Genomic DNA, 141140 nt, shown 5'->3' with positions numbered 1-141140 from the left:
TTATTTGTTAATTAATGAAAGCAAGCCAGCTGCAGTGGTGGAAACCCTTCAGGCTCCACTTCAACTGACATTAGAGCATCGGAAAGTAGTGTGCACTAAACTGCACAGGCCCTCAATGGATCGTTATGTTTGTGGGGAAAATAAGTCTTTACAAAGAGGATACATTTCTTATAAATTAAATTTTAGATGGTATAAAATACATTTGGGAAAAAAGAGTGACAGTCTTTGTACACATACAGTTCATACAAAATTTGGCAGTTTCACTATCAAACAAAAGGTGTCGTGTCTCTACACACAGTAATACAAATATCCATAGTCTGTCCAAAACTATTTCTATTTGATGAGTATTGTTCCCTTACACAAGTATCCACCATTAATATTCTTTATGCTGGAGTATGGGACATAACCTCAAAGTGAAATTAAGGTCCACTTAGGTTCAAACAGTAGGAAATACCACATTTGAATGCATTTTGTGGATCGACTAGTTAAAAGGTCATATAATTATATCAACTATAATGCTTAAATGTACTGGGAACGTTTAGTTCAGTTCAGGCAGGAAAGAACACACAGTACTGACTGAAGATGCAGACTTCTGGAATCACATGTATGCAGTCAGTCTTGCGTATTGCCTTTCAGGGTACAGGAGCTGGAATGTATCCCAGCATGCACTGGGCGGAAGAGACAATAGTCCATCACATGGTTAACATGTTCTACTATCACACAATTACTTTCACACCCATTGACATAAATGTGTTTAGAAAGGTAGAGCAGATGCACACTCACAGCGAGAGAACTCAACAAAAGAACACATATGTTGCACTCTTAAGATTACAAACCACTTTACAATTCCCAATGATGAAATGTGTTTTACTAAAAAAAAAAAAAAAAAAAGGGAAAGAAAGTTAAACAAGTGAGTAAAGGATGAAAATAAGTTATTCAGACTCATTCATGGAGCCATGTAAGTAGTTTAGTTGAGGTCTACAAAAAAGAAAGGATAACACTGCATTCAAGATACAGTCATCTTAAGTTATTATAAAAACTTAGTATATTAAAAAAGTAATTAATAAATAAAAAACCTTCAGTCCACATAACGTAGTCGACGTTCAGTGATGGCTGTAGTTTTCCTGAAGTCCTAGAGGTTTGACCCTTAAGGAGGAGTTTCAGTCTCTTACATGAACACATGGTAAACCCATCACTCATGTTTGGAGCTTAACGTGTTCCTCTGTCTGTGCACAGTAAAAAAAATAATAATAATAAAAAGACTACACAAATCCTGATGGCCTGAGCTCCAAGCTGTGCATCTGTCAAGTAACATATCCATGTGTGGTTTGAGCAGCGGGTTGTGCAGCGGATGTTAGTGTCCTGTATCCAGGTCCCTCATGTATTCCTGAAGTGCCTGCAGCCTGGCGTCAATCTCTGAGAGCTCCGCACCTGTATCTATGGAGCTCTCTGGGGTTGAAGATGTAAAATGATAAGAAGTTGTGTGTGTGTGGTGGCTAGCACCCTCCCCATTAAAATTATTTTATTGCATGAAAAATGTAAAAACACTGATAAATCACCTTTGTCCTTCATTCTTTGTGTGGGAGTACTGCATAATGGCTTCCTCGTCAAAAGGCCTCCTCTAGACTACAAAACGATAAATTGCACATTAAAAGAGATAAGCCTGGCGATTTTTATATTTTCAACAAATCCCATGAAATGACCAAAAGCAGCAGTGATCTGAATTGATCTTACTAACAAGTCCTGACTGTATAGCTGAAGCCTGGTGTATAGTAGTATTCTTCTGTGCCACACAGCTCCGCTGTTGTTAAATAAAAAAATAACAAAACACATCAACGAGCCACACTGTATCAAACGTGTATTAATCCACAGCTGAAAATAGTCCCCCACAAAGGCACCATTTACTCCTTAATTTCATAACTTTTGCTGACCTGATTTTGGAAAATACTCAGGCTTTAAAAAAATATTATATAAATATATAAAAGTATTTTCAACCTGTTTTGTTCCTTAACCCCCTTTGTCCTTCAGAAGATGTAAATCTTCAGACAAGAGGTTAAAGCTGTGATCCACAGATAGAGTCGGGATGGTGGACAGTATTGAGAGCCAAACTAACATATTGCTAGTTTTTGGTCTTTTCATTGGATATGTTGACAGTAAGAAAAACATAGAATAGCCCCAACCTTATCTTTTTAAATATATACACAACAGAGCAGCAATAAACAGGGACCAGAGTTGCATTAATTACCATGTCACTCACCACACTGGGCCCATTGTAAGTCTGTTTTCTTCCCCTGTAAGCACAGAAAGAAAACAACATTAAAAGAACGAACTAAAACAATGGAGACTTCACAAAACCTATCCAGGGTAAGCCCATCACCTGAAAAGAGCTTTGGTCATTTCCTCCATATCCACTAATGAGCTTTCAGACGAGTTCTTGCTCCCTTTCCGCTCCATAGATAAACTCCTGCCTCTGCTGCCGGACCGGGCCATCTGAGCATAGGCCTCTCTGGAACGTGAACGCCCTCTCTCAGGGACAACTGGTGATGTTAGCATGTCCCTCCGAACCTTCCTCTGTCTGGACACACACACACACAAAACAAAAAAACAGGCTGAAAACACACACACACACACACACACACACACCAAAAAAACAGGGTGAAAACTATCGTTCTGCACAGCTAAAACACCAAATGCTGATGTACTGTTAAAGGAAAAATAACAGCACCAACTTTTTGAGATCTGCATCTTTCTGCCTGCGCTGTCTGTCCTGGATGTAAGCTGTTGGATCAAAGCGTGGCACCCGTGACCCTGTAAGATAGTTGGTGAGAACACATTATAGTTAGGAATTTGAATTAGTCTGTAACACAAATTCACAAAAAGGGAAGCAGGAAAATTAGATTCAGCCTTGGATTAGAAATAACAGGCTGAACTAAAGCCACATCATGAGCAGAGACAGTACCAGTGGGAGAAGGTGACGGCCTGGGTATGCGAGCACGTGGTCCTGAAGAGTCCGCTCTTCTCCCTCTTTCCTCTGACCTTCGCCCTCTGTCCTCCATCCGTTCTCTGGACCCAGAGCGAGCCCTGACTGTCCCGTATGCCGACCTCCTCTCGCGGGACAGAGAGCGATAGATTTCCCCATCAACTCGAGAACTGATGTGACTGGACACGGGAGTCACTCTGCTGCAGACACACAAAGAGGGTATATGTGCGTCAAGTCAAGCTCGGAATTCAGATATTTACTCCATATTGTAAATTAATGAATGAAAGAGAGGGAGAGAAAGTAAAGATATAGTACACGCTTAGATTGTCTAACCCTCTCCGTAGTAACGCCAGTTCGTTGGTGAGACTCTTGACACGAACACGGAGAGCGCACTCTGACGCTCTCAGCTCCTCCAACTAACCAGGACAGGGGAAAATGTGTTAACACCAGATGGGCAACAAAGGAAACAACATAATCTTTTTGCAGAAGACGAAGGGCTCCACCTGCTCCAATAGGAGTCGCTGCTCCTGGCCTCTCTTGCTCGATGAGCGTTGACTTTTGGCCCTCTCCTTGACAAGCTGCTCCTCCAGCGTCCTCACCACATCTCGGACCTGCCAGTCCTCTCGTCTGGACGTGGTCCCACTTCCGCTGATCTGGAGTCGCTCCAGAACCTTAGACATGGCCTCCTTCTCTTCTCTCACCAGAGCGAGCCTTGAAAACAGTAGGAGACGTCAAAAACAGTCCCACATCGCTTCATATTGGTCACGGTGATGGAGATGAAATGCAACCTACTCTGCTCGTAGCCGCTGCATTTCTAGTTCGGCAGCCTTGTTAACTCCATGAGATGCAACAGCGCTGAGCTCAGCCCTCAGAGCTCTGACTTCCTTCTGCAGGGCAGCTGGGTCGGGCTTACCCACATAGGGCAAGGGTAAAGGGTAGTGTATCCTATAAATACAAAATAATTAAACAGTCATTAACACAGACATAACTACAATACTGAGAAGCAAAATCTGTGGCGTTTATAATGTGTGACCATGCAAACACAAACCTGTCAAACTCCACAGTGTATATGAGGATTAGATATCTTTTGGCAGTGAGAGCAGATGACTGCTGATGGCCGCGAGGACGACTAACCACTCCTGCTTTTCTGTTCCGCAGCAGCTCCAGGTCAGCATAGGTCAAGAGGTCAAGTGTAACAGAATCAGTCGTCTGCAGAAGGAGCTCAAGTTAACTATGAGCATCAGAAATAGAATAAACTTCATGGCCATCAACTTATAAAATATTATAGGCCTAAATGCTTTTATGATGGTGGCCTCCTGCGTTGCTTTTTCATGTCAGCTGACCCTTAAATGTGCAGCAATAAAAATGTTTTTACCATTTCATTTGTATTTGTGGTTTAAATACACAGAAAATAATAACAATTGTTTTGTTCTTTTCTGACAATCAAACTTTTTTTGCACACATCTGACTGTTGTTGCGTTTTAGCCACAAGTTTGTTGAAACAGCACTTAGAATTGCGTGACCGGTTTCTAAATGTCCCCCGATAGTTTCTCATATTTTCCTCCAGGCCCTCCCCTTTTGGCCTCTGTTCCTGTGCATTAATGAAAAGGAGTGAAGGAATAAGACAGCTCGGGATAACTACATTTTTCGCTCAAGTGGAAACATTGAACTCGAATGAGTGAGTCTCGCTTAGCTCACACAGCCTCGAGTAAATCTCTGTCTGTTCACATCATTCTATTGACTTTGTATGCGTTTGGCCACCTCTACATTTTTTTCCCTTCTATCTGGGCGCACCTTCAAACATACCTTTCTAACAGCTGATTCCAACATGCTACAGAAAATGGGGAACTGCTTGAAGTTGCCAGTTTTCCGTGTGAGGTCCTCAATGTCTAAAGAAAAATTAATAAGTAAATAAATAAATAAATAAATAAATAATGTGAGTGACAATATTTGTGCCTGTGATGGCTTTAATCTATGGTAAATGTATGCTACTTACATGCTGGGTCAAAGTCCCCCCTCCACTGATCCGCTGTCATTGAGTCGGAGATTTCGACTATCAGTAAACCCTTATCCACCTCTATCTTCACAGAAAACTCCACTCCTCGAAATACAATATCCTCCATCACCTCAGAGCCCTCCTCCATCACTCTGGGTCTGCAGATGAGAAATATAATTATTACGAGGTTAACAAGGGAAATCTGAATCAAGAAGACAACTTTAAAAAGCCATTCAGTAAATGATACGTGCCGCGGTTTTGAGAATTTCATATGTCCCAAAATACGACATAATATATGACAACCCAAAAGGTACAATATCAGTAAAGTAATAGTATCTCATGTGCATTTTTTCTACTTACAAGGTTGTTTTTGGAAAGTGTTTTATATTTGTGCTTCATTTAGATTGATGTGTGCAGATTTGCATTCACTTTAACATTAAAGATGAGATCCATACATAAAACAAGGGGGTACGGCCACTATAGAAAAAGAGAGATATCTGTTAGCTACTGTTTCTCAGAGGTGAGCTAGTTATTATTTTTAAATCATCCATGTTGTTACTCTGGCTCTCTCTCTTATTCCCTACCTTGCTTTCCCTCACAGAGTCGCACAGTCGGTCACCATCAAAAACACACCGCAAGGGGCAGTAGCAAGCCGGTAGAGTCCATTTCACTAGGTGTCATCATTTTTATTGGGAAAAAAGTTCTGGTTGGTGGCTCATATGATATGTCTGGGACTCAGCAAATGTCTACGGTCATGTTTTACGAGGTGAGTTATTAATAATGTCTCCTTTTTTTGCTGCGTTACAACGCGGTTAGATTTCACGCCCGACTTCACTTTCTCCCGTGCGTAGTGAAACATGAAATCTGTTATCCTCATCTCTCACTGTAACAGTGCACGTTACAGAAAACACGGCGGGGTCTGCTTCTTTAGCTAGTTCGCGTTAAGTTTAAAGGGTCGGTACTATGAGAGTGTTAATTTCGGGATTGTGGAAGAAAATTGACGTTATCTTCTACTTCTCTGTCAAGAGACCCGCTAGAGAGAGTTAACATCAACTGACCAACGTTAGCTAAGGGTAGCTAGCATGGACATCATCGTTAGTTTAACTTGAGTTGTGTTGGTAGTTTACTTGACTCGCAGCTTGCTAACAAAGCTATCTGTAAGTGAACATAACGTTATCCATCGTGCGAATAACCCCCCCCCAAAAAACACATTGACGTTACCTTTGGTTGCAGTAATGATCTGTACTGAGGTAAGTTAAGGTGTCAACACATCGCGGTGCGTCAGCTAGGTGAAGTAACTTCTAGCCGCTTGATTGGTGGGACCATACAGTCCAAAACAATGTGTAAGCCACCGGCACCGTGGAGACTGGGGCGGTTCAACAACCGGGAACCGTTAAATTCTTCTTCTTCCCTTTGCTTTGACTGTGCTGCCTCTTCCTCTGCCCAAATTTGACGGAGGCTCGGCGCCTCTGAGGAGAATCGCCGCCCTCCACAGGCAGTGAGCGGACATTACATTCAACGAGGTCTAAGATGAGATTGCTGAAAGGTGGTAGAAGTAGCCTATCTGATCCTTTACGTAGGTAAAAGTAGCAATATAACAATGTAAATGCTCCATTTTAATTAAACGTACTGCATTCAAAATTTGGCTCATATCAAAATACCATCACTTATAATATTGCTGCAGAAAAATGCTAAATGTTCTGAACACTTCACAAGTACAAGTGCTGATTATTATAACATTTTCGGGTCACATGACAAATATTATGACTTTAGACCCCACCTAACAAAATCAAAAAAGACTTGCAACTCGACTTTGACTTTAACACCAATGACTCTTGACCTTTTGACTTGAGACCCTCCCCAAGCCCAAATATAAATTTTGTGTGCAGCGCATAAACACATCATTTAATTCTTGAAATTATATGACACTTGTCTGAAACTGCCCCTCTGCCATTTTTCTGTACATGTGGTAAATGCTTTATTCAATAAAGTATTTTATATGATTTGGAATTAAATTTTGGTATAGAGCACATTATGACTTGTTTAGGACTCGAAACTCAAAGTTTAGCACTTGACACTTGACTTAAGAGTTCTTGGTCTTGACTTGGAACCATACAGTGCTAAGACTTGAGACTTACTTGTAATACCATCCATCCATCGTCAACCACTTATCCTGTGTACGCGGGGGGGCTGGAGCCAATCCCAGCTGACATTGGGCGCAAGGCGGGGTACACCCTGGACAGGTCGCCAGTCCATCGCAGGGCCACACAGACAAACAACCACTCACACTCACACAATTAACCTAGCCTGCATGTCTTTGGATGGTGGGAGGAACCAATCCGGAACACCCGGAGAGAACCCACGCAGACACGGGGAGAACATGCAAACTCCACAGCTGTGAGGCGCCAGTGCTAACCACCGCACCACCGTGCACCACTGTAATTATAAGTGAAGTAAAAAGTACAATGTTTCCTCAATCAATCAAATAAATCAATATTTATTTATAGAGCACTTCACAAATCCAAAGTGGACACAAAGTGTTGTACAGTAAAACAATAAATGAAAACATAAAAGACACTAAATACAAAGCTCACATGACGCATAAAATAAAAACAATAACAACCATACAATAAAATCAATACAACCAAAACAAGAAATGTCAGTTTCACTTATCAAAGGCCAGGGAAAAGAGGTGGGTTTTAAGAAGAGACTTAAAAACAGACAGTGAAGATGCCTGTCTAATATGCAGAGGTAGATCATTCCACAGTTTAGGAGCTGCTACAGTAAAAGCACAGACCCCTTTTAGCTTGCGCTTTGTTTTGGGCACACTTAGGAGCAGTTGATCGGCTGACCTGAGAGAACGGGTGGGTCTATAGGGGTGTAGCAGTTCAGAGATGTAGGGTGGGGCAAGACCATTAAGACATTTAAAAGCAGAATGTAGTTGAGTACAAGTATAAAGTAGTATCTAAGTAAAGTAGAAATGCCTTTAAAATGATGCAGTAGTAACGTCTCACCACTGCAAATGAGAAGGCAAACGTACATCTCGCATGATTATGATCAACTTAAATATTTCTTCTTCCTGTGATCTGCAGCCAGTACAACGATACAAAAACTGTAGTTAATTTGAATCGGTACTGCTAGATTAGTATATCTAATTTATAATGATCTGATGAACAGACAGACAGAACAAGCCTCTCTTCAAGCTATCATTGAACTATTTTTAACTATATCAAAAGTTTAATGGTATTTCTTACATGTTACAGTATATGTATCATTTTCCCTCAATCAAACAATTAATTTAAATTACTGTGTCAGCACTACATTCTTTAACATAAGTTCAAAACTTTGAACCAACTTTCATGTTGACATTGTCCACGAATGTGTGTTCAACCTTCCAGTGTTACTGTGTGGCTAATGGCAGTTTTCAGTAGAAAACAAATTCTTCCTGTAAATGTTTGATAAACCTGTTGCGTAAGATCAGAGCCGACCCTGTTGTCTGCTTGTCTTCACTCAGTCTTGGGAAGGGCTGTTTCCACGGAGACGTTGTTCACCCATTTGGCAAAAAGCCCAGTGACCGAGTCTGAAGTCTGAGGTCCTTGCTGCCGGGCCATAAAGACGCAAAACAACACAGAGGAGTGTGACGTGGAGTGTATGTGTGCTACACAATGACTGACTGACTGTTTGGTCTTCCGATGCAGAACTCTGCATGGAAGAAACACAAAAGTTGCGGGACTTCATCTCTCCTTGCTATGACGCCCAAGAAACCTCAGCAGTGGCTGCAAGTGGTCGGACACGCAGGTTTGTTTATCTGGTCTTGCTTGTCTTTCATTTTGCTCCTCAGCAGATCTAATTCTGGTAAAAAAAACCACCACAATGTACGTAATGGAATAAATCTGTTTAAATCTTGTCGGTCCTTTCCTCTGAGTCGTCTTTTCCTTGCTTGTCTTCACAGGGAGCTTTCGTGTTGGGGATTATGGTACGCTGCTGAAGAGGTTTTGTGAGGAGGAGCAGCAATGCTACCTTAGGCTGATGGAGGACGCTTTGAGGCCCTTTGTTCCAGCCTACCACGGTGTGGTGCAACAGGACGAGCAGGATTACAACATGATGGATAACTTGCTGACCCATTTCAACACACCTGCCTGCATCATGGACTGCAAGATGGGCAGTCGGTAAGTTTTAACGGGACAATTTTTGCCACTGAGAGCAGTTCAGTGAGTTTTCTTTAAGGCAGATTTGAAGGAGGAGACATACAGTGGAGCACTAATTCTCAAAAAGGCCTTATAGTTTTTGATTTATCCTGAATATCAAAAACTACATCAATGAAACAATAATTTAGTAATAAAATCAGCAGTTGTTTTAAGTTGTTTAAATAACCCAGTTACTCATTCATAACTGTTTAGAGGCTGAAATACAACACATATAAAACAACTAACTAAACTAAACTACTAAGTTGAAGCTGACAAGACAGAAAACATTCTTTTCATGTAAAATACTTAACAAATGAGCATCTTTAACATTTAAATGATAATTTTTGATCTTATTTTAAAGTAATATGGTTTTCATTGAAGTGTTGTTTTTTTACAGTTATAATACACCTGTACTAGAATTAATATGCTCACAATAAAGACAGCCAGAACTGTCCTTCACAGCACATACCGTGAGGAGGAGCTGCTGTTGGCCCGAGAACGGCCCCAGCCTCGTAACGACATGTATGAGAAGATGGTGGCTGTGGACCCAGAGGCCCCAACAGTCCAGGAACAAGCCCAGCAGGCAGTGCTGAAAACCAGGTACATGCAGTGGAGAGAGTCGCTGAGCTCCACAACAACTCTGGGCTTCCGTATTGAAGGATTCAGGGTAAGCTCTAAAGTTTGTTTTTGCAGCCATAAAGCTATTTTCTACAATGGCGTATTACGGGCATTGTAGGTAAAAAACTAAGAAAGATAAAGAAACAGAGCCGGGGGAATGGGGCCTAACTTCTAGAGAAAAAAACTTAAGATTATAGTATACATTTACTAGAAATAAAACTTAACGTGCTTGTGTTATCGAAGCTTCATTCGCCAACCAGTATTATCAGATACTTTCTTCTGTTCAGAAGCATAAAAACTGTGGAAGAACTGCAGACATTTATAAATGGCTAAGATGTGACACATGCTTTCAATTGGCCTGTTGCTTTCCCTCGTATCTGCCTAACTGTCTGAAACCTTCACCTCTTTTCTTATGTCTGCACTGACTCTTGTCTTGTATTAATAACGAGTAAAACAAAAGAAAACACTATTTAGTTAATGCTAAGTTACCCCCCACCCCCGCTCTGTAAAAAACAAAAAAAAGAAAAATTACAGTGGACCTAACAAACTGTTGTAATTTTCATAGTCTAATGGCTGCAAATTTTTGCAATATAATGCTGTAATCTGTACGCTTCCCCTGTAGAAGGCAAACGAAGAATGTCACACAAACTTCAAAAGGACCAAAAGCAGAGAGCAGGTGATGGAAGCACTTAACAACTTTGTTGAGTCCAATACACACATTGCGGTGAGTGTGACCTTCGCTGACTTTCATTTACTTGTAGATTTATTTTTCTTTCCTGTAAACCTTTTGTCTTTCCCTTCAGTGCGGCTATCTGAGACGACTGAAACAATTGCGGCAGGTCTTGGAGGCGTCAGACTTCTTCAGGACACACGAGGTAGATGTTTTGAGCAGGATTTTGGAAATGTCAAGGAAAGAACGAAGAGAGCTGTATTAGAAATCTATTGTGCCCATTTTCTGTTGGCATTGTTTGTGTTAGCAGGCTTAGGCTGATGATGAACAATAATAGTATCATTTGACCAGTGGTGGAACTTTTTTATAACAACTGCATCCCTGCAGGTTGTGGGCAGTTCCTTACTGTTTGTACACGACTGGACAGGCAGAACAGGAGTCTGGATGATTGACTTTGGAAAGACAGTTGCCTTGCCGCCGCACCTCACCGTGGACCACCGTACTCCCTGGGTAGAGGGCAATCGAGAAGATGGCTACCTGTGGGGTCTGGACAACCTCATTGATATACTGGGCAACATGCTGCCACAGACTTGAATGCCACGCTAAGCATATACTCTCAGTCCATCCTTCACCACTCATAAGTGGTGAATGACTGCAAAAGCACTGGCTTCTGAAATGGTTGTGTTGTCAAAATTGTGGGAATGAACTCTATTGGGGGGAAAAACTGTATGAGGCTGTAAAAAAAAAATGGAAGATGCGATTGATTACAATAACAAAACGTTTTTGCAAAAGGGGTTATCAAGTAAATACGAACAGATTGTACAAAAATACAATGTACAAAATACTACTACAATATTACAAAATACGAACAATCTGTTCGTATTTTGTAATAAGAACAGATCGTTGTCAATAAATTAGGACGACAACGTTGGTCAAAAGGTCAACGGTGATTTATGGGGTGCAGAGCAACCCGAGCCTTGTGAATTTTGACTACTGAATAGACTCACCTGTACTGCACTGACAGTAACACTAACTTGCCCGACTGTCTTGAGATGAGCTGCTCATTATTTTCAGGAAACACACAGCAATTAAAAGCCAAAGATATGGCTGCCCCCTCTGGCTTGAGATTTTTGGTAGTTTAAACGTCACACTGCCATTAAAATGGTGCTAAGAGTATGATGCAAAAAATTGGACTTATTTTCTGAATTTGAATGCCTCACTATTATAATTTCAATTTAAATTTAAATATTTTCCATGACTTGAGAAAATTAAATGTCTAACATTTTAAAATGTTCATTTATATGGTCATAGAACCATTTGAGTGTGTGAAAATTAAAATGCAAAGTTGTTGCAATTTCATTTAAATGTTTACGCCAACTATACATAATGTAGTGTAGTTGAGACCAGTATTAGATAGGGTGTTTGTTGTAGTCCATTGAGATTAGACCTTTGCGCATAGTGCTGTTGATCACGGTGACCTCTTGAAAACCAGCTGTTAATATCCTTTTCTGAGGCACCAAGGTAGATGGCATTTGATGTTTCTGCTGTTCTGGATCAATGAAAACATCAGCATCAAGCAGAATTTCCCTTTTTTGCCTTCATATGTTACAACTGATCAGTCAAAATGAATCAGCTTGACAAATAGCAGATTGACTTGAGATGAAAATTAGCAAATTGGCTTAATCGCACATTAACAGCGCTGCTTATTGACATGCACTGTCTCTAAATAAATCAATAAACATAATAAAGAATTAAGAAAATGTTTTAGTAAACTGCATATTAGGGTTAGTTGGGAGTACTTGAAAGGTGAATGGTTTGTTAATTTTGTGCGAATGTCATATTTAAATCCTGGATCATATATATAGATTTGTTGTGTGCTACATTAAGCCTTTTAGAAAGTAATTTAAATTGTTAAATCTATTGCAAATCAATTCTGTTGAGAAAGTCATGCGTTGGATTCATGCAGATATCGGTACATACTCACATACATCAACAGTCATTAAACTATCAAGTAAAAGTGTTGGGTATGCAGTACTGTAAAACCTGAACAGATCAGAATATTAAACAGACTCTAAAGTTCAGCATCTGATACAGGGCTGACTGGTGAGATGAAGGCAGATGTGCACTCTGTCTTCCACACCTGTCCACTCCTGTCATTCAGCCATCAGACGGCAGGCAGAGGGAACCCCTGCCCTTACGTGCAGCACCAGACGAGATTAAAGGGATGAACAGACAGAGAAACTGAAAGTCATGCTCAACAAATCCTCCCACACAGTCTGCAGCAACAACAAAAAGCCCTCTGAGAGGGGTTGGAAGCTGCACAGCACTACCACAGTCTGATCTGATGGCTACTGAACAAACCTCACTGGAGCATTTTTGAGTTGAGTGCCTTGCTCAACGGTAAAGATATACAGCGGCAAGTTCTGCTCTTATATTTCACCCCACTTAAATTTGTCCTGTTAAAACTGGTGAGCTTCTGGTAATTACACACATTAGCGTGGCAGAGGAGAATCAAGGTTTATGCTACACTTCAGTCAGGACTTGAAACACCTTGTTCCGGGCTTGGCAGATTGTAACCGATTAAAGGAGCAATTAATTCAAAGCAAACCTTTTGTCACTTGTAGTGCTTTAAGGCGAAGTTAAGTTGAGGTGCAATGAAGGCTTGGAAAATAGGACTAGAGCTTTTTAAAATGAAGAGATGGTTGCTCGAAGATGGAGGGGGTGGGCAGGGGATGATGATGTCAGTGTGTGACAGATGAAACATCAGACAGCCCTTCAGTTTACACAAAAAAACCTCAAGAGGCTTCCACTTGCTGATCAGTGTTCAACCGATCCATGGAACGAGCACAGCAGACCAGCAGCGCTCAGGGAACGGACACAGCTGTCGACGAGACCAGGTACTGTGTGGTTTCTTTTTACTTTAAACTTTGACTATTTGATGTGTGTATGAATTACATATCAGAAAGTGGCACTGAATTTAGCGTTGTCTTATCATGAACATCTTTATGATATTTATGGGATTTAACCAAAGCATGTTTTCAGTCCGGTTTTTGTGGTTGAAATCACTTTGTGTTAAGCTGAAAATCACATTAATGCTAAATAAAATAATAAAAATATTTACATTGTGGTAAACATACTACTAATATATATCTTTTTGTTTTCCTACAGGCAAAATTTTCTTCAGATGCATAATTATTCTCCTAAATGATCAAAGCAGCCCATAGTTTCCTCCTTCAAGAGATGTTTTCCAAACCTGTACCATTTTAGAGATGCATGCTTTGCTGTGTATGTAAACCAAAAGTGCTTTATACAGTACCAATGCGTGTATGTTGCGTGGCAGGGAATGCATGCAACACATACTGTGAGTGTGTGACTGGCTGAGGCAGTGCATGTTGTTGCAGTGGCATATCTGTGCTGCTGCTGTGCTCATGGCTCAGAGGAGGGCTGCTGGTGGCTGCTGCTGCCCCAGGGCGCCCGTGAATGAAGACAATGCCCGTTTCTGCCTGCTGGCTGGCCTCATCCTGCTCTACCTACTGTGCGGGGCGGCCATCTTCTCAGCCCTGGAACACCCCTTTGAGCTGCACGCCCGGCACCTCTGGAAACAACAGCTGGACAACTTCACCCGGCGATATAGAGTAAACCTGGGTGCCCTGCACACTCTGCTGCGGCAGTACGAGGAGGCAAACGGAGCTGGGATCAGAGTGGACACGTTGAGGCCCCGCTGGGACTTTTCTGGAGCTTTCTACTTTGTTGGCACAGTGGTCTCAACTATTGGTGAGTTTAGAAGCTTTTTTTCGTTTTTCAGAGATGCTAATTTAAAAGTTCTTAGATGGTCCTAATGAGAGAACTCCCAAATGTCACTGTTGATCAACTATGACCTTTAAAGCTTTGATTTTTTGTTTCCACTCTCCAGGCTTTGGCATGACCACACCAGCGACCATAGCTGGAAAAATCTTCTTAATCTTCTATGGTCTCATTGGCTGTGCTGCCACCATCCTCTTCTTTAACCTCTTCCTGGAGAGGATCATCACAATGTTAGCTTATATCATGCGCTGGTGTCATGAGCGTCGGCTGAGGTGTGCTGGAGTCGGGGTGGTGTCGAGCAGGGAGGAGTCATCCGGCGAGGAGGACAGCCTGGAGGGTTGGAAACCGTCAGTCTATTACGTGATGCTAATATTGGGTGTGGCATCGGTTGTGATTGCGTGTAGTGCTTCCACTCTGTACAGCTCCATGGAGAACTGGAGCTACGTGGACTCCCTCTACTTCTGTTTTGTGGCCTTCAGCACCATCGGATTTGGGGACCTGGTGAGCAGTCAGAAGCAGCAGTATGAGTCTCAGGAGGCCTACCGGCTCGGGAACTGCCTTATCATCTTAATGGGGGTGTGTTGTATCTACTCCCTTTTCAATGTCATATCTATTGTCATCAAGCAAACTCTCACCTGGATCGTGGGTAAGCTGGTTTGCTCAGGGCGGCATCATTCCTGTTCCTGCTCTACACCTGGCTGCCAGTGGCTCTGCTGCCCTTGCCTCCAGAACAAAAATCATAACCAGAGGCGCCTGCCCGCACACCTCAGGCAAAAACGCTTGAAACGCAACACCGTGCAGCCCATCTCCTCCCACTGCCCTGCAGGAAGACACCGCTACACGGAGGGCTCGGTGGAGACAGTGTGTGACAGCGAGACAGATGCAGGCGCAGTGGCTGACAGCGTGTATGTGGGCCGTCGTCTGTCAGGAGAGATGATCTCTGTCAATGAGTTCATGGTGTCCAATAAGGTGTCTCTGGCACTGCTGCAGAAGCAGCTGAGCGAAACAGCTCATCAGGGCCCACGACAGAGCTACTGCCATCAAAATGGATTCTCTGGTGGTGTGGGGGCCTTAGCCATTATGAATAATCGCCTACAGGAAACCAGTGTGGATAGGTAACACCATTAAGATGTTATTCTTGCGTCCATTGCTTTAGGTTCTTTATACTGCAGCCTTAATCCAACCTATTTCCTTATTGAGTGTTTTCAAGAAAGTAAATAACTTGTCCTCTCAGTATGTTAAAACCAAATTGTAAGAATAGAATAAATTTTTCTTCCAATTAGCACCTGTTCAGCACCTCTCTGAGCAATTTCAGTAGAAGTCTATGCAGATAGTAGCAGACCTCCAGCTTGGATTCTGGACATCAAATAACTGAAAACATTTTGTTCTGTGTAGAGAAAGAGAGCAAAAATACAATTTAAAGAATTCAACTGTGAAGAGGGGTCTGATGTCCTGAAGTGATTGGCTCATACAAAAGCAATCAGATGAAAGAAGCAGTGAAGGAGCACTCACAGGGGACTGTTGATTTAAGAGTGCCGCACATGTCCCCTGAGCTCCTCAATAAATATGGTTGTATGTGAGGTGGTAGTGAGTATTAGTGACATAAACACAATGTCAGCTCTTGTAGACAGTAAACTAGCTGCATCTATAAAATATTTGAACTGTGATTTAAACAGAGCTTCTTAAGCCCACTACAGATATATTTTAATTAGTTGATTGCTCACAATTGCCCATCTTGTTTCAGCAACGCATATCATTTAAATTCATAGTAATCACGAAAGAGCGCGGCGATACAGTTTTTTCAATAGAGCACTTTTAATCAAACGTGGCCTGTAGAGGACGTCCTTATGTCAGTAAGTGCTGTACAGATAGTCGCAGGATCACATAAACAGAGCGGTGAGTAGGATTCAGGCTCTCCTTGTCTAGCTTGAGGAGATCCTTTACTATGCAAGAAAACCCATTTTAATTAATTATGTGCCATTCTGTATCATCTATGCGTCAGGTTTTCGTCAGTGCTTTAGATGATGTGAAAAGGTTCCTCCATACCTTAGAGATCTGACCAGAAAAAAAAATCATTAATTTTCTTGTAGGGGTCACGCTCGACTGTTACTAATTTCAAAACGCTGTGAAAAATAGTTCTTCAGTGAATAATTGTGGATAAAAATACGACAAGTTGTGTCAGTCAAATATTCTTTATTTAGGTTTAAAACAATCCTGACATGTAACGTCTATACACAGAAAATATCTCACCAAAATAATATAACAATGCGGTATGATGCAGATAAAATGACCCATCCTGAAAATGACCCGTTCTGATGCTGTTTATTTTATCAACTCTATAAAAAAGATGGATAAGGCAGCACAGTACATATCATCCAACTTACGGGAGAAAAAAACACATTTCACATACATTGTATCAAAGAATGTGTTTCGAAACATGGTTAATATATAGATTATGCTTACTAGATGAAAAATGCGCACATGTAGAACTTATATAACATATATATTTATTGGTCAGAAAATATAGATTTTAGGGTATTTGGCAAAATTCTTTGATACTTATAATTTGGGATTTTGGTTACAATCAAATTGCAACATGCTGGATAGCTCTTTTGATAATAATATATCAAATTATTTTAACAAATTACACATTTTTCAAACATTACTTCTATGTAGATCTTAGTCTGCAAGTTTAAAATAAACAAAAACGGCTATTCAAGAAGAGTTTAGATTATGTGTGATTTTTTTTCTTGACTAAATGTGTGTATGTGTTGAGATTAAATTAGTAGAATGAAATATTTGATCAGTGTTTATTTGCCTGCCACTTTCGACCATGAGGGGAAAAGATGTTGAAACAAATGGATATATGTTAGCTGCACTCTAGCTTTTGGCCAGCACTGACAATGTTTCAGTCAACACATTTTCCTTAAAATTATTCTTTTATTATATCACTTCTTAAAATATCATCTTTAAAATAAAACCCTAAATATACTCACATTCCTTATTTGATCCAATGTACAATTTCACAGTTGGCTGCTATTCACTGTCATTTGAAATAAACATATGTATCTTCTGTTCACTGAATATGAGGCAGAGGTTTGTTGCTGGATTGGTTTCTCTGAGTAAGTTTTACAAAACGAACTTCTTGTATAAATATAAACCATATCAGGCATTATTAGATCTATTTTTGCATTGTATTTGTTATTCTGCTTGCTGGCATGATGTAAACAAACGTCCTTGTCTGTTCATCAGCTGCCTTTCTGTCAAACTGCACACTTGGATCCATGGATCCTTTGAGATAAAAATCCAAAAGGGCTTCTCAGGAGCCCCCCAGGCCCTGTACAGACAGGCAATTGAGAAAATAATGGTGAAAATACAGTGCATATTGAAGAAAATAACATGTCTTCTAATCGTTAAAATGGGGCAGATATGTCGTTTGTACTCACATTTGGCAGTGTGGGCTTGTGTGTCTCTCTTTGTTGATAGTAAGCAGAAATAATGCAGTTCCTTCTGTAACACACAGAAGTAACAAGGTGTAATTTCCCAATACAGGGTATAGATGCGCGCACACACACACACACACACACACACACACACACACACACACATTTTGTGTCTCTTACTTGCTCTGTATGCCTCCACCTGGTGGTAATCCAGGGATGACAGTGGATGCGAGGACTGTGAGGACAGACAGCAGATCAGGTTCCTCCCCTCTGGCACACAGCTCCGCATAAATCTCTGTCAGATATTAAAGGAAAAACAAATAAGCACATTTGGAAAGTTTCTGGCTTACACGCAGCTTAAAGAATAAGCCTCCGGTTGTTCTCTAATTTTGTGACTATATTGTAAACAAACTGTCAACCATGAAAAGACCAAAACCAACAGTGTGTTAGTCCATTTCTCAGTAATTACAGCCCCAAGCCCATCGGTTCTTCGAGAAGATGTACATCTTTAAAAATGTGATGCACATAAATATAGTTTCATTTTAAAAAAGAGGTTAAATACTGCATTTGTTGGGGACTAGTTTTAGCTGTGGATTAATACACATTTGGAGCAGTGGTGAATGTTTACTGACAATACACTGTGTGTGGGATTGACTCAAAATAAATTACACTGCTTTACTGTGTTTTAATAGTTTCGGACAGTAATGGAGCACTTTGGCATGGAGGAATAAGATTTTTTCAGATTTTGGCTACTTGTTATTGCCAGTAGGATCAATTCATTGTTTTTTTTGGTCTTTTCATGGGATTTGTTTACAGCATGAAAATATAGCACATCATAGCCTTTAAAAGAATACAATGGAGAACTGTTAAAAGGAAGGTAATGATTGTTTTTGTATTAGACTAAACTGTTGCCCTCATGAACCAGGGCAAGTACAGAAGAGATTCACTGTACACACACACACACACCTGCTACTTTGGATTCCAGCAGGTCCTCCAACTCGGCCTCTTGATGTAATGCCTCTGCTGACAGCTGGGGGGCTCCAGGGAAGCACAACAGGATGATGCTGATGTTGTCCAAGCTGCCCTGTGGAGCGAAGTGGCGTAAGCAGAGGTGAATAATGATGGCTGACCTCACAAATGTCAACATAACAAACGGGAAATACTGGGTGAACAGTTTTATAAATAGACCATTTTCAACTCAATGTTTGGGCACCGGTGTCACACAGACGCAGTGGAGCAGGAAAATGTTAATGAACTGTGGAAGAAGCTGTGACATTTTGAGGTCACTGTGCAGATTCGAGCTGAAGCTCTGTTACATAACAGAGTGAAACTGATAGACATAATGGCCAAACATGTGTTTCTTTGACTCTAAAGAAAAGACAAGTTAGACAATAATCCTAATGTGTTTTATTAATTGCCTTGAGGTTCTGTGAACCCTGGTTTTAAATAGGGGATGGGTGTGATGAGGGGATGTGTTTCGCTTGTTAATGAAGAAATTAAATTATGTCTACAACATCACACAATGAATTGTTCTGGACAAGCTAATTCCCTCATTCTAATATCCTTCACTAAACACCCTTAAATGTAGCAGCTATCTATGAGTGGAGCTGGAAGTGTAGTGGAATAATTATTTTACCCTCTTTGGTCTGAAAAAACATTTTACATATAAGGACGGTATGATGAGCAATTCTGTGTTCTTGAACATTGACCTTCAACCGTCTGACACTCACAGAGTGAGAGTGGCTGAAATGAGTCCTCGTAGAAACCCAGAAAAATCCCATCTAACCTGTTCTGACACCTCTTCAGTCTATTTTTAAGGCTGTCTGTCAGACTATTATAAAATGCAGCCACAGTCTAAATGAGACTGAACCAAACTTCAGCAGAGGTCACAGCTGCTTTGTCAGTCTCTAAATGTGTGCTATTACAGCAAATTTCTATATTATTATTTTATATTATTTTATTTTATATTTTTATATTAACAATGGATCGCATGAGAGCTATGTGAAAGATAGTGATAGTGATAAACCCACAGAGAATTATCACCTGACTAACCTCACCTACACTGAGCATTGTAGCCTCTTCCGGCTCACTGTTTTGTTTTACTGCTGTCCAGCACCAAATGGCTGACAGACAGTCAGCACCAAGCTAGTGAAGAAAGTGGAACATCTAGCTACACAGCCAGACATTTTTCTCAGGAGTTGTAGGAGAGCTCCTTATCTGTTGGATGAGTAAATAAGCAACTGCTAACACGTTTGCCATATCACCTTAAAAGTTGAAAATATTTCAGTGTTGCTTTGCACAGATTACACCAACTTTAAACTTTCATAGCAGTGCCTGCAACCATGTGCATATAGAAACCAAATGGCAACGTGAAACCACAATGTTACATAAATCTTCACCAAGCAAACTCATATTTACAAATACATATATTTGCATACAGTATGTAGAAAGAAATAAAAAGACCAAGAAGTTATTTTCATACACAAGAAAAATGAGAGGATCCAGAACATTTCCCAGTGGAACTCCACACTATTTAAACAGCAAGATACTTTATTGATGTATCAAACACAAGATGTTCCTCTCTAATCCATCTATCTAATCAAAGTTGTTGGATAAAAAAGTTTGATATAAGACAATCAACAAAAAAAAATTAGTTGAGTGAAAGTAACAATTAAATAGAATAGTAACCTTCATAAAGCAGAGCTCTTTAAAAAGTGGAATGACACCAGCAGCCTTCAGATTAAGCCAAATCAACTCAACACAGCCACAGTGTAAGGGATTATGTTATTACATTAAATCCACAACCCATTCAAAATTATGTAACACTGTTACACTGAAATTGTGTTGTGTGTTTATAATCCGTTAAAACGTTTTGCAATTTAAACTGCTGAACATGCAGAAATGCATAAGGTGCTGGATCACTTTGTAGTTAAGAGGGATTAAAACAACATGCACACTGGTTTTAAGCAGCAGGTTCTGACCTTATAGAGACAGAGGTCAATGACTTGAGTGCAGACATCCCTCAGGTCAGTGCAAACACGCAGCCGGTTGTGGATGAAGGCGCACAGCTCCTCGTTGCTGATGGTGTCCCACACCCCGTCGCAGGCGAGCACCAGGAACTCATCTGCCGGTGAGCGCTCCACAACACACACCTCTGGCTCTGGTGACACCATCTGCTGGGTGGGCGTCCGGTTCTCTGCCCCCTTGTAGCTGAAGTCCCCCAGAGCACGGGACACTGCCAGGGAACCGTTGATTCGTTGGATTGTCACAGAGCCGCCTGCACTCTCAATACGCTCTTTCTCCAGAGGGCTGTAAGGTTTGTGGTCCTCAGTGGAGAAGCAAACCTGGCCAGACCGGCACAGCATGGCCCTGGAGTCACCACAGTTGGCAAAGTAGATGTAATATGGTGAGATAAGAGTGGCCACCACAGTGGTACCACCCCTCTCCCAGCCTTCTCGGCGTGCCACAGAGAGCAGGTGCTTGTCTGTTTGCAGGAAGCCCTCGATGATGGCTCCTCTCACCTTTTCAGGGTCGTCCTCTGGTCCCATTCCACCTGTGTGCATAATCAGATACAATGTGAATACAGTGCTGAATCCAGCATCCTATAAAAAATACATCATTACATGAACAGGACAGATATTTGCACAATACAATGAGAAATGATCCGCCATGATGTATGTTTAATAACAGGGGAAAGCATCTCTCTCTCTCTGTAAGAAGAGCCTTTTCTCCTGGTAAAAACTGTTTCAAGATCAGAATGTCACATATAAACACCACGAGCATCACTACAATAAATCACTAAAGTCTATTCCCTGAAAAAGATAACACTCAACAGGTTTGATTAAATATTGTATCATCATTTCGTTGCATTTTCAGTTACATATTGTCACCTGTGGCCAGGATGTGACCCAGAAGGTGCTGGGAGCAGTACTGTGCCACCGTGCTGCCTGCATGACCATCGAATACAGCAAAGAAGCTCCAGTCGGCCAGGTCTCCACCCAGCTGTGGTACACAGTTGTGGAAATCCTCCATGTTGGCCCTCCAGCCCTGCATACTTCCCAGGGCATAGGTGAGGCCCCAGCGGGCGCAGCCCTCCTCTGCTAACTTGTCCAGGACTGGCCTGTCCAGGTAGGGGCTGGGGATGGCCTCCTCCTTCTCCCCAACCACTGGCGGCTCTCCCACTGCTGCTCCTCCACGGCCCGCCTTGAAGAAAGAGCTGACCCGCTTCTCTGTCTCTTTCACCAGCTGCCGCATAAATGCAGGCATCTCCACGCTGCCTTTCCTGGCTGTCCTCATGGCTCTTGTGCACAGCTGATGTGAGGAGAATCTGCTTTTATCCCTGCCCTGTTGTTTGTGGCTGGGACGCAGGGCTGAGCTAGGCCTGATGCTCTGAAGCTCAGAGCATGGCTGCCTGAGCTGATGGATGTTCTCAGTGCTGGCTGCTCACCCCCCTCTCCCTGCTCATCTCCTTCCTCTCCTCTCTCCTCCCCGGAGACCTCAGTGATCAGCGCTTTCTCCTCCACTCATCCTTCCTCTCCTCCTTGTTTAGTCTCTCCTCTGTGCGGCTGTGATTTCACCTTCTCCCTCGCTTTACAGTGCTCTTCCCTCCTTCACCAGCTCTCCCCTTGTCTTGTTATTTTCCCCTGCCTCCACCGTGATTGGCTGGCTATTTGTGTGCACCAATCCCTGCCCAGCTTGCATCGCCACTGTCATGTCTGAGCTCACCCTACCTCACTGTCCTCCTATCTGCAGCTCTGCCCCTCCCACATCTGTGGTAATCTCAACCTTTGATCAGTTGGGATTATAGGCTGTGGATTACAGTACTGTCGGCCATTTAGCACACAGCGTGTGTCTGATGAAGAAGAGACACGGGAAATAAGTCTTATTTTCATCATGCACAGAGATGATCCCTTTAAACTGATATTTCACTCTTATTCATTACACATGGTGAGAGCGCATGTACTGTACCTCTGCAGGGATTCATGACTGATCACACACCAATTAAAACTGAAACTGAAATCAGAGCTGCATTCATTCTTTAGTTATGAGTTAGATTGGACTCAGGGTTGAACTGTTTTTGCATCTATTTGACATCCTGTGTGCTTAACTTGGATTTGAATGTTATTATCATGTTTGTATTATTTTATCATTTATGTTTTGTGACTGATATTATTTAGGAAAACATGAAATCTTCGGATTAAACAGTTTTTAAATCTTCGCACTTGAATTTGTATTTAATGTGGCAATAAAAGCAAAATAAGTTAAAGGCCAGATTTGGTTTTTGATCCCGGGTGTTAAATGACCCGTACTTTTGTTTAAACTCCTAAACTCCAAAGAAAAAACTTTTATTATTCATATGTTTGTATGTTTTTTTGTATGTTTTCAATCCTTATACAGACAAGAAAATTGGACAATTCATTAAAGATGAAGGGGCAAAGATTGCTGCATTAGCTGTTAATATAATTTTGGTTTTATTTTTAACAAGCAGAAATGCAATTTCGGTTTTGCATGATTACTCGTGTCACCGCAACATGACTTACAGCTGTTTCATTTGGCACTATTCCCCTAATAACTGATTAAAGCTGTGTAGTCAGGCAGGCTCACATGGCTCCTCTCTGTAATTCTCCACGTACTTTGATTCAAGGGGTGGACACTCTGCCAGTCCTGCCACTTTAAACTGGTAGCAATGGATGGAGAAATTTAAATGTTTTAAATGTTAAATCAAACTCACTCATCAATATGGTCTTAAAGCAGCTTGGCACAGAGGTACACACAATGGAAACAAACCCCTGGGTTTGTGTGATATTTGGACATGGTGCATTCCTATACCTGCAAGAAGTGTTATGTCAAAATAAGCTAAAGATAACATCTTTATTCACAGCTTAAAATGTGCAGTTGGACAGATGAGTTTGAGGTCTTTCTGGTATGCATTTAAAATGTTATGAGTGAAGCACCTCAATCATTTTTCTATTAGGGTATGTTTCTGCTTATGATTCAGGCTCCATTATAATTTCATTAGTTTGTCATGAATGCTGCAGTATACAGCTGGAGGAGACTTACTAGCGGTGGCTCTGTTCCTGATTGGTGATGAATTTTACATTAGAAGCTGTTTCTCACTGACGTGGCTACATGTGAAGGCCTCTGCATCTGCAGGTCAGCCACCAACTGGCTGAGGTACCATGGGAGTCTCTGAGGGACAAGTACATGCAGATGTCTCAGGTTTCCAATTTGAGTGTGTGTATGTGTGTGTGTGTGAGTGTGTGTGAATCCAAACAGGGGGTATCCAATACAGGATAAAATTAGGCCAGCCAGGCCTTATATTGCTGACAGAGCTGGGGAGGCCAAAAAAAGCCTGGGGTGCAAGCCAACAGTGGAAGCGCAGGGAAGAGAGGAGAGCAAGCAGGATCAGCGCTGAAATGGCCACCAAACGTAAGGAATTAAATGGTGACAGCTTTCAGTAAAGTGAATCAGAGCAGACAGAGCGTCCAGCTGTCAGGTGGAGGAGGAAGAGAAAATTAAGTTTTCCCCCTCTGCTGGGCAGGTGTGACTACAGACAGGATGACCAGTCAAATACTGAGAGCAGCATGTCTTTCATTTGGTGGACAGGTGGACAGAATGGGACTCAATGGGACTAAATGAGACCCTCTTGCTGATTGAATGTTGCTGTTTGTTTTATTCTTAAAGGTCCAGCTTGTCCCATAAAAAAAGATGATTGATACATGTTTTTCCTGTCTGGGCAATTTTTTAGAGTTAGGTTATTATTATATTATACTTTTGCTATTAGGTTAAGAATTAGAGTTAGGTTATGCCACTCTTGGGAAATGACTTCATAGGTATAACAGCATAAGTATGAGTGTCACCAGCATCATGTCCAAATTTGCTATTGAATAAGAAAATCTGAAATATGTTCTCTTATATGTTTGCCTGGAAACCTGATTATGAGAACAGTTTTAGTCTATTGCATGTAGATTATCCTTTGAAATTAAAGTTGTGTGTCTGTGTGTGTGTGTGTGTGTGTGTGTGTCTGTGTGTGTCTGTGTATGTTTAGGTGTAAGATTCCAGAGTGTTTGTTTTAATCAGATAATTACCTTGAGATTAACACTGGAGTTGGGAGACTCATTTAAAGTTTTGAGGGTTGAATACCTAATATCATACCGTGACTCATAGCACAGTTATTCCTTTATTTATTATTCATCTGGAAATTTACCTTATTAAAATGTTGTTGCATGTTTTAATTTAAATTCCTCTCCATAATGTACAGTGAGCTTTGTTCCTATCATTTTTCTTTGCAATCCTATGTCGAACTTTTCTCATTGCATATATTTTCAAATAGAAAAGGTTGTTTTTTATAGACAACATGTCATGTAGGTAGCTTTTTACTTGCTCATACTTACTTACTCATATATATATGACCATTCCAAACTCAAATCTCAAAATATATGTTTTTAAATAACTTACAGTCCATTTGCCTCTCATATTGCTAAAACTGCTCTGTTACAGAGGGAGTAATGTGTGTCATCACCAGCAGGTTTGTATCTAATAAAACAGAGGAAAACAGAAGATGATCTGAGTCATCTGAATGAATTCCTTATGTCTGTTTTCGTTGGTCTCAGGTGGTTTACAATCCAAAGTGCGTCAGATGACGGTGCTTTTGTTATAATCAGGCATCTCCACCGCAATTTAGTTAACCTCTCTTCACCCTTCTATCATCTATTTAAGTGCTCATTTTCTGTTGCTAACTTGCAACTTCTTGTGCAGTTGTGGACCTGGTGTATTGGCGGAACATTAGGAAGACCGGTGTGCTTTTCACAGGGCTGGTGATCAGTCTGGCCAGTCTGTTCCAGCTCAGTGTCATCACTGTGCTTGCCCACATCTGTCTGGGTGCAATGTGTGTCACCTTCTCCATCCGTCTCTACTATAAACTACTGGAGCTGCTGCGCTGGAACCCTGGGGTCCACCCATTCCAGTGAGTCCGTCAGCGTTGACTTACAGTAGACAGCGTTGGTCTGTTTTTACAACTTCAAGCCCACACTGAATGCTGCTGCAGTGCTCTGAATGGGTTGAAACTGTCAATCACTATGCACTTGTGGCTAAATGTACGGCTTTAGTTGTTTTGTATTACTTCAGCATTTAAATGTGGCAGATTGACACAGCTCTTTTGTGTCTCTGTTGCCAGGTCATATCTGGATTATGACAGTACTCTGACAGATAAGGAGACAGTGATGCTGGTAGAGGAGGTGGTGCTGCTGATTGCGTTTGCCGTCACAGAGATCAAACGCCTGCTTTTCATCGAAAGTGTGGTCGACTCCATTAAGGTCTGAGAGTGATGATAAAATAATGACAGATATAATACAGTAACAGCTCGAGTCACGAAACTTAAGTATTAAAAAACACAGTGTGCTGACAGCAATGCATAACACATCAACATCATTGGGCAGATAGTGTATTGTAATCTTGTAAGGGCATGTAGCTATGAGCAGTTTCCCACTGTTTTAAATCAACTCAAATGTTTTGTTTGGTGTGGACAAACAAATCAAAGCAATGACCTGCTAAAAGCTGCATATTAGGGGTGTTGATTCTCAGTGAGATTGACAGTACAATCAACAGCTTCACATTACAGGGATGGATTTCTTAATTCATTTGTCAACTTAACAATTCATTTGCTGTGCTCTTTCTCTCAGTTTGTTGTGCTCCTGTATCTGCTGACCTACGTCGGTGTCCTAACCAACGGACTGACTCTGGTGATAACTGGTGAGTGCATGTTTACTCCTCACACTTACACAAGTTCCTAATAGATTTCCTCTGACTGTGTTTCCATAACAAAACAATAAAATAGGTTGTCAGTGCCTTCTTCCAAAAATGACTGACGAGCGTTTTCTGATGTGCCACCTCTATGATTAAGGTCTCGTCATGTTTAGGTAAAAGTTAGGGAAATGGTCATGGTTTGCAGAAACCAACTTTGACAGGAGAGAGGACACAAACGTAAGTCTCCTGTTTCAAAGTCACATGCTTCAGTGTCCAACCATCCACCCTGACCTCCTCTCGAAGGACCCATTCAGACAGAGACATGTTGCTTTAAAGAAAGTGTTTTGATGAAATAGTTGTTTTATTAAAATAAACCTGTACAGTAGTACTTCACTAATAGAAATCATTTCTTCTTTGTTTAACAGCTGTGATTGCTGTTTTCTCCATTCCTCTGTTGTACAAAAAGCAGCAGGTGAGAGTTTCACTTTTTTTCCACTGAACTTTTTGACAACATCATCAAACAGCAACACCCTCAACTCAAGCATTAGAAAAGATAAACTAGTAGATATAGATATAAGCTAGTAATAATAAAACTTAACTATGAGTATGAAATTTGCTCATGAACTTCAGCATAGGAAATACAGAGTCTCTTTTGTTAGAAAAAACTAAATCATATTTAGTAAGTAAAACCATCTATGATGCCAGAAAAATAAAAGTTAAATTCAGAAATGCTTTGAGTGGACTGACATGCCTGTCATTTTGGTGATAGGTGCGGACAAGGAGGATGGTTAGAGCTGTCAATGCTTTTGTAAAGAGAATCAAAAACCTGTAAGTAACCTGCTCCTTATAACATTTTCTTTTTATGTGCTCTTTTTGTTCTTTTTTTTCCTTTTACATTGTGTCTTGTTTTGTTGCAGGTGCCTCAGTCTGTATGATTCAGTGAGACCTTCTTCTGCCCCTGAAGCTGCCCCAAAACCTGCACCTGCAGCTGCCCCCAAACAGAAAGCCAAATCCAAGTAACTTGTTGGTCGCACATTAAAAGCACCCATAATTTGGGATTTGGAAAATGTTGGAATGGTACATCCTCTGTGGGGCCGTTACAGGGACAGCTCATCTCCATTTCTCCATCATAATGTTTGTTTATGGGAGCACGATTTAACTGATACTGACAGCTGAAACAAAGCTGCCATTCACTCCAGGAGAGGGAGGGGTTTATGAAAAGAATTTTATTTACTGAGATGCTTTCTGTGTGCAGCATTTAATATAACCAGTTCACACAGTCATCTACTCCAAGCAAGGAGAGAACTATCACTGTATTTGATAACAGGTCTATTTTTACACAACTAGTGAGCACTGTGTTCCTGTTGAGCTGCATAATTATTCATAACTAAGCAGTGAAGCATTATTGCTGCTTTCATTATTTAGCATCATTCATTGTTAGCTGGATAGAATAAAACTGACATGAACATCACCCGTCATTAATTAACATTAATGGATTTGCACTTGTTAACTTACCTAAGTAACCTAGGTATTAGCAAAAGCTTTTTGAGCAGCAACTGCTTACAACTTTTATGAGACTTATATGAGAAGTAATGAGAACATTGTCCTCTGCTCTTCATGTTAACTGCATTAATCAGGTACAAACAGTGACTTCCTGTTGCTCTGGGGATGGTTAAAGTGATTAAAGGTAAAAAGTGTAGCAACAAAACAAATCTTACAAAGTGAGGGTCCTGAAATGACCCCAAATGAATTTGGATTGATTAATGGTGCAAAAAAAACATGCTCTCATATTTTAACTGTTAGTTTAAACTTGCAATAACAAATGTTTTGGCCACTGGCAGAGAGCAACATTAGCTTTAATTTGGAGTCATGTTTGTGTCCACCTGATGAATATAAGTCCAATATTCACAAATTTTCGCTATGTTTTACTTTCCAATGACTCATTGAGGGAAATATCTTGTACTTTAGCTGCTTAATGCTAAATGCTCCACTATGTCGTCTGACTAGTTGCTAACCTTGTCTGCCATTTGGTGCTAGACAGGCAGCAAACCCTTTCACTTATGGAATCCATTGTTAATATAAAAAAATTGACAGTAGTGACTTTAAGCTTGCCAGAATGTATTTGTCTCTTATTTCTCAAGTTGATCTTGACACTTTTGGAGCAATGGAAAAAGAAATGCTACTAGGTTGTTAACATTTGCCTACATTAGTTCTCACCTTTTATCTTTGGTTTTAGTCTTATATCTTAACTATATCTAACGACACTATTACTAACTAACTACTACTAACTCTACCTTTTTTCATGAGGAAAGACCACAAACACCCTGTTTCAGTTGCATAATTGTGTGAACCAGTTGCACCATAACATTTCAGATGATAAAACTAACTACTAATTTACAGCTTTTATACCATTTGAAAAATATTGATCAGATTAGACAAAAAGCCTGTTCCTTAAATAAAAGATTGAGACACAAAAATGGGTCGATGGACTCATCTTGCGAGGCCATGTCTCACTTCAAAAATACACACCAACAAATGAAGCAACATCACAACATGCCGCTGACAGCTTGTGAAGAGAAAAGTGCTTGAGGGGCAGTTTGACCAGGAGGTGGAGGTCAGTGCCAAATACAAAAATATCCACTTTAGGAGGCCATTAAATTCCACACTTAAGACTATTTCATGGAAAAGTTATTATCCTGAAGGTAAAATCACTCCTATAACATGATGAAACTTACATTTGACTCACTTTGATATTTTTGTCAGTCCACAATATAACGATTGAATAGTTCCAGCGAGGATGTCTCCATGTCAACATTTTCCAAATCAACCAAACTACTCAAGAATGTGATTGTTTCCAAAGATATCCATGACATCACAAACACAACATCAACATCATTACACAAAACACCTCATGAAGCAAAATGAGGCCAGTGTTATATTTCATTTCACTGAAATATAACACAGCTTCTTTTTTTCATCACATAGCCAAGGTGTAAAAAGGCAACAGGAGATTTGCATTTGCTTTCTGTGGGTTATGTGAACATTCAAACTTGGCCTGAATTCATACCCCACACACTCCTGTTGATAAAATGTCACTCCCACAAACTGTGGCATCAGCTGAAAGACCAACATAAATAGACTAGGGTTGGGTGTGTACCAACATGGGCTTGGGGGGCAAAAAAGTTGAAACTTTTCCAATGCTATAACTAACATGGGCATGAATAGACTCTCAATTATGGGTGAACTATTCCTTTAATATGACAACTGTATAGTTTTAGCTGCCAAACCTGAGCCAGTAAACTGTAAGCAGCTATTTCAATGCAGCTGTTTTACCAGCGAGCAACTGTTAGCATGTCAGATTAATGTTGGTGACCTCTAGTGTTCGGTGTTTCAGAATTTAAAACGCAGCTGTAATCAAACTAACATGTCTTAATGACCTGAAGTTATTTACTTTACTACTTTGAATTGCATATATTGGTTGAAGCAGCTTTTAGGTCAGTCAATAAGGGCTTCAGTAGTTTATGTATGCAATGAAAAAATAAAATGGTCAACAAGCAAAAGATTGTCTCAATTAACCTCTAGTGGTATTTAGATCTGCAGATAGTTTTGTTTAATTTGTCCATGAAAACACTCCACCACCTGTTTTCACAAGGACTATTTCTTTGTTACAAAGTAGTCCCTGTGAACAGCAATGTCTATAGATTATCCAGATTTAACAGTTTCTGGAAAGAGGGGTTGCTGTTCAATTTTAATGTAATGTTTCAAACCTGTGAGCAACACATAAAAAATCCTCCACTGTGCTGAGGTGGCAGAAGAGACCTGGACAAATAAAACTAAAACTACCTGAATTAGTACTACTGTATTAGAAGAGATAATCTATATCTTTTTGTAATTTGGTTGAACTAACATTTTAAAGATGTACCCATATCACTCAAAAACAATATCCTTTTTACTACCCATTTTTTTTACTGTTGATGTGGAATTGGCATCTTTGTGATGTTTTTTTCTAGTTGTAGGTCACGTAATACAACTGTAAAATGTGCACCAAAATAAAACTTTAATCATCATCCCAAGACAAATGCTTAAAGTGAGGCATGACAGGGCTTAACCTTCATTGTGCTTTGCTTTTTCTGTTATGGTCACTTTTATCTTTTGTTTCAGATATTTCTATAGGTATTTATAATTTTTTATTGTTGTTTCCTATTGTTATGTTGCTCCGCAATAAAATATTATTTACTAAAAATGAAGGTGAGTTTGCTTGGCACTCTGCACCCCCAAAGCAGATCTTAATCACTTTGTCACGTTACTTGTGTTATCTGTATTAACTAATTAGTTAAGACGTGAAAGTCTTTTTTTCACAGAAGGCATTTAGACTTGTCATAGTAGGAAAAGCACGTGTCACTAACAACATTAGTAAGTCCCAGTACGCCATGACAGTGAGCCATCATGCACAACACCAGGACCCTGAAACTGAAGCAGCTAAACTGAATCCAGCAATCATTCATTTTATTATTACATGTCTGCTTTTCCTACGTCACTAGTCTAAATGTCCTCTGTGAAAAAGGCCTATTACTCTTCTATTGTGCAATACAGTACGGGCAACCCAGCCAACAAACAATAAACAGGAACGGCTCATTTTAAAGAAACAAGATAACATGGTAAAATGCCATTGAGGTGCCATATAGGACCCAGTCCGTATATTCATGCTTGTTTGATGGCTGGACAAGTAAGCATTGTGTTTTTTATCTTCAATTATGATTTACAATTTTGTCTAAATTAACACTTAACCAGTTAGAGTTCTCTTAAGAGTGATTTCTGACTTGCCAGCTGAAAGTCATGCTTCCCATTATACCTGCAATCCAGTGTGACAGACAATCAACTAGCCAATGATTTTTAAGATTTTAATTTTATAAAAAAAGATATAGCAAAATCCCTGAACATAATTCTCACTTAGGCAAATCTAGACATTACCAAGTTTAATGAAATACAGTGATGTTTTCATGGACAGAGCCAAGTGGTCATACTTTCTATATATATATTCAGTGATGGTAATACGTCTATGTAATACACTCACCACCAGTGGCTGCACTGAAATATTTGACCACTAGGTGCTGCTCTTGGAAAGTGTCAGTTAAACCCTTCAGAGAGGATGGAGAAACCCAGAGCACTGACTGATCTGACGACATACGTAAATGAATCCTGCTGACAAACATTTTAACCATCAGTGGTGGTGTCAATACAATGTGGGCTTCAGCTCCTCAAGTACAAACACTTCGTAATTTGCACAAAATCTTCCTGGTAATAAAAAACAGCTTTTCTCTCTGTTGTGAGAATCACAGTGGATGCAATGTGAATGTGACCTTGAGATGAATTTTCCTCAAACAACACGCCAAACATCAATTCAAACTCTCTATAAAATCTTCAAGGAATTCTTCTCTTGTTTCCACATGTGGTGACTCACAGCTTCCACCTCTAAGACTTATTTCTTATTCTGTACACTCTACAAACTCTACAGCATACACCTTCTATATATTTAGAGGGAATACCTCAAAAATGTCAGTATGGCACATAAAACAGTTAGTTCTCTAGATCATCATGCTAAACGTCAGACAATGTATATTCTACAGTATAAAGTACAGTATAAAGTATGTATAGGCTACCACTTCAACAAACAGTGCGTATTTCGCCCACTTTACACATAACAACAGCATTTTTCTACAGTATATATAAAAAGTGCTGACATCAGTAATGTGTCAGATTACTGTTTAGTGATTAGTAGGAGGTTACGACTATACATAATTACACTGGCACAGAGGCCACATTTACACATGTACAACTCTACAGTTTCTGCTGCCAAGAAGCATTGTATCACAGAACTGGGACAGAAACACCTTAATGAATCCCTTCATGGTCTGTGTTGCAGTTAGTACATTTGGTCTCAGTGGACCTAAGTGGTTCAGATCTGACAAGGTTTGGTCTAGTGATACGCCTGAGAATAGAGTCTCAGATTTATGGTTTGTGGGACCCTCTCTGACAGGGGAAAAAGTACAATACTGTTTGGATGAACACCACAGTGCACAAGCTGATTAGGGGGCAGAAAATGTACGTTTTTCTCCCTTGGTCATGTGATTTCTAAAGCATCATCTTTGTATCCTAAGTCATATCAAATACTAAATACTGATACATGCAGGATATCTGTCTATCTATCTATCAAATAACAAAAAAAAAAGACAAAAGACAATCAATCAAAGGAATAGTTTGACATTTTGGGAAATGCACTTTCTTGCCGGAAGTTAAATGGATAAGAACGAGCCATGTTTGTACGGTAAATATGAAGCTAGAACCAGCAGACAGTTAGCTTAGCTTAGCATAAGGACTGGAAACTGGGAGCAAAAACATTTGACGGACAAAATGTTGAACTACTCCTTTAAGGCAAATAACATTAACAATATGAAGTAAAAGGTAACGAAAACGGGTGAAAACTGCTTGCAAAGAGAGGCATTGCCCTTTAATGCTGCCAGCTGTTTCCTTTCTGGATTGAAAGCTCAGTGAATCAAGAATCAAGTGAAGCATGTATTCTCACAGTGAATGACTGCCAGGTGCTTGGTGGACTGTGTTCAAGATGTCTGTCACACATAGTGTTCGCGGTGGTTGATGTACACCCGGTCTGTCCCGGTCTGATGAGACACCCACTCCAGCCGGGACAGCTGCTGGGTGAGGCTTAGTGTTCCCGGTGGCTCTGGGCTTGTAGTGGGTGGGTGCTGCCTGTCAGTCAGCTCGTTCCTGCGCTCTGCCCTGCGAGTCTGCAGGTTAAAAATCAAGAGATCAAGATAGTGTGGCATCATTCACATCCAGCTGCTGCTCTTTCATGGCACATAGCACAAAGTAGTTTTATCTTCTTGTGTGATTTTTCATGTCAGCGCATCAGAAGGTCACATCAAGTGTGAGAAGAAACAGGAAAAATATTCTACATATTACACGAGTACAGCCATTAGGCAGTATCTAGGATGTCTGGTTCCTGTTGTGACTCATTATTAGCTAACAAAGTGTTAGCCTTTTAGGTGTAGTGATAAGTATGTGATGATTCAGATACACCTAGATGCACTGACAGGATATTAAAGTGGTTATGAAAAAGGAGTGGGGTTTACCTGACAGAGCCAGGCAGCTTGTGATGCGTGGACACCCAGAGGAACAGCCGGTGCTCTCCCGCAGTAGGGAGGAGGTGGCTTGTGTGTCGGAGGAAGGTCAATTCTTTAGAAACAAAAAGAAAAAGAAATAGCAGAGAGATTTTAGTTTTCCAGAAAGACCAAACACCAGCAAGAAGCAGTATAAAACTATTAGATCAATGATGCTGCTGGGTGAAAATGTAATTGCTGGCCACAATTTAGAGAGGGGCCGCTTAAAGGAAGTACTGCTTTCTCCGAGAAAACAACCCTGATGATGTCATAGTGATTTCATCTGGGTTATCTCGGAACAGAAAACCTGTGAAACAAACTGGAGCTGTGGAGTTTTAAAGACGTGGGCAGTTTCCAAGCAGGGAAGATCAAGAAGAAAATGCTATCGAGTTGCATTGTGGGAAATGCAGGATTCAGTATTTTTTGCAGCTTGACCCACTCTAGGGAATGGAAGTCAGGATATTTCAGCCTCTACTAGATGGATTTTGACCATTATTTTAAAAATCTGTCTCTTGCCAAGTCTACCAACTATATGGAAGTACAATACAAAATCCTTCCAGGATCCCTTTAAGCACTGGGAGCCGCTGATATTAATGGCCTCAGCAGGGTTTAGGATGTTTGACAACATGGTTATTCAGGTGATGGACTTTCAAACATAATAGTAAATTGGAAGATTTGACAGCTGCTCTAACATCCTTCACTGTTCCTCTAAACCACAGCGAAACGCTTAAGTCAGAATCGTTTTCTCATTTATTGAAATCCCCCTCCACTACTGAACTGAAACCTAGAAACTGACGATTAGCCTTAACAGACATTGATTTTCTAACACTGTACATCACTTGATGCAGCTCTTCTCTCTCATACTTGAGATGAGAAGCGGTGAGAGATTCACGTTAGTGCTCTCAGTGACACACTGTCCTACACTCACATCTGTGTGTGATGAAGGAGAGGGATGAGAGCTGCGTCCACCTGCTCCCCCCCCCTCCCGACATCCCACTGGGACTTTCAGCCACGGTCACACTTAAGATGCTAAGTTTGTCGTGGCACTGACCACAGTCCAATACATGGCTAGATACACCGTCCTATAGTGTCAGTGTAGTGATGCAGGGGCCACACCCATACATCTAAAGTCTTTTCATCTTAAGTTTTTTCCCCACTCAATTCATAGGACCATGTTTTTTTGAAGAAACAAATTTCTTTATTCAAGAGCTGAGTGAGTGCTTTTATTTAAGTCAGTGAGAGAAAATATGAGGTTTCAGAAACGAGAATACTATAGCTGATCATCAACTGTTTGCTTTGTACTTCCCCCTTATAAGCTGCAACTTGTTTAGCCAATCAATTTCAGTTGGTTTTTCATACATCATTTATTAATTTGCAATTGACATGCAAATTGTATTTTGGGAGGATTAAGCACCCTGAGTGAAATGTTACAGAAATAACATTTATTCAGCAGTTAGCTGGCTTCCTTGAGACATGCTTAATGTATGTAACCGTGTTTCCCCAGAGTGAGCATGCTCACTGACACAATGGATGGATGAGGGGATTGACCTGCAACCTTGCTGATATGGTCCAGGGGTTTATAATAATGATTTGCATGGGAACAGTAGTAGATTGATTGTAGTACAGTAATACAACTTTATCAAACTTTATTAGTATAACTTATTAAAACAAACTCACACAGTTGCATCCATGTGCACCAGAACACACAAAAGATCGTGTTCGGTCCTGTAATTTACCATCTGTCACAGTTATTCAGCATATAGACAACAGACATAATACATTCCCTAGCCCCTAACCCTAACCTAATACTAACCTCAACCCTAAAACTAAATGTCTTGACCCTCAAAACACCCTTTACACTTGAGGGGTCCTCACAAAGCTGTTGGACACAACAAGTGTAGTGGAATCCTGGTTTTTGGACCCATGAATATATGTTTCCATCAATTTCGGGGTCATTACATTCACCTATATTCATTCCCTGGAGACATACCCTAACTCTGACTCTAACCATAACCACTACTTGCCTAACCATAACCCTTACCTTACCTTAAACCAAGACTGTTGTTTTGTCTCCAAAATGAACATCAGTCCCCACAATGTGACTGTGTAAACACAACTATGTCCCCACAACATGAGAAATACACGTCACGTACTCAAATACACGCGCTCGCATCCAAAGCATTTAGTGTCAATCACCAAGTCCTGCTGTATATAATTTAACCTCCAAGTTATTCTTCTTTGCTTTAACATTAATATGAGTGTTGATGCAGTATAGGAACAGACGGAACAAAATAGGACAAGGGCTTGCTGCCAAGATACAGCAATTATCTGCCACCCCTCAACCTTGTCTTGCAGCCTCCCTGCTCCAGGGCGTGCACCGCTGCAGCACTCTCTGCAGGAGTAAGGAGCAACTCCCTGAACCCACCAGCTTCAGTCAACCTCACAAGGTATCATGTCATTAATTAACCAGATGAGCGTGTTCTGCAACATGAATTATTCCTCAGACTTACACTTTATCAGTGAAGGCTGGTGGGGGTGCCTTGCGAGCGGTGAGGATCACGATGATGAAGACAGCAATAAGGAAGAGAGCGAGGACGGCGCCCATCACAGCTCCGGCTACGGCAATAGAGTTTGACCTCTCCACTTGAGACTGGTCTGAGACAGAATAGAGAGACACATTCAGCATACCACAAACACACTATCATCAACATGGGGAAGTATAGGGGGGTCAAAGGCCTGCTGTACACGAGGTGAAGCTCAAAATCATTAGTCTTTGAACAGTCAGAGGTGTTAATTCAACGCTGCATTAAAACGTGATGTTTGTTTAACAAGGACACAGTGTCACTGATGTGAAGCACTTTAAACAGGCTAGTATAATCCATTTGATAGAACCACAGTGCAACCAGTTTCAGACCCACAGTTCCAGTTCAGCCTCGCCCCCCTAGAGGCAACAAGAGTAACAACATCAGGTTAGGTCTGCAGCTGACAGGATAAATGCCACCAGCTGCAGGCAAGGAAAGGACAAACTTCAACAATTTTGTCACTTGCACTATTTAGCAGGCAAAGAATGTTACAGTTGATGCTTTGTTAATTTTGTAGCTGTGGGTAGTTGGGTGTGTGCATGTTTGAGGGTTTAAACCTGCAACATAGTAAAAGTTTTGTTAAATGATGCAGTTTGTTCTGTACAAACTGCTCTAAGTGTTATCATGTGTCTTCCATCTTCCTTGTTACTCTGGAAAGAGAAAGTGGGATGCAGATGCCAAACAAAAAGAAACCAATATTTGAACTATTGACACGGGTAGAATTTTTGTAAATGTAACTATTGGTTATTAATAGAACAGCTCACGACAAATAAACAACCTTGTCTGATTAGCAAGTGCCTGGAAAAAATTAATATTAAGACTGTGTACAAAAATCTGCTAAAGTGGCATATTCTTTTATCATATATTATTAAAAATTATATCATAGTGGTACAATTTCAAAGATGCACACACACAATAAAACATTGGCTATAAAAAAGAAATACTAACATTCATTGCCCGTCGCTGGCTCCAGTGTTAAAAATGCACTCTATTGACATGAATACACATCTGCAGGTCATAACTGTTTTGATAACGTATTTATTTGTCACCGGGCCGGACAGGGGGGCAGACACGGGGATAGGGGGCACAAACAGACAGCACAGAGAAAGGACAAGACCTGCAAGAGAAGGGGGATGGAAGGTGGGGACAACAGGGAATAGGAGAGGGAAACACCAATTGCAGAAAGCCACGAAAGCTGCAATAGAACAGAGAGGGGGGCTTGGAGAGGAGAAAAACAACAACAAACAAACACAAACAAAAACAAACAATAAAAAAATAAAAAAATAATAATAGTCAAAGACAACCAGCCGAACAGCAGCAATAAACAGCTGACATAGTTGACAACTAAGAGAAAAATGAAAACAAGAAACAGTCACGCACACTAATAATGTGTTACGTGTATAAAAATGATTGGACAATGTCTAAACAAGATATGACATAATACTAATTAGTGAGCTTTAGAGGTGCTGGAAGGGGTATTTTGTTAACTTTGGACAGAGCTAGGCTAGCTGCTTGACACTGCTAGCTGCTTGAAGAAAGTGAATAAGCATATATTTTTTTTAAATGAGCGAGTCCCATTTTAAAACATTAAAACCTACTGCTAGTTAAAAAATCTATATTTATTTTTTTTTAATTTTGCTTTGCAAATGTACTGGATAATATGTATGCTCAGCTAACTATTATGTGTAGCCTAATAGAGGTAGAGTGGCTGCAGTTTAACTTGGTTCAGTTGGAGGTCATGCATCTTTAAACTATTACTCACAAATCATTCACTTTACATCTTCACCTCCCTCCACCCATCCATGTCCCTACATTATCCTTCTTCTGTCTTTTGTGTGTTTTACTGTTGTAAAGTCTGTTGAAATTAGCTTTGTTTGACCATATGCCTGCTTATGCTCCATGTTTTCCACTGAGGGGATTAGGATTAATTGTGATTAAGATGTATTAAACTCACAGAATGGCAAGCTTTGGCCAATCAGCAATAATGTGTACAACTGTGATTGTAGGACACTGAAGGAACTGGAGGACAAAAGGTGACAGGGCTGGAAAAAAAGTATAATGGTCTATTCCAGCTGATTTAGCTGTTGAGGTGGGGGTGGGTAGTAAAAAAATCAATAATGTGCTGAGATGAGAATCCTAAATAACAGTTCAATTATGATGCAGATTGAACAAACTGGGAGCTCACCCCTGAAAGCCACTTCTTCCTCCTTGTTCTCCCCTTCCCCCCTCTTCTCCCTTCATGCTGTGCTCCAACAGTTGATAACAGTTCGATTGACTTTGATGGCTGCTGAACTATGACAAGAGCCTCTTCAGTTGATCAAAATGCCTTTAAAAATGCAGTTCATCAGACTGCCTGCTCTAATGCCCGGTGACAGACATTTTCATACATTCATAATGTGACAATGAATAAAACCTGCTTTAAACCCACAAGGCATTAAGCAGGTTTATTCATATAGGACTATAAGTGGATGGGTTTATTAAATATGATTCAAGGTCATTTTGGACAAATGTTTTGTTTTGATGTTTTCCTCCCATTTAAACATTTAATTGGTTTAAGTAGCGTCCCTTCTGGAGGGGGTTGGATTAGTGGCCTTAGTGGTGGATCAACTGTCCCCAAACTGGGATCTGGCTCCGGTGCAAGGCTCTTTCTGTCTCTCCTACTTCAGCACTTTATCACACACACATCACTGTGAAGCCAGGAAAAGTGCATGCTGATGCTCTGCGAGGTCATCATGAATTAAACACAGCAGACCTTAGTGGCACGCAGAGAAGTGAGGGCAAGAGTGATGGCAACCCCCCCTCCTAAAACCTTAATAGCAGGGTCAAGGGTCATGCTATTGCAGAGACAACAAACCCCGCAGGGAGCAGATGCTGGTGTAACAGCAGAGGGGGGAGGGAGGTTAGAGCGGTAGGTGTCTTTTCTCTGACATCTATTTCAATATTTTCAGGTCAATGATGGTGACAATCTAGATCCTACCTCTACTGGGGAGCTAATATCAAAGTCTCTCTCTTACACAGGCGTCAGTGCTGCATCCTCACTCCTTTTGTTTGTTGTGTAAAGTATCCTTGGAAACTATTGTGTCGCAGGCAAATAGCAAACCCACTGATCTTCTACACAAGCGTCAAACTTATTCAAGCATCGATGTTGGCTGACATCATTACTACTACTACTACCACTGAGCTGCTTCACTTTTCCTAAGCTCCACGGTTTACTTGTGTGAGTGAGCGAGCCCTGTTTCAAGGTCAGAATGACAACGGCTGCTGTGACCATGATAAGATCGACAGAAGAGAGATCAGCTGAAATAAAGACTTTCAGGGGAAGTGTGTCTTGAGGACCTAGAGTCCAAGCTAAACAGTGTCAAGGTCACGTCAGCGTGATTTGTCCTTATAGCCGGAGGAGCTCTCTGTAGTGCAGCGGGGTGTAATGGGCCCTTTTCAATTCCAGCTAATTCTCTCTTTCTGCTCTGCCTTCCACGCAGCCCCCCGCATCCCTCTCCCTCTGCTTTCTGTGGCCAGGTAGAGCTTGTACGAAGACAGTCCCCATCAGCAGCTCCAGATGAGCTTGTTGCCATGGGGACAGTCAATGGGCTGGAGAGTGGGGACTTTGGGCCAGACATAAACACTCAGCGTTTAATTTTACCAGCTGGTAGACAGTGGGAGAAAGACACAAGGGGGTGGGGGGGATTCACAAAGGAGCCAAGCTGCAGGGGAGAGCAAGGGCTTTTCTGTCTTGAAACAAAGCAAACTAGGACTGGTGAAGAGGGCACAGTGGGAGCAGAGGAGGTGCTGGATCTCCCTGTGACCACAGAAATACCGGTGGAAGGGGGCAGCTAAGTATTACAACATTCTTGGATACTAAAGCATAATAAAGAAAGTGAAGTGAGGAAACATGATTCTGAATTACATCATGTGCGGCGTCCCACATGTGCGCTTGTACAGCTTGGGAGGGGGTGTGCGTGCGGCATTATGTTAGGGAGCTAGAGATGATGTCATTTATAGAAGCACAAAGAGGCTGAGACTGAGCAGTCTGAGTAATGGCAAGCTTAAAAACATCCAGAGAAAATAGCTCACAGGTGCTAAGGTGCTTTATTGAACTAAAGTATCTCAAAAAGATTGACAAAATAATACTGCACTGTCGTCAGACATAAATATTTTTTTTCCTTCCAGAAACTTACATTTTCTTCTGTATATACAAAAAACAAACATGAGCACAAGGTGCTTTTCATTGACTGAAGGTAATTCTCCTTTGAACAACAGTGATTCTACAGAAACCAAAAACCCCTGACAGATACCTGTGAAGTAGAGATGATTTAACTCACTTTACATCAAAGTTCATTCAAGCTTTGTCTTTTTGTGTGTGTTTTAATTCCTCTAGGGTCACAAATATACTGCGTCATTAACCGTCATTGTGACAAGGGCAGAAAAGTGAATATGGCACTACGGAGTCCTCCTAAGACACAGTATGCAGCGAAAATCTAAACAAAAAAGGCAGCAAATAAATCACACAGAGAAAAAAAAAGCAGGTTCTTAATCCATAAGTAAACAATAAGAAAACACACTTCTTCTAGGTATCTAAGGCACTAGTTGTACTTCTCAACCCAAAGTGAAGGACATTTCTCAAGGTAAAGATATTAATAGTTGATCTCTATACAAAATGTCACCGTACAAAAGATCTTCATTAATCCAGGTCTAGGGCTGCAAACTGACGAGTCAAGCAAAAACAGTATATTGATTAGTAGAATTTCCGTCTTAGTGCATAGAAGCAAACACAAGAAGGGGATTAAGCTGCTGCGCTTCCTGTTTTTATGTGAAAGTGACCAGAAAGACAGAATGAATAGGCGTCAGCAGTGCGGCCACTCCTAAAAACCATACTTTTAATTTAACAATCTAAATGTGGTATTGTAGTTCACAAATTGCCAACTGTACACTTCATTTTGGACACTCCCAGTAAAGTCTCAGTTGACCCAAATTACAAAGAAACACAGATCTCAGAGATGGAAATCTCAAAACCTGGCCATATTACACTAAAAGCTTTATGTACACCACTAGTGGTAAGTAGGGAATTATGTTAATGTAACTGGAGAGCACTGACACTTTAGGTAGTTATTGGAATGGACAGCTTCTGTTTATGGAGATAAAGTAGTCCTAGTGGACTGCACAGCGGTTGAAACAACAGTTGAAACATGAATTGTAGTATATGGATCATATTCTCTGCAAGTTACAGTGGCACATTATCAAATGCAAAGAATTAGTGTGACTTCATAACATAACTATTTCCCATTTTGACGACTGTTACTGTAATATTAAAGTGGCCTAAAGCATCTTTTCACTTCTATTTCAGGCTACAAGGCCTTGTATACAACAGTGATACGTTAATCATTTATATAAGCTTATAATCAGTTGTCAGCTAGACGGCAATACTTATGTGACACACTGTCATCATTATATTTATACATACAAGTTAAACAAATATTTGGCATTTGGCAGCAAATATCGTATAGGTGACCATACTACTAAAAGTCAGCATGTATTCACAAACACTAGTGTGTACATGAAAGAAACTGTTGGATCTCCTCCTGGTAAATCCGTGCATGTGCTGAAATACTTTAGAGTGTGTGTGTGTGTGTGTGTGTGTGTGTGTGTGTGTGTGTGTGTGTGTGTGTGTGTGTGTGTGTGTGTGTGTGTGTGTGTGTGTGTGTCTGATCACATACAATAACAGAAATGTATCTTTAAATCTATAATAAGATTTATCTAAGTTTGACACCAGAACTACAATGGGGCTCCATAACCCAAATTACACTGACATGTAAAACACTTCCTCCTAAACACAATCACAGTACTTGGTATGTCCTGCAACAATTAGCAATTAAAGGTGGCTGGTTACAAATGATTTAATAGTAAATCCAGCCTGAAACCCTTTTCAGAGAAAATAAAACAGGGTGTATTACTTTATGGCTACTGAAAGTAATTATGAGTGAGAGATTTAATGATCAGTGCAACTGAGGTTTTGATAACCACAGGTGACAGGACATCCACCCCAAAAGGCGCGATTTGTCTATATATCATATATTTTACTGTGTTAGTAATAATAAATGCTTAATTTGAAAAGAACTGGTGAAAATGATTAGAGTGTGCAGTTGCACACGTGCATAAGCGACAATAAGCCTATTAATGCATCAGATTGTAAGTGACAGTCATGTCTTGTTTCGACAGATTACTCAGAGTAGTGAAATCCAGTCCATTGGATATTTGTGGTAGGGTGTACTGGCTGCACTCATGAATGACTTCTTTGTGTAACAAAATACTTTGTGACTAGGAGGCCAGAATACGGTGGCTGCCATACTGTAGCCTGCTTTAAACAATGCCCCTGCTGATAGCACTCTTGAACTTCTGAGAGCCCTGGTTTGTTGCCAGAGTGCAAATTATCATCTGGCAGACGACAGAAGAATGTGTTTGTGGCTAACAAAAGAGAACAACTACCCTGAAACTCCAAATCAAAAAAGGCTGACAAATTATAAAAAAGGTTAAACAGAATGAACATTATTCCAGTTTTTTTAAACTTGCATTATTCTGTAGCACATTTGCATATCAAGGCTCGGCTGTTCGATAAACCCAGTCAGTTGTTACAGTGGACCATTGCTCGTTCATGCAGGCCTCCCTGCATGCCCTCTCTCCACCTCTCCCTCCTGGGGATAAAAGATGAGCGGAGGACATACAGTAGAAATGCTCTTAAGGTTCCCACTCTAGGCCATCAGTTTTAAAGGACACTGCTAGGACATCAGGGGTCAAGTCCTCAAGCTCACAAGTGTCCCATCATGGTAAAAGTTACATAAAGAGTAGACATTTTAGTAGAAAACAAATGATGTGGTCGTCCATTATAAAGTTTTGCAAAAGGCAGTGCAATATGTTACGGAGAGGTCATCAGTCATGAAGGAATTCTGATTTGTCACCAAGACAAATTCTTTTTTGTTTTTAAATTAGCCTATATGCCTCTGCTGTGTTCTACTGAGGTTTGGAAAAAGGACCTGTGACCATCTGAATTTCATGGATGTACTTCCAGTCACAGGTTCTGTACCATTCTTGAATATTAGCCAATCATGATCTACACATAGAAATGAGTGTCACATAGCCTGAGAAGGCTGATTTTGTAGAAAACAAAAAAACAACAACAAAGAAGTAAGTTCTTCTACAACAACTATGTGTGGTCTGTAAGCCCCCAGGGCTTCCATTCAACTGAAAGAAATTAGTAATGCTAAATACAGTTGCAGTCCATGTAGTAAGGCAGAGACAGAACATACACCATAATCTTTCGTTAGTCTCTACATAAACAAACTAGTGACATGCCCGACTTCTGCAGGCATGTAGATGTTGACTGTCAAAGCGGCTATGCAGTCCACAGTCTGTCCATACCAAGAACAGGAACATTATATCTCAAGCACCGACCAGGACACTTGAACAAAAACAAGGGAACTATAGAATTGAGATTAGTAGAAGTGTGCATGTGTGTACACAAGAGAAATAATGTGTTGTTAACTAATTTAATAATTTAAACCCTCTGGTTTCTGTCGTATTTCTGCCCCTGCAGGACGAGGAAGCTTGTCAAACATACCACTCCCTACGTGAGATGACAGACCCGTCTGTATGAGAGACATAGTCACCCTCAGGCCCGCTATCGTAGCATTCATCCGACAGGTAGGGGGCGCCGTTTCCCTGCGGTTTAGGTGAATGAGGGTATCTGGCACATCTGGCCTGCCGTGGACTAGAATACTGTGTGTGTTCACAGTGCTGATTCTGCTGATGGCTGTGGTGACTGCTCTCCCTCATCGCCCTAGTGTAGCCATTAGAGGGATACTCCTCTCCGTTGTAGTTGCTATGGTGACGACGGTCGCGCTCATGTTTGAGCTGGCGGTCGCCCCACTCCTCACGGTCGTGGTCCTGATGGTGGGAGCTGCTGCCAGCTTTGGTAGGGTGGAGCTCGTGCTGCGTGGGGGCTTTCTGGAGGTCATTAGCGCCCAGGTACTGCTTGGTGTAGTAGTTCCCGTGGAAGGTCTGCTGTTTCCGTAGGTAACACACGCCAACCAGACACAGCAGCAGCAGGAGGAACAAGGCCCCGCCCACAGCCCCACCCACTATGGAACCAAGATTACTCTCAGGTAGGGCTTCAAGTGTGGGGGAGCTGATTAGGACATGCCCCTTATCATCCACTAAGGTAGAGGAGGCAGAGCCAGTTAGGACAGGAGCAGTAATGGTGGAAGGCATGGTGGGAGGATCTAATGGAGGGAAGGAGGGTAAGAGGGGGGAGTAGAGGGTGGAAAGGAGAGATGAACAGACAGAAGCAGAGAGAATGTCAATGCCAACTACATCAGCATTTTACTAAGTAGAGATAGGGTTGACGAAAACAGAGCTTTCCATAAGCGCCAGCTGGCGGTCAAACAGCAGAATACTCATTTCAAGTCCATCCCGCTACTTTTTTTTTACTATAAATATTTTTGATCCTACTAAAATTGTTTTGATTGAACAAGATGTTATTCGCTATGTGTGTACATTTTACAATTGCTAGCCTACGTTTCAAAACATTGCAAGCGTGGTGATAGAGCAAAGTGCCTATCATTCTCTATCAGTCCTGCCCCCACATGCTTTATATCAATGTGTGTGCGCACTCAGCTGAGAGGTTGTGTCCTGCTGAGAAGAGAGTGGAGCGTCGCCTTGACAAATATTAGCTAAATAATTTATGACAAAATACATTAAGAATTGCACAGACGGGGGACATCCTCATTAGATGAGCTACTTTGGAAAACACCGGTGGTGGCCACTTGATGATTGCGCAGTAAGCATTAAGAAAAGAAAGCACTGCATTTCCCATATACGCCACGTATTAATTATCTTGTGCCCCAGGACACCCCTAGCTGGGTACTTTTCCCCCACTGTCTACTGCTTATTCTTGTGGAAAGCCCTGAAAACATCAACTAAACTACCACACATACTAAACTACATGTTCACAGCAGCCTCATGTCTGCATTTCCAATTCCTCAGAGCTTGTGTGTGCAGTTATTAAACAACTATTCTACTATTAAACAGTGATTGTAAGTAAGACATAAAGTTTCTAAGATTTGGTATGACATATTAGATGACTGCCAAATGAGAAAGTTTTCTTACAAGCAGGGTCTGAGCAGTGCATTTAAACGAAAGAGCACCAAATTCCTGGCAAGGTTTTTTTAAATTATCACTACAAGACAGTAGTGTTGAATATTCCCCCTGAAAATAAAACTGGTAATTACAGATTTGAAATAGTTTAAAAACAAGTATTCACTAGCATTTTTAATCTTTAACCAAAATGTATTCTTCTCTCAAAGCAGACCATGTTATCACTTCAATAATTTAAGAATTAACATGTGAGACATCTTTACAAATCCTTTATGGTGTTGGTCGGTAAGCTTATTTGAGTACAGTTTCAGGTATTTTACTTTTATTTAACACTATGCAATTGTCAGTTTTCTTTATTTGGCATGAACACACTTGAAGACATAGGTAGATCTCTGTTAATTATGAGGCTAAGCAAGAACAAACTAAAAGGCTACTAAAGAAATTGAAGACTACTGAACTGCATATATAGTACACAAGTAATAAAAACATTAAAGAACTTGAGTGAATGGATTTGGGTGCAACTACAACAGGAACCTAGCAAATGTGTGACTTAGTGAGGTGATTTAATGAAGTTATGATGCGTTTCCACTATTTTACTAAAGATTTGCTCACAAACATTAGAACAACCTTAACATGCCCACAAAACAGAAAAAACATACTCAGAAGGAGTAATGGAAAGAGTTTAAAAGCTTTAATGGTGCTCAAAAATTACTCTGCCACTTTAACCTCAGTGCCAGGCCAGATGTGAGGAAAAGATTCACATGTGGGAGATGACAAACATAAACCCGTAGGTTTGCAGTTTCCAACTATCTGACTCATACAACTTCATGCAGGGGCAGTGAACTGACGTGTGAGTACAACCACAACACACACACACACACACACACACACACACGGGTACACAACACTGCACAGGTTCTCTCAAAGGAAAATTAAATATGGATGATAAATAATAAATAGGAGTTGAAAAGAAATAGTTAATGTTTTATGAATCTGGGACATCATCTCACAGTCAGACTGCAGGCTTTTGCCTCTTACTGCATGGCACATGCAGAAATAAAAGAAACACAGAAAGGAAGCGGGAGAGATGTTAAAGAAAAAAAAAAAAAAAAATCACATCATAATCAGAACTTCATTCAGGAAGAGCACTTCCACAGACAGGACAGATTTTGTGAAACCAGAGGAACATGCTCATCATACACAAAAGATAGACAAGCCAAGAGGACAGAGCAGAAGCAGTGCACTGTGGTCTAAAGAGGCCTTAAATATTTGCAGCTGTTTGACCCACAAACTCCCCTTCTAAACATCTGGAGACCAAATGTTAATCAAGGCTAATCAACATGCAATTAAGACTACATCTCAGGATCAAAATATTATCAGTGCCAACAAACTGTACCACGGGCAACGGCTTGATAGACTGTCAGTATGTACAGAATGGGCGAGAGTGATACAGTGTCACATTTCAGCTTGAAGGACAATGTCACCGGCACTGATACCCTGTATGACGTGAGTGCACGCACAGTGCTTCCTAAGGGAAGAGCGGGCATTAGGAGTCAGCTGTGTTCCGGTGTGTATTCTCCGCTCACCTTGTATGAGAATGCGCACATCCCGACTGCGAAGGTTGATGTCATTGGCAACCTCACACCTGTAAACTCCAGAGTCATTCCGCTGGAGAGGACGCAGGAAGAGCAAAGTGCTGTTCATTATTTCCACCCCTTCTGGCATTTCACTGTCCAATCTATGATGCACAAGAGATGCAAACATTTAGACACAAAAAGACATACCTACAGTGACCTGAAGGTCTTGGATGAGTAAAAGATAATTGGAGACATTTAAAAAAGTAAATCAGTTTAATTTAGCCTTTGCTAGTCTATAAAAACTGTGTTTTGGGTTTACTGAGCTGTAGGACTGGGTACCATTTCAAATTTTATTATACCAGTACCAGTATAAACACGTATCTTTAAAGTGATACTGATACCAATAGAGTACTTTGTTTGATACCTTGCTTAAAATGTCACCTGTTGAAGCCATAGCAGTTGGCTGGTATTATTTTTATTGTTGTTATGGACAAGCAATGTGATCTATTTTCTTTTCTTTATTGTTTGAAATAACTTCTATAAAAATTGGAACTTGTATCAGATCAGATCAGTTTTTTGATACGTTTGTTGAAAGTCAATGACGGACTTTTTGTTAACATTGGACCAATAAATCTTAAAAGACTGAATTGAAAGATCTTCATGGGTTTTCCTTTAGTGGTGAGTCGTGAAGTAAGAAGTAGAAAATGAGTAAGGAATCAGCTTAAACAAGTAGTGAAACTACACTAAAGACTCTAAAGAAACTAGCAAAGGAAAAGCCTGCGCATCCAGCCAATCAGACTACATCTGATATAAGCACCTGGAGGCTCCGTGAGTGAATTCAGCTGATGTGATGCTGCGCCATAAAAATGTTTAATTGAAATGATCAAAAGCACTGATGATCGGTGACAAGTGACGTGAATTGCAAAAAAAATTACAAAGTAGTGTTAAAGGATATCAGAAGATGAAACAAACTGAAAGCCAAGCTTGTGGTGATAAACTTATAATAGTGATGAACATACGTGAGACCGCAGCCAATGCTGAGACTTACAAGTGCTGTGCGGGCACATAAGCAAGAAAGAAAGGAGGTGGTATTTGGCGAGCAAAACCATACAAATAGTCATTTTTCCCCTGATCTGGCTACAAAAAGGATCGAAGTACTCGTTTGACTGGAGAGGTTTCTATACTACTTGGTACTGGGCCGTTTAAATATTCTTGGGAGCCAGGGTCTGAAATTAGTAGGGCTGCCCGCAAATATTCGACAAAAATACTGATCAGTCGCTGAAAAGAAATCAACAACCTCAAACTTCATTCGGGATCTGAGTTGGGGCCATTCTGGGACGAAAGTATCAGGGGATTGTTGCAACACAGACCTTTTCTCATGTAACATGGAAGTCCCGTACCACGCACATCTCAATCATACTTGTGTGATGTTATACGGTGTTGAAATTAATTTACAAAATATCTCCTTGCTGGTTGTTCCGACACATTTAGAATCATTACCGCAGGCTGCTCGCTTTGTGCCCTTTATAAAATGTATATTTTAAAGGCTCATTATTACGGTTTTGTAATTCTCTGTAAAACGTATGAAGACGGGACGCATCTATTCACCAGTGGAAAATGTACAGTGCATCCTGAGTCACAGCCGGTTAGCTTACCAGCAGCGCACCGGCCAGACTACGGTAACTCCAGTGTTGTTGGACAATCACTAAGCTTGTCTATTAGAAGCAAGACGTCTCACTTTTAGTTACTTTTTTACTTGCTAGGATCACGGAGGATGTTTTTGTTGCGAGATGGACTCTTGTGGAGATTGTAATTGAGGTAAAGACTCATTCACTGGTGGTTGAACTGTGGGTTTTGTATTAAGCAGTGACTGTAAGAAAGACTGTTTTGAAGTTCTTGTGTACTTTGTGTTTCTTGTTGTCTGTGGTAACTTTAAAATACCTTGTTGTTTATGATTTTTAAATAAGGTGGAGTAATTGTCATGTACGGAAAGACAGAAGTGCTCTGTGTAATGTTTTTGTGTAAATATATATTGAACAGTGAATGACGTTATTTACATTAAATGATGCCTAACTGACCTGAATATTATTCCTTCATTTAGCACATGCAAGTGGGAGATGAAATTTCAGATTAGCAGACAAACCAAACTAGTCTGCTACAGTGGCAGTGTAAAATGTTAATTTCAGACCCTGCTGGGAGCAAATCACCACTGTGTTTACAGCTTTTGGCCTATTGGGTCATTTTTAAAGAAAAGAAAAATGTCATACACACACCTTATCCATCTGAAGTGATGAGCCGGTGGGTTTGCATTGGCTTTGCACGTCATTTGAACATTTTCCCGACCCACGTACCAGTCTCCATCGTAGCCCACAACTGAGATATCAGGAGCAACTACAAAGAGAGGGGACAAAAGACAAAATGATTGAGATATCACTACAGAATTTTCCAGAAACCTAACAAACAAGCTTTGAGCAGAAACCTGGAATACCAAGGTCAATTTTCATATTCTAAAAATATTTCTGTTCTGTTATTGACAGTTCTGGCAAAGACTCTCAGAGCTTTACATCAGCAAACACATGCAAGATGACCGTGTGCATAGTTTGTGTACAGCATTATATGGAGTCTGAGGTCGGTCATGGACTAGAGACATGAGCCTGTGTCCTTCCAAATATGTACTAAGGTGTTTGGTCAAATCAAAAACATAGTACAGTGTGCAGGGAACTATTCCACATACCGATTAAGCATACACAGTAAGTCAGACCAAAGTTAAATGCATCTATCAAACAAAAAATATTTTCAGGGAGGTAATTTTACTCCTTTCACCAGTCCATATGCCGCTTGTGCAAAGAGATATATTTGTGCACCACAAAGTACAGATGTGTATTCCCCAATATCTACGGGGTTCTTACTAACAGAAAACACGTTTTCACACACACACACACACACACACACACACACGAAAAGTCTAAGACAACACCACAAGGACAGCCATTCTTAAGTCATAATTAATCCCTGTAAAGACCTTGTCCTTGATTTCATCTCTGTCAATTCAGGTGTTTTCAAAATTGAATCATTGTTAAAGTGTTTCAAATAAATCCAACATCAAAACTGACAAGGCCAAGCATCATCAACTGACTGTAGTAGGAAATCAAACCACCTTTACTTTTTAGATTGTCGGCCTGTACTTTCTGCTAAATACAGCGTTTAAATGTTCAAGGAAAGTAAAGGAGGGGAGCAGAAATATAGTTGCTACGTTTGTCCTGCTTCAGTTGACCGCAGGGAGCCTTCTCTTGGACCCCATTTTATAGTGTAGACTCAACTGCACCCTTTAATCTACCCACTGTAGGCTGCCCAGTTTATTCCGGCCTGATTAGTCTAATAGACTTTGCAACTTATTTTCAATACATTTTTTGCTAGTGATTCTTTAAAATACCCGATAAAAGTCTTACAGCAGGACAAGAATCAATATTAATCAATGTATCTGCTATATGGCTCTCTTTCAGCTGTTAATATGTTACCCCAAATAGCCACTCATAAGGCACCCACACTGCACATTGAGTTGGTAGGGGATCCTGAAGTCACTCTGCAGAGCCGGGTGGCGCACAACACAGGTGAGCGTGTGGCCCTGGACGTGACGTGTGGGCTGCCAGAGGTAGCTCACTTGTGTGCTGGTCGTGCCGTTGACTTCGTCAAATAGCTGCACTTCTGACTGGCCAAAAAGGTTGGACTCCCAGGACACCTCAGCAGGGGGCCGGGCCCGCTCAGCAATACAGGTAGCCACCACGGTATCATTGCCACCGTCGATCAGGGCACTTGAGCCTGCAGACACGTAGACCTTCGGCTCCACTGTGATTCAGAGAGTGAGCAAAGATAACAAAAAGGAGAAATTTGAATTTCAAAACCCATCTGAGATTATTTTACTGGGTTACAAACATTGCCATAACATTTTTTTAATCAATACATTCCACTACAACCCAAACAACCAGTTATTAGCAGCTCTAGTCATGCCTGTGATCAAAGTGTGACCCAAAAGAAATAAAAAAAAGGAAATCCACTTCAGCAAAATTCAAAACACCTGCCATTTCTCAGAGGTCCTTTGATATATGGACTTAAATATCACACTGGCATGGCTGAGGAGGTCAAGCCATATTTCGGGCTGGCCAACAATTCAATATTGCTTTTTATGAACTTTCATTGAAATTTTATCATGATGATATTGATTTAGCCTTGAACATAATTCAGTTGTCTAAACGAATAAGTCCAAACATGTAGCATAGAAAAACTTGGAAAATTAGTAACTGGTATTCATTACATCAGTTTCGTCTGATGTAATGAATACCGGTGGAGCAAGTTCATTGCACTAAACAACAAATTGATTATTTGCATACATAAGTCATATCTTGATATATATCAATATAATCTTTTTCCAACACGGTGATATTGATTTCAACCATGTTGTCCAGCCCCAACAATCTAAAAATGCAACTAACAATTATTTCCTTTACCGACAATTATTTTCTAGGAACATATATATTCTTGTACTTGTTCCATAGGAGAACAAATATGCATGTAAATACTTACCGAGTACATTGACAGTAGTGGAGGCTTGAGTATTTCCCAGAGGAAATGTAGCAACCTTACAGGTATAGATCCCAACATCAGAAAAGCCCACGTTTTCCAGTATGATGGTGGCGTCATGAGAGGAGGGTGAGCGAAAATACAAGCGACGGATATATTCTGGGGGGATGGAGATGCCCAACAGTGGGTTGTAGACAGCCACTGTGACAGAGCCTGAAGGCAGACGGCGCTCCCAGCAACTCTGAGTAAGAGTAAGGTTTGTGCCCACCTCCACTCTGCACTCTAATGTCACATTCTTCCCCAGCACAGCGTTCACCCTCTGAGGCACCACCACCTGACTGCCCCACACACCTGCCAAAAGAGAGAGATGTTCATTTGCACACAGGTTTAGATTATTCTAACACCACTAACCAAAACATATGGAAATGAACAGCAATTACACTATACCTTTGATTGTTAAAACATCTTTAAAATTCAATATGCCCACTTATTTTGAAGTATAATCCTTTTAGCCTAATTAGTGCTCTAATTATTAATTTGTACTTCCGCAGATTACAAAATGAGAAATCCACTGCTGGTAAAAAGAATTTACTATTGAATCTTACTAACATCATTCAGACCTCCTGAGACCCACAGAGAATCTAGATAATTGCTAGTCTTTAATTAAACAACTGAGCAATGAAGGAACACTATTTTATACTTGCAAATGGTTTCAAAACCAAAACCAATACTTTTAATTGACACAAGTCAATAAATTCACTGTCAGTAAATTCCACCTTGTATGGATAGTAGAGCTGAAAATTGGTCAATTGATAATGAATTGCCATTAATTTTGATGATAAAAATGTTATTTTGATAAAAATGAAATGAAAAATATCTAAATTGTTGCAGATTATTTTCCGTCGATCAACTAACAGATGAATCGACTAATTGTTCGACTGAATAGTTTTAGATAGGAATGGGGATCACGACCTGGCCCGATACGGGCAACGAGACTAGCGGGTCCTATAATGTAACGTTATGTCTCGAGAGACAAGAGTCATGTCATTTAAATCAAAATCACTGGTGCACCAACATACATCAATTGTCTGATAAAGTTTTTGAATTTAATTGAATTGCCTCCAAACTGCCGTTAAATTAACAAAGAAGAAGAATTGAACAGCCTCACGCCCTCGTTCACCTTATTTCTCATTTGGTCAATCGGTTGCCTGCTAAGATGGCTGAATGTGCAAAGTGGTCAAAGGCTTGGCTACATTTAACGTAAACCAAAGATAAGGAGGTAGCGAAATGCAATTTATGTTTCAAGTTAATTTCATGTTAATGGGGGAACACAACGTCAGGGCAACCAACTATTGCTACAACAGTTTCCCTGCGATTTCAGTAGTTCAGAAAAGTATTGATGGTGGTATCAATAAAGACTGGGTTGATTAAGCAGTCTTGAAAATGGTATCAATATCAATTAAAATTAACGATTCCCATCCCTCCCAGGTCAAGCTTCTTAAATGTTAAGATTTGCTGCTTTTCAGTGTTTGTTTATTCTGGATTGATCGGATATTTAAGCATGACACTTTGGGCTCCCAGAAGGTGTGTCTGATCTTTCTTTTTGACATTTCATAGAGTTAACCATCAATCGATTAATGCAAAATTACTTGACAGATTAATCTATGATGAAAAACATTGTTTTGTTGCGGCCCTAATTGATATGGTGCCAAATTTACTCTTCTGGCTGAAAAGAAACACACTGCTTTACTCTCACTGGCACAGGTGACATTTTCAATTAAAAGCATGTCAGGCAGGATTATCAGAGCGGACAAGTCATCAATCTAATACTGAGCGATAAATCAAGAACATCATGATAGCGTCTGCGAGTGAAGAGTATTTCTGTGTTACCTGTGACGTCAGTCATTAAAACAATTTTATATCTCTACAAGTTGTCAGTACCAACTGACATCTGTGGGTATCAGACTGGAATGAAGGCTTGATACCACCACAGCAGGCGCTGGGCTTTTCAACAAATAATACACAGCTGACTGTGTGATGAGTGTTCCACTGATGAATTTGTTTTGTCTCTATAGCTTTCCTCCTCCTGACCTGAATCCGGGAATTAAAAGCAAGCTGACTGTATGTCCTTTGTCCAAATATAACTAACCCATGGACTCTGTCACCTGCACTTGTCAGAAATGTGGCATGTCTCAAAAAAAGAGAGATCTCAACATCGGGTTGAGGGAAGTCAAAAGGGATGTCAAGAGAACAGACTGAGACCGGCAGGGGGAAAAAAAAGGAAAAGAGAGGGGAAGAGAAATGCTAACACGACGATGACATCATCGCTGAGAGAAGAAAAAGAAGGCTGGGAGTGAGGAGAGGCGAGAGCAAAGTCACGTCTGAAACACAAGTGCGAGGAAATGTATCCCCAGGACTCCAGTAAACAAAAAACTGAGGAATTACGTTACTGATTTAGAAAAAACAATATAATACCACTAGACTGCCAAAGCCGTCAACCAGATCACTAATTGCAACAAGCTGCCAGCAGGAAGACTCCATAAATCAAAACCTGCTGCGCTGCCTGGCAACTGACTCCAAATATTCTATTGTTGTTTTGCCAAAAACAGCTCCGTCTCTGGCCAGTCTCTCTCTAAAATGCAATGTCCTCAAATATTAGTTCTGTAGAATCCCATCCCCACCCCTAAAATACAAAGTACAAATGTTCTGTTTAGAATGAAGAGTGAACACTGCAGTTATTTGACAGTACTTCTAGTTGTCACTTTTCATGTTATAGGTTCAGAGGTTAATTAAATGGTTAGTCATTAGGGCTTGCAGATAATGACACAAAAATCCAGACTGGTGTGACTAATTTCTTAAACTGGGGAATAAATATTGTAAATTATAATCATATAGTAAATATTAATCCACTTGTAAAATCTAACTATTGACACCGCAATCTATTCAACTTTTTTTATATACAAGATGGGGCTTTAAATAAATATCTAAAATATAAGGACAAGTGATATGAAATGCTGATAGAGTAGGTATAATGAGTCATCGTATTGCTCATACAGAGAAAAGGCAGCAGATATCAGTGCAACAGTGATGAGATGTTCAGCTGTGGTTGCTGTAGAAGAACTATTCCTGAATTGATGTGCTATTTAGGGCTATGCATTGGTTTCACAGTAATACACACACACACACACACACACAAAACACATTATGCTATACATACGCAGTTCTGTAAATCTGCCAAAATAATGAACTTTACTCTAAATTTATTCAACCCATACGGTTACTCTGCATTCACATTTTTTCCCCCAAGTCTCTGTAAAAACAATAATCAGGTCCCCATATGTACATTAGTTTTTGCTTGCTGTAATCATATTCCTGCTCATACTGACCAATAGGAGATCTCCTCCCAATGCATTTTCAATGGAAGTAATAGGACAAAATCCAGTGTTCATTCTGTGCAAAAATATATTACAAATAGGAGTGTAACGACACACTTAGCTTACAAGACGATACGATACACAATATTGGGTTCATGAGAACGAGACAATGTTTAACAGTATTTTTAAGAAATCTACAATGACAAAATATATGACTGGAAAAATAGTCTTTTATCCGATTGAGTCAAAAATGCAGAATAATGCAGGTGCATTTTGAAATGCTACATTAAAGTGGCGTGGGAATCTTCTATACTAATTTCACCCTCAAGACTCTGGCATGCTGATGTCATGAGACAGCTTTTCATGAGAAATAAAATAAAAAATAAAACCACATTTTATTATTGCAAGATCTCATGGCAAGAAATCTCGTCACACCCCTAATTACAAACTATATTGAAACTAACAGCAGAAGCTAATATTAGGCTTTATCTGCCCAAGTTAGCCAGATCAAGAGGGTATCATCCAGTTGCAGTCTTTTTTGTAAAGAACGGGCACAGAGACAGAGTTTCATACCAAAAAGAACTTTGGATGATACCCGCTGGATTTGGCTAACTTAATAAATAAGACAAATCAAGCTTGCTAAGCAGTAATCACGTTCATTTCTACTGGTGAATCCAATATAGTACTCTCAGCTAATGGATTGACTTGAGAAGGAAATACTCTATTATTATATTAATTAAAATTATTTGAGTAAGAAACCTGAATTGTTAAAAAAAAGTTTTTAACTTCATAAATTCTGATTTTAAACTTTTACTTACATGTTAGTAGAAGTTCATCATTGATGTTTTTTGCAGAGCTGTGCTAGCTGCCATTGGAGTCCCTCTGTCAAACTAAACTAAGCCGAGGCTACAGCATGTGGTGGCTGGATCAATCTGGCTTTGCTTTAAATTATCAAAAGTGTGATTGTGTATTCTCTTCCACTAGCATACTGTTAGCTTACAATATGTAATATACAATACACCAGAGAGTAAGGTCACCAGAGATACTGTGAAGCATATTCTGGATGGATTGCCCTGTACTAGACGGTATTGTGAAGAAAATGTTGTTTTTCTCAAAAGTAACTCTGTGTTTTAGTTATTTGAGTACTTTAGGAAAGATATAATTTTGTTTTTTACCAACAGATCAGAGCACCCCCTTCTTGAACACACAGCACAACATAAAAGAGCTAACATATCAGGTCAGGACTCAGTGGCGTTCAGCCATTTATAGTTTTGAGAACCAAAAAAAAAAAAATACAAAACCTAGACAGAGGGGATGGACTGTTTGAATGACCCACCAGAAGAATACTCACATAGCCCACATACCACTCTACACACAGGTCACAACTCATGTGATGGAGGAAAGAAGCTGTTCTGAATATAGCCCCAAGCTAATGTTTGCAATTGTTCAGTTGCTGAAGTTAAAATCACCCCAAACAGAATACAGCTGATTAAATCAAGTGATCAATTCAGGAGGCAGAGAGCTGAGAACACATTTAAATAAACTGGTACTTCATGTGCATGTCACCACAAATGTGTTAGGACCACCCAAGTGGAAACATGGACACAGTAGGGGAATCAAACTTTCTGAATGAAAGCATGATATAGTATTTACCCTTCTACTTAATAAACAAGAAATTAAGCGGTTTGTTTAAAATATGTGAAATGTCACCTGAATCCCGATACTACTGTACAATATACTGTAAGTGAGCTTCTGCTTACTGTATTTGTCAGTGATAATGATAAGACTTGACAGCAAGAATAACAGCAGAGTAAGAGCAGAAAACAGCAGCATTTTCCCTGCACTGAATATGTAATGAAAGAGGTATAGCGACTGTATTAAATTTTTATTGGTGACATGACGACAACCTTACATAAGCGTGCCCTCGTTTTCTCCAACTCACAATAAAAAAGTGATGAGAATAAGGGCAAAGTCTGTCTGATCTTAAATGCAGCCTATCTTGACATAGCAATAAGAATGTTTTCTCTCTTCTTCTTGTGCTGCACAGACAAAGAAAAGTAACTGCTTTAAGTTCTCGTCAAAGAGAGCAGGTACTGTACACACTTTCAGTTTGGTTTGCAAAAGCAACACAATGTGTCTCATTCACACACACACGCACACACACACACACACACACACACAAACACACACGAAAACAGATTATAGATATCCCGGCATCAAGGACACATTGCTCCCTGGGGACACTCTGCTGCTTGTTCTCACTTTAGTCAATATTACCTTCCCATGCACCACTTATGTGGCAGCAAGTGTATTAATATGTGCGCCTTGCCAGAGGGCAGCGTGTCTTGTAATGTGTGTGCTGATGGTGTAAGGGTGGAAGTGGCAGAGCCAGCTGTGCAGAGCAGGACAGAGAAGGATTTAATGGTCGTTTGACAGTGTGGTGTGTCAGACCCTCAAATCAACTTTTTTGAACAAACACATTTTATGACTAGCTTAATAGAGCTGCACAAAGGTACACATGCACAGGGGTGACACAATACACATTTCTAGCTGACTGGAGAGGGCAGTAATGCAAAAGTGTAGGAGCACTAATCATTTCTACTACATGAAATGGACAAGATCAGCTGTATGTTGTCGTGTAGTGTCATGAAATTTCCCAAATCAACTTGTAAAAAGGAAGCCATTAAAGAAGTAGGGGAAGTACCTGATACAATCCAAATGGCAGTTGTTCAAACTTCAAAACACCAAAAATATAAATTAAAACTGTAAAAGTTAAAGGGAGCGCATGTTTGTTAGGCCTTAAACCTGCATCATTTTTGATATTACCATCGGATTTCATCACCATGTAATGTGAACGGATCACACATACAGCCAAATTTACCAACAGCATCCACAAACTGTATAAGAAGTGGACGCAGTCATCGTGACGTCACCCATTGGTTTGTGGACTGCCATTTAGAAGCCTCGAGTTTGGCCGTTATGGCGCCACCATGTTGATTTTTTACAACCAGCGGCACCAGACGTGACCATGTTTGGACAAGACTGTGGAGCAAACTGCTCTGTGTGGAGCTAGCCAGCTTGCTTAGCTAGGTGCATCTGTAACTCACGTTTATTTTAACCGGGATGATAATTTTGTCTAGTGAACAAGTCTTAAAACTAAATTTACTCAGCGGAGAAAATGAACAGCCAGCTTCTAATAAGCTTTTTCAGCGCTGGTTAAATTTACACAGTGCCGTGGTGGACAAGTCACTCTAGCCTGGTGGTCAGTTCGCCATGGTAGCAACTTGTCAATTACAGAGTAGTCCTGCCCTGAAGCATACTCTGCTTTATCGTCTATTTTCCTCTAAATTGTTACATTATGGTACATAATTTAGTAAATAAACATCATGCTGTATTAAAGGAGACATGAAACTAGCAATTGAAACAATAAACTCATTATGAAAGTGTTTACTGAGGTAATAAATCAGGTGAAAAGTAATTATTTTTAGTGGAACCGGACTTCTTTTTGCAACCAGAGGAGTTGCCTGCTGGCCGTTGCAGATTTAAGAGACTTCCGCATTTGCCTCCCTTTTTAAACCTTGAGGTTCCCGCTTGATAGCACCACATTTTGAGCCTGCCCTAGCTAATTGTTTATGTTTGGGTATGCACATGGTTTAATTGGAGCCCTTTTCTTCTACCCCTGTGGAAACATTAAATCTTGTTCCACTTTAAGGCCTAGACATTATTAGCTGTGAGGGTGTGTGCATCTATTTTGCATTCCAAAAAAAGGCACAAGGTCAACCCCTTCATTGAAATGTACAGCAGACTTACTCTAAAGCTACACAAATGGGCACCTGTCTCTGTTCCTCAACCTGTACTCTCCGAAGGAAGAAAACAGTGTGTTTAGCAATGGACTTTGGGATCCCGCTAATAACATGACAGAACAAGAAGGTATCATCCAGTTGCAGTCTTTACACTACATTAATAATGTGAAAGAGGGTCTCTGGGTCACTTTCCTTGGGTCTCAAGTCGAGAGTTAAGGATCTGTCTAGTACAGTAGCATAGAGCTTTTCTTCTCTGTCCAGTAGTGTGCAAGAGAGGCCCATACATAAAACATAAAACAGTGGGTAGACACACATGATGGCATGAGCAATATAAGCACTTATTAGTCATTGGGCAATGGATAGAGCCAGTGAATTAGAAAAAAAGATGTCTACGGTATGGCCATTACTGTCCTACATTTTACAACCATATCTGTTTTATGGCTAAAATAACTGCTATTGTTGATTTAAAAAACTGTCTATCGGATAAAGTGAGTGACAAGAAAAACAGAAACCCTGCTGCATTGTAATACAATCTAATAGCACAGCCCTGCAACAAACACTAACTTTATTTAAATGAAATTTAGTGAGAGTTGACTCAGCTCTACAGTGGAGGCAGTCTGTGGTGGTGTTGCATTTAACTTATTACACTGAAACATCTTCAGTCAATGTATTAGGGGTGCTTTCTCCTACCTTCAGATACTGCATGGGAAATAATGTAGGAGAGAGAAACAGCTTGGGGGATAGATAAACTGTCTGGCATGGCACCATTTTTAGCCATGCATTCACTGGTTTCTCTAAAACACATAATGTGCTAACTTGAGAGTAGTTATGAGAAGGATTTTGGAGCTAAACTGTAGTATCCTTTCTTTTAGAGTTTAGCAATACTACAGCACTGGGCACAAAGTTAGCAGTTTTAGGGTGGAGTTAGTAAATTGCCCACCCCTTGATTAAATCATAATGAGCTCAGGCTCCACTGCAGGCACATAGTGGCTGACCCTCATCCCGACTAGAAAGATGCTGGCATTTAGCATTGTCTTCTCTGATGATACAAATACAAGTTTCTCAACATTTTGCAAAAAGCAGCTTGCGTGACACACAACATAGCACCATGTTACTTTGATAGAAAATGTTTCTAAAGCTAATATGGCTGCCACTGAATGTACAATGACCCAAGTATATGTTGGGTGACGGTATATTAAACTGAACATCACTGCCTGTGCTCCTCGCGGTGTCTATGGACTGTCTCTATGGCAGCCTCGGGTCGCACCGTGATCCGCGGTGGTGGCGCTGGCTAGCTGGCACTCCAAAGCGTTGAAGTGAACTTGTATCCAAGTTTCCTTTGGTGTTTAAATGACACCTGCGACACTTGCTAAACTTCAAATAATCCGCACTTAAAGCGCACGGTGTGCAGGTTAGTTTTTGCCGGTTCGCTCGTTAGGATTTCTGCATGATGCGCGAGACGGTCGGCTCTTTCAAAAAACTTCTGTGTTAGTAGAACAAATAAAACTGCCACACAAAATCCCGGACTCACCTGTAATACCGCACATAAGGTAAAATAATGCAACTCTGCCCTGCTGTCCGAGGTTACTCCGGTGAGAAGACGGCAACATTTTCAAAAGCAGCGCAGTCTCCTGCTACAGGACCCAAGCGTAGGCTGCATGCCAATTTAACGGTATGTGCTGAACAGTGGAACCTCCTCAGCAACAACTCCGAACTGCATGTGGACTGTACCATCTACACTGCACGGAGCGGGGACACCGGGAGCTCACCTGACAGTGGAAGGAAACGGTCATTTGCCGATATCTGACAGGAACATCCCCTCTGGAGGAATGGTCCATTAGTATACACATTACGTCATCTCTGTTGATAACCCCACATACATTGATTCATCAAAATCACTTTATTCTTTCCTGTCTGTGACGGTTATACTCACGGAAAATACATCTAGATGTTTTTATCGCGCTGTCCAAAAACCCTGTTTCCAATATGTAAGTGTATGTTTCTTTGTCTGTCAGTCAGCAGGGTTTTTTTTTTTTTATATATATATTTCAATATACAGTAATTTGGCGGAACATTAGGCCAGTTAATCAATAACTGATTAGTGCAAATGAGGCCACCACCATGTGAACAAAAGCAATGTTTTCTCATTTCTCTTGAACTTTTTAGAGAAAGAAACTTTGTTTCCTTGACTGCTTGGTCCAACCATATATGGTTCAATCCAGAGACTAGCAAGGTCAGACCATCACTAGCCTATTTCTCGCCATTTTGAATTTTTTGAATGTTGGATTTTTAGCAGATGTTGCTTTTGGTATTTCCATATAGCCTAATTCTCCAAATAAGCTAATGGCAAAAACATAAACAAATAGCCATAATTCCTGCTTGACCGCATTATGCAACACAAACATATTAAAATAAAATATGCCCTCATCAACTCTGAGTAATCTTTTAACATTTTATAGCATTTTGCCTACAGGTGGCACTATAGCAACAAACATTAATGGCATGACTGCTTATGTCACCTTACCTTTTTTTTTTTTTTACAGGACAGAGATTTTGACATGTACCGTTTAGTTGTGCCAGTTCCCGGGCCCTGAGGGTACATTGAGGGTTTACTTGTATGGGCTCCTGGGGCACTTTGAACTGAGCCACCTGAGCCATGCTAAGACAAGCTAAAATGTCTGCAGTAAAAAATACTATTCATCCTGGTAGGGGTCCCTAAAGACCCTCACGACATACCCATGGGGTCTAATAATGTTTATGTGGTGTTCAAGATTTTATGATTGTAGATATTTCGAATGTGCTGTGCTATCACTAGATTATATATATATGGTCTATAGTGTTTTGTTGTAAATGTCTAAAAATGACTATATGGTCTAATTTTCTCTATAGACTAACACTCTAATTGGTGATACCAAACTGAATTTTTGAAGTGACACTGTTGAGAATTTTCATTTTAACTTGCTCTTGGTGGTCAGTCATAGCTGTGTGAGTGTGTAACATGCCCACATAGTATTCAACAAGTTAATCTATGCAAAGTAAATGTGGGGGGCAGCACCACCCTCTGCTGACAGAAAGCTAACCAGGTCAGAGCTTTAATTTGAGTCTCAGTGCTGTCCTCTGGAGAGCCACAAGGGATACAATTATACTCTCAAACCACCCTATTCATCTGCAACTCTATCATGCAAACGTTTGTGTGCATGCGAGCATGTTTTTTCTATCTCGAAGCGGGTGAAATTAGTGCTTTTAATATTCCTATTGTTCAGTGAGAATATTTTGCCTTGAGCGCCGTGCATCAACATGAAAGCTATATGTTGCAGTGACAAACAATTTCTGATGAGGGAGACGTGCAGACTAAAAGACTGTATAATTCAATTTAGGGGCTTTTTCTAAAATCACAGCCATATTAGAATTTAGATATTATAAAGTTTCCCCCTGACTTTTCCACAACCCCTCCTTGTGGATCAGTAGACTTTTCCATTAGACATCATTTAGCCGATGATGAACCCCACCATTATGTCATTCCTTTGTTTCATATGTTCTTTTTCTTTCATGAGCAGCTTATTTTTGAAATTGAACTTCCATTTCTTTCTAATGTCTCACAGATATTTCCAAGCCTTGCCAAATCAACAAACAAAGTCAAATGTTTTGTAAGGACTAGGGGTTTTAAGCTAATGTATTTAGGGGTAGAGGACAAAATAATAGAAACACAAGTGCAGTACATTAAAACAATAAGGTGTGTGTCTTAGGTTATGGTGTTATTGTAGAGAGATGAATTATAATGTTAGGTACAAACAAACAATCCCCTCTATGGATATTATATTGTTTATGCAATCTTGGTATTCTATATCCACAGTCCAATCCACAGTGCAAAGTCTCCACAGACTGGTAAAAAAGTTGGTTTTGTCAATGTCGTCACTCTCTGGGAGAGTTGTTGTTTTACTTTCATGTATAGCCCACAAAGTACACAATAGACATTGCTTAAATACTTTTGTCTGAAAAATTCTTCGGGCCTGTGAGCACAGTACAACACAGTGAAAAGAGTTACACGTAACCTGTGGCCATTATTAAACCCAACAGACTCCATTTTCTTGAGTATGTGAAGGATTTTGTGATCGTGATAACAACCTTTCCCTTCTGCTCTCGCTCTAAACTAAAGCTGCTCTCTGTCACCAGGTACTTTTTCTCTCTGGAATGTTTTTCAACCCCTCAAGTGCTCTTTCATGAAGGCCAGAGAGGTATTGAGAGGGATTCAGGATTGTGGCGGAGTAAAGATCGGTTAAATTAGTCCACCTCCTGCTCAGACGCTTCTTTTATTCTGCGGGTCTGCACCTCCCTCCCTGTTTACCCACATAAATTGGTCTCTCTCTCCGTTTTCTGTCTCAACCCTTTTTCCTACACAAGTGTCCATCTGGACTGTGAGAAAGAGGAGGGGACAGGAATTTCATCAGTGATATCACAAGATACTGAGCATGCCTAGTTTTTGTAACCTCACACAAGTTTCCTCAGATGCCATATGCGCTCATATATAAGAGTAAAAGTACACACTTTGAGAGTTATAGCCACAGTGTGTGCTGTTGAAGTAGTTACAAACCAAAAGTGACATCTACTGGCTGAAAAGACAAACTCTTTACATGCAGATTCACACTTCACATCATGCTTTTAAAATGTGTCTTTTCATCATAACGTCACTTTATTTATGAGGGTCGGCTAGAGTTGAGTGAGTGACAGATGGACAACAGTTTAGTAAAGCAGATATGTTTCAGTTTGTTGCAAGAAAATTTAGGTAGCACAGTTTATAGTAGTTTAGCAGTCATTAGTTGTTGCGGTGCTGATTACATGGTTGTGCTCTGTAAGTGAAAAACAGGTTACAGTTACAGAATTCCTTTGTTAAGCAGCCTGGATTGAAAGCAGCAGGTGATACAACATTTATTATAACCACGAGAGACTTGAGACTTGACTAGGGTTAGTTGTAACAACAATGAAAATGTTACAACCTACTCCAACAAAATGTTTAGCTGTATTTATGTTTTCTTATATTTTAGTAGTCTTCTCTGTGAGCCCGTGAGGCCTGCTCTCCAGGGGTGCTCTGTCTAAAACCACAATGATGGTGCAAGACAAACAAGCACAAACATGCACACACTAATATTCAGTTGGTGCGCATTTTGTTAAATTGTTTTATTATGTTAAAAGAGCTCTGAGATACAGGCAGAAAGGTCAAAAATGTTACAGCCATCCGTGGTCTACCCTACAGGCTATATGTTTGGCCCAAAATGATGCAACCAAAGAAATTCTGTTTATACTTTATACGGACTATACAACATGTCAGCATTGCACATCTCATAATGACCTCAGTGCCTGTAAATATTTGGAGAACAGTCATTAATAATTCAAACATTTATATTGCACATCATTGTAATCCATTTCTGTATGTTGGTCCACGGAGGCACAATTGAAACCTTTTATTTAATTCCCTGGAGTAAATCCAGCACATGAAGAAAAACATGTCACCTTCATCTTAAAGTTTATAAAACTACAACTTTGTTTTCCATTTCCAACTGGTCTTGTTTCCCCTTATTCAGGGTGCTTGAAAATAAATGCTTTAAACAACTGCATGTGGCTAACGTTGTTTGAAAGCTGTCTACAGCTAGAATTCTGGGAATTACATGTAAACATAACATATAACACATACAAAATATAATTTTCTTCAATTGTTCATATATGAGAATGTAAAAACTGATAAGGGTTATACAGCAGAGGGGTGAACATTGGTTGTCAACACTGCTTCATTTCATGAAGAATAATTTAAAAGTATTGGTCTCCACCAGTTTGAACACTGTGGAAAATATTTTTTTTAAACGTATGTTAACAGTTACCTGAGTGACAAAAAGATCAACGTGTCATAATGATCAAAGGGTCACTATTTTCCGACAGAAGGTTAAAACCAGGGGGGCAGCTCCGAAACATCAGCACTTATTGTGGAATACACTAACATGACTTGTGATCTCAGGAAAAGACCAGGACTGTCTTTAAATACCCGACTGAATTAACATTCTCAGGAGGTCACCATTTTTCTCTTTGTTCAATTGAGGGCATTTAAGGCAAGAGTGTCGGGAGAGAACACCATTTATGTTCTTCTCTCTGTGCAGCACTTATAAAGAATTTAATTCATCACATTGTCGACTCTGTAATCTTTCTTGGAAGATTTTCTTTCACACCACCATTTTAGTTTTTTGCTTATTTTTTATCAAAATTAGGCTACTAATACAACTTTAATCATCAGATGTAATATGAATGAGATTAGGGCAGTAGATTAAATATTGATTTGATATTTTTTAGAGACACAATCAAACCCTGGCAACACACTATGCCTTGGTATAGAATTCTTAAAAAGTAGTGCAATAGCAAAAATCAGTTTGCTTCTAGCGTGAGAGAGCTTTTCCTTAATCTGGCAAATTGTTTATGACCTCCAAGCCTGAGTCAGTGATGCAGAACAAAAAGCAGTCTCTGTAGTCATTTCTTCAATGAAGAGGAGTATAAATGTTGACTGGACATGAGAATGTCACAACAGATTTTATGTAAAACACCTACACCATTAAGTGGGGTTGCCTTAACCAAACTTTGGCTGTGGCTACTTCTCTTCAAATAACAAGCAACTTGTCAGCAAAAAAATATGCTGCCTTCTAAACAGCAGCAAGTGTGTGTAAGCTGGGCTGCATCTTCTACCTTGGAAACAAACATCCTGCTGTCTCAGTGCATTAAAACATTTCTAATGTCCAGTGTGATTTTGGGAGTGACAATGTATGCTTTAGTATTTACACTTATGAGAGTATAAGGACTAGAAAACAAGAACACATATTCATTTGATTTCACCACACATTTGTCACTACAAAACTACATTTATCTTGCTACATGTTGTCATGTTGAATAAACTTCCACATTTCAAATGATCATGAGGTCCTTTTAATACACATATACAAGCATGGGTGACATTTCTTTTTACAGCATCCATCTTTAATCACCATTTGAATTCAAACATTACAAACACATATTAATGACGCAATCACTCAAATTAAAACATTAAACCAAGAGAGCTTTACATTTCAAAAATTACAAAAAAAAAAAAAAATGTAAAAGGAAAAATACAATCAAATGCAAGTGCTTAAATAAAAATAAGGCAAAACTGGAAGGCAAAGTATCTACATAACAAAAGCATCATAATAATAATAATAATAATAATAATGTGTTATATTTTCATTAATTTGCTGTTAAATTGTACGAGGATGTGGATGAATCTTGAAACATTTGTTCTATGGCTGCTATCTGAAAAATGGAAATTAGCTGTGGAAAGATCATTAAGCAATTATTTCACAAAATCAGACTGAGAAATTATTGCCTTAGTTTTTTTTCTTAAACAAAAAAGGTGGTATAATTTAATTGTAATGTCCTTTGAATGGACAACGAATTACCTCTTTGTTCAACTAATAATTATACGTAAAAACTATTATGATGATACGTATAATCAATAAGCTACTTGGAAATCCTGTATGATGTAGACAAACTTAGGTTCACTTACCACAGGAATCCTTCCTTAAACTCAGTGAATTTGTGCCGGACCATAAATGTTGCTAAAGCATCTGCTACCTAGCAACAGATAACACAGGACAAAGTAAATAAAAAATAGCTCCTCTTGCTTTAGCATTTCAACAAGTATCATATGGTAATCGGGATGACGTCATAGCACAATACATACAGCCCACAGTGTACGTTCAGGTACCACCACTTACCTTTTCAGGTGCGTCCTCATGGACAGCATGACCACACTGAGGGAGAACCTGCATCTGAAATTTCCCTGTGGACAAAGGTTATGGATGTTTAGGGTCTGTGTCTTTTACAGTAAATGGCAACATAAAATCTCAATTTGTGCTCCTTACCTTGCATCTGTCCAATAGTAAGGTCTTTGTCAAGCCTGTCCACTCCTGTATAATGGATTAAGTCACGGGTGAAATTGTGCAGTTAATGGCAAAACAGCTTGGGAAAAACCCTGCATCATTTGTATTCATCCAAACAAGTCGGACTGCCCAGAAATTCCATCAAAACTGCCTGTCCAGATACATATTTGAAAAAAGTAATAATAAAATAATAATAATGTAAGTTCACTGTGAGAAACTGTGAACTCTAACCTGCGAGCAGAAGCAGTTTTGGCACAGAGCAGGTGAGAAAAAGGGCAGACAGGCCTCTGAACCAGCCCTCCCAGTATTTTTCTGTCTTTGACAGGTCCACTCGCCAGGTGAAGATGCTTTCCTTTTTTACCTGTATGAAAGAAATTTTTTTAGGTACTTTTCCACCTCTCACAAAACACATACATGTTACAAAAAGACAACAGTGTAAAAAAGACAGGACCTCTTGATCGTCTTCCTTCATCCTTTTCTTGTTGGATTCTTCTTCCACTTCTTCATCCTCTTCTATTATACCTTCACCAATGCTATGAGGCACACCTGGACTGCTTGTGGATTCCTCACATCTGTGAATGTCAGAGCAACTTAACATACAGTGCAAAACCACACAGGACTCAATGTACAGATATAAAACAGAGGAGACATACTTTTTCACCTGGCCTCCCATTGACACTCGTGCCGACTCTACGTTTCGGATCTGGCCGCTCTTCACACTGAAAGCAAAACAAAAGCTTACGACAGTCGTGTACAAACATTATTGTTAAATGCCATTTAAGTTTGAAAACACAAACTTGGAGGCCATTAAAACTGCATCCTTATACAGTGCATCCAGGAAGTATTCACAGTGCTTCACTTTTCCCACATTTTGTTACGTTACAGCCGCGTTCCAAAATGCTGGATTCATCTTTCCCTCCATCCTGAAAACTCTTCCAGTTCCTGCTGCTGAAAAACATCCCTACAGCATGATCACCACCAGGAATGTAGGGATGGTATTTACCAGGTGATGAGCGGTGCCTGGTTTCCTCCACACATGATGCTTGCCATTCAGGCCAAAGAGTTCAATCTGTGTGTCTTCTACTGAGGAGTGGCTTCCTCTCTCCACAGAGACACGCTGGAGCTCTGTCAGAGTGACCATTGTGTTCTTGGTCACCACCCTGACTAAGACCCTTCTCCCCCAGATCGCTCAGTTTGGCTGGGCAGCCAGCTCTGGGTAGAGTCCTGGGGCCTCGTGTATAAAAGACCGCGCAGCTTTCATACTGAAAGATGGCGTACTCACAGAATTTGAAAAGTACGTACGCACAGAAATATCCACATGTATAAAACCAGGCGTACGTCAGGTCCTGCATACCTTTCTTTTATACATCCCAGTCAACGTGAAACTGCGCGCACATGCACGAGCCACATACCCCGCCTTGGCTCCTCCCATAAATTACTATGCCAATGACCGTAAATACACCAGCGTCACCTCCTAAGGTACAAATAACAGCCGATCCCGCTGCAAAACACCTGAAAAAGAGAAACTACACTGATTGTGAGATCGAGGTGCTGATCCCTGAAGTGGAGGAAAGGAGAAATATTAATTTGATGGTTTGAACTCTTTGATCAGCAACAAACGCAAAATGACAGAATGGTGTTGGTGTTACAATGGCAGTCAGTGCAGCCGGCTCAGAGAGTCATACTGGCTGAAATAAAGAATACTGACTGAAAAATACTGATGCTCTCTTCCTCAATTCTTTAATGCTATTTGATGGTAGAAGTTAAGTTAAACACTATATATTGTTGATCCCATCACACACACCTGTTGGCTCCCACTGCTAACAGGCGACCGCCAGAAACAGTGGGTATAGCCTACTTACACGGTTCCGCCAGGTTGGGCTGTCAAATGCTGGACCCAGTTCAGCGCACAGACCCAAGAGCACGACTTTAAAGAATCTAAATTGAAGTATTAGCCAGTCGTCATCATCATGGGCCAGGAAATCTTCATGGACACTCTCTAATCCTTACACTCGCGTTTTCCTCTGCACTGCCATTGCGCAGCCATGCAGCATTATGCACGAGTATCACACAGTTTTTATAGGTTTACAGCAATCATACAGAGTAGGCTTCACACCTTGCCAAAATCCTGCCACCTGACATTATCCTGGCTTTAGGCTGGCGGTTCACAACTGACCGTAAGTGTACGTGGCTCCGTCCCTTTTATTGTGTATTAACAGACATAGTTACGTTTTTGATTGACTACCTCATCGACAGTAACAGGAGTAGAAACGCTATTTTGAAACATTTGGTGAGTTTTGGCACTTTGAAGTTTACTGAAAGAGCCAGACAAAAGTTTGCGCCACGGCCCGCACATTCTCACGTCACGTTCCTTTTTACACATCCCACGTGTGTGTGAAAACCAGGGTACGTAACCTTTTTGTGCATAGGCAGCGTTTATACATGAAATACATCATACTTCCAAGATGTAGCAGTAACACTAATATTTTATGTTTACCTCCACTCAATGGCGTTTTCCAGAGATTTAAACGTCTTTGGGCGACTTCTGAGGAAATTCTGCATACTGTTCAAAGCATCCATTGCTGTACCTGAATGTGATTACCAAAAGATATTCTTCATTAATAAACCAAGTAATACTACGCTGAGCTCATCATTAATTTGATTACATTAAGAATATTTATTATATAAATTCACTGAAAATTTTAAAATATCTAAGATGATCCTATTTGAGAAAACACAAGCACTCACCTTCTACAACATCAATGACACAGAGGCCAAGCAGGGATGGTACATGATTGGCAGTGGCTGTGTGAACTGCAATGGCCCCACCCATGCTGTGTCCAATAATCATGATTGGAGGAGGATTCTCTCCATAGAGCACCTCCACCACTTTGCCAATATCCCTTTTGACAGAAAAAGCAAGGACAATGTCTCAACAGAAACCTCAAGACAGAGTGTATTTAACAATGAATTGGGTCATTAATCCAAATGTCAACAGCCAAAAGAATCCACCAAACTCCCAGACCACTTTCTCCCTACTGATTTGAGCTGTAGAAGCAACTTCATTTAGGGATGCACCAAAGCATCAAGCAAGCAAAGGGTAGCTGTAGAAATCAAAGCTGACTGTGTGCCTCACTCAATACTCCTTTAACTATTTACTGTCCTACAAGCCTGCAGTTTCCCTAATTTTTCTGTGATACAAGGCTGAACTGTGTAAAGTATATTGCTCTCACAAAATCCAGCGTCTGTCTTAACTGCGCACACTTACTTGGCCATCGTGTCTGCAGAAAGATCATCAGGATTTTTCACTTTGGTGTCGCCTGCAGGTGATAAGAGAGAAGCAAATTTCACACTTTGTTCCATCCAAGTCGTGAACATACAGAGAATGAAATGCCAAATTATGTAGTGGGAGTTGTCTCCTGGTCATACAACGTGTGGTGATTTGGCTTTTAGTCACAGGCGGGTAGGGATGTGATAAAACTACTTTGGTACAGCGATTTCACTTCTTTATAATTTGGGGTACTGGAGCTACAATTTGAAGAGTAAAATAAATTAAAAGTACTCCTACTGTATATAATTGCACTATTAAGAAAAAATAGAATCTTCTTAAAAAACAGAATGAATGTTAAGGATATATATTGCATTATTACAGAAAGCAAATGATAAGAAGAAAGTATTTGGAAGCAGTGATCAACATACTTTTAAATCAACAGCTATCATACATTTCCCATTTTGACTACACTGTAGTAAATTTATTCCTTGGATGACACAGAATCATAGGATGGATCAATATGTGCATATATTTTAGCAAAGCATTATTCAAAAAGGGGCTGATACTATTACCTAACCAAACTGACATCTCAATAATAAATAAAATATGTCTAGTTTTATGTCCTGTGACTAACTACATTTACCATGAGATCGAAGGTCCATAGCCACCACCCTGCAGTTGATCCTGCTGTATATAACGCCCTGTAAAGACACACGGAAACCATTTAAATCAAATAGTGTACAGGAAATTTGTGGAAATAAAGAGACTATATTCATAAATATTAAACACTATAATGGTGTGTATTTTAAACAAAAGACTTAGAGTTAAGAGATTACAGAGCTTTTTGTAAAAGTTATTGTGCTCACAGTGAACACTGCCCATGAGAGAGCAGAGTGACCTCCTCCATGGAGCAGGAGCAGCACAGGACCATGGGAACCACTGCAGTAAATTCTGAAAATGTTCAGGGTAGTCAAGGAAATACATACCAGAGTTGTGCAAGAGTTACAAAGTAAGCCGATGCTGCTCAAAAGAGAATAAACATAACTTGTATGAACAATTTTCAAACGAAACCATACCACAGTGAAGTTAGATAGTACATTGGCACAAAGAAGTAGCTAAATCTGAAATGACCTAGTTGAATTTCAACACACTGGGTGATTGCCACAACAAAGTTTCAATAATTCATGCTGAATTTTGTCCTGACAAACAGAAGCAGCAGTCAAGGATATATCTTTGCCATTTTCATTTTCCACCTCAACATCTTCCATCGTCTCAAAGTATTGACTCCAGGGCAGCGGGGAGAAATCTCTCTTCCGTCCAGGTCTGTGTATAAAAAAAAAAAAAAAACAACAACAAAAAAGGACAAGCAAAATGTAAACCAGTCCCATAATGCAGCAAGATTATTAAAACTTATCATGCAATGGGATGCGTTTCTGTGGGGAGGCCAAATACTGCAACACTGAAGTAGAAAAACTGCCCATATGAGTTAAAGATTATGACAAAACAGGGATATTCAAGTGTAATGCAAGCAATAAATTCTGAAAATCTCTTTTTTTCCAACAAGATCAATCCGCATAGCACAACTTCACAGTTTAAATCATGATGGCTTTATATAAAACTAAAAACAGTCGACACACGTCTGTACACATACAAGCTGAGTTTTTCTAATGCACAGGCTGCTGGCTATTTAACTGACCAGAAACCAGAGACTGAGGACTTTTTAAGGGTTGAAGAGAGCTCGCTATTGTTTCATTCAACCCCAAAATAAACACCCAGTGTGTTTATTTTGGGGTTGAATGCGTACATCTCTACCAAAAACATAAAGTTGTTTGTTCAACCGTTATACCGTGATTATGTAAACATGCAAGTCAGAAACGAATCACGACCTCACTGTACAGGCTGTGTAAACGGAAAGTCAAGGTGAACCTGTTCACTATAAAATCAAACTTATCTTTGGAGACAACTCAATCTGATTTTATGATTAATATCTCCAGACAGTGGTTTTGCTGTGCCATGAATACTCACTCTTACCCAGACAAATCTGGACCAGTCTTGCTCAATGGATAACGTTACTGTCAGATAAAACGGAGTATGTATTATAATATTGAGGTTATTTAAAGCAAGATCAAACTTGTACATACATAACGTTACACATACATCCGCTAACTCCGGTAGCAACAGCTAAGTTAGCATAACTCGCTGCCACGATCACTTCAGCTGTCTTTTCATTTAACAAATTGTAAAGATACGAGTCAGAAAGAACAGACAGCAACCTATGTGATGATGGACTATATTATAAAATGTTAGGCAGCCGGCAGAGCTGACAGCATGCTATGAAGATGCTAACGTTAGCTAATTAACTCACCCCATTTTCATTTTGGAACCACCGGATTGATAACCACCGGATTGATAACCACCAGCCATGGGAGGTCTGGAGGATAACAGGTTTAAATGCAACTGTTTCTCCATGGTGTCCAAAGAGGGGACAGTCTTTCTCGGGAACTGTTTAATGTGACCTCTCCTCTCTTTCGCAGCATATGATTTTCTTCGACACCTGCACAGACGCTATCCAGACATTGGGTAAATTTCAGCTAACGTTAGCTAGCGCTCGCTCTTCTTCTTCTGCTGCAGCTGTGATTATTTTTAGGTCGGTCTCTTCTTCTTTGGTCATGTTTTCTTGTAGGTTATAGCATGGGCCTTTTAGAGACTTACTGCCGCCCACTGACTACAGATCGCTACAGATACATGTTAACATTTTCTTTACACTAGTTTCAACAGTGATTCATTTTCTTTCATGGCAGTTTCAAAACCATATCAGGACATGTCATTTTGGAGTTCAAATCTGGAGTATGGGAATTTTCTACATGATTATGTCTGATTAATGATTTTAATTATTTAGGCCTACATGATGGCTAGGTGCCCTGTCTTCTTAAATTCAAGCTTTTCACAGGTCACACACATTGTTAATTCTAAAATGATAATTCATTGATTATGACAGAATGTATGCCTATTTTGGTCAAAAGTTTTCATACAGTTTCTGTAATAAAACATCCAGAAGCAAAAATCCCATCAGATGGGGTACCCTGGGACAAAATCTTATCAAATGGGGGTCTGTGGTCTAATTTGTGTCGGTCTAGGGGTGTGAAAAAATTTGAGAACCACTGCTCTAGCTTACAATATTCTTGAACACAAGGTGGCAGCAGTGCACTCTTTACTCATATCACTAAGAGAATCCACTTAAAAAGGGACAGTCCACCTTTTTCACACATGAAGTTCTGTTTATTCATTATGTACTCTGAACCATTGAAGAACACAAGGGTGTTAAAAAGCGACACCAAGGAGTCTTGACCAAGTGTCCATATGTGATGAGTTGGGAGTGAGAATGTGTTGCACGAAACCTTGAAACAGCTCCTTAATATGTGGACAAAATAAATATAATTATAAAGATTAGAAAAGTGTGTTTGCTGCTGGTGATCTCTTGAGAAATATCCAGTAATATAAATATTTATAGTGATTGATTATTATGAGAGAAATCTGCAGGCGATACAGTGTGGTTGTGATCACTCTCAGTCCTGTAATCTGAGACAATGGGAGACATTTGAGAGACTAGAAAAATGCACTTACATAAAGAGTATGACAGCTGATCGTCTACAGTTGCAGACTCACTAATTTGATTGTAAGAGGCACAAGAGAGGACAGGAAGAGGTGAAGGTGACTAAACATAGTTTATCAAATACAATAGTTAAACAATAGAAAATAGGGAAGCTGTCATGTTACATGACTTGAAGTGTGTTGGATAATGGTATTCTAGCAAAACCATCCCTTCTTTAAGCCTTAAATGTCCTCTTAATTTAACAATAAATTCTAATGTTGTTACAAAGCTATACTTTAGAAACAAATAGATTCTTATGAAAATATAGTCTTAGAGTCTAGAGAGTCTTTTCTATCGAACCGTCTGAGCTGATGGGCGTTCCAGCTGTAGCCAACAGAGTGCACAAGGCATTTGTATGTGGAACATGTGGCCTGTACCTCATGGACCACATTCAGAAGGCACACCATGTGTGATCTCTGAACATTTTATGGAACATGCTTGAAGACACTTTGTCTTTCACCATGGTGGTTATCAGTCAGACCCAATTATATATTTGATATTTGTTCCCTGAGTTCTATATTTGCATTTACATTTACTCATTGCCGTGACGAACAACATACAAGCATCAACAGAGCATTAATACAGCAGCAGATCTACAACTGACAATACATACTAGTAATGGCAGCAATAAATACTTGTAAGAGCTACTAGTAATAGCACGTATGGCATCAATGGGGTAAATACCTAAGGAAAGAAGTAAGAGTTAACAAAAAAGTGCAATCAATACAAGAGAATTGTAAGGGGATATACAAAGAAGAGCACAGGAAGTGCAAGTGTAGCTTCTTATATACATCTATCAATGGATAGAGGTTAGGGGTCAGAGATGTTATAAGAGAAAGTGTTCTCGGAAGAGATGAGTTTTCAATAGCTTTTTGAAGTTAGAGAGGGACGCCTGTATGAAATTTTGGTGACGTATCTTTTTAATTAATTAATTAATTTCTATTTTCATATGAAGTTATCCCAATATTGTCCTTCTTTCGAAAGAGGCATGAAAGAGGCCATTTACACCAGAATAGAAAGACCATCACAACAGAAGGAGGCTACGCCTCTTATCCCCCACTTTGAATGCTGTCTTTTTTATCTCTTCCCAGGAGATTGAACCCTCACATATGGCCTCATGTGACAATGCCAACGACGGTCTTTCAGTCTTAGCTTCACATGACTCCAACGATCATAACGCCTTTCGTTACAACAGCGAGGAGCACTAATGAACCAAATTGTATCCTTCACATTGATAACAAACCTACAGAGGTTAAATGGCTGGGATTCCCTACCAGTCAATCAGAAATGAAGAAGCCCCTTGGATGAGAGGGGAAAGATCTCATAAAGAGTAGGCCTATAGATGAAAGCGGAAATGATTGGTGGAGTTCAAGCAGATCCATTTGGATGCATTTATTTAGTTGTCATCCCCATTTGCTGATGCTCTATTGAGGTATATAAATTTACTTTCAGAAACATTTGACTTACTGTAGCTTATGACCTTCAGCAAACACATGTTTCACGTGACTACATTTGTTACTATTTTAAAAAAATGATTGGCTTGCATAATTGAAAGAGATTGACATATCAAAATAACTTTAACAACTCAAGATCAGTAAAGTTTTCAGATGATCCTGACTAAGTTTTGGCCCAGCTGTTTTGGACAAGATGTCAAAAATAGGATTTTGAGAAACTTGGGAAAAAAATGGCCAAGCCGTTGTGCGAAAACGCAATCTTGATTGTTACAGCGCTACCTTGAGGTCAATGAGTGTCAATTTATGTGCAGTGTTTTGGTCTTACAGTTTTTGCTGCATGAAGACTTTTAAAATAGTTTAGCTGACCATTATTGTTAACTTTAACCCATGTCGAGATTGTCATCTGTTCCCTGATAGCGAAAAAGCTGCTAAGAGTTTAAGAGTCCCTCTAGGTGATCCAATCTACCACCAAACCACCTTAACACATAGCCTGAATAAACATTGTTATCTTTAAATGTCTTTGTGTTTTCAGAAGTATTGTTTTGTGAAATGTTGTGTTTTGACCCTCAGAGCCACTACAGTGTTGTTTCTTTCCATCACTTACCTAAGAATGAATAAAAATAAAGTTAAGACAGAAATTTCCATGTAAATGGATCTATGAATGAAGACATGGTGGCCCATACTTGTGTGCTCCACTAACCTTTAAGTGACGTAGCAGCGGCTGACTTTATTTATAGTGTAATGGAGATTAGCTGTTTCACAGCACTGATTTAAGGTTCGTGGTATTCAAAGTGCGGAAGAGCTCAGTGGTGACGGCAGTCTGCCTGCTCAGTTTCAATTTCATAGTCTGTAGGGGAGGTCACTACAGTCTGGTTGAAGCCGGACCAGCAAGGTGTTTACTGGTCTGACTCTGTTCAAAGGTTATTCACACAGTGTTCTCTTCTCAGGGATCTGTTTTTAGCACCAGGGAAAGAAAGCAGGTGGTCTTCTGAGCTGTTCTTTATGGCATTAAGTTTAAGGTTTAACCATTGCCCATCTTTGCCTTGCTAATTAGATGAAGGAAAAGAAAAAAAAGAAAAGAAAAAGAAAATGCCTGAATCTAACCTTTAAAATCCAGCTGAATTACTTTTGAAATGGATTATTGCCTTTAATCTCTTTGTCCAAACACATGTGCACTGTGGACACAGTGCAATTACATTTTCTTTGTATATCACCAAAGTATCAAAATGGCATTTCTGTTGTACGGTTGATTTAAAAAATAACATACTTTAATCAATAGGCCTACAACTACTACTACTATCAATAATAATAACAATAAAGCTCAACAATTATAATTACTGAAAGAGAAACTACTTAAAAAAGTAAATTAGTAAATATAAAAAGACAGAATGTGCACACTATTCCTATAAATGCCCTTCATCAGCCCACATGAGGTCCTCGGTCACCATCGACGTTTATGGTCCCTTTAAATAGTTGGAAATAATGTAAATAGTGGAAAATGTGTCAAAGGTCATTTGCAGAGGCAGGGCCTTTCTTCAGCTTTGTTTACAAAAACAGCCCAAGGGGTTTACTTTGACTTAAGGGGAAACATGATTTTTAACTGTACTGAATAATATCTATACATTATTAAAGTAGAGACTGCTGAGCTTCTTACACTAGATATCAGGCGAAACATTAGATATGTAGCGACAGTTTTGCATAGTAAACCATGACTTGACATAAGCTTGCAGGGGCCATAGCCTGGAGCTTATATTGAAAGTCACATGTGTAAAGGCATGCGGGCACAGGACTCCAACACTCTACCAACAAAGTGTCTCCCCTCTCTAACACTTTCCATCCAGCATCCAGTCCTTTCTTTGGGTGCATGCAAATTGCATACAGATGCTATGTGCATCCACCCCTCCTCGTTCATTGTATGGATTGGCTGAGAAGCATGGCCGTTCCTTTGCCTAGAACATTTTTCAACTTTATTACTTGCAGGGAGGAGGGATGATGGATAAGTATGCAGTGTAAATGTTATCCACCATAGAACTCTGGCTAGACATGCAAATGCCCCATGAAAACATTTATGGAATTGAGACAGGCCTCTCTGTCTGATTGGCTACATATAGCAACCAATAGAAACATGAGGAATGCTCCTCGATGTCAGTGTAGTAATATGAGCTGGTATTCCCACGTGTTAAAGTTGAAATTTTAAGTAAACGCCTAGCTCTGGATTTAAAACTAGAAATAAATATAGTCTACTATATAGTCTATTATATTTCAGAAGTACTTTTCACTGTGAAATTAGCTGTGAAAAAACATGACAGTATTTAGTATCACTACAAATGCTCATAGAGTCCGCACCAGGCTACCATAATAACACTGTTAGGAGCAGATCAACAAGTACTCGAATGTCCAACTGTGTCTCAGGGACTCTGGTAAACATGAGATACAAATAGCAGGTGTGTACAACTTGCTGCACCACTGTCACATGCTAAAGGTGCCTATAAATTCAGGAGCTTCTTCAGTAGAAAGCACACAGTGTGAGAGGAGGATGCTAAAGGGACTTACTGCCTAAAGGATTGTACATTATTTCCTCTGTGCTGGACTATAACTTTCCTGGAAAACAATTTAGGTAAACTTTTAAATGAAGACAACATTGCATGATCTGAGCTAAAGTACAATGTATCACTGTTATCATAATGATAAAACTATTAATTAAATGCATGAAACCAATAATACAAATTCTCCTTGGATCTCAAGTAAATGGTTTGCTTGTTTTCTCAGTGAGAGGTGGTATGCTGGCTGGCTCCCTTCAGACAGAGTTTATGGCCCAAGGCTTTTCCACAACAGAACCACTTCCACTTCAGACCAGTGTACTTCCTGAGAAAACTTGAAGCTTTATTTTTTTTACCCTCGCTTACAGGTATATACACAATGTTTAGAATGAACACTTCAAATGTTAGTACACTCAGTATTACTAGTATAATCAGAGCAAATGAAAATTATTAAATGTCATCAAAATGTGAACAGTTATATTCTGTGTGTCTGCTGAGCTGAGCTGAGTAATGATTTTTATGGGCTTGTTTGTGGTGTGATAAACAGAGGTCCTGGGCAGATAGCACTGAGAACAGTTTTTTCCATTTCTGTCATTAACTCAGGCGTAGAAATGGTTGGCATGAAACCCAACGACTTGGTGCCCTCTGCGGCAGTAAAGTTCTTTGGAGCAGGAACCGCAGCCTGCATTGCTGACCTGCTCACCTTTCCATTGGATACAGCCAAAGTCAGACTACAGGTTAGACACAATGTTTAAGAGCGATCTCTTCTGTTCTAAATATCTCTTTTCAAAACATTTCTTAAGCTGCTGCTTACAATCCTTGTATGTCATCCTGTTGCTCAGATTCAGGGAGAGTCTCTGAAACATGAAGAGGCCAGAGCCATAAAGTATCGGGGAGTGTTTGGCACCATCACCACTATGGTGCGCACAGAGGGGCCTAGGAGTCTTTACAATGGACTAGTAGCAGGACTCCAGAGGCAGATGAGCTTCGCCTCTGTCCGAATCGGTCTTTATGACTCCATGAAGCAATTCTACACTCGAGGCACAGAGAGTGAGTTTCACAACTTCAGCATCTTGTTTTACGAACACGGTTGTTTCTGTCCCATTGTGACTAATGTGCACATGCTGCACAGGTGCTGGGATTGTTACTCGGCTCATGGCGGGCTGTACCACAGGAGCCATGGCTGTGGCTTTTGCACAACCAACAGATGTGGTGAAGGTGCGTTTCCAAGCCCAGGTACGACTGGCTGATGGTGGGAGGAGATATAACAGCACCCTGGACGCCTACAAGACGATTGCCCGAGATGAGGGAATGCGGGGGCTTTGGAAAGGTGCTTGTCATTTTTGCTTCTGATTTTAAAAAAATGTATATATATCTTTTCATGATAAACCCCTGGCTTTGAAGTAACCATCCTGTCCTTTTGTCTAGGTTGTATGCCCAACATCACCCGTAATGCTATTGTAAACTGTGCAGAGCTGGTGACCTATGACATGATCAAAGAACTCATCCTTAAGTATAACCTAATGACAGGTGAGGTGGTAAAAAAAGCAAATAACTAGTGACTAAGTGACTTCTTCTACATGCAAATTCTAAATACAAAATATCAAATATTATGGAAGTGTGTGACTTTGCTTCTGTTCTCCTACAGACAACCTGCCGTGCCACTTCACTGCTGCCTTTGGTGCAGGCTTCTGCACAACAGTAGTGGCTTCTCCTGTGGATGTTGTCAAAACAAGGTTCATGAATTCAGGGACTGGCCAGTACAGCAGCGCTATCAACTGTACTCTCACCATGCTGAGACAAGAAGGACCCACAGCCTTCTATAAAGGGTAAACACACTTACATAAGAGTGAACCAAACAGCAATAACGTAACATGTTTGGGACACTTTTTTATTTTTATTTTCTTCGTCGTCTCCTTTAGATTCATGCCTTCTTTCCTGCGTCTGGGATCCTGGAACATCGTGATGTTTGTGACATATGAACAAATTAAAAGAGGTATGACCAGGGCACAACAGTACTGGGAGTCGCCATTTTGAGCTCATCGCTTGTCAGGCTGTTTCTTCAGACAGGACTGCACACGCACAACTGCCTAATCCTCACAGTGACTGATAGTTGGAAAAGGACCTGGGCTGTATAAGAAGAGAGCTCAAGTGGTCGGACGCATTACCAACATGCATTATAAGAGCTCACATCATAAAGACTCATGTCAGCGAACTGTAGCTCTTGGACTTCTTAAATGAACCGTGACTCTGAGGGATTTGTTGCAATACCAGAATGATTTAAGCATTCAAATATAAAGAGACATTTTATGCATTTTAATGGCCTCTATCACAAAAATGCTTATTCATGTTTTTATCTCTTGTTGACAAATATACTAGAACCTTGATATGTGTCTTTGAAGTTAGATTTTCATGTTTACAAGAATGAACGGTGAGATGCTGTGAATAATGTTATGACCTAATTTTATTTATTTAGGATAGGTTTTCCACAAACGCAATGGAGTCTGGCAACACAGACCTAAACACTGACCATTTCTGAGTTGCTTTCTGTATTGTGGATTGTTTACAAGTGTTTGTGCATGTTGTCAGGGGTTTATAGGTTAAATCAATGTTCTGCTTATTGTAAATAGGATGATTTATTGCTGGTCAATAAGTCATAAAAATGTTGTGCACAGTGACAATGCCAAAATCAATAAATGATTGTTTATTTATATTCTTTATCTATTATGAAATTTGCTGCACCTTTGTTAGTTGGGTTACACCAACCAACTCTGCAATACAGTTTAAATAGTATTATTAAATAGGAAAAAGGGATCATAATCTGACTGAAGGGGAGCAATAATTTAGTTGCTTGATAAAACGGAAGCTGTTTACAGAAAGTGGAGCATCTTGGGATTCTGTATGTAATTAAACAGGTTTTACTTCACATCGTATAATTTAATGATCATGGTAGGTATGTTCAGAACATATCTGTGGAAGTTACCAGACTCAATCTGTGTTGTCTGTGTTGGTGTTCACAAGCGAAAGAATCGACTCACAAACATTCACTCACCTGAACATTTCACTAAGTGGGGTCCTGAAAGCAGGGGACGACATAATCTGTGAAAATACAAAAACAAATTGGAGAGAACAAGACCTGCTAACAGTTTGTATATCGAATACATTGACTAGACGCTGATGGACAACAGTCTTTATATTTACTTGTTTTGATCAAAATAATTTCTAGGGACAATTCAGTAGTCGCTGGATGTTGGTAGGGATATGTCACTAAATTATACACCCTTGATACCCCATGGCTCCTTTGGGGACAATAAAATCCATCTAGTCTACCTGTTCTACCACTTCACCATCCTTTAACTACAATACTACAATAAAACCACTTTATTAACTAAACACAATGCTGAGTTTCTTCACATTGTAAAGGGGCTGAACATACGGATCTAATTTGGTGGGCAATGTACTATGTGTTCTTGTATTCTCAGCATGACTCAGCATTTACTCCTGAAGTCTGTGCTCTCTGCACTATAACGTTATGTACAGACTTTCTAACAGATAACGGGTTTTAGCAGATTGCAATGCAACATTTTTATTTTCAGTCTCAATCTACTGAGCCAGTCTAATCAATCACAACTGTGGGTTAATTGTTAGTTGTGATGTGGTTGTTGGTCTGAAGACACACTTGAGAGGAAGCTTGATCATGAAGTGAAGAAGACAAGAGAGGAAACATGTTCCAAAAAGTGTGTTTACACAAATTAGACACATACAGGCTGTTTGTGACATAAACAGGTTTCTAGTCTTTCCATTTAACCAGCAGGCAGCCCGTATGGATGTAGTGGGGGTGGGGCCCCACCAGCAACACATCCCATGATGCAATGTCATGGCAGTATTTAAGGAGGTGGCTCTCTTTCCCACACTACTGCATCCTGACCATTCACTGATTCATTAGGGTATTGTTACCTGGAGAGGCTTTTTACCAGGCATTTTAACTCAGAGAATTAAATCACGGTACAATCAACCCTTGGTATATTTATATTATTGTAAACACTGTTCCACTGCTTTTGTTTTTGACCATATCTCTGTTTTTCCAGGATTTGGAGTATGATTTTAAGGCTCATCACTTCTGAAAAGTCTTCTATGGAAAAACAAGGAAATCAATTTATAGCTGGGACAAAATTCAGTCAGAGGGACACCTTTAGAGAATCTTGATCTCTGATCTTTCTGTCCTAAACTGCACCATTAAAGGTAAGAATTAATCATCTTTCAGACTTAAAAAAGCGATGAGAATGTGTTATTTGAATTTGCAGGGCATTTTAGCTGTTGTGAGCCCTGTCTTTGTGTGCAAATAATGCACTGAACAGCTGCCATCTATTTAGCATCACTAAAGCCTCGACTTTACTACGTCTCTGTTGCTCAATGGGGATGTTAAATGAGCCACCCATCAGCTGGAAGCAATTCTACATAAAATACATGAATTTTTAGATGGAATGTGTTTTGGGGTCTATCTTTTTCAGATTTTCGAGGAGCTTTGTGTCCTGTCCACATTAACAAGGCACCCATCAATACTTACATTGATCAAAATAATTCTGGAAAATGGTTGGATTTGGACCCGCAGACGTGCCTCCATCAGCAGCTGTGAAGTTTATAGGAGCAGGAACTGCAGCCTGTATCGCTGACCTGCTCACCTTTCCCCTGGACACAGCCAAAGTGCGGCTGCAGGTAAACATGTGCTATATTGAATATTAAAGTTAACTTCCCATCATCACATCATATTATGACATTGCATGGGTACCCACTGTATGTAAAGTATAGTTATTGATAAACTTAAAGAATATATAGTGTCCATTATTTTATACGTTACTAAGTGCATATAAACCAGAAGAACCTGAAGTCCCCCATGCTTTCTTATCTTCACCTATCTTTGCCTTTTGTCCTGGACAGATCCAAGGAGAGGCCAGAGCTTCAGCAACTACAGGGAGAGAGCCTGTAGTGAAGTATCGTGGAGTGTTTGGCACCATCACCACCATGGTGCGTACAGAGGGGCCCAGGAGCCTTTACAATGGACTGGTGGCAGGACTACAGAGACAGATGAGCTTTGCCTCTGTCCGCATTGGTCTGTATGACTCTGTAAAACAGTTCTACACTAAAGGCTCTGATCGTGAGTATCTATGAATGCATTCTAATTATTTATCTAGTTCAGGGAGTCCTGCACCAATCAGGCCTGACATCTTCCTCCTCTCTGGGTCAGATGTTGGTATTGGCAGTCGGCTGCTTGCAGGAAGTACCACTGGTGCCATGGCGGTTGCTTTTGCTCAGCCTACAGATGTGGTGAAAGTCCGCTTCCAGGCACAGATCAGGTCTCCTGGGCATGCCAGACGATACTGTAGCACCGTTGATGCTTACAAGTCCATTGCTAAGGAAGAAGGCATTCGTGGTCTGTGGAAAGGTAGCTTGAGAGGATTATTTAGTAGCAAAAAATACCCTTTGATTTCTTATGATTGTTTTTTTTTTTTTTTACTTTTACATTACTCTGTCATGCAGGTACAGCTCCGAACATTGCGCGAAATGCAATTGTTAACTGCACAGAACTGGTGACATATGATTTCATCAAGGATACACTTGTGAAGTCCACTCCCCTGACAGGTAAAAACATGGCTGCAATGTTACATGACATTCAGAGGCACAATGTAGGTGTTTTTCTCCTTTGGATCAGTAACTTTCAGCTTTAACTCCACAGATAATCTGCCCTGCCACTTTGTATCAGCCTTTGGTGCCGGGTTATGCACAACAGTGATTGCCTCTCCAGTTGATGTGGTCAAGACAAGATATATGAACGCTGCTCTTGGCAAATACAGCAGTGTCCTCAATTGTGCCTCTGCCATGATGACCAAAGAGGGCCCCCTTGCCTTTTATAAGGGGTAAGCATTGACTGCACAGGCAATTTTGAATGGATTGATAACGATACAAATCAAACATTTATAGACCAGGGGGAGGAGAGCAATGGCTGTACATGACTGAATTGCAATCAAAGATGTTTTTTATGTTTTTTCTCTTGAGGTTCATGCCATCTTTCTTACGCCTGGGCTCCTGGAATGTGGTGATGTTTGTAACATATGAGCAGCTGAAACGGGCCATGATGACAGCAAATCACAACTACACAACTACACTTTAACCATTGTTGTCTGTCAGAAGGCTGATGCTGTAACACAGTGGTTCTTTACCTTCTGTCCCCCTTGTGGATATTTCAACTCGAAGTAAAGATATACAAATTGTGTTGGTACCGCTCTCTCTCATGACAGAAATGTAACCGCAGTAATCATTAGTCATAGGATAGCAAGACATGTATTAAAATGTGATCAATATTTAAAGGCCAGAGCTTGTTTGATCAGTTGCTTCCTCTCAGCGGAAAGCGTCTCGGGAAACTTGATGTCAAAGGTAATGATGAGGTTTCCTCTCTGGGAAGGATCCTGGGACAGCGGCATTCCCTCTCCAGTCACCACTTTTTTGTACGCAGGGCTGATGTGTCATGACAAACAAATCAGAGACAGTAAAATGGTAGTTGATTTAGGTGAAACCCAAAACATATCACTTTAGAAATTAGCCTGTTTCAGTGTAAAGTTATTATAAAGTACTTGATTTTATGTGATAGTCTCTCCCTGTTAGGGTCTTAATGCTTTATAATATATACAAAATACAGTATTATACATGAATGTTATTTAGTATTCCACTTTGGCCCCAGTATAGGGCAACACTTACTGCACAATGTCATTGATGGGAATAGTGAGTAGCCTGCCATCTAGTGTCTCCACATCCACAGAGAACCCGGTCAAGGCCTGTTGGAAAGGTTAAGTGTTTATTCTACTTTAACAAAAAGAAAACCTATTATTCTGGTTCTTTAAACATGACTCACCATCTCCAGAGAGACTTGGGCCTTGTAAATGAGGTCATTATGTTGCCTTATGAACAGAGGATGACTCTTCTGTTGCACTATGAACACAATATCTGCAGGGATGCTGCTTGGTCCCTAAAGATAAAATACAGCAGGGTGAGTACCGTGTAGTCAGGTTCTTTCCCTAAAAGTAATACATTGTTAACTAACTGTGCAAAGCTTGTTAAAGTAATAACTTTTGTGCATATACTTTGTTTTTGACCAAAACTGACCAAATCACATCAAACAAAGAGGTAAAGGTGATGATGAACGATTATGTCCCGTGTTACTGTGTTTTATTTATTATTTTATAAGCATGTGTGACCACCTTGAAAGAGATCTGTTGATGCCACCTGCTGGTGGCCATGCAGCAGATCCAGTGGAAAGTATAACAATTCACAATTGAATGATTAAATGCACTTTCCCAAAAATATTCTTCACTTAACCCGTCCATATTAAACCACTACGTTCAATAATCTCTATCAAAACTGTCAAGTGCTGCATTCTAAGGTGAACAGCTTGAGCAAGCTTCCAATTTCATAAATATCACATCAAAAACATACCAACATAACACATAATTTACAATATGACTTGTAGAATCATTATGTAAAGACAATAATGAAGACAATAACACATTATATATTTTGTGCTTCTCATACAAAATCGTACATACTTCCCTCTAAAGCTTATAGCACACTAAGAGCAGTTCCACAAGCTAAAACTCAGACCACCATAACATTCACATTGGCAATGAAATGAGGGAACAGTGGAGACTATGACCAAAGTCATACCTTGTTGTGAACCAAAATAACTCATCCTAATCTCAATTTAAACAATTTATCCTAACCTTCACCAATCTGGGGAAACCATTATGAATCATATCTTTCTGATGCAGTATTTGGTCAGTAGAAGAACAAATACAACAACATCAGATCAAATCCCCTTTACAATTTTCATCCAAAGAAGGTTAAAACCAAGGGCAACTGGATGTGTTTGAAGAAACCTGAATACGTTTTGCCTCTCCTCTATCGGTGGAGTCACGTGAGGCCAAGTCTGAACGACGTTGGCACTGTCACATGAGGCCAAACGTGAGTGTTTGTTCACTCTCCTGGGAAGAGATGAAAAGGACAGCATTGTAGGTGGGGAATAGGTAGTGTCATAGCCCTCCTGCTCTGTTGCAATGTTCTTTCTATTCTGGTGTAAACAGCCTCTTTCACGCCTCTTACGAACCATCTGTCCTCCCCGTCCAAAATATGTACATTGTTGTCGTTGAAAGAGTGTCCATTGTCCTTCAGATGTAGGTAAACTGCTGAAACTAGACCTGAGGAGTCCTTCTGTGTTGAGCCATGCGTTTGTGTAGTTGTTTAGTTTCCCCAATTTACAGGTATGTCCATTCCTCCCTGCTTTGGACAGCATACACTAGATTGCTTTTCTTGTGGACCAGTATCTGTCTTGTGTTCTTGGGTTAACACAGGGATGTGTTGTTTGTTAAAGATCCTCCTGAGTTTCTCTGATACTTTGGACATGTATGAAATCACGATGTTGTTTCATTTAGTCTTCTTTTCCTTTTCATCCATTTTGTTCCTGTTCTTCCTGGAACTTGCAGTTGTTTTCACAAAGGTCCAATTTGGATATTCACACGCTTTAAGTGTTTATGCTCATTCTCTTGAACTTGCTAGGTTAATTGGTGTCTCTAAAATTGCCCTTAGGTGTGAATGTGAGTGTGAGTGGTTGTCTGTCTATGTGTGGCCCTGCGATGGACTGGCGACCTGTCCAGAGTGTACCCCGCCTTTCGCCCATTGTCAGCTTGGATAGGCTCCAGCACCCTGTGACCCTGTACACAGGATAAGCGGTTGACGATGGATGGATAACTTTGATCTTTGGGGTTAAAGGGATAAAAATTGTACCAACTGATGAGTTCACTCTCCAGTCGTTACACAGACATCAGACAGGGTGAGTTATTTGTGACCATTATTCTCTTACCTGATCTCCCTCTTTTGGGAAAGTTATTTTTGTGCCTTCTTTCCACCCAGGCTTCACGTCTATAGTCAGGATCTTGTCTTTGATACTGGATGTGTATCCGTCCTCATTCATAACCTGTTGCATAAGACATGAATGTAAAAATGAAAAAATATATTTCATTCAGTGTGTCTGTTTGGACCTTGTTGTAATTGTTTTGTTAGATCTAGATCTAGGAGACACGAGTGTCCATGAGGACTTCTCAGTCTAATCTTATGGATGATTGAATGATTAAAGCGCTCCAAAGATGTGGGATGAGAAAAGTCGGTTGCTTTTACCCTGCGAGATATCTTAATCTTTTTTGTGCATCCGTGGAAGAGATCATCCAGGGACAAATTAAGGTCTCTCTCTATGTGAGGATCTTGTGTCTTCACCACTCCTGGCTGCAGGCCACCTAACTGAAGTGGTATATCATTTGTATAGAAGTCTAGCAAAAAAAAAATATATAGTTAATGTAGCCCAATTAGTATGAAATTTGAATAAGCACAATCGCTGTTTGGTCTGTTTTTCTCACCTGCAAACGGGTTGTTGCCTCCAAAAAACTGTCTGAATGTTTTGTCCGGATTCCCATGGTACACATATTTTGATGACCAAGCCCCACTGCTGCCAAGCTCAGCTGGGATACCAGATTTCAGACCCTCCTGGCCAAACTTGTCATAGGTTGCCTTTTTTCGAGCTGTCACAAAGAACATAGATATATTGTTACAGACACACACTACCAGTCTCCATATATGTTACTGATAATACTGAAAAGGGTCAAATACGGGTATTTTGGTAAAAGGTGGATCATTTTATGAATACAAGCAGATGATGATTTTAAATAAAATGTGTTTAATGTGCTTTTATTATCCAGATTTTGGTCAGATAGTGTTTATCACTTGTTAATTGCCATTATTTAGTAATAGTTTCCTCTCAATTGTCAGTAGTACAAACATGTCATAGCCTTCTTAAATATAACGTTTAGTAGCCTAATGCTTAAAAATGAGTTCATCTACAGACATATAAGAGCAGAAAAGTCCGTTTTTGCCATTAGAGATAAACAAGCTGAAAATAAAATATAAGAACTGTATGATTATTCCCACATGTATTTAATTTGATTATTGGTATTATTTCGACTGTGTCTCTTCTACTTTAGTTGTATGTAACCTTGTTGAGTTTCATGCGCCCCTGTGAGGACTGATCCCATTATTATAACATAGGCCTATAGTAGCCTAATGATTGGCTGTAGTAGCCTAATACTAATCCAGCTTTCAAGGTAAAACAAATGTCAGCCTCCCTGTTGTTGCAACTTACGGTCGCTCAGAACATCGTAGGCTTCACCCAGCTGACTGAATCTCTCCGTACTGCCAGTTTCTCTGTTGCTGCTCGGGTGAAACTTCAATGCAAGACGTCGATATCTAGATAAAAGAGGGAAAATAACAATAATCACATTACGCCAGATATAAAACGTGTGTGAGTGTCACTTAATGGTAGTTTAGCTTACGCCTTTTTTATATCTGCGTCTGTTGCATTTCTGTTTATTTCCAGGGTCTCGTAGTAATCGCTACCCATTATGAATTTATAGTTAAGTGATTAAAATAAAATAAAAATCAAAGAAAGCTGCAGTGTATCTGCCTGTAAAGTCTTTCTTTAAGTAACAAAGCTTTGTGAAACACAGAGCAGCGCTTGTTTAGCTTGGTCTCCAGGGTAACAGCTGCTTTGTGGACTCTCGCGGGACTTGCAAAAATAGCTGAACCAATCGTGCACGGATCCAGCATGGACGGGACCTGCACACCTGCAATGACCTCTGGATTGCACTAACCTTTACGAAAGGTGCTATTCAAATAACGTTTTTTTGATTGCTGTACGTGTGCATTTTCCTTTTTGAGTGACTACCAATGGTCATTGCCGCATTTATGATGTCTGCTGTGGGGTCCACACACACGCACACACACGCACACACACCTCCTGCCCTCTGCGCATTTTGTAGGCTACTTCCATGTCATTTGAGCATGCACAATTCCATTTTGTTTAAGATTATGCACCCTGTAAGCTAAATACAAACCAGAAAAATTACAGACATTTTTGACAATCATGCAGAACCCAACTTATAATGTATTGTACCTTAATGTTGATAATAATTCCTATTAAAAAGGGCAACTAATCAAAATATGTTAACATAACATGTTAATGTGACATGCAGCAAATCTGGACCTGGAACAGTTGCCCACTTCAGTCCCGCCTTGCTACAAGTGCACACAGGTGGCTATGAATGCCCTACTATCACTCCCAATAAAACAACTTCCCATAGTCACATGTGCCACTCCAGACTCCATTTAAGCATAAATAATAGCTGGACACTATGCAGGTATGCCTGGTGTAAATATCTGCAGTGAAATAAGCCCATTAGTCCAGGTCTATCATACAGCACCAGCAGGACAGATTACTAGGCTGATTAATGTTAGTTAACGTGTAGATAATAGTTGCTGGTAGTGTTGTTCTGTTAAACGGAATTATGAAAAATAGCATGCAGATAACTGAATTCAACTCTTACAGCAGTCAATGACACATTGATGACTTCCAGAAGCAGTGACAAGTGTATTTTTATTCTTTCATTTAAAACCATTCCAGACAGAAACGTTAAGGACTACTATGCTATACAAGTCAGACTCTCCTCAATATGCACACACAAACATTGCATGGTTTTATCAGTTTGATCAAATTGCCATTTAAAAAGGTGACAGAGCGAACAGCAGACACTCTCTACTGATTCTGTTAAAGGTGGTCCAGATGGATGCATATTTTATTAGCGAGGACTCATACCAAAAAGTGAAGATATTAACAGCCATAAAAAAAGATGAATCCAATAGAAATAAATATTACAAGAAGTCATTGTGGATTAAATACACATGTAGAATAATCACTAACAAAAAATCAATGCCAAAAAATAAAAACAAGCAAAAGAAAACAAAGTATTGCGTGTTTATAAAACATCATACCAAACTTAACTAGATAAACCCAAAAGTCAAGGAAGCCCTCTATAATTAAACGCCAAAAGGCATATGTCTCCATATCTGGTTTATGGTGGGTTTTATGATTATGACTCTTAATATGAGAAAATCCTCCTCAAACACTATCATCAAAGAAATAAGTTTTAATCTATGACTGCTGTAGTCTTCAGGAAAAAAAAATAAAAAATTAAATATAGATCTAAATAAAAAGGTAATAGAAAATGGAATCCAAGGTAAAAATAACGCGTCTCAAGGAACAAGTGTGGGAAGAGAGGAAGGACGGTAATGTGGGTAGGTGGAAGTGTGCAGCAGTAGTGTTGCTCTTGTAGTATGTGTCGTGTGTTAGTCTGAGACGCTCTGGTGTGTGTGACTGTGTGTCGGCTTGTCATATCACGCTGGTACATGTTGGGAGAGCTGACTCTGCTGGTAGAGGCACCACAAAGCGCACACTCAGTTTAAACTAGGTTCACGGTTCCAACGGCAAATGTGTCGACATTGAGATGTCCCCGCTGATTTGCAACTTTGCAAACCGTTTCCATACATTATTTCCAATCAGTTGTAAAAGAGAACAGTTTGTTGTTTACACAACTCATGAATGAATCCTTGCCAGTCAATTGCAACAACACACGTTATGTTAACTGACGAATGCATAAAACATCCACATTGTGCTTATGAAACTTAAAGCAATGTTTAACATTTTTTAAAGAATATTGTCACTCCTATACACATACCTTGATTTTGTCTTGTAAACACACATTTTCTTTCATTCAATTTGGTTCAAAAACTCATCTTTTAGACACAAACTACAGCAATATGACTTATTAGTGTCCTGCTGCCATCTTTGTCTGTTTGAAATCACAAAAACAGCTGTAAATACCATTTCAACGTATGTGTGTTAGAGTGCAAATATTACTTTCAGAGCATCCAGATGACAGAGTAGGGGTTCCACAATGGCGAGGATAACGGATTTAGTGTTCTCTTTCAGGCTGGGGAACAGAGACAGGTGCAGTGAGGGGTACAGATACGGAAAAACCCAGTAAGAGAAATATTTAGCAGTGAAATAGGCTGGCATTAGCAGGAACAGCCTCCGTCATTGACGGGTTGCTCTGGTGGCTTCTCCAGCTTTATGTCAATCACTGAAGAGTTTAGGAGTTAAGGAAAGTCACAGAACGGGAAAAATTCAAGTCTGAAATGAACATGAGAGGTTGTTTGAACTTAACAAACCCGTCAACTTAAGTTATCAGAGATAACATTGCTGTACATGTGTAGAAAATTGTTTCACTTTTTTTTTTTTTTCTACTGCAGGACGGGACAGGGGTTTCCAAATTTAATCCAGTTTTATATAAACCAAACAGCCATTGTGAGAGCTCAGTTATATGTCAAATCCTCCAAACTGCATTTCAAAAGAAATTCTGTTGAGAAACATCATATTTTAAAGGGATAGTCTCATTAGTACAAAACTCTTCACAGTATTAAATACATGTACAAACTGAACAATTGAACCAGTGAGAAGTGGCCTATGTAGCAGGAGCTGTTTGAGAAGTTTCTATGGATGTTTTGAAATGTTTTAACCATGATTGTAACACCATTATTTCAATCCAAATCAGTAGTCACGAATAAGAGTATTTCTTTAAGATTATACGCAGTAAAATAGTCAGTAAATTGGAGCACATTATGAGCCATCACTGGTGTAACAAATCTATAGAGACACATGGGTTAAAAAAAACTAGCTGTCACAGTGCTCAACTACATTTTCGTCCTGGTATGGAATATCCATATGACACGCAATAAGAGAAGAGTCATGTCAGGCACAAACACTGACATGTATACAAAAGGATACTGTCCTCTCTACTCTTGTCCTGTGTGGTATCCATGCCAGGCAGGGCGGCTGCCACGCGACGGAAAAGCTGCAGGGAAAAGAGAACCAGATGCATTCTGTCAGACAAGGAAATATACATGTATGACACACAAGATGAAATCAAGATGGCGTGCCGTGTATAGTCCCTTAACATGATTTAACATAAGGTTCACTTGAAGCTCGCACAGAGGAAGACACCCACCAGAGCTTTTCCTAATTTGATTCGAAACTTGAGCAGCATGTGTGAGCTGCAAGACCGTATTTCTGCACTGCAGAGGTGGCTTGGAAGGAGGGTGTAACTTTGCCTTACTGAGATTTACATTGATAGAGGGTGATTTTAAGCTATTGATTGATTCAAATGAATTTTAAAAAGGGACAGTGTTGAATTTATGAAGCTCAACATGCCCAACCCCCCCACTAAACAGCATCACACAGAAGTAGACTTGGTACACATGCAGATTTAGCAACAAAAATACTGTCACTGTGCTAGTTAATGGAGTGGAGAGTACTGGTTTGCAAACCCTGACCCACCTCTAGTGTTGTTTGATCAAGGGATAGCCAATACAAATCATTACTTCTAGCAGGTGGGACAGAGCTTGAAAAACAAATCCACACTCCTCACTTTCGACCAGAGGAAGCCAGTGTTTAAAAGCACACCTTTATGCACGCATGCGTGTGTGAAGTAGAAGCCAGTCACAAGAGAGCATGAGCACTATGGACACACACACAAAAGGTGCACACGCTCTACCTGTTTGACATTGTAGCCTGTCTTTGCACTTGTTTCAATAAACAGAACATTCATCTCTTTCGCTCTCTGTTCTCCCTCTTCTGTGGTTATCTGTCTGTGATGAGCCACCACGCGCAACACACACACACACATCGCCACATACACGGACAAGAAGACAAGGGAGGAAAAATACAGACTGTGATTATGTTGGAGTGGATAAACAAGCCGTGCCCCTTCCTGCTGCTACTGCCACCTTTGCTTGAGACCAGATAGACGTCTAGTAGACCTTCACACTGCTCATTGTGTTAGCTGAGCTCCACAAAAGGGACAGAAGGCTTTAAATTTGGACAGAAAATTAACAATGGCTGGTTTAAAGCTGGTAAATGTACAAGTTGCCTATTTTAGAAGGTCTAAATGAATCAAGAATGACTCTTTAAGATCTTAAAATCCAACTCCCCCACACCTCTAAACTCTGATTTTGGCAGGAGACCTTTGGTGGAGCCCAGGCGGCAGCATCCACAGCAGGGCTACAGAGCACGACTCACACACAGTCTTACCTGCTTTACGTTGTAGCCTGCTTTCGCACTAGTCTCAATAAACATTACATTTAGTTCTTTGGCTTTCCGCTCGCCCTCCTCAATAGATACTTGCCTGCGGTAGACAACGGGGCGGGGGGTTAAGAGATGTACAGCCAAAGACAATGCACAACTTACTTCATTAAGCAGGTGGATAAAGTACACATTAACAGATTAAATATTATCAAACATCACAGTTGACAACTATCAATTTATTTATGAGCTAGATCTGTTAAAAATTAAATAATCAATATCTTCAAATAAGACAGGCTGAAACAAAGAGGGTCAAAGTCAATCACAGCTTAGACATATACAAAGGGCAGTGTAAACTGCTCTGATCAAACGTTGCCCCAGAACGGGCAACGGAACTCCGTATTGACAGGCCAGCAGCAATCAATCAATGACTTCATTAGTATGCTCCTAATGGAGGGAGCCCACCCACACAGGAAGAGGGAGGAACAGATTACCTTTTGTCCGCAAGGTCTGTCTTATTTCCCACCAACATGATAATGACATCACTTCCTCTCTCTGTTCTCACATCGTCAATCCATTTTGTGGTTTGCTGGAAAGAGTTGACGTCTGAAAGAGAGTCAAGAGAGAAACAGGGAGCAGAGCATCAGTATTCAGGACATGAAAAGCCTCGGCTGTGAAAACGGACAGGTTTGTGACAGGACGACAGTAAGGAGGCAGAACTACAATTTGTACACATCCTGACCAAGTCTGATGTTTACATATGGAAATAACAGATTTTTAAAATGAAAAAGAAAGAAATTATGCAATAAATAGTATTTGCTGTATTCAAATTTAAATTAGGGATGCACCAAATGTTCGGCCACCAAAATTAATAGGCCGAAAATAGCAAACAAAGCACTTGCGGTGTTCGGCCTAATGCGTCGAAAGACGGAATAAATCCTTACCGAACAACTATGTTGACATGTCGGCAGAGTGGAAGCATTTTAAGTAGGGCTGCACAATATGTTGCCGGAGCATCATCATCACAATGTGCTCTTACGCAACAGTCACATTGCAGAACAGTGCAATATCAACTCAACCACCTCAACTTTTTTGCTGCTTGATACAAAAGGAAAACTTGGACAGTTCTCATTTCAAGTTTGTCAGATGTAACATCATTTACCCCGATTTAATAGTTCTTGGATACACAGTTTGTAACTAGTGAGTGACGAGCAGGCTCTGCATGCACAGTGAACTAGCAATCCCAATATTATTCTCGATCAGTTGATCAATTCCTTTAGGATGCTCAATTATTTACAAATAGAGCAACTGAAGTAATCTGGTGAAACTTCCTGTATTTATGTCATATCGCGATATATATTGCAGAAAAGAACAATACTGCAATGTTAGTTTTTTTCAATATCGTGCAGCCCTAATTTTAAGTGTCCGAGAAAGACAAAAATCGCTGTTCGCATACGCTGTTCTGCAAAATTGTCTCCTAGCACATCCACACCATCTATGACTGACTTCTTAGAAAAGGCACCAAACGGTCTGACCCACTTTGAGTGTTTCTGTCACTTGTTTCTGAGAAGGCGATTAAGCTAGCCGCACCTAAATTTGGAGCGCACACGTATTCAGGCCTTTATGGTAAATCCACTGTAACGGCCCAGAGCGAGCTGACAGGCAGGTTAGCGACTTTATCTTGTCATTTTCTCTCTTTACAAAGACGTATTATGTATGAGAGTCCCACCTGAAGAGAGGCTATAAAGTCTTCATGTTACACGATGCGAGAACCACATACAACATTATTTATCAAATTGGGTTGGACTTGATGAATTTAGTGTGAGGATACGCATGTGACAACGTCCGGTTTTCAAAACAAGGTGTCTATACAGCATGGAAATAAGAATAATTGAATTATATTCACAGAAAGTATAAAACATATTACATGTGCACGTTAAAAGTAAATGGACACATGTTATACTTTACTGGACCCTCTTGGGCCTCGGACCCCCCACCATAATCTCTCCAAATCCTGTGGGGAAAACTGAGTAAAAAGCAGCACATTTTGACTATTTAATTTATGCAATGGTAAAAAAAAAAGGCAAAATAAATGGAAAATGTGAATGTACTTGTTCAGTGTTCGGTTTTCGACAAATTTCTTCATTATATTCAGTTTCAGCGTCGGCCAAGAATTTTCATTTCGGTGCATCCCGAATTTAAATAACAGACAGTGTTTTATAAGAACATCTGTGTGCCCAGGTAATCCACCTACTTGTAATGTCATACACTACAACGGCAGCAGCAGAGTCTCTGATGTAACTCGGGATAAGGCTACGAAACCGCTCTTGCCCTGCTGTATCCCACAACTGCAACCTGATCTGCAGGACAGACAAGGGAAGGGGACGGGAGGAGGAATAAAAAAAAAAAAAAAAAGAAAAGAAGAAGAGGAAAAAACAAATCCCAGAAGAGATAAAAAAATAAATAAAAGATAAAACCAAGGTCAGAAATGAGGTAAGTTATGGCGACAAAAAATTGAAAGAAAACTAAATAAATTCAGACGAATGAGAAAAGACAGAGAGCGTAGTGCATGCAGGCAGTGAATGACCAACAGAGAGAGCAAGCCTTCTGGGCCTGGAGAAAAAAATAATCACCCTTCACTTGTCATCAACCTTCCTCCCTTGATCAAGTAAGGTGTTTAATTTCAAAACAGGAATGAAGATAATAAATGGAGGGGTAGGAGAGAGAGGAAGAAAACTTGTTTTGAGGGGGGAAACAAACAAAGAAAGGAAGGAAGGACGGTCCAGGGGGCACGGCATCTAGCGCACACACTTGAAAGGCAGCGCAAATGCTGTGCGCGCTTGTTAGAGAGAACAAATTAATTCTTTAAGAAAAAGAAAAAGTTATGTCAGCAGTCAGTATCTGAGTGCCCCTTGATATTATTTGCACCAAATCCTTACAGTCACTAAGAGAATTACCCCAAGCTGGACAAAGACAACCAACAATCAAGGACTGAAAATAAAAACCAAACAAAGAATAAAACTTACTGTTCTGTCTTCAAGATACATGGTTTTCGACAGGAAATCTATTCCTATTGTGGCCTGAAAATGGGTAATAAGCAGTTAAATATGCATAACCATATTCTTTATTCATTTGATTTTAGAATAATATGAACATTAATTATTAAAGGTGATTAAATGACGTAGGGTCGTTTGTCTCACTTGGTAAGTGTTGTCGAAGCTGTCATACATGAACCTGGTGATCAGCGAAGTCTTTCCCACTGAAAAACAAACAAACAATAAAGTACTGATTCATTTCAGTTTGTACGTTAAATAGTTCAAAATGCCCTTTACAATTCATCAGAACCCAAGGGGACGTCTTCACGTTGATTTATTTATCAGACCAAAACCACTCAGTTTATAATGATATAAAACATTAAAAGCAGCATTCTGACATTTGAAAGGCTGGAAACAGTGGCTGCTGCAGTGATAAACAACTAATTAATTTTCTGTTGATTGACTAACCAGTTAATCAACTAATACGTTCTCATTTCAGTTTCAAACATAAACAATATTGTAAGCTAAATACAACCCCTGACCGATAATAGCCGCACAACTGCCATTGCGTCACATCATAATGCAATGTGTAAATTTATTCAAATCCAAAGTAGCCTGTGTGACCTTCTCTTCTACCATCATTTACTCTTAAATAGGTCTGCCTGATGTGTAACTTTGCTGGCAATAAGAAATATTAGCATATAACATAAAAGCATAGAAAGATATATGGAGTAAGAAGATAAGAAAACATATAGGAAGCAAAATTAAGTGCCAGCATCAAAGTGCTGTACAGAACATGAGCCACAGATGACGAACCCTTATAATGGACTGAAGTCATGCAACTCCTGCACCCCTCTGAAAGTTATTGTCCATTAAAGGGTGTGGTGCACAAGTATTTGAGGTGAAGTTGGAAGGTTGAGGAATGTTGAGAGACAAGTAAGGCTGGGAACCAGGCTCCCCATTTATTTCCCTTCTAATAACTGACCAACTTTGAGGATTTCTGGTGCTCCATATCTACGCTGAAAAACTTTTGATTTACCACACTCTTCCACATTTACTGAAAACAGAAACTGTAAAATGACTCATATCATTCAACTTTGCTGATGTTAACTTGTAAAACAGAACTTTTAGCACATCACTACAGAGAGAGCCACTTGTAGGCTGCTTCAAAGACCCAGACAGTGCTCCTAAGGCCCCATCCACACTACTGCGTCTTCGGATTAAAACGGAGATTTTTTGCTACGTTTGCACCTCCCGTCCAGACTACAACGATGAAAAGGAAGACCTAAAACGGAGAAGTTTGGAAACGCTGCCGAGGGCGTTTTAGTAAAGACGGGCCAAAACGGAGGACTTTAGAAACGATGACGCAGCTGCTTACGCTCAGCTCTCTGATTGGGTCTTGCAAAGCAGAAACACAATGCTGCTGACCGGGTTTTTGACATCATATTTTTATTAAAATATTGTGTACCGTGCAATAACACTCATCTGCCTACACTTGTACTGTGCATGTCGCCGTTTACTTTGCAACAACTCCCAGTCTGTTTTTTGCCGCCACACTCCCGTGTTACATTCAGTAACAGTCCCAGCTCGTTATTGATCCATGCAACAACAACAAAAAAGAACTGGTCTGATGCTTAGTCTGTATTTATTTATTCTTTCGCCAGATCTTCTGTAACTATGGAATAGACCATCTGCTTCGTGTTTACACTGGAACGCGCATGCCCAGTGCACCTGAACGGGTCCTAGCTGTGCGTTTTCAGACGTTTTAATGTAGAGGGAGATCAACTCCAAAACGCAGCGGAAACGCTTCTGTGGACGGAGAGCGTATTCTTTTTGATTCTCCGTTTTAGTTAGACTCAGTTACGTGATCATTTACACTGTGCATCAAAGCTGCTGGTAACAATTTTACAAGGACCCACAACTGATCACAGACTGTGTGACAAACACAAAGTCTGTCTGTCTTATCTTGATGGGAGTGGAGAGTCAAATTACAGGGCACAATGCCTGCACAAAATAATTACTGGCAAAGGAGAAATTGGCACCTTTTCTACACTACCATATCCTGTTTCCAAAACTACCAATGCACCAATCAGATCAGCATCTGTGCTGATACTGAGCTCATTAAGCAGATTGTGCAACAGTTTATATCCATTCACTGAGTCACAGCAGGCAGCTAAATGCTTTTAGGACCACAGCAGTACCAGGTGTTATGTCGAATTTTGCATTACTGCCGAGAATTGCATGCACCTCCAAATACTGCTTTTAAACAGTATAATATCCTTTATGGGGTTCATCAATGATGATAATTGATTCGATATAGGCCCATATATTTTATGAAGGTTTAGAGTCGTTAATATTTTAATACACTTAGAAGTAGCATTACTTGAGATTCAGCAAAAAGATGTGGTGATGACTGTTTTTCATCAATGTGCACAAATAAATGTCTGAAATGGACCAGAAGAGGTGGATGCATAGTTCGGCAAAACAGATGATGTAGGCTACCTGCCGAGATTTGCATCCACCTCTTTTACTCAGCATAAATAAGCGTTATTTCCCGCGGGGTGCAGGCAATTCTCGGCAGGCATGCATAAAAATAATCCAATGAGTTTGTTGCAGTGGCGTCCACCAATTTTAAACTCTGTTTTAAAAAGTATTAGTATCATATTAGTACTCACTTAGTACCAACCAATACCTAAATTTGAGGACTCGGCATTGGGAGAGAAAACGTTGGATATGTGCATTTAAATTTTATACAAAGCCCAAAATTCAGTTCACACTGTGCGCTTTGTGTTGGCATGCTAAACACACACAGGTGTGGAAACTGTAACGTGACTGTTTTAGACTCTATAATGAACGCCCCCACAGATTTACCTATGAAAACAGATACACGATTGTTAACTTATCAGGGAGAAAATGAATTGCACTTGCACAATTGCCAGCGTGGACAAGCAGTGAGTAACACGGTACGGTGTCGCAATGCAACCACTTGGCTAAGTTTAACGTTACGCAGCTACGGTTAGCTAGCTAACTGGCCAACGTTAGTCACCCGATCAAACTACTCTTATCATCTCCCGCAGAGACACAATTCAGATCCTACAACGCACCAATTTTTAACGTTAACGTCAGACTTTACTCACCACTCTGTTCCCCGAGAAAGACCAATTTAAATTTCCTTAAAGGGTTCCCGAAGTCTCCGGCCGCCGACATGACTGTCTCAAACAAACCTTGACGTTACTTTTCGGGAGCTCCACAGCTAGCCAGCTAATGCTAGCTACCAAGCTGTTGTCAGGTATCAAAGGTCCGGGATCCGTAATGTTTTACCGGTTTGTCAACCCTCTACGCAGGCCACTTGGTGAGGTGTGGTGCCCTTTATTCACTCCTTTAAGCTTCCAGAGACTTTTTGATAACTCGCTAACTACTGCGGCCAAGTTAGCATTACTGTCAGTTCTCTGACATGTCTGGACCAGCTAGCCTCTCTGGGCTACTCTTCTTCTTCTTCATCCAAGAAGTTGACGTTGTTTGGCCATACTGTTATGCTGCCCTCTACTGTTGGAGAATTAACACATCATGATTAAAAAAAACAAAACATGTAGCCCTGTATTACAGCAACGCACTGCAGACTATAACATGAATAAACACGGGTTGAATGATATAGCACCTTAATTTCATCAGCCGGACGTTTAGTGTACAAACAGAAAGCTACAGGCAAAACCAAAAGAAGAAGCCTGTGATCGAAGCTTGTTGTATCATTGTATGTCCTCAAGGTGGAGTTCTCACCTCACCGCTACTGGAAGCTTGTATTAGCGTACTACTAATAATGTGTAATACTTTTTGCGATACATTGTTTTTCTATATTTAATTCATGAAAACCATACAAAACACAACTTTACCATCATCCTTTTGCAAATACACAATGTGCCTAAGACATGGGAACATGTCCCAGGATAGGAAGAAAAGGCAAAGAACTAGTTTTACAGAGACTAGAGGGAAAGTACAGAGACAACTCCATTCCGCATAAAAGTAAAAACAAAAGCATACAAGTATACATAAAGCACACAGACGACACAATACCTACATATAAACATACACACACAACATACAAAGGAACATAGACATGACATAAGGGGCTAAACATCTCAGCCTAAATTGAGAGGACCAGAGGCTTGAGCTTTTAGCATATCTTTCAAAGATTCAGAGGAATTCTGATTCAGCAATACCATGCCATGTGTTTATGTTTGTGTAATACTATAACCCCTGTATAATATTAGACAGAAATGCTTAAGTTTTTACATGACAATATTAAGCCACCTTGTTGGTGTTGAAACACATCTCTTTTTGTTCAGAGACATCACTGCAATGTACAAATGTACAGTCTTACATCCACTATATCAATGCAAGGCTTTGCTGACAACTTTTCAACATCAAGCCAACTGGCATAATTGTCTTTGTGAACACAGTTAATCATATTCATCTAAACTGTGTCTCAGAAAAATCAATCAACCTTGAAATTGTATTTACATGTTCTATAAAATGAAGACTGGAACATAAACATCAGTAACATCAACCATTAAGACATTTAATAGCAATCACCTACAACCCAAAGAGTTTCAAATGTCTTATTCTATTGCAACACATCAACAAATGTTTCAAAACATCTTCAGATTCAAGCAGAAAAAAATAAATCAAAACACATCAAAAACACTTGCTGTCTTCTTGACATGCTAATCTGATCAAGCGGTTTGATTGTCTGTTTGTTTCACCTGATAAATCTGCCTCAAAATATAGTTTTTAAGATGTCAGAAAGGAGACATATGGATTGTGTGAGATTACAGGGCCTATGGCTTTCCTAATATTTTGCATACTTGCATAATATTTTGTATATTTGTCTCCTATGTTTGTTTCACTATTGATGTTTCTTCAACTCAAGACAGAAATAATCCACAATAATATGTTTGTGAATTGTAGTAGGAATAAAGCTGGGGTCTTGCAAGTGCCCCTCGTGAAGATAATTTCACTCTTATATAATTCTTATTAACGTTACATGGGCTTAAATACTGATTATCCCTATCAGATATGTGCAGTACAAAGTGACATATATAGGGTATGTTTGCATAGGCATCCTTATGAGATCACACATGAGCTGTGAAAGAGCGTTTGGCTTTTCCCTATACATTACAGTGGGACCCAAACTATTGCACTAATATGAATTGCATTGTGTAATTATTGATGTAAGTATGTCTGATGATGCATTACAAGTGTGTGAGTACAGTATGTGTGTTATGCATGCTTGAACTGGCTGTTCTAGGTCACTGAAGACACACCTGCGCCTCTCTCTTGCAGCCATCCAGCTCTGAACTCTCCTCTCGGAGCGCCGACCGGCTGATGCCAGATCTTCAGCTGCTCTGTGTGCGACCCAAGCCTCGCCAAACTAGAGCCATCACACTCCACCGTCCACCTCCCCTCCTTGCTCTCCTCAACAGCACTCCTACACCATATGTCCTTGGTAAGGAAAAGACCCCGCTAAAGATGCTGAACTGGCAAAATCCTCTTTCGCTCTCTGTCTCCCTCCACTCAGTCTTTCTCTCTCTCACACACACGCACAAAGGGCTGCATGTGTGTATCCACATAGTACACAACAAGATAGATCGATTACTTATGCACTGTAGAGGTTGTTATGTAAGGGCTGTGATTGTAAATGAGCTCACATCACTGCTATTTGTTTTCAGAAATACATCGGCACAGGATCTGAGGATGTTAAAGTGGTATAACATTTTCCAAAGCTCCCTGAAGGCATGCACCTTATTCTGCAACAAAAAGCATGTCATCCAAAATCAAAGAAGCGTAATTAAAAAGAAGCACAACACAAATGAATTGGACTTGTCACCTCAAGCCATGACTTCATTCTGGTTTGCTGGTCTCGTGTCATGCCACTGCATCATTTACTTCTGCAAAACTTGACTCAGTCTTCTAAATGGGAAAACGTTGCTATGACTCACATCTTGGGGGAAAAAAACAACTTGTTGTTCTTTCTTAGCTCTTATGTATCCTTTCTTTTCTTGCCTCTTAGACGAAGATACATGCATGTATTTGTCTACTGTACAGGTGTGTGAGTGCATTAATTACATGCCATACACCAGTCTTTATCACTGTGTGTAATGGAGGGAGACCATCCCATTTCCACACCACCTTAATATAAATCTAATGAATACAGCTTTCAATGTCAAAGCAAAGTACAATACGGTGCTCATCTCTCCGGAGAGGGAGAGAGATCATGGGGTCTATAATGGGGGAGGGTGGGGAAATGGACCAAATGAGGAAGAGAAAGAAAAGACGAGAGGAAATGCAGAAAGGACATGAAGGTTGGGTCAGGGTGAAATAAGTGTGTTGTTAGATTGTTAAGATAGTAAGAAAAAGAGGAGGTAGATGGGGGGATGGGGTGGAGCAGAGCTACAATTCTCCTTTAATCCTCCTCGTGGAAAAACGGGCTGGATGATGTGACAGAGTGTGTGAAAAGAAAAGAAGAGAGCATTTGAGGAGTATGGGAAACACAGCAGAGCTTCCCGACTCAAACAAAGGATTGCAGTGAAGACAGGGCAAAAGGCACGGTTAGATCTCGAATCCCTCTTTTCTGTGCAACATCAGGCAGGAACAGACACAGCAGTGCGGTGGGAGGCATTCTTGCAAGCATAAGTGAAGCAGTGTATCAGGGTAGCAATCCAAGCACATTTATCAGAGTACGGAGGGAGGGAAGGAGGGAGAGGGAGGAGAGAGGGCAGATCTATGAGAGGAAAAGGAGGATGGGCGGGGGGGGGTGTTGCATGCTCGCAGAGTGTGACTGAGATAGAGCGATTCCATGAGCGAGAAAGAGACACAGAGACGGAGAGGGAGAGCACAAAGAGGAGATGGGGACCGAACACTGAGATAGAGGTAGTTGGCAAGACTGAGATCTGCACACAGGCGTGAGCAAAGGAGGGGAAGGAGGAAGAGAGTGGAGGCTGAAGGAGAGCGGGAGGAGGGGGAGAGAGGGATGCAAGATGATGGAACCCAGAAATAGGCTTCACAGGACAGATTTTCATCCCCGCTCTCTGCGGCAGACATGACTCTGGGCATTGGACTGTGCTGAAATTAGCCAGGGGGACAACACAGGACAGCAGGTCTGCAGCGCATTGCCTTGGTTGAGCCTCCCTGGATGCAGCAAGGCAGCTGATTTATTACTGAAGGGCTGGGTGGCAGCGTATTTGTGTGTGCAGCTCTGAGTGTGTGTGTGTGTGTGTGCGTGCAGGTTTTCATGGGTCCTTGTAGCGCTCGGAGCTGTGGGAGCGACCATTCCTCCAGTCATAAAATGACATTCAGCAGGCAGCAGCTTTGTGGGCTGGTGTGGATCTGCAGTCCTCAGTAGGAAGTGGGAGAGTGGGATTCGGAGCTGTCATCGAGTGTGTGTGTGTGTTTACAGTGCTGTTTGCTGAGGTGAGCCGTGGAGGATCAGCTGTATGCAGTGTGTGTTTAGGTTAGAGTAGCAAGGGTGCAGCAAAGGCAAATATCCTATACAATGCAAGGACGAGCGCAGAGCAGCACTGATGGCAGGCAGTGCAGGTAAAGTACAAGGAATGCCCTGGGGGTAGGGTGGAGGACGAAGGCAGGGACAGAGGAGGAAGAGGAGAAAAGAGCAAGAGGACGGAGAGAGGCAAATGGAAAAGAGAGGGTGATCATGGCTGTCATGCAGTGAGCTATAGCATAAGGTATGCTGTAGCGCAGAACAGAGTGGTGCGGCAGGGGGAGGACAAGCATCACCGTGCAAGGGAGGGGGAGAAGGGAAGAGGCTGAGCGAGAGAGGAGGGGGAGGCAATCAGCTCAGCACCTCTCCTCCACCAGAGGAGGAGAAGCACAACGGGACGGGCCCAGGAGAAGACACTCACTCTCATACACACAGTCAAAGACGCACTGCCGAGCGGCCAGGTCAACGAGTAGAGGTCAAAAGGGAGCTGGTGCGGGACGGGGGTTGGGTGTTCACCTGAGCGCCCAAGCGTTCCACAAGAGCGCAGGCTGGTCCTGGGAAGAAGAAGAAGAAGAAGAAGAAGAAGAAGAAGAAGAAGAAGAAGAAGGAGTCTGCTGGAGAAAGAGCCCCCCCCCCCCCAAGTCCAGTTTCTTTTGACAGCTCTGCCACCTTTCCATCACCATGGGGGAATGGACCATTTTGGAGAGGCTGCTGGAGGCGGCTGTCCAGCAGCACTCTACCATGATTGGAAGGTAAGACACCAATCGATTTTGTGAGTAAAGGTTTTATTTTCTGGTTTCGCATCTGTGGTTTTGTTTATACTGATGAGCTGGGTGTTTTCATGTTCAGTAGACAGTATGTTATTCTGTATGTATCAGCTGATGGCATCCCTACAGAAACCCCCTCCTCAGGCTTGTCCCAGTGCTCTTCTCTGTTCTACAGTCCCCCACAGTCATCACTGCCTCCCCCGTCCGGCCCTCCTCCCTGCTCTCCTCACCCTTATCCTCCACAGTCGTCATTCGTTAAGGGATAAACTAATTGCACATAATCAATAGGAGGTTTTACTGGGCATTATGGTTAATTCAGAGAGATTCCTGTGTTGATACTACCTAACAGCCCAGCTATTGATAGATTATGTTTGATGCTGTTGGCCACAGACCATAGGAGGAGAGGGGAGTGGGAGTGAGAGGAAAGCAGAGGTGCAGAAGATGAAAGGATGGTGAGCGAGCAGGTGTGGAAGGTAGAATCAAAGGGGGAGTAAATGGCTCTGAACTCTGTGTGAACTTGAGACAGAATATGAAAGAATAACAAGTTCATTCACTTTGTTATTATCTGCAAAAACGTATTGCATCAGAGTGATCTGAAGTCTGATTAGATAATTTATTATATTTTGCGTGAGAATGGTTCGTGGTGGAGGGTTGAACAGATGAGCTTTTAGTTTGATTAGCAGTGGAGACATGCCATGGAGACATGCTGTAAAATCTACGTGAAAAATGGGCTCCACATCATCTCTGTGTGATTAATTAAATGCAAAAGTGGAATTTTCCACCTATTAAACACAATCCAAATGTCACGCTGGGATGCTCATTTGGAAAAGTGAAGAATCAAAGTGGTTTAGCCTATGAAATCTGGATGTAGAAATCTGTGAATCTAAAATTGCCTTTGAGCAAAAACAAAGTTGCAAAGCTTAAGAATTTGACTGCACTGCTGTGCTCATTAACCCAGACCTCAGGTTGTCTGCAACAAGGGTATGGCCTAACTATTTTGTGATTTTGTGAGTGTGTGTGGGTATATGTGTCTTGCTCTGTGTGCAAGTTAAAGGAGAGAAAATTGGGTCTTATCTCATTGACTAGACTGTGCATTGTAGCTTTATCCTTCAAAATCAGCCACATTGTAACTGCATCAGCGACAGAGATGATGTGAGCCGCATTATACCAAAACTTCTTTTGATCAGGGATCTGAAACAATGGAGAACCTGCATATAGTAGAGCATGTTGACTTGATTTAAAGATGCATTAAGCAATATGTTGTACCATTTAATCATATGACTCCCTCCTACTTATGGGATTGGTAGTATTGCCAGTACCACTGAGAATCAACATCTCACTTTGAAGCTCTACACAGCTTTCAGCCATTTTCAGCTCATTGTGTTGGTTTCCGGAGTGACAGAACGAAAACAATGTTGGCTTGTGTATCACCGTGGGCAGCTGCTACCGACACAGAAGCTAAAACAAGCTAATTGTATGCTAACTGCCCAGTGCAAAATGGCAAACAGCCGAAGTAACTGGTGAAGAAACTTCAACATTTAGTAAACCAAAAAGAGATTTTTCTCTTGAGCGGGACGACCAAAGAAGGGCTAAATGCCAGTGAATATTGGAATTACATTCAACAGGTGGCCAGAAAAAGGAGACCAAAGGGATGTCCGTGTTGCTCTGTTTCTGCTGGATATGTAAGTAGGCAACTGTTTGCTAACATGTTAGCCATAACAACTTCATAAGCTAATTGCTAACTGTTGTGAACTTGTTCTGGAGTCTTTCCGCCCCCTAGTGGTCAAAAATTACTTAATGCAGCTTTAAAATCTAGTCCTGGCAGTTGAATCAGTAATGCCCTGTGAGCATAGGGTGCAAAGAATGCTGAACATGAATCTTTGGATGATTCAATAATTGTAAGCCACCTACAGTTTTTCAGAGGCACAGAAGCAACTCTCAATTTGTCTGCTACCTCTTTCAAAAGTCATAACGAATACTCTGATGATGTAATGGCTTCCTCTTCCTCTAATTTGAGTTATTTGTTGATCATGCACTTCATTGGTTGAACATTGAAAAGTCTTTGATGAATACCTAAAATACATTTAGTACAATGAGCAGTGCTTTCTCTGACTCAATTTAGAATAGTCCTATGTGCACCAGTTTTTGTTCTTTATGTGATAGAATCTACTAGATTAACTACCCGCTGTGTAAACACTTCCAAAATGACATAACATTTGACAGTTAAATGATAATATGAACTAGTAAAGAAATTCCCTCGTACAGTGAGTAGTTTGTGTGATCTCACAGGACATCAGCTATGTGCTACTGTGCCGAATACAGTGAAATGCTCTGTAAATGATCCCTATGTGTTTTGACTTCCCTCAGACTGTGTTTGTCCTACAAGGCTGTCTAGTTGACCCTAGGGCATTAGCTGTAACATTAGCTGCTTTTCAGTGAGGTTCCCGCCTTCTACTGTGCTTGTCTATGCTATGCCAGCCAAGAAACATTGTCTTCTGGAATCACCTTGTTAAGGAGTTTGTGAGTATTTAGGCTGTAGATCCCTGAAATTCCTTTTTAACCCTCTCAAGCCGAATTTAATGTTGTCCCTGTTAGCTAGCTTGTTTGCAGGAAATTTAAAAAAATGCACTGTAGAATTCTTATGCAGTTTGGTGGAAAGAGAGACTTTGGGTTAGGATGTAGCAGTTTGGTGGACAGAGAGACTTTGGGTTAGGATGTAGCAGTTTATTATTAAGTGGTGGTCTGGATCTTGGCTTTTCAAGTTGTAGACAGGCATTTTAGACATTAGACATTCTTAGGCAATCTTAGAAATGACACAAAAACTACTAAAGATAACGACTTGATTCCCAATCCAAAGCATGTGTCTGCATGGTCAGAAACTTAATGACACTTAAATTATCAGAATGATGTTTTTGAATGTACCAGCAAGTTGGAGAATTGTTCACCACTGGCACAGTTTTGTGCTGTAAAGATGCCTCCTAGATTGTTAATGAGCAACTCCACATAACATATGGAGTCAAAATTGTTGCACTGACCTCTACGGGTTGAAAGGTTCAAGTCTGTTGCACCACTGACCACACCCAACACCCACAGTTGGGTGTGGTCAGGTGTAGTCTGTTGCACTTGTGAACACAACCAACTGTAATATAGCGTTGCACTGTTGTGCATTGTGAAGTCCTGCACTTCACAGGGTGTGGCTGGAGCATGCAGCAACCGCTAGATGGCATCACATGTAGGATGTTCAGCCTGTGTGTAGTTTCTTTAAAAGAGTTTGCATGTGAGCGCTTGCAGTTCAAAGGATGCAGTTCCAAAGAACAGAACAGTGATGTCTCCCCATGGCTGAAGTCTCCCCTGCATCAAAACTTTGGAACACGGTTGCATGTCATCTGTTTCAGTATCAACCCTCTCTCTTGCAACGTGAGCGATGTAGTACCACCATGAGACACTGTCAGATAGCATTGTTGGATGTCTAGACTGTCTAATCCAGCTACAATTAAGCTGTTTCTTAATTGTAGGTTTTAAGCTAACCTATGCCCTGGCATAGTATAGATAATTAGCCTAGGCATACATAACAGTGTTAAAAATAGAAACAGACCAACTCTACGCAGTGGCATAGGTTAGCTTAATTATGGTCTTTGAAAGAGACAGACAATTGAGTGTTGCTTCTGTGCCTCTGACTAACCACAGGTGGCTTGCATATTATGACCCATTCAAATATTAATGTTGTGTATTGTGATTTCCATATGCCTGACTTCTAACTGGGCAATGTGAAGTGTGTGCATGGATAACCAATGACTGTAATCATGATTACACAGTAAAATAAATTATTGTCAAGGCTGCATTAACCCCATTCTCTCACCCAAACCAAATATACTGTTTGACAGTCATAACAATTCTGAGGCTTTCAGCATTAAATGACAGTTCAGCATGGCCTCAGTGTATCTCACTCAGTGTGTTAATTAAGGAAATCCACTGAAAATTTGATCTTGATGGGCAGAGGTGACTTGCTAACAGGTGATGACACAACCAGGACTATAGATGTACTTAGTGCATTTTATAAAAATGTAACTGTAAAAAGGTTTTTGGGCTTGCAAATTTTTCTTCAAATATTTCTTTGCAGAGACTGTGTGTTAAATGACATTCAGGGAAACATATTGCTACACAGCAGCTACAAATTACCATACTTTCTATAGACTTCTACATACCTGATTTTTGTCACCAAAAGAAATTTTGAAAGTTTTTACATTAATATGCTGATGATACACTGGTGTATTTGTGTAATATATAACACCAGCAGCCTTGATAATGTTTGCAGATGTCCCAAAATGTTGTACACATAATTAATTAACACACATATATGTATTAATATATATATAAATATATATACTGTATATATTCTGCAATGTGTAAGAATGTCAACAGGCTTGAAACTAAAATCAAACCGTCAGACAGAGATTTTTTCTTATGTCTGGCGTAGCACAAACAGCCACCTCTTGTTTCTACAATTAAAAATGTTACATTAGTTTTTAATTTACATTTCTTTCATCCCCATTATTATTCTTGCTTATCAAACCAACATTTAAACACCTTGATATTATATATTCCTATGCAAATAAGACATGTTTAATTCAGTGGGACAGACAACTGCTTGTATACTTTGCAGATCTGCCAAAAACAGAAATTTGTCCACACAACACTGTAAACAATTGACTGTGGAGTGTATTTGTCTTGCATCGAGGGCCATCCCATGTATGTGTATTTGCTAGGCCAGACCAGATAGACAGTCGGTTTTCCCATGTGAGCTGTCACGTTTATTTTCTTTAGATAAAATTACGTACATTTTCATTTTAACTTCCCTGCCTGCCCTAAATACTGTATATAAAAATCTGTCACATTTAAACATCACTCTGTGATGCATACGTCTACTTAAGGGCAATAAAATGTATGATATATACGGTATATTAAAAATGACATACTACTTTTTTTTCTCTCACATGTGGTGCTCAGATGTTTTGCAGACCACAGGTGTGTGTGTCTGTGTGTCTTGTAAAAAAAGATGTGTTCTACCATGAGAGGATGAAGCCCCAGGGTTTGAGTTATACACCTTGCAGGTATAAAGAAAGAAAGGAAGTGTGTTGATGAATCTTTCCTTATACTGCAATGCTGTAGTGAGGTCAGTGCCAAAGACAAGTAGAGCGAAAAAAAGAGGCACAGATAATGGAGGACTAGAGTGATCTAAGGAAGATAAAATAATAAAGATTGCCGGGTGGAAAGATTGAGAGGAGAGGATGTGAGCCATAGAGGCAGAGCAAAAAGGGTACAGAAGAGGGGGAAGTAAGAGACAGAGGAAGGAAGAGAAGTTTTCCCTCTGCAGAGGTTCAGCGCTGAGAATCTGTGTCAGAGCTCCTTCCTCTGGAGCTGTTGACTGACCCTGCTGCTGAGGAAACAGTCTGCACACACACATAAACTCAATATGCGTCCTCTGCATTGATGAGGATTTCTAAAAATACACCTTTGTGTTCTTAATTTCACATTCATCTGGATATTGTAGCACTTGTAAAAGATGGGACGATGCCATCCTGAGAGAAATTACTATCAGTGTTGACCATCTATCCAAACACACCAATGCAGAAGAGCCCTTTGTACATGTTTAATCTATGTACGCTACAATTCAATTTCTATATCCATTAGGTTTTTCCTGTGTAAGAGAGATAAACTATTTATTATTTAACATCTATCACTACCGGCTTCAACATTATAGATACTTCATGAAATCTTAATAATAATCCCTTGTTGCAAGTTGCATCTTATGTCAAGTCATTCATTAAAAATGTATGGGGAGACCAGCCTTTTAATGTAAAGGACAAAGTGGTGCATAAAATAACTTGTTGCTCTGTAGCTCTGTTTAAATGGTAAAAAAAGGTTTGATGAAACCAAAAATATCTACATCCTTGTTTGAAGTCTCTAAAAGCAAAATACAGACATCTGCCTCTTTGCCCTAAAGTTTGGTGCACATATTTGTGTTCTCTCTCCACTCTTCACGCCTAAATAGGTCAAGATATCCAGCAGAAGGAGGTACCTTACTTTGAGAGGGGCATCCTACTTTTCCCAAAATAATTTAAGACGTGGTTATGCTCTGCTTTAATTGAGGGCATCATCCTGTCTAATAGTGAAGCAGAGTGTTTTTCATGTATCATTAATAATCAGCTTCCTGGATGAAATCTATACTGTCTGGAAAGATTGTATTGCAAAGCAAAACAATGGAAGCAATATTTCAGTGTTTGACAGGGTGGGTAATCCATCATCCTGTGGTGAGGACTGGGACTGTCTTTCAAATTAAACAATTTTTCTGTCATTAATTTATTTGTGCAGCAATCCCTGATGTTGAATGCTATTGATTATACTGTTCGACAGGGGATTCTACCAGTAAAGCTGAGCTCAGCTTTAATGCAGTGCAGGCTATTATTCATTTTAGCAGCACATTGATAATGTGTGTATGAGCTTCACTGGGTGGGTAATGTTTCCTTATACACAGCCTAAATGTTCTTTATTTCAGGGATTTTCCCACGTGTGTTAGAATTCCTTAATTAGGTTCACTTATCTTATCTTTAACCAGTCTGCATTTGGAGTTATTAAGTGGTTAAGATATAATATAGTCAAAGATTTTGATTATCCTTGGGTTTGTTGCACTGGGAAAATAATTAATCTAGTCCAATGAACACCAATCCCTGTATCGGAGATTCAAATGCACTGACTAATATAGACTTTTATTTAATTAAGACTAAATAAAAGTGGATATGAAAACATATTGTAAAATGCCATAGCATTTGTTAATGTTCAGAGTGCATTTTGACTTTGTGAGAAATACAGTTGCTGATTTTTAGGATTTCACTGTAATTAACTTGTGAGAAATTAGTATTGGTCACAGGGTTTTTATTCCTAAGCAAAAGGTTGTCTGATTTACAATAAACGTCTGCTGGCGTGTAGGTCTTTTAACATAGACCAATCAAAAGACAGAGAAACATCTGATGCCACACACATTTGCATTTCCTTTCTTAGCTCAGGAAGAGTTTTTGAGTGTATGCTTATACTTATACCATTTGTTTATCCTTCATCTACCATGCTGGCTGTTGTTTGCTTTGTACTTGTTCTGTACCTAAGGAGAGGAAATGCTGAGTATGGGAGAGTAACTCTCCGTGGCCATGTTACATAAAGAAATGATTCAACACATCTATTTGACTCCGTATTCTTTGGGAAGGAATTATTTTCCCTGACAACTTACATTGAGTTATCTTGATAATGATAGTACATGACTACAGTAAGCTATTACATAGGGTGTAGCAATGTAAGTTGCTGAAGAGAAGAAGAAAAAAATCAGGATGAATCCCTGGATGTTATGACAGCAACAACACACCTTAAACCTGATGACAGCAACTGTAGGTCATGTAGTAAAAATAATACGTTTTAAAGCTGCAGAAACAACGGCGTCACTTTGTGTTGAAAAACGGTGGGGATATAATGGCTCAGATTGGGGGTGTGACATTACACTTAACTCACGACACGTGAAGATATTGTGGTCACGAGAGCAAGACGAGAAGAAATTTTAACATTATTTTGAAGAAATATTCAGTGCTGGAATATATGATTGGGGATCAGAAAATTTTGAGCATTAATCACATAATTCCCTATATTCTGGAGACTTTTTGTGCAGCAATTTATGGAAATGCATTTATTTATTTAAAGGGAAAAACAATCCAGGTGGGAGAAGACAATTCAAAATCTAAATATATAATGGAATATAATGCAGAAATCTCTAGCTTGTTTTCTTTTTAGCTTAAGTTACTTTTTTGGACAATGCACATTTGTTTTAATTGCATTGCATGTTTTCTTATTGTGCAAATTCTCATAGCATTTTCATTTGTTAGTTAACATTTATCGTTGCAAGCTATTTTTCAGAACATTTTTAACAAATTATACTTTTAAAAAGTGATGAGGACAAAATCAGCTATTTCAAAAAGTGGTGGGGACATGTGCCCAGCGTCCCCAGTGTGAATGACACCCATGTGCAGAAATCAACAAAGCATGCGTCATTTTAAAGGAGTTACCTGGTAGAGACGAACCCACAGAGAAGACCTTTCTGTTTTTGTATACAGAAAGGTTCTTTTTACTGACCTCAAGTAGGGGCTCCACTATAACAGCACAGACATTTTGCACAGAAACTTTTGAATTAAGTGACCTTTACAGACACTTTTTAACAGTAAGGTGTGCTTCCACCAGTATACTACGTTTAGTTAAAATGTCATTATGTAAAAGTGAAGATAAACATTCTTCAGAGCATTAATATTGTCTGAAAAATTGTGCAACTGAACTGCTGGTAAATGGTACTTTTCAGTTGTGAAATGAAAACACTGAAATGTGACATTATGGTTGCCATGGATTCTGTAGCAAAGGTGTACTTCATTAATTGTTTACATTAATTACTTTTTTCTTATTTTCAGTAGAAATAATCTAATTTAATAAAACAGATAGTGTGAAATCACCTATATTTTCAGATTTTTATATGTATCCGAACACAACCTGCCAGAGACCAGAGACAGAAAGTGACATCTTTCTTTAATCACTGCTTATTCAGTAGTTTCAGAATAATTTAAAAAGTATCTTAATTGACAGTTGGCATGTTGGAAACACAACGCATTATGATGATTTTGTGAGAAGAGTCATTCAGGACAAAAGCAAAGATAAACTTTTTATGTTCACATCAGGTCAGATTTCTTTCTACATCTTCGAGTCTTTCGTCTTTGACTCTGTTATACACAAGCTATTTGCAATGCCTAGTCAGCCAAGTCAGTGACCATTATGACTGAGGAGTAATACGTCCACCTGGCACTTTTTTTTAAGGGCTGCATGCGGGGAAACATATTTGTTCAAACCTGAAGATTTGTTTTTCACCCAAAGGTTATGCAGTGAGCAAGAATGAGTTTCAGACATAAAATGAGGGGGCTGAATGAAAATGGGCCTAGTCTGCTTTATCTCCTGCTGAAAAAATAATTGGGTTGAGGCTGATTCCTCTATCAAAAGCCCATCTATAAGTATTGATAATTTCAGATTTAACAGATAATTATATGGCACATTGTGTCTATGAAGAATCTTTTGAACATGTACATTTTGTTGGATACTTTGTATTTAACGCTGAATTAAAACCATCCTCTGCTTTTGTTTTTATATTTGTGTTGATCATGTAGAACCTGTCAGTGCTCCAAATAGCTGCAATGTGATTTATGAAATATTCTGAAAATCGCATATTGATGCAATCAGCAAAATGTGCTGGTTAGGAAAATGCTGATCCATTCATTTGATGGATTTTAACTTTCAAGGTATTTTAGAGAGACATACTTCTGCATAATGTTTGCCTCCCTTAGCTAGACTTGAGATGAAGGGATCATTTTTAGATGAAAGGGTAATTTCAGATGGCATAAAGACAAATGGGATGGAGGAATGCTGCATCTGGTATACACTGCATCATCGCCATGCATGGTTAGACTGTGCAATGAGTTAATAGAAAAGTTGTGTTTTGCCTTAGAAAAAAAAGAAGATTTTAGCATAAGCTATTTCTGATATTTTAATCTTACAGTATTAATATAACCCAAATCGTGTTAAAGCCCATCTCAGCCTCATGAAGTGAGGCAGTTACCTGTAGAGTGCACCCCAAATATCTTTCTTTGTTCCGTCCTTTTTTCCTGAAAAACAGCTGGGAGCCATTACTTCAGAGTTTGTGAATCAGCAAGTGAGATAATTAAATTTCTGCACATGTGGACTGTGTTGTGGCACAATGGAAATTTCCAGAAATAAATACCATTTATGATTTTTGATGTCATACATCAGAAAGGTCTATTAATAAATCCTTTAAGTTTTACACTCCAATAAAAAAAATCTATGTATTTTCAGAGCAGGCCAGAAGGAAATGAACCGCTGCAGCTGAAGGCACACAAGTTTAGCTTTTATTAATGTAATCGTCACACCGACTCTTATCAGCGCCTCAGGCGGTCATCCACGCCTGCCTGATACGTGGGCAAGACCTGAAACTATTAAAACAGTTTGAGAGAAGGTGATGAGGGGTGGGAGGAAAGAAATGTCTGCACTATGATAATTAAGCTGCCTAATTTCTACGCCTGGTGAGGTCTTTATTCATTATGTGCTGCCATCAGCAATCAGTGGGGCTTATTATTGCGAGCGTACAGGCGGGAAGAATATTTTCTTTAGTGAAATTAACCAGTCCTTCAGAAGACTGTCTGTGCACCTACATTTACAGGTATACACCTCTATATGTCTGTCACTCTTGACTTTATTTATACAGTAAAGGGTCATTGATATTCACAATGTGTGAGAGTAAAGTGTACGTGTGTGTGTGTGTTTCCCAATCCATCTGCTTTTGCGCTGGAGGCAATTCTTGTCCCTGGAGGCTGGCGGTAGCAGCTGCTGTATGACTGAATGTGTGTGTGTGTGTGTGTGTGTGTGTGTGTGTGTGTGAAAGCCTCTGGGAAAGACAGAGCCTGCATGTCCAGCCGACACACCAGCTGAAGAGCAGCTACCATTATACTGTACACACAATCTCACAGGTCAATCAGCTGCCTACACGAATTTGTATAGTTTCACAGCAGTGACGGGTCATGTCCTTATCTTCACTTCCTCCTCGCATTTTCCCTCCCATCAATGTCAGAATGTCTATGAGATTTGTTGGCCTAGTGCACTTAATATAAATACCAGCCTTCAGTGATGCAGCACAAGAAAGTGAAAACTGGAGAAGAACTTTCACATGTGAGGGATACAGACAGATTAAATTTCTTTCAAATCTTACTAATTGCCAGTACAGTGTTACGGATTTTGAAAGTCTCCAAAAATGTTATGATCAGTCTTAACTAAGGGAAGGTCCTCCTGGAGGTGGGTAGCTAAATAATGTGATGAGTGGTGACTGATGTGGGAGACAATTTACTGGCCATGTAAGGAACTTTTGGTTAAAGGAACCGTGTGGCAGACAATGCAGTGTAGTGCCTGCATGTTTTCTTTTTGAATCCACTCAGCAAGTGGCCCTGTTTTGATATTCTGCCCCCGGGTTTGAGTTACTAAAAATTCTAAAATCTTTTTCATCATTCATGGGGGTTATTGAATATTCTGCAGGTTCAGGCCTCCGGGCTGTCCTGTCCCAATCTGCTCTAACGTACAGTATTGGCTCTTTACTCTGCAGGGCTTAAAACACTGATGTTTGCAGATAACCTTCGTCCGCTGCATTCTGCTAATGCAGCAATCTGCCGCGTGCTGATTATCCTGTTATCCAGCAGTAGAGTACATACACACATGCAGACACAAACACACACACACACACACACACACACACACACACACACACACCCACACACAGCACAACACTCAATACTTGCAATGTCTTCGAATTCTTTAATGACATAAAACTGCCCGACAAACAAGTATAGACCGAATGACTGAATATCTGCAGTACGGTACTTAGGAAAAGTTTTGTTTGAAAATTCTTACTGTTAAGGTATAAAGCAATAAAGCTGAACTGAGAAAACTGTAAGATACTGTATGTGGCATACAGGGACATACGTTTATCCTTTGTAGTGTATATCAAAAAATCCTCAGTCCCCAGTCAGCTGTTGACTGATTGGTTTTATTTATGGAATATAGAAAATTGTTTAACAAACACTAAAGAGCAATCTAACAGTTGCTCATTAGAACACGGAGAAAAACACAAAGATGCACAACACACAGAAACTAAACAAGACAAGTCTGCAATCCAAAACCATATCACCACAATTTAAGAAATCATCAAAAACTGACAGAAATATACATGCATGAACCTGGACTCCTGACTGTGCAGCCTGCCATTAAGACGTAAAGAAACTGATTATGCAGAGGTGTTTTATGCATAATTATTCTGCAGAGATTCCATACACCATTAATTAATAAAAGACAAGCCATCTGTTAGGTGTGAAATATAAAAAAGACATTTGAGAGAAATTTTACTAGGAAAGTTACTGTGGACATATACGAGCTGTCCAGTCTGTGAGCTTGTGCCATTTTTCAGAAATGTGGATAGAAGCAGACTTAGTGACATTTAGTTAATGCTGTTACAATGTAGTAATTATCACTCGCATGAGAAGAAGCAGACCTTGAATAGAAACAGAAAGTAAATGCAGATGTAAGACGTTTTCTCTCCTGTTACATTGTTTTAAATCAGCACCCAGAGCTGCAGACACCGAACATGAGCTAGTTTCATATTTATGTTATTTAAACAACTATTGTCAAACCTCAAGCAGAACTTAGACTCAGGGTGGGCGGCCAACTGCCTCAACAGTTTTTGGGGGGGGGGGGGGGGGGGGGGGGACTTCTGGAAGACCAGAGGTGGGGAGAGGCTTTGCTCTGTATTTCTGAACATACTGAAAGTCAGTGTAGCGTATGCGCCTACAGCTGCTCTGAGCACTGACAGCCCGACATGTTTGCCATTTTGCACAAGTCATACACATGGCTGACTCTCCCTCTTTGTCTCTGTGTCCTCGTGTCTTTCTCACAATAAAAAAAAACACACAGGCATGCACTCGCAGGTGGAGCAGGAACAGTCCTGCAGCGGCACTCTGTTCTATTTGAAATCTATTTTACGCTGTACCACTTACCTTCACCTGTCTTCCACTCTGCTCTCACGAGCTGTCTCCTTGATCAAAGACATTTCTTTTTTCATTCCCAAGGACACACAACTTTTTCACATTGTTTCCCACAATTGTAAGATATATTTTCCTCCATATCTCGGTGTCGACACCCTTCTTCTCTCCCTGTGATCGTGTCCAGATCTTCACCTTTCGCTGATTTGCTGGTTGCTATGGTGACTTGCCATGGAAGGCGTGTGTGGGCATTTTGAGTCCTCATTAAAAGACACACTATTGAACAAAGAACATCTTTTCATGTGCATATTGAAAATAATCAGAAATCATATAACCTTACAACGCTATTGTCATACTGCCATTTACCCCAGTTGTTCCAACACACCTGGGGCCAGCTCCCATCTATCTCTGTCTCTTTAGTTGCCCTGGGTGGCCCCCTTGTGCCTGGAAACAAGTGTGTTTTAAGTAATTGGCTCCTCCACGCAGGAAGCATGCACATCCACTGCATTGTGGCACCAGGGAGCCCCATGATGTGCAGACTTTCCTCGCTCATTAAAAAGGGCTGACAGTGCAGCCTTAAAGCCCCAGTCCTCCTCCGCAGTGCCCATGCTGGATCGACACCAGATGATAACAGTACAGCAATCCAGTCTCACAGAAACCTTGAAAAGCAGCCACACCGCTCTCTAGATTGCTCTCTCTAACTGCAGCTGTGCACTAATGATGCTCTATGTGAGGTCCCCGCAGTTTTTAAACATGTCACCTGTGTGGTTCAGCACTAAGTTGTTAATAATCAGCACTCACATGAACCTTGCAACAGGAGCTTCTTTCATTTTACCAGATTTGAGGATATCTGAGCTCTTTAAACAGACACCCCCCTAAAAATTCACCTCAACTGGGAAGCTGGCTGACCCGTAATATGGTACCTAACGCTGAGGTTATTTGTACAGCAGTTTAATGAAGCAACATTTATGATGGAATACAATGAAAAGCAGGAATTAATATTAACATTATCTTATTATCTTATATATTTTACCACACTTATATCAGTGGATAGCACTGTTTAAGCATTTAAGTACAGTCACACACACTAATATGCGTGCTGTTCCGTTTCAGCTCAGCAGTGAAGATGTGAAATCATCTGTTTTAGTCTCTTATGATTAGTGAGCTCATGTGTTCATGCTATCTAGAGCGCAACTCCACCATCCAACGGTGTTGTTTGTCACAGCAGCTGAGTTATGACATGTGCAAGCACATACCCATGTGTGTGCACACAAACACACACACACAGGCACATAGTTAGGTCTGACAAGGGATCTTGCTTGAAAACTGTTTTCTTTCTATTGCTCTGAAATGATTTTAGGGTACAGGTGAACACATAAATCAGCATCCAATCACCAGTTAAATTATGTTGAACCAAGACTTCTAAACAGTTAGAATCATACTCAGATGTTTCCTGAAACTCTGTGCATTTGATCCTCATTAACTGGCTTTGTCTGTCTCCCTTTCACCCCCTCCCATTCCTGCCCTTTCCATCTCCTTCTTTCTCTCTGCAGGATCCTGCTGACAGTGGTGGTGATTTTCCGTATCCTGATAGTAGGCATAGTGGGGGAGAAGGTATATGAAGATGAGCAAATCATGTTCATTTGTAACACCATGCAGCCCGGCTGCAACCAGGCTTGTTATGACAAGGCCTTCCCCATCTCGCACATCCGCTACTGGGTCTTTCAGATCATCTTGGTGTGCACGCCCAGCCTGTGCTTCATCACATATTCTGTTCACCAGTCTGCTAAAGCACGTGACCGAAGCTACTCTCTCCTGCATCCTTACATGGACCACCATGGTCACGGTCACCACGGTCGCCATCATGACCATCATGCTCGCAAGCTTCACTCGCGCAACATCAACGGCATCCTGGTGCACCCTGACAGCAGTAAGGAGGATCATGACTGCCTGGAGGTCAAGGAGATCCCAAACGGACCCCGGGGATTCCCTCAAACACACAAGAGTTCCAAAGTGCGACGACAGGAAGGCATCTCCCGTTTCTATGTCATCCAGGTGGTGTTCCGCAACGCGCTGGAGATCGGATTCTTGGCTGGCCAGTACTTTCTGTACGGCTTTAATGTGCCAGGGATGTTTGAGTGTGATCGCTACCCATGTGTGAAGGAGGTGGAGTGTTATGTGTCACGTCCCACAGAAAAGACCGTGTTTCTGGTCTTTATGTTTGCAGTAAGTGGCATATGTGTGCTGCTCAACCTGGCTGAGCTCAACCACCTCGGCTGGAGGAAGATAAAGACGGCCATGCAAGGGGTGCAGGCCCGAAGGAAGTCCATCTGTGAAGTACGCAAGAAGGATGTTTCACACCTGTCCCAGACCCCAAACCTGGGCAGGACCCAGTCTAGTGAGTCAGCTTACGTCTGACAGAGGCTTCTCTGCCCCGGGGCTTGAGGACCTCTTAGATTTTGGAGAAGAGCTTTTCCCTGGCCCAGGACCCCCGATCACTAGGGCACAAAACTCACCACTGCATTATTATTCAGGAGCACAGAAAAACTCTGTGTAGTCACGATGAAGCATCAATTCACAAAGTAGAATCTTTGACACTTCAAGAGACAAGAATCACCTTCCTATCAAGGCAGCTTTGTTGCTGTAACAATGCTTACACCTAAAACTTACATGATGGAGAGTTCTGCTCTGCCTAGGTGACACTAGGTGCCTTCAAAGAACCCAACAGACGAAACTGAGCAATTACTAATATTAAAATACTGTAAAGATAGTCTGAGGTTGAATTATCTGAAGTTCTTCATTATTTGCCTTTGCTGTAAGTCAGAAATAATCCCCTTATTTTCTAATTATGCGCATATGCAAGAGCTTAAGCGTGTGCATGCATACGCATGTGTATGGGGAAAAAAAGCCAATCTCAGACTTCAGTCAGAAAATTGAATGCTAAGCTAATCTGAGCTACTGAGAGAAAGATAATGTTATTTCTCATTGTCCATAATCTTTGAATAAAGTCACTCAGTGGACAAACACATACCTTTTGTAAGAAACTTAGACAAAACCAACATGTACTAAAATTATCAGCATAAACTGGAACACAGTACTTGTTGTCCAGGCATTTTCCTAAAAATTGTCACTGTTCTTTATGTTTTTTTGTTGCATTAGGTGCCAGTCAGACTACAGACTGACATTGCTTTTGTTCAAAGTGAGACACATGGTGCATAGAACATTAGAGTTAGATTTACTTTCCAACACTGTGCTACGCACCACAATGCTCCCAATGCCTACAAGGCATGCTGTTTACTCTCAGAAGCCACTGAAAACTGTCAAGGAACATGTGCTAGTGTTTCCACTTGGGCTTCTAAAGTGTGATCGCTGTCTAAGGGGCTGAATCTAGTTATATAAAGATTTTTTTTTTTAAATAAACAGGAAAAAGTATTGTAGTCAGAAATATTTTAAGGTGTAACCTCAAGCTTTCACAAGCAGATCTGGTGCCATATTCCAAAGTTACTGTACATAGATGAAATGTAATACACTTAGCCTTTTCCCTATGCGGTATAGATGAGCTTCACTTGGACAGGGTAACATTGGTTTGGGTGGTGCTGAAGATTAATCATAGATTGCCAGCTTTAATAATATGTATTATTAATGTGCTCTTTGTTAAGCCTTCACCCTCTAATGGAGACTATATGTTCCGGAAAGTGTTTTCTCCCCTATGGACTGTGAAAAAGGCATGTTACTGAAGCATTAATAGAATGGATAGATTATGACATGTAACTTAAAAAGAGACTGTTTTATTTATTTGCATCCTGCTCTGTGAAATGTAATACTAGCATGCATGAAGATGAAAAATATAAAGAGATATGAACATAGAATCCCACTATGGGAATGTTGAAAGTGCATACCCGAAAGGCTCCAAAACTGCAGCAATAATAATATATAGTATGTGAAAAAATACGTGAATAAATTATTATGCAAACGGTGATTTCGATTGTGCTGTGTTCAACATATAAGTGATAATTACTATGTATTGCTGTTTTTATTTTTATCAGGATGTTAGTGTTAAATAACTGTATCCCAGTCACATATTACACATAAAGAAGTCCACCCACTACTCCCACTACACTTCTACCACAATGTGAAAATCGATTATAAGTAACAGTCCTGCATTCAAAAATGCTACTTAGCTAAAAGTTCATAAGTATTATCAGAAAAATGTATTTAAGTATCAAAAGTTGAAGTACTTGTAATGCAGACAATCTCCCTTGTGTTATATTATGATTTATTTTTTGGGTTGTAATACTTTACTAATACATTAATGTTTGAGTAGTCTTTTACTGTTGTAGATGTTCAATGTGGAGCTCATTTGATCGACTTTTTTGGGAAGTTAAAGCTATAGTTATAGCTATAGCAATAGCTATAGAGTTCTTCATATGTTTTGTATCTGCAACGTAACTATAACTGTCAAATCAGTAAAGAGGAGTACAGTGCAAAATACAGTGCAGTCAATGTATAAAGATGAAGAACATGGAAATACTCAAGTAAAGTCCAAGTACCTTAAATTAACTTAAATATTGTACTTGAGTAAATGTACTTCTTTACTTTCAATCTGTATAGAATACATATACAACACAGACAGCAGAGTACAATGTTGTGCTTTAACATTTATTATTCAACACTGAGAAATGATATGTCTCTGAGAGATATGTTAGTGCACGCTTTGAGTTTCTGCAGATAAATTATAGATATTTAACTTGTCCACTTCCATGATATAAAACTCCTGACACAGATTATTACCATGTTTTTGCAGTGAAATTGTATTTTTTTTATTTTTCCAGTAAAATGTTTCTGATACTCACACGGTTGTTCCTCAGGCTCACCGTGACTCATAGGCAGGTAAGTTATTAGAGCGGACCTGATAATTTCAGTAATGAGCGGCGTTACTGAGGGGCAGAAGAGAGATATGTGGGGGCGGTAAACCTTTTAGTGTTATTAAACCTTCAGTCGGTGCAGGCGGCACGTGGTCATGTCCTGGGGAACAGGAAAGCCTAGTGGGACAAGAGGATGAGGGACAAGGGTGATGGAGATGTGTGTTCATAAAGTTGATTGTCTGATGGGATGTGGAGTAATGAATTTTGTGGTTATTCATTCACTTAAAGACCACCCTGTGTTCTCATTGACATGTTGGTAACCGTGATTGGCTCTCTGCTGTGGGTGATATACAGTCACATCAACAAGCACCCGGCACACACACAGACAGTCAATAAAGGCCTAAACAAATGCATTTCTGAGGATGTAGCCAGGCCAGTTGCTGTGGTGACGGGAGGTAATGACGTTAAGCACCACAGAGACTACAGTAGTGAAGGGCATAGACAGCACTGCACTGTCTCTCTCTCCTTGGCTCCACGGCAGCACGTCAACCTACAGAACTCACTCAAGTATTGACGCATTCGTGGTTAAAGTAAAAACATGTTCTGCTTATTCTGTAGCTACAAGAGCTAAATAACAGTTAGATACAGCAATTACCTGCCAAATATATCTTTAGTTATAATAACGACTTACGATAATTGGGTGTAAAAATTGGATAATAGAGCAGAAACTATAGTGCAATGTAAAGTTTGAACAAGTCAACAAACAACAAAACAACAACTTATATTACATAGATATAGCTTTGAAATTAGCTTACCATTAGTAAGCACAGCAACCAATTCCATTTTAATTTTCCTTTATAGTATATAAATTCTACATTTTTAATGAACAGTATGAAATGAAAAATTAAACTGATCATCTTGATCAAGTCACGATTAATACAAATTAAAGCAGTGGAAATGTCCAAATTGCACGTAGTTAGAGAAGCTTTACAGCACTTATATAACTACTGACATTAAGTTTATGCACTTCATGTTCTCTCGTCAGGTAGCATTAAAAAAGAAGCTTTTATGGCTGCTGCCTGTCTCCCCCTTCAGCTTTATGACAATTATACAATTATTATTATAAATTGGCAGTGTATTGTGCTGGTAGCTGTTGGTGCTCAGGCCTGTTTTGGATTGAACAGAGCGCCTAACTGGACTGCCTACACTAGCAGATACACAGGTGCTTCTTTGTGCTCAGATCATCATCAGTAAACACCCACATACCTTCACATTTGTGCAGTCAGTACAGTCCATTAACTATAGCATAAATGCATGACTACAGCTTAGGAGTTCATCCTACCTGCTTTCTCATGCATTAAAACATGCGAATAGATGGCTAATCGCACCGTGTAATCACTTTAATGACTGGGGGTGCTGCAGGTTTATGAATTTTGAATTAAAGAAAAGAAAGTTATATATTAGTAGGAGAGCTGACCTGCTGTGAATGAGAAAAAATAAAATTACAAATAAATTAACAAAATATAATGAGATTCCCTTGAAGAAAAAAAAACAAAAACACATACCGACCCGCTGTGCAAACTATTTTAAAACAGGCAAGTGCGTGCTGTCCACTTGAATATGGACGGACAAGCTGGTGTAATCTAATAGATGAGCCATATGCTGGCTTCACTGGAGTGGATTAGGGAATATGTTGAACCCAGTTATGAGCTGTAAAACAACCATTTTCTCTTTTTTTGTGGATCTTGATCAGGCAGCTTTACATTGGATTTTATTCCAATTCAACTGTGACATTTTGATTAAATTAAATGTTTGTTCTTCCATGGTGCAGAAAGGAGTCTGCTTCTTGAAGTCTCATGTTTTTGCTACACATAGCGGTATTAGTTAGCATGGACACCTTTCTAAAACTTAAGAAAATAATTTGACCACAGTGTCTGCATCATTTAAATGCATCTTCCACTAATGCTTGTTTGCAAGAAGAAAATCAATTTGACAGATTTTGGAAATAATTTTCATTATTGATGGAGTAGTGTGGTGCCGGACCTCCTGACATGTGGATTACTTGATCAGTTTGCTCTCTCAATGTCTTTTTTAGCAGATACAGACACAGACATTATTTTGTCATTGTGGGCAACCTGATTTTGGTATCTTGTCTCTGAGCCAGAAGCACAAATAATAATTTCTATTAAACTGACTCCAGCGTAGGTTTTGGTGTAAACATGCACATCAGATTTGCGCTCTGTTTTTGTGACTAAACACAAGTGTCCTCTTTGTTTGAGTCTTTCAGTGTAATACTCCCTTAACTCCTGACAGGTGCAGCAATGTTTGTTGTTCATCTCACTGACCTTTGCCCTACACTAAAGATCTAATTTAGACCATAAACACACATATTATTTTTTCTCTGTCTGTGTTACCAGATTGATTGGCACTGACTATCTATTCACAGGCCATTCACCCATGCCTCCTCATCAAATTTTCATCTGCTCTGTGACCTACTCTCTGCAGCTGATTCATTACTAACCCAGTAATAAGGCTAGGAGAAGAATCATTTCATTATTCCACTCCCGTGTTTCTTTGATATTCCCCTCTCTGCCTTTTCACTCATTTATAAAGATGAAATTGGAGTTGGGTTATTCCTCTCTGGAGCCTGCTCCACTTCTAGCCCCTTAATGTCTCGGGCCATCAATCTGTGTCAGTCTCCATTCTGCTCTCCGCAAGTGACTTGGTCTCCTTATGTGATAGCCGTGCTTGGCACAGTCTCTCTGCCCTTCCTCTCTCTCTGTCTCCATCTGGTCCTCTTCTCCTCCACCTGACTCATTCCTCACTCTTTCCACTGCTTCCTCCACCTCTTTATTCTGCCCTCCCGCCTTCCTCTGACCTTTACCGTCCTAATTCATGTAGGTCTGCTCTGGCTTTTCTACCTGGATCTCACTTGTATTTAACATTGATTCCAATTATTTCTTTTTTTTCTTCTCTAATGCTCCCTTTCCTCCTTGTTTATGTCTGACAAAGCAAAAATCCTGTTTTCTGCTGTACTGCAGGAAAGCCCTTCCCCACCGTCTTCTCTCTCCTATATTGTCTTTGACCCAGATTCCTCTCTGTTCTCTCTCCACAAAGGATTTTGTCGCCTTTATAAAAAGAAAACGCTGACAAAAAACTGAGACATCTTCTTCCAACAGCTCACCAGCTTTCATGATCTCCTTTTATAACTCTACTGATGCTGGCTTGACACCTCACTCGTCCCCAGTTGATAATCCTGGAAGTATGGTATATATGGAGCAGACAACATGCAAGTTTTGTCTGATGTTATTATTTAAAGCTTCTTTAGTGTCCGGCCTTCCAGATCAACTCATGACTGTTATGCCATCTTACAGGATTAATTTATTTTTGGGAACTTGCTGCCTGTCACACAGAATTGGGGTATATCTCAAAAATACCCCAATCAACCCCTCAACCAACTCTGCATAATACGCTCAGATCTGCCTCTGACACAGTTGTTGTGGTAATTCTAAAAAGAGAAAGTAAAGAAAAGATGAAAATACTCAGATCAAGTTACTTTCATGACATGATTCACAAACTGAGGACAGTATTCTGCTTTTTTTCAGACTGATGTTTCTAAATTGGTCTATTTGAGATCACAGGGAGTTGTAAAATAAAAGACAACTGGTGCAAAAATAAACCCAGCAATAATCTTTCCAACAACTACTGATATTGTACTGGCTCTCACACCTGGTCACCAAAAAGCCCAGGTGCAAAAGGAAAAGATTGGCAGTCTAAGGCACTTGGTAAACTGGAATTCCATTCATCCATCTGGCTGAAAAACAGAAATATCCTTCCACAGCTGAAGACTGATGTGTGAACGTGTAAAGATCCTGCTTAAGAACACATAATCCTCCACTGGGAGCCCAGATTAGCCACTGTAACGGTAAATTCAGTATGGACACCACAGTCCTTCCAGTCACCATCACATGCATGACACTCGTTACTTGCCTGGTGATTTCAAAAGGTTGATGATGTGAGAAGTTGTGGACCATTTGATGCTGATTTTATTTTTTGTAATCCTGCATGTGAATTCTACTGTCAAACTACTGTAACGGAAATCCCATGTTTATGAATAAAACTTTACTATAATGCTAAACTCCTTTTGGTCAGTGAATACAGGCAGTTTAACAGCGGTGTAGGTGATGAGTGATCCCACCTTGGTCTCATTATATCAGTTTGGTACTATATTTCCTAAAGACTCAGGCTCCTCTACCTGAGCAGAGGAAATGTCTCCATCTCGTGAGGTTGTGATTTAGAGTAAAAAAAGGCACAAGCAAGTTTAACACCTTCTCTTAATAGACCAGCTCCTCTTAATGGCCAGGGATAACATGGATTAACAACATGCAGCTCCTGTTCTCAGAGACAGGCAGAGTGAGACTATGGAACAGCAATCCAGAGACATTTTAAAACACAGAAGACAGACGGTCATATTTCCACTTTGGAAACACTAGGACAGAGCAGACATATGTAGAGCTGGATGCAATTGACCTCAATGCACATATGCTGTGCAATGCAACAATCAGCTGGACTCCTGGCTCCTGTGCAGCACAATCTGTCCATATACACATCTGAGTTCACTAGGTTGCCTGTGGACCTTTGATTATGAGCCAATCCAAATCTCCCTCTTTACACCCATCCCCCTATGTACCCCTGCCTCCCAGATCAATAAACAGAGGTCACATAAATTAAGGGGAAGTCCAATCTTATTTTGTAATTGCACTAGAGAGCATGTAGTTGGCATCCATCAGCTGTGTACGACAAAGTCAAGTAGCAGAGCAGCAGAGGATGCAGATGTTCCCACTGCAGGTGTGACTTTGATTGAAAATGTGACATTTCACAAATACCTGTACGCAGGCAATCCCATTTCTGAAGAAGAGAGGGTACAATATCATCTGATTTCACCAAGAATATGACCAAGTAATTACTTTAGTACTGATGTGTGAGCAATCTCCATGTTGAACATGTCCATTGCAGGGCAGGCCCGTTATTTCCCTGCACAGCTGGTCACCGTCTCATGTAATTATTATAGGAGAGATGAGGAGAGCAGAAAATTTATATCGACATTTAGGGGTCAGAGTTGTGTCTCCGGTGTCAGCAGAGTAAATGGTTTGTTTAGTGGTTAGGATCACACTGAAACACAGCACCTCCAAGAGGGCCAAACTGCATGCTGCAGCTCTCATCTAAAAAAACAAACCATGCAAATCCCCTACTGTTCGTTGGTAATAATCAGATTGCCATCAAACATGTAATTAAAGGGTTTCTTCTGTACGTCTGAGGTCACACTGAGGTCACACTATACATTTGCAAATCATCTCACCACTCAAACAGTACAGTATTTTGCTGTGTCTAGGAAGAGACTAGGAAGGAAAAAGACTGAAAAGTGGAAAGAAGGCTGTTAATGAGGAATTTAAACAAATGTTCTCTGCTGTCTAACTGGTATGTTGTCCTAAGGGATCAGGCATTGGACCACCTGTGGTCTTAATCTAGACTTCTTTATTCATCCACATATCTCACCATCCCACCTCCCACAGCTCACTACTGATGATTTGTGGCTGTGTGCATGTAAGGCCTAGCTAAAGGGCTTATCCTGCACACTGGTTCAAAACATTATCAGTTTATTATCATTGTACATGTAGGTTTGAACCACAGATAGTGAGCAACATCCCTTCTTCATCATTCGTCCTGATGGTTGCATTTCCATCACGCAAGACTGCCAAAGGACCTGTTATATGCATGAAATGTTTTGGAAAAAAAGGGAAACTGCAATAATAATAATTCCCTATCAGCTGACACACTACTGAGTAGCTAACATTAGCATTTAGTTTCAAGCTGGCATTTGGCCACAAGGGCCATTACAGAAATATGCAAACACAATCAGGACCCTCAGTCACATGCCTAATGAATAAAGGCAATACATTGACAAAGGCTAAAAAACATACGCAGCATCCTTGGTTTGCTTCCAAGAATTATGATTTAATGATTTTATTCTTTTGATCATCATAAAGTAGGTAAAGCTTCAACTGCAAAACAAAGTAAAACATGTACATATTTGTGTAAATAATAATATTAGCATCATTGAATTTCAAGCTGAAGGACGAAACTAATTCCCTTTGTTGTGCAAATCACATTTTTTAATTCAAATTTGCTTCTGATGTATTAAAACAGTAGGCCTATTTACTACAGGAGTCCAGTTTTCAAATCTATCTCCACAGCAGATCATTATAGATGTTCTGTTCTTTTCTTTTTGTTCAGTAATAACATTAAAACACAGTCTACGCTAGGAGCTCTGTTGGAACAGTATTGCTTCGAGCTAAATTCAGACTACAGCATGCTAACAAGCAATGCTGATGTCTGAAATGAAAATGAAAATGTTAATGTGCTGATGTTTTGGCAGGTCTGTTTACCATGTTCGCCATATTAGTTTAGCATGTTTTGCATGTAGATTTATACTTTTTATTATTGCCATAAAACAGTGTTGGGGGTAATTGTTTTGGTACAGCATGGTAGCTCAGTTTCACTGCAAAACGAAATACAGAAAGAAAAAAAAACACAGGCGCCATAAACCATTTGATCACAAACCAAAGTGTGTATCTAATGATGGCGATAGATGAAAAGGGATTACCAATTTATTACAATTCATCCTGAGGGTAACATCAATATCAGCACCAAATTTCGTGGCAATCCAGACTGAAAAATCACAATGGTTCATGAGATATTTCAATCTGGACAAAAGTGGTGGACCAGCCAACCTACAGACCATGTTTATTGTCCAGACATTACCATCTAAAGAACTAACATGGCTACAAACACTGCAAAGGGCTCTAATGTCTGCAAATTTGCCGTGCAGTGTCACAATAAAAGATATCATTCTGCAATCTAATGTTTTTATTTATTTATCTTTTGACCAAAGACAGCTCACTCTACTTTTGAGTATTTACTCTCTAAAACTCTAAAAGTCAGAGACCCAAAATAGGTTTGTACTTACTGCACCACTTTTCTCTTGACAATCACCCTTGGTGCTCAGTTACGGTTTTCTTCTACATCTGTTACGTTTTTCTGTGTAACAGCTTCAGATTTTACTCCCTGATGAAGTGTGTCCACCAGGCAGCTCTTTTTCAATTAGCGGCTCTCAGCATGCTCATCAACACCCAGCAGTGTGCACCTGAAAATAATACGTCAAATGGTCCTCACGTTGAACAAAATCCCATTTAAAACACAGCTTGCTGAGTGTGGAATATAATGCTGCTGTAAGGTTAAATTTACAAAACAGAGGACAAAGCAATGAGTGGGTGTTTTCTTTCTGCCCCCCTGAGCCACCAGATGTTGCTGTAGTGCAGGAACAGCCAGCTGAGACTCACAAGGGGGCTGATCGGTATCTGGAATAAAAAAGCTGCAAAACAGGTATTTCTTCTTGCACTCTTAAGCATTTTGGAGTTGCAAAGACAAACACATGAAAAGGTTTGACTAATATTAAATATGGCATGACACCATGAAGTTCAGGACAGGTGGTACATCTGGTTCCAGTGAGAAAAATGCAAAGCCAGAAAGGATGAGCTGTTGCCACTATGGCCAATGACAATTCTCAGCCTGGATTTAGAAAAAAGCATTGGGTTTGTTTCTCCCTCACTAAGAGCTCAGCCATATGTGGAATTTCTCATCTGTGTGTATTTTCAGTATTTACAGGTTTGCTGGATAATAACCACACACGCCCACATAACACTATCTGTCATCTGTCTGAACATGAACAGTCCTCCTAGTAACGCCCCTCTAACTGTGTCAGCCAGTTCACTGTATATTCACTTGGAATGGGTTGTTCAGATCCATTACTTCAGTAATACCTGAGTGTAAAAATACTATTCAAAATCGTACATAAGCAAAAGTACGAAATTATTATTACAAAAATGTACTTTAAGCGGGAGTGCAGGACTTTTACATATAAATGCCAAACGAATTGACACAATGCTAATTTGGCTTCTCACACCACGTAAATCTCTTAGTATCCAATGTCCGTGCATCCCTATCCGGATACTGGGAAATACAGATATTGGATGCTGGCCTGATACTGATCAGATGGCTGGACTGGGTATCGGTGACAAGCGGGCCAATCTATGGGGGCCGATCTATCTAGCAGTGTGCCGGTAGACCCGGGTATTTGGCTAGGAGAGCTAACATAGCATGTAGGAAGCTAAAAACAAGGGGTCAGCAGTTTGGAGGCATTTCACGATTGATCAAGCCTGATGTTGCCTTACACAGAAAAGAATGATTCCCAGTCTTTTCCTCACAAAAAGGAATACTGCTGATTCATTTTACACCGATATCGGATCTGTACTTGGCATTGGCCGATGACCAAAGCCCACCTATTGGTATCGGTACCGAGATTAAATAACTAATACTAGAGTTGTGTTTTATACCAACCAGCAATGATTGGTTTGCCAGAGCTGAAGCCGATATGAGTTATAAGCACATATCAACGGTGTTGTGTAATTACTCTCACTGTCAGAAGGGGGAAACAAAAGTTCAGTAATGCAGGTATAAATTTATAAAAATAAGTATTCATTATGCAGAATGGGTCATTTGTTACACTATTGAATTATCATTGTCTTTACATTCATGTGTAAGTAGCAGATTAATGTTGTATGCGGTGAAGATGAAATTCTTTTCACTAGTTTGTACACTGTTTGGTATTTAAATTTATATTAAAGCATCATATATTAAACCCATCATATCTCTTGTATGTAAAATCTTAATCTGCAAAGTGGTTGTTGGATGAATGTAGTGTGGTAAAAATTTCAATACTTGCACCTCTGAATGTACCAGTAAGTAATTATAAAATATAGCTTCAATTGGAAATCATCAGTTAAAGTACAAGTACCTGCAATTGGATAAACTGTAAAAGATTATCATGGAACATTGAGAGCAGCAGGGGTCAACTGTGTGATTTACAGGAATAACAACTGTTAGATAAAAAGTAATGACTACGATGGTATCAGTATTGGTTGAACAAAGAACGAGTCTCAATCCAATCAGAGGGGATCCATTGTTGTTCACAGATGTTCGAATGTCAAAAGAAAGCTAAAACTACCAATCAAACTGTCTGGTTATGCTTCTCAGGTTTGAATATTTTCCTGTTTTCTTAGTCTTTGGGTTGGACTTTTGGTTGGCCAAAACATCAACTTTGGCATTGGAGATTTTGATGAACATTTTTTAATATTTTCTCTGATATTTTATAAAACAAGCAGTTCTGTCAAGAAAACAGTTAATAATGAATAAAATAAATCTTAGCTGCAGCACTAGTGAAGGATAGATGATCTGTGGAAGATTTAAAATGCCTAAATTAAAACACATCAAACAAAGAAATAAAGTGAAATACATCACACTACACATTGTCATGTACGTGTATGTATGGATTTACTGTGTCACAATTAAGTGAAAAACATGTTAAAATGGCAGTAGTTTAGCTTTTTGTCTTTAATAAGGGAATGAACTGTTGATGAATTTCCCATGAGATGTTAAAATCAGATCACCAGAAAACACGAAAAATAAGGTATGTATGTATTAAGGCACCATCATTTTAATTCTTTGTTTGATTGGTTTTACATTAGGCAATTTAAAAAGGCTGCTTCTGATTTACTGTATTTTTCAACAAACAAAGAAAAGTATTAGTAAACCTAATTCCTGTCCATCTTTATTTTGCATTCTTTTAAAGTTGACTTGACTGATTATACAGTATATTATTTACTTATAATTCAAACAAACCAAATGAAAGAAAGGGCTGACAGTGGAAATAAAGCTGTCAGCTGAACTTTCATACAGGTACAGTGTGCAGGAAAGAGGAAATATTCTACTGCAACAAAACCACTTTTAGCTTGTGACAATCATTAACCCTGTAAACACCCTGTTGGTTGAATATCAGACTCCTAAAGGGGTCTCCTGTAGTTGAAATGACACAAAACATAGCTGACAGGAGCATTTCTTAACATATACATCTTCATGACCGTTGGGCTCAGTCGATGACACATTGCCAACTCCTCACAACGTTATCACATCTGATGTCATCGTGATATCTCAAAGCCCCGCCAGGTCCTGACTTGCTCTGGTCGATGGGGCTGACATGGTTGGAATGCCTCGGAGGGAGTGTCTCGCCTTGTTGTCCTAGAAACCGCCTGGCTGTACAACTGTAGCTCCTGTGATGAAACTGTGCACATGGACAAGAGTCGCTTCAAATGTGTTATGACCTGTTCCTCTCCTTCCTCTTTATTGTGTCTTGACCTGAAACTCAGACAGGAGAGGGGGTTTACATTCCACAGCTGCTTGCTTCCTGTTTCAGTTTCAGGCACATTTGAGGGGCCACAAACATCACCAGTTTGAATCAAGGCAATAAATAATCTCCTACATGTGTTTCACTGCTCTCTAATTACTGTAACTCCCTTCCTGTGCTCCCTCAAACTGCACTGTTCTCCAGGATTTTATCATCCCTCCCTCCCTCCCTGCCTCCTAATCCCGTCTCGTTCTTTAGTGGTAGACGGAGAAATCTGGAGAATTCTTTTCAGTGACCACACCAAACTCTCCAGTCACATGTGCTCATTTTCCTTCCCGTCCTTCTCCTAAATAAGGACTTACAATTTGATTGGGGAAAAAGAGAAAGAGCAAGGAGGCGGGTCATAGAGTGAAATAAGAGGACCTGAAGGCGTATCTCTCTCTCTCTCTTTCTTTCTTGCTCCGTTTCTGTTGAATCGGGTGAAGTCATATACATCAGACAGGTTTGCTGGATTTATCTTGGCAGTCCTAGACAGAGCACTCTGCACTGTGTTGTAAGGAAGAAGAAGAGCGGGAACACAACAACACAAGCTTAAACCCACCTGTATTCACCTGAAAGCTACTACACAAAGTAAGTCAATACTCCTCTGACTGTTTTTGCTTGGCTTCATGCATCTTTCTCAGTTCTCTGATTTCTCACTAGCAGTCAAAAGATTTCTTTGTTGCTTTGAGCTTGTGGTGAACTATGTGCAGGACCATGAAAAAAAGAGGTGTAACCTATTCTCTCTGTCTCCTTCCCTCGTACTCAGAATAAGACTAAACGCTGAGTTAATGTTTAGTTATTTCTGTGTGGATTAGATGCCTTCTGAATGACCCACTAGTCTTGTAAATTCTTGTGTTTCTTATCTACCTTTGCACTCAGCACTCTTCTGAGGGGCTCACGGCAAAATGTGAGGCCTCACAGCTTCAGAGGTTCAGCCTCTTACAAATCTGTCAACAGATAGCCTTTAACATGTAGCCTAATAATATGTAATTTTCTAGTTTAATATGCGCTCTGAACACCACGCTGCTAGTTCAGGATATGGCAGTAAAACTCAGCATGTGTTTGCGTCACATATGTTGTCACAGTTGCTTTGTACTGTGAGATACTGGGCTGATTTCACTATCTTCAGTGATAAGGTAGAAATACAGCGCTGAATTAACAGTCTGGGTCAGCAGCAGCTGGGACTGTGCAGGATAAAGGGAAATGTGGCCTTTAACACAGTAAGAAATAATCATGTGAACTAGTTTATCAGTTTAGATTTAGAAACTTTCAGCACAACCTTTCAGCCTTTTGTAGAGCTCAATGAATCACAGATCAAATTATGAGTCAAGATGGTGTTAAATTGACTCAGGAAGTAACTACTGATGATGCGGTTTTATGCAGCCCTGTTGCAATAACAAGAAAGTTGTGAAATATCTTGGAACGGATGACTTCAAGTTACTATGATACAAAAGTTGAAGAATTTGGGTGGAGCGGTTTATGTATGTTGCATCTCAGTAAGACCCTTAACACTTAAAATGGCACACAGTAGCTGATCAGTGGGCAAACATAGAGGGGAGTGTTTGCTGAAAGTGGTGCCCAGGTATTAAAGGGTGTCAATGTGTAAAGGTAAAGCAGAGGATTCCTGGAAATGCTCATGTTTCGTTTGTGCGAAAGTAACAAAGTTAGTGCACAAACAATGGTAAAAGGTAAAATATTTATAAGAGATGGCAGTGTTATTTGTACTGCAGCTGAGGTGGTCTGCATTGAGGTTTACCTTGAAACAAATACTACGTGAAAGTATGTGTCAAACACAGTCACATTACAGAAGCCACAAAGCTAATTTGGTGTGTGGTGACATGTTGAGCGCTGAAGCCCTGAAGTGCACAGAGTAAAGGTCCATTTAGAAAAGATGTAGAATCCTAATCTCATTGTAACACATTTATCACTCCTTTACAAATATATATTGATTGAAAACGAAAATGTGGCTCATGCATGCTCTTTGCCAGAGCATGCATGAGCCACATTTTCGTTTTCAATGCAATGCAACAACTAATTTATGATATTTATTTTCTATATTTAGTCACAGCAGCAACCTCGGAAGCACCCACAGCTGCATATCAACATTCTGGTTTCTGTGGGAGTTGTAGCTGTGACTCTGATTACAAGATGTTCCCAGTCACTGCAAGGCCGCTCCCAGTTGCTTTATTAAGTGCACAGGACTACATAATCTTCCAAAAAACACACACGACTACACATGTGAATGGCTATTATGCTAGTTTGCTACAACAATCACATTCACAGTAAGATCAGAGCTGCAGAAGGTAGATGTGCTTGAAATGCACAGTGCAGAGCGGCAGTGGCATGACCAAACTTGTGACATCCAATCAGCAATTTACGTGAGTAGTAAAGAGATCAAAGTGCAGGTTAGACTAAGTGTTAAACTGAAAGAGTAGACTCTCTGATCGACCCTCATCGTTCCCTTCATGCAGAAATAAGCCCTGATGTTTGCAGCTGCTGGATGCTTCTTTGATTGAGAAAGAGACTGTTCAGTAGTTGATTTCAGTTGAGTTCAAGAGATGTTTAGATATTTACTTCCCCCTTGTGCTTTTGGAATAGCTTAGCGGCCAGGAAGGCGCTTCTCCTCCACATGCCCATATAACCACTGCAACCTCAATGAACAATGACAATGAACAACAGACACAAGTGTGATATATGGCAGCTACGGCTCCAGTGTGGAATGGTTAGACACAATGAAATTTGTCAGACTGATCTGTAAAAACAACAACTTCAGCATGGCGGTTAACACATACCGTCTCATACTTTAATGATTTAACAGGCTTGGAGGAGTTATTTTTTTTCTCAAAGGCCATTACCATGGTGAACAACAGTGTGTTGTTCTGTTTAGCCCTTTGTACACATAACTACCTTTGTCATGGAGAGAGGAAGGAAGTGACAGCTGAATGAGCAAACAGGATGCACGGAGCAGGGCAGTTCTGCTGAAGCCAACAGGAAGCTCATACTGCATTAATAAGTGAGATAGGCTATCCATAATTACTTACAGAGGAGAGCAGAGTTGTAATATTGAAGACATTATTAAGCATTTTCAACTTCCATAGTACAAAATGTTATTAAATAATGACACAGATGTGGTCTGAATAATGGGAAAACAAATAAATCTGGTTGTTTAATAAACTACTAAGTTATTAAAAATGTCATCAAATAATTATTATTAATAAAGAAGAGGAAAAGGCCCATTCAAATTAAATGTGCTCTGCTGTATTATAGAAAAGCAGACACACACACGTATACATATTTATACAGCCAGTAGACCAGTTAGCTTAGCTTAGGATAAAGACTGGAAACGGGAAAAAAGCAAGCCTCGGTCTGTCCATAGGTAACAAAACTCACTAATTAACATGTGATATCTTATTTGCTTAATCCTTACAAAAACCAAAGTGTAAAAGTGGCAATTCACACTTTTAGGGGGATTAGTGAGTGGTATCGTTCTTCTCATCCGAATCTCTGCCAGAAAGCGAATAATTACATTTCCCAAAATGTAGAACAATTCCATGCACCATCAGCACTAGATACCTGTTTTCAACACTTACAACCTCAAGTAACCAAAGTTTGAATAGTAAAACAGCCCCTTGAACAAGAGAGAAGCAATCAAAACTTGCTCACTTTAGAAAAATGTCCTCATTCTGAAACTAATTTGTTCTCTCAAAAGGCAGAACACACAATAGAAACACATTCCTGCACACATAAGGATAAGAGTGGTTAAAATCCTATTTGTTCTGACTGCAGGCCAGGACTGTGGGTGTGGACAGGGCAGGGATTTATATGTTGTTGTATCTATCAAATATACATATTGAAAAGGACACAATACTATCTAACACTTTCCCTCCCAACAGGATCAGCATGGCAAACAAAGGTCCTTCCTATGGTCTGAGCCGTGAGGTACAGAGCAAGATTGATAAGAAATACGACCCGGAACTGGAGGAAAGGTTGGTGGAGTGGATCATCACCCAGTGCGGCTCTGGAGCTGGCCGGCCTAAGCCAGGCAAGACCGAATTCCAAAACTGGCTCAAGGATGGATGTGTGAGTGTTGGGTTTGCACAAGTGTAAATGCAGCATTGTAATTGGCATTGTGTGCAGTATGCTTAGAGGGATCTGCTTCTTCCCCGTGTGTCTAGCTGCTTTGTGAGCTCATCAACAGCCTGTCCGGACCTAACAAGCCGATCAAGACCATCAAGAGTTCCGGCATGGCATTTAAGCAGATGGAACAAATATCCATGTTCCTTAAAGCTGCAGAAAACTATGGAGTCACCAAAACTGACATGTTTCAGACTGTAGACCTCTTTGAAGGTAAGCAACCAGTAGAACTTGTCTGCATTATTACAACAGGGTGTTGTTAATTGTTTTCCAGACATAAGCAAGGAAACAAAGCTGTATTCAGTGGTGGAGAGCAGAGGTCACGGTCTCTTCCTGTACTTTGTGTGTTTGCTCTGTTCATGTGAAATTGTTGCATGTCTACAGGCAAGGATCTGGCTGCTGTCCAGAGGACCCTGATGGCTCTGGGTAGTTTGGCTGTCACAAAGAATGATGGGTGTTACAAAGGAGACCCGAGCTGGTTCCATAAGTAAGTTTGAGTGTTTCACCGCCCCCAATATATGAGCTAGTCTCACTGTAAAAAGAGATTGTGGACTGAGATGTGTGTGTGTTTGCATGGGTGCAGGAAGTCCCAGGAGAACAGGAGAGATTTCTCAGAGGAACAGCTGACCGAAGGCAGAAATGTCATCGGCCTGCAAATGGGCACAAATAAAGGAGCATCTCAAGCTGGAATGACAGGCTACGGACGACCCAGGCAGATCATCAACAATAATCCATGAATCCGAGCAGTGCTTAAACCCTCCTCCAAGACACTCCTTCTGCTGCCCACTGAAATTTCAGCGAGGACGGAGAAACTCTGACTCTGACTCTACGGCCACGAGGAGAAATGTAACTTGACTGTTTTTAAGACTAAACTGGACCAAAACACGGACCAAACAAGAACATGTGCACATATAGATAACATACTTCATGTTGAGCACACATACCGAACATAAATAGATACCTTTAACAGTACAAGTAAAGAATTAGACGGAGCATTTTACATAGTAAACTGTAAATATTTTTTATTAAAGGGTCATTCCAGTTGTTTTGCATGTATTAACCCACTACCTAAAAATCTAATTTGTGTTACATTACTGCAAATCATAAGATTTTAGATTGCCTAACCTACAGACCTTGTGAGTTTTCACTTAATTTCAGTTCACTTTAAAAATCAACTTGCAGACACTTGTAACTTGCTAGAGAGAAGTAATTCATCACATTCAACATTTAGTTTGTTTTATCCTTCAACAGCTGCATAATTGCAGCATGCAGCCAGGAAGTCTCCCTGATGACACATTCAAGGACACTCAGATGTCTGAGAATTTATAATGGATGAACCATCCAATTACCATTATTTATGTTAAACATTGTTTGCTTCTTGGTTATTTGCCAGCATTGCTCTTCTGACAACGTAGAGCTGTCAAGTCTTGGACATTACCACCAAGGAGAGTTTAGAAAATCTTTACATAAACAGAACAAAACAGCTATAATGCAACTTTAACAATAAAATATGATAAAGAGAAAAATGACCTAATTGTTAAATGTGATAGATGGCCCATCTCTAGGGTTTGGGGTAGAGTTAGTTTTAATTTTCATTTATGGTGTACTGGAATTAACTAAAACAAGTGGCAGCCTGGAAGGTAAGAAGTGTAGAGTGATGTGGTTTACAATAATGTTAAGCTCAAAATCTAATAGATTACAGCAAGCAAATCCAAGCAGTCATATGTAATCTGAGAAAGTGAATTGCCTGGTTTAAAAAAAAAAAAAAAAGAAATTTTATGAAAAACATAAAATACAGTCATGTGTGTTTTACCTGCTCCGTAATACAATCAGCAGTTAGATACTCCCATCTAACTAATTTCTAATCAAAAATGTTGTTCTTTTTAGAGTTGAATTCATCATATATAATGACAATGGTTTTGAAATAAAGGTCGATTTACATGTAAAGAAGCCTCTTGTGTGATGAATAGATGAACCAAGACAGTGGTAAGCTTTGTGCACATCTACTGATAATACTATTGATGGCACACTGTGCAAACATCACTGTGCTGTGTGTCTTCACAGCCTGGTCGAACCAGGTAAACATAGAAAGAGATGAACTAATGTACATAGCAACCCATAATAAGCATGTCAGAGTGTCTGCATGTAACTACAGCACAACACCCAGCCTTGTTTGCTTTAAACCTGAGCTGTACTCCACACAGCGATAAGCACATAAAAAAAGGCAATCTGCTCAAAGGTGGGAGGAGAGAGAAAACGATGGGAGGGAGTGATGATGGGTGGGGATAAAGCCTGGATTTTTCCTGGCCGGACTTTGCCTGGTTAGATGGAACAAGAGAAACAAGGGGGATTCAGAGGGGGACTATCACCATCTCCTGCCAAGGTTTTGTTTATACTGTGTTTTTGCTTGAGTACTGACTAAGCTGTTCAGCATGAACTGTCTCAGAAAAAGGCCGGGATGGAGAAGAAAAGCAGGAAGGTGAAGACAGAAAAAGAATAAAGTTAGGTATGATGAGAGAAAGAAATTCTAAAGAAGCAACAGGAAGGAGTGGTGCTAAAAAGAAATGTCCAGATGGAGCCGAACACAGGAGATTATGGACGGTTGGGGTCAGAAGGAGTACAGGTCAACGCAGAACAGAGGACTTAAGAAATCTGAGAGCATTTCCAAAAAAGGAGTGATCATTGCAGAGGGAGGGCAAAGACTTCCTTTTCCTCTTCCTTTTTATATTTGGTCTGTTAACAGGAAATTGTGTGTATAGAGTAATCAGTATGTTTTAAATTCTTGAGAAACAACTCCAAATTTAGGTAATAGGCAGCCTGTGCAAGTGATAGCATATTCTTTTGTTTGGTTTCTTTGATTAATTAGTTTCACTATAAATACATTGGAAAACTGCTCTGTCCTGTCCTATCCTGTCCTGAATACAAAACTTGCTCTACTGTTGATGAAGCTGCGGTACATCAGTCTCTGCGGGGCAGGGCTGTCCATATCAGCTGGAGTTAAGATCATTACAATTGTCAAAAAGTGTTTATTGTGACATATTTTTCACACTACGACTGGTGTGCATAAGTGAGATCTTTGAGCCTCACAATAATCAACACATCTGTGAGTTTTTCTCAAGCGGCCATTAAAAAAAACAGAGCAGATTTTGATAGATACATTTAAATTATTCATATATGTGGTTTTAATAGAGTTTAATTGGCATTAAGCACTTTGTCAACATTTGAGGATTGTGATAGCAAGGAAACAAATTGATTACACTGTTGTTTCATCGCGTTTCAGGAGATAAAAGTTGATGTGGGGAAAGATGTGATTCCTTTATCGTTAATTTTGTCAGGAACACTGATGACTTACACATTATCTGTTGACCAACTGGGCTAACAACCTTTAGCTTATATATTTTCCTCCCTGATTTAGCAATCTTATCAGCTGTTATTTGTTACACTGTAGTGAGGTGCAATTTATTAATGATTTATTGACAAATCGGTTAAGTGACTCATGATTACCTTACATTAACGAGACTGAAAACTACAGTTCTAATCTATCTCAATCTTTTTAACATTTCTACAACTAATTTTAAGTAGAGCAGGAGCACCTGGCTCCTTTGACTTATTTTTTCATTCCATTAGGGTTTAAATAAAAGTGTGGAAACACCAACACACCATTGGCCTCACTGCAGTGGAATGTACTTTGCTGCCATACAGGGGCATAACTGGGGCGACGATTAGCCTTGAGGTTAAAGAAGTGGCCTTTTGACTGGAGAGACGCCAGTTTGAACCCTTAGACTCTCTGAAAATATGAATGGGGAAGATGATGTAACACCGTCTCCTCCTTTAACAGCGACCACTGTGCTGTTGAGCAAGGTTAGGAGGGTGTAGGCCTCACTGCTCCAGCGGCTCCAGTAGACAGCGGACTTCATTAACACCCAAAAGCCAAAATTCAGGAAACATATTACTCTGTTCAACATGAAGTTCTCAAAATAAGCTTTCACTTGTGGCTCAAGACGGAAGGATACAATGTTGCACACTTGAAAACAATGGACAGAGAAGAAATATTTTTTTCTACCAATGTACAATACCATAAAATATAGGGCCCCTGATGTGTAACTTCTGAGTCACCATACAAAGTCACGTCATATAGTTCAAGGCCCAAATATGAACCTGTCAGGCTGAACTGAAGTAGCCATGTCCAAGCCTCAAGACTCAAATAGTTGAAATGGCCTTTCAGTCTGATTATCAGGCTAGAGTTAATGTTACTGTTAGTAAAGTCACTAAGATAGGACACTGATTAAGGCATTTGAGTGACGTAGTGGAAAAAAGCTTTCATCCGCTGCTGCAGAGGCCTGACTTCAATTTCTGGCAGTGGTGCTACTGGGTTGGCCAAGTGCCCCAATATGTTTGCTTCTAACATTCAACCGACAAAGCCCTCTAGTGGCTGTAGAAATTTAGACAGAAGCAAAGGAGTCAGGTGACGATATAAAGGGACAACGTCTGCACACCTAACCAAACCATAACCATAGCATTGTCACATCATAAAACTGATTTATATTTCCAGATTCGTTTTGGAAGTCACACAGAAATTCTGCCATCCTGCTGATAATGCTGTCAGATCACAAAACACTTCTATGTGTTATTCTAGAGGGCATGGACAAGCTACGTACTTAGTCGTTTAATTCGGAGGATTTGTTGTAACTGGCAGTGTTAGCGGGTGGGGTGGAAAGTCAGTGAGGGATAATGTCGCAGCAATAGTGACTCCTAATGGCTGCATTATCTCATGCAGTCTCATTCGTACTCCCTTTACAGGCGAAGACTCACCACAAGGTTAACTAGAAGCTGCTTTGTTTCTGTTTGCCACCGAGATCAATAATGAACTTTAAATTTAAACTTTTAAGCCAACATTGAAGAGAAATCATTTGAACTGGTGCTCTAAAATGTATCTATTATTCCATAACAACTGAGCATACTGCACTCCATCAGCTGATGAGGATTGAAGCTCGGGGATAGCTACTAACGGATTTTGTGGTGAGATTGTTTTCGCAAGTGACACATTTAGTTAAAAAATATATGTTGGTCCCTTGCATCCAACAGTTATATTTCACATGGTATGATGTTCTTGTATAGGGTATAAATACAAGCTTTCATACTCCAAAGGTACAATACTGCTCCAGTTTATTCTGAGAGCACAAGAGATTTCTTCAGTGACCCTAACAGGAGCACCTTTTCCC

The 141140-nt window shown here is 40.1% G+C and overlaps 13 protein-coding genes across 25 annotated transcripts in view; 7 read left to right on the top strand and 6 right to left on the bottom strand.

Annotated features, from left to right (window-relative positions):
• LOC123963434 (transcriptional regulator ATRX-like) overlaps nt 1-1274 on the top strand; it is a 32873-nt gene extending 31599 nt beyond the window's left edge. For both annotated transcript variants that reach the window (XM_046040292.1, XM_046040291.1), the window contains exon 35: nt 1-1274. This exon is cut by the window's left edge and continues 671 nt beyond it. The gene's annotated coding sequence lies outside the window, so the exon portion shown is untranslated.
• Nucleotides 1-6435, bottom strand: part of ccdc61 (coiled-coil domain containing 61) — a 6650-nt gene extending 215 nt beyond the window's left edge. The window contains exons 1-14 of one of the 8 annotated variants that reach the window (XM_046040293.1): nt 6198-6435; nt 4977-5134; nt 4787-4869; nt 4029-4189; nt 3773-3925; nt 3484-3691; nt 3296-3396; nt 2960-3180; nt 2730-2808; nt 2378-2575; nt 2246-2291; nt 1739-1801; nt 1560-1626; nt 1-1449 (exon numbers count right to left, since the gene is read on the bottom strand). The exon at nt 1-1449 is cut by the window's left edge and continues 215 nt beyond it. In XM_046040293.1, the coding sequence (XP_045896249.1) occupies nt 1355-1449; nt 1560-1626; nt 1739-1801; nt 2246-2291; nt 2378-2575; nt 2730-2808; nt 2960-3180; nt 3296-3396; nt 3484-3691; nt 3773-3925; nt 4029-4189; nt 4787-4869; nt 4977-5124 (1623 nt within the window). In that variant the 5' untranslated portion in view covers nt 5125-5134; nt 6198-6435 and the 3' untranslated portion in view covers nt 1-1354. Of the gene's footprint in view, nt 1450-1559; nt 1627-1734; nt 1802-2245; nt 2292-2377; nt 2576-2729; nt 2809-2959; nt 3181-3295; nt 3397-3483; nt 3692-3772; nt 3926-4028; nt 4190-4786; nt 4870-4976; nt 5135-6197 lie in introns of those variants that run through there. The other 7 variants (XM_046040294.1, XM_046040296.1, XM_046040295.1 and 4 more) reach the window with 7 other exon arrangements.
• On the top strand, nt 5592-12228 carry itpkca (inositol-trisphosphate 3-kinase Ca). Its single transcript, XM_046040302.1, has 7 exons — nt 5592-5742; nt 8675-8774; nt 8929-9145; nt 9626-9830; nt 10404-10505; nt 10585-10656; nt 10839-12228. Exons 1-7 carry the CDS (start codon nt 5701-5703, stop codon nt 11043-11045), a joined length of 945 nt encoding a protein of 314 aa, XP_045896258.1. The 5' UTR covers nt 5592-5700; the 3' UTR covers nt 11046-12228.
• Nucleotides 12229-13879: 1651 nt separating this feature from the next.
• Nucleotides 13880-15374, top strand: kcnk12l (potassium channel, subfamily K, member 12 like). Its single transcript, XM_046040816.1, has 3 exons — nt 13880-14225; nt 14365-14926; nt 15014-15374. The coding sequence occupies exons 1-3, from the start codon at nt 13880-13882 to the stop codon at nt 15372-15374; spliced, it is 1269 nt and encodes a 422-aa protein (XP_045896772.1).
• A 1617-nt stretch (nt 15375-16991) lies between these two features.
• Nucleotides 16992-21994, bottom strand: ppm1nb (protein phosphatase, Mg2+/Mn2+ dependent, 1Nb (putative)). Its single transcript, XM_046040185.1, has 6 exons — nt 21589-21994; nt 20680-21251; nt 18665-18782; nt 17879-17993; nt 17702-17765; nt 16992-17592 (listed from the first exon to the last, which is right to left on the bottom strand). Exons 1-6 carry the CDS (start codon nt 21992-21994, stop codon nt 17575-17577), a joined length of 1293 nt encoding a protein of 430 aa, XP_045896141.1. The 3' UTR covers nt 16992-17574.
• A 2120-nt stretch (nt 21995-24114) lies between these two features.
• rtn2b (reticulon 2b) lies at nt 24115-27463 on the top strand. Its single transcript, XM_046040490.1, has 7 exons — nt 24115-24127; nt 25457-25664; nt 25875-26013; nt 26380-26449; nt 26869-26915; nt 27213-27271; nt 27361-27463. The coding sequence occupies exons 1-7, from the start codon at nt 24115-24117 to the stop codon at nt 27461-27463; spliced, it is 639 nt and encodes a 212-aa protein (XP_045896446.1).
• Nucleotides 27464-31330: 3867 nt separating this feature from the next.
• nectin3b (nectin cell adhesion molecule 3b) lies at nt 31331-60381 on the bottom strand. 3 transcript variants are annotated; one of them, XM_046038990.1, is made up of 8 exons: nt 60208-60381; nt 51503-51850; nt 50468-50767; nt 49195-49312; nt 46931-47082; nt 36129-36273; nt 33592-33694; nt 31331-33246 (listed from the first exon to the last, which is right to left on the bottom strand). In XM_046038990.1, exons 1-8 carry the CDS (start codon nt 60284-60286, stop codon nt 33073-33075), a joined length of 1419 nt encoding a protein of 472 aa, XP_045894946.1. In that variant the 5' UTR covers nt 60287-60381; the 3' UTR covers nt 31331-33072. The 3 variants fall into 3 exon arrangements, with proteins under 3 accessions (XP_045894946.1, XP_045894945.1, XP_045894944.1); XM_046038989.1 differs by lacking the exons at nt 31331-33246; nt 33592-33694 and adding an exon at nt 43810-44470 and having other exon boundaries at nt 36152-36273; nt 60208-60379; XM_046038988.1 differs by lacking the exons at nt 31331-33246; nt 33592-33694; nt 36129-36273 and adding an exon at nt 40268-44470 and having other exon boundaries at nt 60208-60379.
• Nucleotides 60382-65613: 5232 nt separating this feature from the next.
• Nucleotides 65614-72548, bottom strand: ppme1 (protein phosphatase methylesterase 1). Of its 2 annotated transcripts, none has more exons than XM_046040570.1 (14): nt 72262-72548; nt 71126-71219; nt 70763-70855; nt 70540-70597; nt 69894-69945; nt 69374-69528; nt 69123-69213; nt 67279-67344; nt 67077-67197; nt 66857-66986; nt 66608-66652; nt 66461-66525; nt 66250-66317; nt 65614-65996 (listed from the first exon to the last, which is right to left on the bottom strand). In XM_046040570.1, coding segments are annotated over exons 1-14 (1143 nt in total). In that variant the 5' UTR covers nt 72366-72548; the 3' UTR covers nt 65614-65995. The 2 variants fall into 2 exon arrangements, with proteins under 2 accessions (XP_045896526.1, XP_045896525.1); XM_046040569.1 differs by having other exon boundaries at nt 65614-66014; nt 72262-72547.
• Nucleotides 72549-77789: 5241 nt separating this feature from the next.
• Nucleotides 77790-79650, top strand: LOC123963319 (mitochondrial uncoupling protein 2-like). Its single transcript, XM_046040098.1, has 7 exons — nt 77790-77910; nt 78146-78279; nt 78385-78592; nt 78675-78872; nt 78971-79072; nt 79191-79371; nt 79465-79650. The coding sequence occupies exons 2-7, from the start codon at nt 78154-78156 to the stop codon at nt 79577-79579; spliced, it is 930 nt and encodes a 309-aa protein (XP_045896054.1). The 5' UTR covers nt 77790-77910; nt 78146-78153; the 3' UTR covers nt 79580-79650.
• Nucleotides 79651-81478: 1828 nt separating this feature from the next.
• Nucleotides 81479-84744, top strand: ucp2 (uncoupling protein 2). The gene is made up of 8 exons (XM_046040657.1): nt 81479-81547; nt 81631-81784; nt 82054-82258; nt 82481-82697; nt 82788-82985; nt 83081-83182; nt 83277-83457; nt 83597-84744. Exons 3-8 carry the CDS (start codon nt 82133-82135, stop codon nt 83709-83711), a joined length of 939 nt encoding a protein of 312 aa, XP_045896613.1. The 5' UTR covers nt 81479-81547; nt 81631-81784; nt 82054-82132; the 3' UTR covers nt 83712-84744.
• Nucleotides 83859-88185, bottom strand: dnajb13 (DnaJ heat shock protein family (Hsp40) member B13). The gene is made up of 8 exons (XM_046040656.1): nt 87970-88185; nt 87780-87883; nt 87001-87162; nt 86765-86913; nt 86451-86564; nt 84450-84563; nt 84296-84372; nt 83859-84055 (listed from the first exon to the last, which is right to left on the bottom strand). Exons 1-8 carry the CDS (start codon nt 88035-88037, stop codon nt 83896-83898), a joined length of 948 nt encoding a protein of 315 aa, XP_045896612.1. The 5' UTR covers nt 88038-88185; the 3' UTR covers nt 83859-83895.
• Nucleotides 88186-89052: 867 nt separating this feature from the next.
• LOC123963372 (ras-related protein Rab-6A) lies at nt 89053-99147 on the bottom strand. 2 transcript variants are annotated; one of them, XM_046040183.1, is made up of 8 exons: nt 98782-99147; nt 95810-95868; nt 95636-95689; nt 94864-94969; nt 93104-93215; nt 92083-92176; nt 91317-91383; nt 89053-90612 (listed from the first exon to the last, which is right to left on the bottom strand). In XM_046040183.1, exons 1-8 carry the CDS (start codon nt 98849-98851, stop codon nt 90548-90550), a joined length of 627 nt encoding a protein of 208 aa, XP_045896139.1. In that variant the 5' UTR covers nt 98852-99147; the 3' UTR covers nt 89053-90547. The 2 variants fall into 2 exon arrangements, with proteins under 2 accessions (XP_045896139.1, XP_045896138.1); XM_046040182.1 differs by lacking the exon at nt 92083-92176 and adding an exon at nt 92619-92712 and having other exon boundaries at nt 98782-99143.
• A 4628-nt stretch (nt 99148-103775) lies between these two features.
• Nucleotides 103776-137865, top strand: LOC123963773 (gap junction delta-2 protein-like). Its single transcript, XM_046040815.1, has 7 exons — nt 103776-103891; nt 105532-105588; nt 118131-118979; nt 135678-135864; nt 135960-136131; nt 136303-136405; nt 136502-137865. Exons 1-7 carry the CDS (start codon nt 103821-103823, stop codon nt 136653-136655), a joined length of 1593 nt encoding a protein of 530 aa, XP_045896771.1. The 5' UTR covers nt 103776-103820; the 3' UTR covers nt 136656-137865.
• Nucleotides 137866-141140: the final 3275 nt, after the last annotated feature.

This window comes from Micropterus dolomieu, linkage group LG23, assembly GCF_021292245.1.
Source record: "Micropterus dolomieu isolate WLL.071019.BEF.003 ecotype Adirondacks linkage group LG23, ASM2129224v1, whole genome shotgun sequence".
NCBI lineage: Eukaryota > Metazoa > Chordata > Actinopteri > Centrarchiformes > Centrarchidae > Micropterus > Micropterus dolomieu.
Note: the sequence above shows the minus strand (reverse complement) of the source record. Positions and strands in the feature narration are given on the sequence as shown.

Excerpts from the sequence above, each read along its gene's own strand:
- ucp2 (XM_046040657.1), top strand. The coding sequence starts at position 82,133 with ATGGTTGGATTTGGACCCGCAGACGTGCCTCCATCAGCAGCTGTGAAG. Across the intron at positions 82,259-82,480 it reads CAGCCAAAGTGCGGCTGCAG|ATCCAAGGAGAGGCCAGAGC; the intron begins GTAAACATGTGC and ends TGTCCTGGACAG. Across the intron at positions 83,458-83,596 it reads CCCCTTGCCTTTTATAAGGG|GTTCATGCCATCTTTCTTAC; the intron begins GTAAGCATTGAC and ends TTTTCTCTTGAG.
- ppm1nb (XM_046040185.1), bottom strand. The coding sequence starts at position 21,994 with ATGAGGACAGCCAGGAAAGGCAGCGTGGAGATGCCTGCATTTATGCGG. Across the intron at positions 18,783-20,679 it reads TTGACCTCTGTCTCTATAAG|GGCAGCTTGGACAACATCAG; the intron begins GTCAGAACCTGC and ends TTCGCTCCACAG. Across the intron at positions 17,994-18,664 it reads GCTGGAATCCAAAGTAGCAG|AGATTTATGCGGAGCTGTGT; the intron begins GTGTGTGTGTGT and ends AATATCTGACAG.
- itpkca (XM_046040302.1), top strand. The coding sequence starts at position 5,701 with ATGTCTGGGACTCAGCAAATGTCTACGGTCATGTTTTACGAG. Across the intron at positions 5,743-8,674 it reads CTACGGTCATGTTTTACGAG|AACTCTGCATGGAAGAAACA; the intron begins GTGAGTTATTAA and ends CTTCCGATGCAG. Across the intron at positions 10,506-10,584 it reads AGTCCAATACACACATTGCG|TGCGGCTATCTGAGACGACT; the intron begins GTGAGTGTGACC and ends CTTTCCCTTCAG.
- dnajb13 (XM_046040656.1), bottom strand. The coding sequence starts at position 88,037 with ATGGGTAGCGATTACTACGAGACCCTGGAAATAAACAGAAATGCAACA. Across the intron at positions 87,884-87,969 it reads GACGCAGATATAAAAAAGGC|ATATCGACGTCTTGCATTGA; the intron begins GTAAGCTAAACT and ends TCTTTTATCTAG. Across the intron at positions 87,163-87,779 it reads CTACGATGTTCTGAGCGACC|CTCGAAAAAAGGCAACCTAT; the intron begins GTAAGTTGCAAC and ends TCTTTGTGACAG.
- ppme1 (XM_046040569.1), bottom strand. The coding sequence starts at position 72,365 with ATGGAGAAACAGTTGCATTTAAACCTGTTATCCTCCAGACCTCCCATG. Across the intron at positions 70,598-70,762 it reads TCTCATGGGCAGTGTTCACT|GGCGTTATATACAGCAGGAT; the intron begins GTGAGCACAATA and ends GTGTCTTTACAG. Across the intron at positions 66,987-67,076 it reads TGAAGGAAGACGATCAAGAG|GTAAAAAAGGAAAGCATCTT; the intron begins GTCCTGTCTTTT and ends TCTTTCATACAG.
- LOC123963319 (XM_046040098.1), top strand. The coding sequence starts at position 78,154 with ATGGTTGGCATGAAACCCAACGACTTGGTGCCCTCTGCGGCAGTAAAG. Across the intron at positions 78,593-78,674 it reads CTACACTCGAGGCACAGAGA|GTGCTGGGATTGTTACTCGG; the intron begins GTGAGTTTCACA and ends CATGCTGCACAG. Across the intron at positions 79,372-79,464 it reads CCCACAGCCTTCTATAAAGG|ATTCATGCCTTCTTTCCTGC; the intron begins GTAAACACACTT and ends CGTCTCCTTTAG.
- kcnk12l (XM_046040816.1), top strand. The coding sequence starts at position 13,880 with ATGGCTCAGAGGAGGGCTGCTGGTGGCTGCTGCTGCCCCAGGGCGCCC. Across the intron at positions 14,226-14,364 it reads CACAGTGGTCTCAACTATTG|GCTTTGGCATGACCACACCA; the intron begins GTGAGTTTAGAA and ends TCCACTCTCCAG. Across the intron at positions 14,927-15,013 it reads CTGGTTTGCTCAGGGCGGCA|CGCACACCTCAGGCAAAAAC; the intron begins TCATTCCTGTTC and ends GAGGCGCCTGCC.
- LOC123963372 (XM_046040183.1), bottom strand. The coding sequence starts at position 98,851 with ATGTCGGCGGCCGGAGACTTCGGGAACCCTTTAAGGAAATTTAAATTG. Across the intron at positions 94,970-95,635 it reads TGTATCTTGAAGACAGAACA|ATCAGGTTGCAGTTGTGGGA; the intron begins GTAAGTTTTATT and ends TCTGTCCTGCAG. Across the intron at positions 91,384-92,082 it reads CAGGCTACAATGTCAAACAG|CTTTTCCGTCGCGTGGCAGC; the intron begins GTAGAGCGTGTG and ends TTTTCCCTGCAG.
- nectin3b (XM_046038988.1), bottom strand. The coding sequence starts at position 60,286 with ATGTTGCCGTCTTCTCACCGGAGTAACCTCGGACAGCAGGGCAGAGTT. Across the intron at positions 50,768-51,502 it reads CACTACTGTCAATGTACTCG|TGGAGCCGAAGGTCTACGTG; the intron begins GTAAGTATTTAC and ends TCTGAATCACAG. Across the intron at positions 44,471-46,930 it reads TGTGCGCATTCTCATACAAG|ATCCTCCCACCATGCCTTCC; the intron begins GTGAGCGGAGAA and ends TCCCTCCATTAG.
- LOC123963773 (XM_046040815.1), top strand. The coding sequence starts at position 103,821 with ATGGGGGAATGGACCATTTTGGAGAGGCTGCTGGAGGCGGCTGTCCAG. Across the intron at positions 118,980-135,677 it reads GGCAGGACCCAGTCTAGTGA|GATCAGCATGGCAAACAAAG; the intron begins GTCAGCTTACGT and ends CCCTCCCAACAG. Across the intron at positions 136,406-136,501 it reads GACCCGAGCTGGTTCCATAA|GAAGTCCCAGGAGAACAGGA; the intron begins GTAAGTTTGAGT and ends GCATGGGTGCAG.
- rtn2b (XM_046040490.1), top strand. Across the intron at positions 25,665-25,874 it reads CCTGGGGTCCACCCATTCCA|GTCATATCTGGATTATGACA; the intron begins GTGAGTCCGTCA and ends CTCTGTTGCCAG. Across the intron at positions 26,014-26,379 it reads GTGTGGTCGACTCCATTAAG|TTTGTTGTGCTCCTGTATCT; the intron begins GTCTGAGAGTGA and ends TCTTTCTCTCAG.